Source organism: Erigeron canadensis, chromosome 4, assembly GCF_010389155.1.
Source record: "Erigeron canadensis isolate Cc75 chromosome 4, C_canadensis_v1, whole genome shotgun sequence".
NCBI classification, from domain to species: Eukaryota; Viridiplantae; Streptophyta; class Magnoliopsida; order Asterales; family Asteraceae; genus Erigeron; species Erigeron canadensis.
Genome location: NC_057764.1, coordinates 39,454,049 through 39,578,246, shown reverse-complemented (window position 1 = coordinate 39,578,246; position 124,198 = coordinate 39,454,049). Strand labels below are relative to the sequence as shown.

The window sequence follows — 124,198 nt, the reverse complement described above, 5'->3', positions numbered from 1 at the left end:
ACTTTTATCACTTTCTTTTTCACTTCAAAAATTTCTACATAGTTAGAACTATTTTTTTATAAAAAACAATCTTATTATTTTCCATCTCTCCAACACCACTTTAAAGTTTAAACATTCTTAATCTTAATCTTAATATATACTATATTATAAAGCAAATCTCCCTTGTCTACATTTTAAGTTTCAACATTTACTTTCCCAAAATGTCCATATATCAATTCTATATTTACCAAACACCTTTTCTCTCTCCTCAAATCTCAACCAATCATCTTTTTTCTCTCTCCTCCATAAATCATTTATTCCTTCAATTCATTCAAAATCTTTTATCTCACAAACCGTACATTGATAAATTATAAAAATTATATGGGTGTTCTTAGAATTTCATGCTCTTTCATTAGAGATGTCATTCGATATAATTTTGACAAATTTTTAAATCCGATGGCGGAACCCGTACGGTTAAGGCATTTGGCTATCACACTCTATGACCTATCAAACTTTATGACCTATCACCCCGACCATCTCACCGCCGCAACGTGCGGGTACTTACTCTCGTATATATTAAAAGACAACTGATCAAACCTCAATTGACCAATCACAAACTTCAATTTCTCAAAATTAGTTAAATCAACACATGTCTAAATTAATTTACACTTTTTGGTTTTTCATCACTAATTTACACTTTAACCCAATTTAAAAATAATTAGCACTTTATTTCATTATGTCTATCTAATAGCAAGATATAGTTAAAAGTTAAAGAAGTTGCAATAGTTGGATTAATACGCGATAATACTTATATTAATATTTTATTTTATATTATTAATTGTAATTAAACTAAAATATTATTGTTATTAGAATTTATAATCAGATTACAATTAGGATAATCATCGTTGTAATCAGTAATAACCACATCAACACACCATCTCTAAATAATAAAATTAGTTATATATGTGAATCAAGAAGAAAAAAGAGAGAATGGAAGTAGTTCATGATTGTATAGCCGGTTTGGCTTTAGCTAATCTATCTAAACTTCATTATTATATAAAATTTAGTTAGGGTAAATCTTTTTAAAAGTAAAATAAATAATAAAAAAATAGTTCTTTATGTTTTCATTGATTGGTAGATGTGCACCACCTAACATATGAAGCGTTGAAAATTAACTTCATGGTTAAGCATGATCGACCCTTTATAATTTCAAACCATCTCTCTTTCCCAAACAAATTAAGGACATAGAGGTCGATCGAGTCACAAGATTTAAAAGAAAGATGACCAAACCAACACCACCATCAAGCCACCAACACAGCCCACCACCTCCAGCCCATCATACACCACCATCTCCAGCCCATCACACACCACCACCTCCAGCCCATCATACAGTACCACCACCTCCAGCCCACCACACGCCACCACCTCCCGTGGTTAACCACCCTTCACCACCAGTGGTCCACACTCCTCCACCTCCTGTTGTACACCACCCTCCAACACACAAGCACCACTGATGATCATGTGATCCATCATCTGGTTTATACATCTAGTAATTAATAACACCATTGGTTATGTTGTTTTTAATTATATATATATATCCTGCTATGCAGTCCTATGATCATATACAGCATATTAGCATCGATCTAGATCATTTTTACTTTTCATTTTAAATTTTAATTTGAACTTCTTTAGTTTCAAATAATTGTGTTGTTGTTTGAAGACACGTGATGTATTGTAACAAGTGTTTACTAGTTTGTTAATTTATCCATGTTTTATACTCGTACTAATTAATAGATCTATGATTGATGATTTGATATGCATATCAAAATTTATTACAAATTATCGATCGAGCATTCACAAATTATCGATCGAGTATTAAAAATAAATGATTTTCTTTTTCTTTTATATTCATTCAATTTACTTAACAAACGAACTTAACAAAGTAACAAACAGATCATGAGATCGCGATGTTTATAACTTTTTTGTATTGTTCGTTTTACTTAACAAGCGAATTTCCCATCAAATATTTCTTAAATAATTTGTCAAACGTTTAGCTAAGCATAGATAATACTCGTGATATTATTAATATCAATTCAGAGATATAATATCATTAGGATTTATCTTTAATGACATGTTAACACTTATGCCTTTTTCAACCGATAAATTTTTTTGGTTTAATTTTATTAATGTTAATTAATTCCGAATTCAATTTAACCAAGTCTTTCGTTGTAAATTTCTACAAAGTTAGATTATTTATCATAAGCAAAATCTCGACTTTGTGGTTCTTTTGAACCCAACTGGCCTTTTCGATAAAGACCCACCTCCTTCAATGTCTACTATGTCTCAACATCATAATATTTTGCTAAGATGAATCCCTTTGGCCCCATGAAGTTTTTCAACGTTTTTATTAATACAAATAACTTTTCATAATAATCTATTTATCCAAGCATGCAGGACATTAAGATTTAGGATTACAAAGGTAACAAGACAAGTTTGGGATATGTGCTTTATTTACATTTTTCTAAATATAAAATATTAAGCTATCCTAATTCTACATCGTTCTACATAATCAAATCCAACTACTTTACGAAAAGTTATCTTAATTCTACATCATTTCACATAATCAAATCTTACTGATTATCATAATTGATAGACTGCATAAAGCAAAAAACAATATATTTAGATTCCACATTTTATTTCAATCTTTACTTATATTTTCTAAAATTTGGATATTTTTATCTAGTTTTTTTTATAAATTATGTTGTTATTTAATCCATAAAAATAGTATTGATCGAAGATCAAAGAAATAAAGTAGTTGATGTTTAATAAGTGATTATCACCTTTACCTGTAGAGACAGTTGTGAAACTAAATTACATAGAACCTAAAAACAATATTTTCATACCGTTGTAATATGAATAAGACTGTTTACATCTTAATATTTTCCACAGCTACCGTCGAAATATTAAGGTCTAGTTGAGAAAACATTGAGGGCTTAGTCATGATGTTTTAATAAACTAAGTAGTAGCCAAGAGAAATTTGATTTAATAAACCAATCTATTTAACATTGTAACCAGATATATTACTATATCATTAATGGCGAGCCTTATGAACAGTGCCACGTGCCACGTGGCGTTGTTCTATTGGTCTCGCCTGTATCCCGCAGTTTTCTCAGATTTTGTCATATTGGATTCCGTTAAGGTTATTTTTTGTTCGGTTTTTTTTGGTTTCCTACATAATTTTTGTTCCTTTTGTGTTTTCTTTCTATTGGTCCACCTATACCCAGCGTTTTTTCGGATTTTGCTATATCGGATCCCGTTAAGGTTATTTTTCTTTCGATTTTTGTTGGTTTATTACATAGTTTTTTTGCTTTTGTGTTTTCTTTCTATTTGTTTATCGTATACCCCCATCACTATTTAGATTTTGTCATTTTGGATCCCATTTGGGGTTTTTTCTTGGTATTCATTATAGATTTTTGGCTTTTGTGTTCTGAATTAATATATTATAAACTTTTACACAAAATTTAATTTTTCCTTTGTTATTTCTATTTTCGTTAAGGTTATTTATCTTTTGGTTTTTCTTGGTTTTTTAATACCTTTTTTTTGCGTATATGATCTCTTTTATTGGTTCATCATATACCCCGCATCACTATTTAGATTCTAACATTACGGATCCCATTTTGAGTTTTTTTTTTTGGCATGGTTATCAATAGTCACCATGCTTATTAAAACTTGACACGTCGCATCGGCTATACAGTGACACATCGCACGTTTCCTATAGTTTGGATTTTGCCACATTGCATCCTGTTCGGATTTTGTCATGTCTTTTTCTTTTTTAGTTTTGTTTTTCTTTTTTGGATTTTTTATTACGGGTTACTTCTTTTGTTTTTTTTTACACTTTTTAGTTGTCATTCAACCTTATTGTGATACACCCCGTACCACTACTTGCATTTTCTATATCGCATCCACCTGATATCTGAATTAATATATTAATATTTTTGTCATATCACATCCCGTTTAGGTTTCTACTACGGGTTACGTTTTGTTTTCTTGCATACTTTTAAACAAACATATTAACGACAAAATTATTTCTATTAAGCTGTCGAAAATTCACGGCATATATACTAAAATAACGAACCATTTCAATAAATGAATTGAGACCCCGCTCCAAAATTTTCGTGTATGTATAAAAAGATTGATAGATATTTTCGAAAACTTGTTGATAAGAATAGATGGTACAAATGTACAATATGTACGAGAGTTATGTATTTTGGAGTTATACTTAGAATCCCCAAAATTAAAGAAAACCCGAACCCTCTTTTATACAAGACGGATCTGAGCCCTTAAAACACACACCCCTTAAACCCTCCTTTATATTTTATTTTCTTGTTCAGTCCTGAAACCCTTTTTCCCGGTCACCGACCGTCATTCTTTCCATTAAACCTTCAGGTTCCCTTTCATCTATATCTATCTGTATCTGTATACACATATATATATATATATATATATATATCTTTTAGTTGATGATTGATAAACTTTATGTAATTATATCTTCCTTTTTATACCTCAATAAATAAAAGCCCTAAATTCCTAAAACTTATTATTATTATTTAATAATATGTTCCAAATGGTTGTTTTTTTATTTTATGTTTAGTCGAAGATTTGTTGTATGTATACTAGTTAAAAACTTGTGATTGTGCGCATCGAGCTTTCGGTTATTGCCCGAGTATTTTAGCTGGCGTTACAGTCATTTAACACTTAGGTTAGATACATACAATAGAAATTTCTATATACTCAGTTTCAAGTTTTAAATTATGTTATATTAGGGCTTGTGATATCAGTTTTTAAAGCGAAAAAGTTATAAAATAAGGATATTATTGTTACTTGGAAATTTGTTGATGACTGTATGTAGGTTATGGAGGTGTAGTGATGTAGTCGGTTTCTTTTCAACCTCATATTTAGCAGGGGGGGGGGGGGGGTATTTTGGAGTGTGTATTTCAACTGGGTTTAGTTTATCTTGTTATTTGTAACCGTTTTGAACACAACCTTTAAGACATAAGCATGTAAAATAATGAACTTTAATAACCTCTTAGAAATGATTTTGATCTATGCTATGTTTTGAAATGATTGATGAATGTATAAATACAAATAGTCGATGCCTTAAATATGCATTGTTCGTTTTCTTATTAGGTTTTTTGGTGGTAGCAGGATGGATGACAGTTTATATGATGAGTTTGGAAACTACATTGGACCTGAAATCGAGTCTGATCAAGAGAGTGACAGAGATGACGAAGATGAAGATCTTGTAGTCAAGGAAGAAGGCGAGAGGGCCGAGTCTGATGAAGAGAATGGAGTTATTGGTGTCGGACATAACGGGTGGATGACTACTGGTGATGATGTTGATATGGATAATCAGATTATTCTTGCAGAGGATAAGAAGTATTATCCGACTGCACAAGAGGTGTATGGTGAAGAGGTGGAAACACTGGTTATGGATGAAGACGAACAGCCTCTCGAGCTGCCTATTATTAAGCCGGTCAGAGATATTAAGTTTGAAGTCGGCATTAAAGATTCTTCTACTTATGTGTCGACACAGTTTCTATTGGGTCTCTCATCAAACCCCACTCTGGTTAGAAATGTTGCTTTGGTTGGACACCTGCAGCATGGGAAGACCGTTTTCATGGATATGCTGGTTGAGCAAACCCACCACATATCAACTTTCGATCAAAACAGTGAGAAGCATATGAGGTATACTGATACTAGGGTTGATGAGCAGGAAAGAAGGATATCAATCAAGGCCGTTCCAATGTCACTCGTTCTTGAAGATAGCAATTCAAAATCTTATATGTGTAATATAATGGATACACCCGGGCATGTCAATTTTTCTGATGAAATGACTGCCGCCCTCAGACTTGCTGACGGGGCAGTGTTGGTAGTAGATGCTGCTGAAGGGGTCATGGTATGTCATGTGTTATTTCTTTATTACTACATAACATTACTTATTTTGTATATTATTGAACATGGTCATTTTAGTGGCTTGCATGTGTTAAAACCTGTGCTGCTCTGACATAAAAATATAACTTACATTGACTCATTAACAGGTTAACACTGAGAGAGCTATCCGGCATGCAATTCAAGACCGCTTACCTATAGTTGTTGTGATAAACAAGGTATTCTTTTTATTTGAGTTTTCATTTTCAAAATGATGTGATTTAGAGTTTATACAGTCAGCTCTAAATGTCTAAATAAGCCTTTTCTGCTTCTGATTATAAATTCTTTGTTTTGTACCAGTTGCAACAAAACTGATTATAAGATGGTAAACTAAATGTTACTTATTTACCCGTCTTAGCCAATCTGAGATACTTTTATTGCAATACCCCCCCAAAAAAATTGAATAACATTTCATAATAACCAAATGGTAGAAGCGTATTCAAACCCTATTGTATTACAACATACTAATTCCGATTTTTAAAAAAATACGCATCCAAACACCCCTTTAACTGACAAGAATTGAGATCTTTTGAATGTAATTTACAATACTTCTGTAAGTTTTTATATTTGTGTTTGCTTAAGTTCGATTATATCTATTGATTCTATTCATGTAGGTTGACAGATTAATAACCGAGCTCAAGCTACCTCCCAAAGATGCTTATCACAAGTTGAGACATACAATTGAAGTCATCAATAATCATATCGCTGCAGTCTCTTCAACTGCTGGCAATGTTCAAATTATCGATCCAGCTGCTGGAAATCTTTGTTTTGCTAGTGGGAGTGCAGGATGGTGCTTCACTTTGCAATCATTTGCCAAATTATATGTTAAGCTTCATGGAATTCCTTTTGATGCCAACAAATTCGCTTCTCGACTTTGGGGAGATTATTATTATGATCCGGCTACTAGAGCTTTTAAGAAGAAACAACCTGCAAGTGGGGCAGAAAGATCATTTGTGCAGTTCATTCTTGAACCCCTCTACAAGATTTACAGCCAAGTAGTTGGAGAACACAAAAAGAGCGTGGAAACAACATTGGCGGAACTAGGTGTGACTCTGAGCAATGCTGCCTATAAGCTAAATGTGAGGCCGTTGCTTAGATTGGCTTGCAGCTCAGTCTTCGGGTCAGCCACTGGCTTTACCGACATGCTGGTTCAGCATATCCCTTCTGCCAAGGAGGCCGCCTCTCAAAAAGTAGATCACATATACACTGGACCTAAAGATTCAAAAATTTACTCTGCCATGGAGGATTGTGATCACTCTGGCCCGCTTATGGTCAATATAACAAAATTGTATCCTAAATCTGATTGTAGTGTGTTTGATGCATTTGGAAGGGTCTATAGTGGTGAACTTCGTATCGGCCAGACTGTCCGTGTCCTTGGAGAAGGTTATTCACCAGACGATGAGGAAGATATGACTGTTAAAGAAGTAACGAAGTTATGGGTTTATCAAGCTCGTTACAGGATACCTATCAATAAGGCCCCTCCTGGTTCCTGGGTGCTTATCGAGGGTGTTGATGCTTCAATTATGAAAACTGCTACTCTTTGTAATTCAGAATTTGATGAGGATGTTTACATCTTTAGGCCACTTCAGTTTAACACTCTTCCAGTGGTGAAAACAGCAACCGAGCCATTAAATCCAAGTGAGTTACCCAAGATGGTTGAAGGTCTTAGGAAGATCAGTAAGAGCTATCCTTTAGCTATTACTAAAGTTGAGGAATCCGGGGAACACACTATTCTAGGTACTGGAGAGTTGTACTTAGATTCTATAATGAAGGACCTTAGGGAACTGTATTCAGAAGTGGAAGTCAAGGTATTGTAACTTCTTCACTTAGCCAATTGTTACTCGTAGAGGTGGAAAATGAACTGCTTGGGTGGGTTGGTTAATGGAGTTGGACAAATAATCTTCTGCAAGGGCTGAAACGGGCTGGGTCAGGCAGACCCAGAGCACTCTGTATAAAAGTTTCATTTTTTTTTATATAAATAACTACTGTTACAAATATGATTGCACAAATTATATGTTTTTCAATAATTGTCTAATTTTTTGATAAAGTAATTTAGGAGGTTTTATTTTTTAAATGGTAACTTTTTGCCTGTTCTCTTTTTTATTACAAAATGTTATATACCTGTACTGTTATTTGTAGCTTTACACTAAGGCATATTACTATCTGTTTCTGTTAGTAACTTTCTTATATTATTTCCACTTTTTATGTTATTTTTTTAGGTGGCAGATCCAGTGGTGTCATTCTGTGAAACGGTGGTGGATGAATCTTCTATGAAATGCTTTGCTGAAACTCCCAACAAGAAAAATAAAATTACTATGGTATGTAAATGATAACCCATATTTTGTATTTCACGTTGTTTTATCAAAAATTGCATCAAAAGTCAATTTTTATTGGTTATTTCTTTAGATTGCTCAATCATTGGAGAGAGGACTTGCGGAGGATATTGAGAATGGTATTGTGAGCATTGACTGGCCTAGGAGGAGGCTTGGGGATTTCTTCCAAGCTAGATATGATTGGGATCTTCTTGCTGCAAGATCTATATGGGCGTTTGGACCAGATAAGCAGGTTTAATGAAATTCTGGAGTGTTTATTTGTTTATTCATGCTTTGATTCCTCTTTATTTTTTCTAAGCTATATGGAACCATTGCAGGGACCTAACATATTATTGGATGACACGCTGTCTGGTGAAGTAGACAAAACCTTGTTGAATGCCGTTAAGGATTCAATTGTTCAAGGGTAAGTATGCCTTTATAATCTGTGAGCAGAGTTGCAGTCTCTGTACAGATTTGAAAATGTATAGACTCCTTCATACTGAGTAATAGGGGTGATGAATGGTGGGTTGTGCGAGTTGGGTTTTTATGTCTAAGTGGGCAATACTAAATTTAGCTTGAAACACACAAATCTTTTTTTTACATGAGGTTTATTATGAACTAATGTGTTAAATATGAGCAAAGCATTCTAACTAAAGTTTTACAAAAATAACTAATACTATTTGGCCGTAAACGGTTCAAAAGATCTTACACTAGCTCAATTTTTGGTTGAACGTATAAATCATTTATACTTTGGAAGTAAGCATAAATTGAAGCCGGGCTAGTTCTCGAGTGGATAATTTACACAGTGGAAGTGCTAATATTGACTTTTTAACAGATTCCAGTGGGGTGCACGCGAGGGCCCACTTTGTGATGAGCCCATCCGTAATGTGAAGTTCAAAATAGTCGATGCTAAGATTGCACCAGAGCCATTACATCGAGGAACTGGTCAAATCATTCCAACAGCTCGACGTGTGGCCTATTCAGCTTTTCTTATGGCAACACCACGTCTTATGGAGCCCGTCTATTATGTGGAGGTATTAATCCTGAAGCTTACTATATTTGTTTAATAACTAGATATTATGTGGAGGTATTGATTGTGAAACTTACTATACTTGAATAATAACTCTATGTTATAGATTTCTTTTTGTGCTGGTCCGTAGATTACATTATAAATTTATAATGTCATTATCTGGAAGCATATTTGCTTTGAAAAGAACACCCTGCACTCTAGATCTTAACATAATCATAAATAACTAAATGTGTTTTACATTACAGATACAGACACCTATTGATTGTGTTTCTGCTATATACACGGTGTTATCAAGAAGACGTGGGCATATAACTGCTGATGTTCCTCAACCAGGCACACCAGCCTATATAGTCAAGGTCAGTATTCTAGTTTTATTAAATAAGGTAAAAAAATGGCAGTTTTTGGTTTGGGTTGAAAGTGGTAGCCTTGGGCTAATTAGGTTGGTCCTAGGGGTTGAAGACTTGAAGTATCAAGTATGTATGGTTTGTATTGAACTTCTGCTTATGTATTTGTTTGATCGTTGTATAATTTTGCAGGCATTTCTTCCTGTAATTGAGTCATTTGGTTTTGAGACGGATTTACGGTATCATACCCAGGGGCAAGCCTTTGCTCTCTCGACTTTTGATCACTGGGCCATTGTTCCTGGTGATCCATTGGACAAAAGTATTGTATTGAGACCACTTGAGCCCGCGCCAGTTCAATACCTGGCACGTGAGTTCATGGTGAAGACAAGGCGTCGGAAGGTAAAAAATATTTATTTATTTTTTTTTTGTGTTTCTGTTTTTTTCCTATTCTAATAGCAAAAATAAGCATGACTCACGTATTGTGAGTTGAGGAATATTTTAGACACAAGAATGCAATAAAGTAATGCTTTCACTTGATGATATATTAAGTGTTCGTTGTTCCTTTATCTCTTTTTAATAGGGAATGAGCGAGGATGTGAGCATCAATAAGTTCTTTGATGAGGCTATGGTGGTGGAGCTTGCTCAGCAGGCTGCTGATCTGCACCAACAAATGATCTAGTGGTAGCAGCTGCAGATGTCAGTTCCATGAACAAGATCTTGAATCTGGTGCAATTATTTGTAGTTCTCTTATAAAACTGTCCTTAGATAAATTAGCTATCGGAATAGAGATTGCATTGCGGACAGAAGTGATGAATTCATAGAGGATTAGTAACAAGATGAGACTGTAGTATGATACGAGGTATATCCGCCCTAGTATCTGTCACATGTCCAGGGGATCAATCTTATGTTTTGGTGCGCCGAAGTCAAACTTGAAATGATATGATAGTTGGTGAACGACTACATTCAGTTGTGCAATGAATGAAAGGCTTGTAGAACATATGTTAATCTGAGTTTTTGCTTTTCATTTATTTTTGTCACTAACCTTTAACCAAAAGAATGAGATGAATTTTGTACTCGTTTTTTGTTTTGCTAAAGGTGCATTGTTTAACCATTTCTTTTCTGTTATTTGTATTTTGTTGGTCGTTTCAATGGAGTAGTCTAGATAAAAATGTGCATGACAGTACTGGTAGAAAACTGAGATTTGGTTTCAACCATTTAATCTTAGTATCGGAATAACTAATTTAATGTCTACATTGAACAACATTTCCCTGAGTAGACTAATTTATATTTGTACGTCTCTTTTCTCTGCCAAGATGGTTGATTTTCGCCGTACGTTATCCCTCTGTGTAACAGCTCGAGCGTTTCAACACACTGTTTGTAGTCAACTGTTGTGCAACAAGCGCTAAATCTTTGAAGACTTGATGACGGGTAGACGTTTTTCCAGAAAGATCAATCAAACATAAACACATGATCTATCTAAATCAATAATCGTTGAAACTAAATGTATCAAACTGTAGTTGCCACATAGCATTTAAAAAACATATACAAGCAATAACAATAATCGCTGAAATGTTATGCAATGATCCCACAAGAAATTCAAGTGACCATAATGATTGAATCACCTTACTTACATATGAAAATCCAGTTGATCATAATCTATCACAACCAAACCGACCTCCTGATTATGTCTAAGAACAAAAATGAAATAAAATGCCATGCCGTCAAAATGGGGATGTGAAGACAGAAAAGTGAAGCCACACACCATTAATTTCCTTGAGTAGACTAATTTATATTTGTACGTCTCTTTTCTCCGCTAAGATGGTTGATTTTCGCCGCATGTTGTCCCTCTGTCTAACAGCTCGAGCAAGTCAACTGTGGCGCAACGAGGACTTAATCTTCGGAGACTTGATAACACTCCTGTCACAAAGTTGTAAACTTGATGCATAGTGAGTGCCCAGCAAGAATGCACCGTTGGAGGTCATTTCAAATACTTTACCAATACCTTCAAATGGAAGGGTGGTTTTTGTTTTATAAGCTACATACCAGGAAGCAATGAAGCATTAGTGCTATCAGTATGGTTCTTTCCTCTCACCCAACAAATTCCTCGCTTTTTAGGCTCCCCAAAAATCACAGCTAGAGAACCTTTGACGGTTGTCAGTTGTTGGGCTGCGCACTTGGGTTCAGGTAACGCGATTGTGCCACAAACGTAAGGGCTTAAATCCAATGTCATCACGTAACGTTTGAAGACCTTTGTTCTGGATATATATAAATCCACCAACCAATGCAATACTCCATTAACAAAACACCCAGGCGACAAAAATCTTGAAAATGGACGGGCAGGGTAACCAATCTCACATCAGGCACCTGTCTTGAGGGCGTAAACAAACGCAGACTTTGGACGTTCTCCATCGTCAAAGTTATTAACCCATATAATCTTGTAATCATCGGATTTCTGATCAAAACCAAAACCAAACCCAAGAGGGACACCCGCGAAAACAAACCGCAGTGGGGTTAAGGCTAGTTTGTGTCTAATTGACGGGTTCCATAGACAAATAGTATTGTTCGGGTTCAATAATACAAATTAAGCATACCATTACATGAACCAATGATTTGAGCCGATCTTGGGTAAGGAAAGTCGGATAGATTTGGTTCCTCAGTCGTCTTCGTCGAAGGACACATCAATATTGGCAACCCATCTTCTGAATGTACTGTATACACGGTTTTAATGTACCCAAGGTGAAAAAGGTCGTGCCTAAGAAGGAATGATTTTTGTGGGGAACAAAGTACTGTGTGCTTGTGGACAGGGGAGCCAACAATTTTATCATAAGGGGGCAAATTTAAAACATTATGTAGGTAAAAAAGTTTTTAGATATAACGATCTAATTCTGATAAATTTATATACGGCAAAATAATGACCATCCAATTACAACCAAAATGTGTACCCAAAAAACGACATAACGATCCAACTACAATTCGTCGTATAACCAAAAGCACTAACTGTTCACTAGCTTAGACAACCCATGTCAACATTTTCTTTAACCATGCCAAAAGACGACATAACGATTCAACTACAACTTCGTCGTATAACCGTCACCGCCCTTTTCAAACTTTCTTCATTAATCGGTGTTTGTATGGAATATGTCATGGGTATTTTAACTAGAAATATATCCATCACTAACCAAACTAACCTAGTTATTGTAGAATATAAACAATAAAACATACACATAAGTAAAAATAATAAATATAAAAAGAATACATTTAAAAAATCAATACAGAATAATAAATAAGCTGCACTAAAACAACAATCCAAGTTCATACACAACCTTTAGATAATTAGCTGTCTAGTTGATGATATTATATTATAATATATCTACTCATTTATATATTTAATAATAAGGTCTATAAAATCAATAAAAGATAAACATATAATATATTGCTCAGTGTGTTCTGTGTGAGATACTCAGATTCCCCAAAACCCAACCCCCCCCCCCTCTTTGACTGTTCGACCCTTCTTTTTTATCATCACAGTTCACCTTTCAATTAAAGTCAAAAGAAAATAAAAAAAACCTAATAAATTGGGAAAAACATATATTGATATATAGATATTTTTATTAAGATAGAACAAATAAATGTAATATTATCTGTTGAAGAAGAAAATATTATGGAGAAGGAGAATGAAGATTATCTGCTCTCATAGTTACTATCATTAGAATTGAGATCTAAATGAAAATTGGAATCCGTATGTGACACTGATAAGGATATATAATTTATTTTATTTTATTTTTTTGTGTGGGCAAATTTCTACATGTACCCCTAAATAAATAAATAAATAATTAAATTATATAAAATTTGGGGTGGGGTCAATTGCCCCCAATGCCCCCACTTTGGAGCCGTCCCTGCTTGCGGATGAAATCGGGGATAGAAATACGACGACACCACCATTTATTGAGCGATTTAAATTGAATATTCATTTGATAGGTATTACTTTTAGTAATTACTTTTAATAATATAATAATACTGCGAGATTTGGGGTGTTACATATATACTTCAAGACAACTCACTCAACCTCAATTGACCTATCACAGTCTTTATATTCTTAAAAATATTTAAATCAACACATGACTAAATTTATATTACACTTTTTGGTTTTCAATCATCAATTAACACTTTAACCCAATTAAAAAAGTTAATTTACACTTTTTGGTTTTCAAACATCATTTTACACTTTAACCCAATTTAAAATGATTAATATTTTATTGCATAATGTCTATAATTAGTAATTGTAATTAGACTATAATTATAATAATCATTATAGTAATTGGTATCATACTATATTTAGAATACAAAATTTTCTTATATAATTCGAACCCTACAAATAAATTACAACACTTGAAATCATTAAAAACCCCTTGAACCAACTGCTACTTTTATTGTTCCTAACAACCATGGGTCATGACTAACGAAATAAAATTACGTTTTTGCTAGACATCAATGAAAACTCAGTCAATTGTGTAATCAAGGTTAAGATATTGCTTTTCTGGAAGACTTTATATAAAAGAAACTCTGCTACACATCGAACTTTGATATGATTTAGTATCCAATATTTACATGTAACGTATAAGAATATTTTTTTTGTAATTGTTTGGGGTAGAATTTTCACCATTAGGATCCTGAACAAAATTAATACTTTAGTCTTTCTGTAATAAATACGTAATACTGTGTAAGTTAAAGGATCCTTGATCCTATCGCATTCAGAGCTCCGACCTACATAACAGTATTATCCTGATATGATGAGATCTTGATATTTGCAAGATCTATGATTTTACTAACGGATGTATGTCTAGTATATCAGATATTATTTGCAGGACTGAAGTCAAAGACGTGTTTTACAAAGAAAACGTGTTACAACGGATAGTCTACCATTTCCTCCACGAGAATCGGGTTTGACAATAGATTTACTTGATGAAGAATAGTTCTCAACGGTCATATAAGCCATTTCTTCAGTATAGAGAGCAAGTTCAGGGAGATCCCGGATATTTAAAAAATATAGTTCAACGTCTAGCTCTATAAATAGAAGAAGCCAGCGATCAGAAACACATGCAATCAATTACTCATCGACAACATTGATAGAATACACACTCTGCAAATAATCAATCAACTGATCATTCAACAACAACGATTTAGTTAATTAGCAATTGTTATTCATTCGTTCATACAGTATTCATTCATTTTGTTGCAATCATTCACAAACAAAAGCAATAATAAAAGAACAGCTGGAGGGTCGATTGCATCCTCCCGGGGTTTTTTTTTTACCTATGATCACTTAATTGGATTAAGGGTTTTTCCTTGTCAACAAAACTCTGGTATCATTATTCTTTACTGCATTCCTTTATTGCATTTCTTTAAGATATTAGCTTTAATTTAGATTACTTTGCATTATTTTCAACCGTTTTCTTAATTACTCAAAGTATTTCTATCTCAAAAATCTTCTTAAAACTCTTTTAAAACCTAAACTCATAGTTTAGTAATTTTTGTTAAGAAAACTTTTCTTTTTTATTGAAAATCCTTGAACACCAAACCCCACTTACAAATTTTCGGTTCTTGAGTTGTCTAAAATCCTTTCTAAAATTATCTTAGATAATTTTTGACCGAAATAATAATACACTAATTTTTATATTGATGATATTGTCAAATTCTTGTATTTGATTCGAATGTAAAATCTAGTTCGCATATAAAACCAATATAACCAATAAAGATTGAATCACCTAACTTACAACTACATGAAAAAATCCAGTTCATCTTAATCTATCACATTCATCATATCGGCAGGTTTTATATAAGCAATTCAAGGTTTGGAAAGACCTAATATTATTATACGAGTATATACTTTTTTAAATACATTATTATCGAAATAGAGTCAATATTCTTCAAAGGAAAAGTCAAATCTTAAATTGTAAGAAATCCCTAAAACCTTATAATCACGAACACATTTCCTGTTTTTCCCTCCCCTGTACCAGAATCTTGAAATCTAACAAACCATTTCTGCATCTTCATGTTTGAAGAAATCAATTAAATGAAAACCCAAAGTACCCTTACCCAAACCCATGATCCACCCACATTACCACCACCAGGTTTCACCCTTTTCCCATCTCTCAATCTACCCCAAAAGACTCTAACTTTCCACCAAATCTCAACCCTTTTCATCACATTCATCGCTTACGCAACTTTCCACGCCTCCCGGAAACCCCCCAGTATCGTAAAATCGGTTCTTGGCCCGGACCCAGATCAAAACCCCAATTCCCCTGTTTCTGGATGGGCACCTTTTAACTCGGCTCGTGGCCCTCAACGGCTCGGGGAGCTTGATCTTGCATTTCTTTCGGCTTATGCTATTGGTATGTACTTATCAGGTCATGTAGGTGATCGGATTGATCTTCGGGTTTTTTTGACAATTGGGATGGTTGGTAGTGGTGTGTTTACTGTTCTGTTTGGGTTGGGGTTTTGGTTAGATGTGCATATTTTGGGTTATTTTGTTATAGTGCAGATTTTTTGTGGGGTTTTTCAGTCTATTGGCTGGCCTTGTGTTGTGGCTGTAATGGGGAATTGGTTTGGAAAATCTAAAAGAGGGTTGATAATGGGCTTGTGGAATTCGCATACTTCTGTCGGGAACATTGTTGGATCGATTGTTGCATCGTCAGTTTTAGGTTTTGGGTGGGGTTGGGCTTTTGTGTTGCCTGGTGTTCTTATTGTGATTATTTCTGTTGTTGTATTTTTGTTTCTTGTTGTGAACCCGGAAACTATTGGTCTTGAGTTGCCCGGGGAGGATGAAGAAGAAGAGACGGAAATGGGAGTGAGTAACGAGGGAATGAAGTTGGTTAACTTGCGGAAAGTAGAACCAGAAGATAATGATGATGATGATATTGAATCAGTGTCTCAATCTTCTTCTGCTGCTATCGGGTTTTTAGAGGCATGGAAGTTGCCCGGTGTTGCACCATATGCATTTTGCTTGTTCTTTTCGAAACTCGTTGCTTATACATTCTTGTATTGGTTACCCTTTTACATAAGGCACACAGGTATGTTTTAAATCCAAGTACAATCATTTCATGATTTTCTGATTTTATATTTGATATGATGATACCCTTAACTCCTTAAGGTAGGGGCTTATATTCAAATTATAACAGCTGGCTCAAGTATTATCATTGCAAAATTTCTTGAAATATTTTGTTACTTATATAATGATCCAAAGCTATTTATTATATGGTGGTGTAAATGTGATTATGTGATATTAGATAGTCAAAATTAAACTCTATCAACGTGTGGTGTAGTAGGTAGTGTTGGATATGCTTCTACTGCAGGATCTTGTAATAGTTACTCTTATCGCTTGGTGTGTTTGGCATATTCGTACTAGTTAGTTAAGTAATAGATATAGTAAGGTTACATATGATAATAAGCTTTGTTGCAGCTACTATCAAACACATAGTCAGATCATTAAGTCAGTTAAGTCGAAATAATCAAATAATCACTTTCAAATGCACATATAAACACTCACTAAGTTGTCGTATAAGTAGATGGATTTGCACTTATATTTTGATATGCCATTTGTGTGTAGCTGTTGCTGGTGTGCATCTATCTCACAAGACTGCAGGAATACTTTCCACAATATTTGATATTGGAGGTGTTGTTGGTGGGATTTTAGCTGGGTATATATCCGATCTAATTGAAGCTCGTGCAGTCACTTCAATTATATTCTTGACACTATCAGTTCCTGCTCTTATTTTGTATCGTTTATATGGAAGCATTTCTATGTTCAGTAATGTATCATTGATGTTCTTTTCTGGGTTACTTGTGAATGGGCCATATGCACTTATTACAACTGCCGTGGCTGCGGATCTTGGTACACAGAGCGCGATCAAAGGTAATTCTCGAGCTTTAGCTACAGTTAGTGCAATCATAGATGGTACTGGTTCAGTTGGTGCAGCCCTTGGCCCGCTTTTAGCTGGATATATATCTACAAGAGGATGGAATAGTGTATTCTTTATGCTTATATTATCTTTATCTATCGCTGGTTTGTTACTGATTCGAGTTGTTAGAACTGAGATTAAAGGGAAAGTAAACGAGGGCAGATGGCTTTGGTTTAGTGCAATTTCACATTGATGAAGGTGGGATTATGCATTCGTATTGTATCATCAGGTTTTGAAATATAGCCATTTCTGGTACAGTTTTAGATGTTCTGCTATCTGGGTATTAGTTCATTTGTATCTACCAGATTCGACACATGATATAGACTATGGAGATTTAGTGCGGATTCTTTCCATGTTCATTCCTTGCATAAGCCAAAGATGTTACTTGAATTGTTTATGGAATTGAGTGTAAAATCATCAGCAGTATCTTAAATGCTACACGTCCTAGCATTTGATGTAAATGCATTTTTTTTCTAAGATATACAGTTATATGTTCCATGTTGGCTTGTATTTTTCCGGGTTAGTTTTGTTGCCAATATTAGTGCCCGGTTTGTTACATACGGTCACTTTCTAATTGTATAGCTGTGACTCCTATTAGAGTTCCCATATAAGCAGGTTGTATGAGCTAGCTAAGCAGTCAAAATAAGGTTAGAAGGTTGTATACATTAACAAATAACAATATAGTTTCAAGGATGTTTGTCCTTCACATTCATTGATATGAGATCACAGGACATGAAAACATCACTGTCTAGCGTTTATAAGTTACATTAGATATAATGATTATCATTCACCTACATATTGTTGTTCCTGCTCTGCATGAATAAATTTACAATTTTACACCACCTCCGATACAAAAATCAGAACCAACAAATGACCAACTACCATTGTAAGCTGCTGCCGGCCACCATCATCACCAATGTGGCAAATGTAGTGAAAAGAAAGTAAAAAGTAAAGAGACCATTATCCGTCAAGATGGTATTTAAGGTTAACCAGCCCTTCTGCAGAAATGCTTCTCCTAACTTCGCCTCTCTGCACCACCATATGGGGTGGTGGCTGCGCCTGAAAACACACAACTACCACTGTCAAATTATCAACCGCTCCTCTCTTCATTGCTTCCTCCACCATTTCCTTGCAGCAAAGCTTCACATCATTGTGCTCCTGCAGCCTCCTCCTGACAAAATCAACTGCATTTTGATTCCTGAAAACGTCCCAAATTCCATCACTTCCGATGATCAAGAACTCGTCGCCCTTAGTTAGTGTGACCAGTTTAAGCTCCGGTTCAGCACTCAGGGGGCCAACCTGGTCGCCACTTTCTTTCAGGCCTTTGATGTGCCAATTGCCTATTGCTCGGGTCACGCCTAGTTGACCATTTAAGTAGCCATCTTCAACGAATCCGCCAAGAGACTCGACACGTGTCCTTTCTCCGTGACAGCCGGGCCTGTGATCTTTTGACATCTCAAAAGCTAATCCATGTCGAGAAAGAATTGCCCGGCAATCCCCAGCATTTGCCACAAGTAGAGATCTGATCACATGAATAAGTCAAACAAGTAAATCTCAAATAAGAATTCTTTGATTCTAAAAAAATTGCTGAAAGTATATATGACATAAACTTCAGTGACTAACCTCCCAAAGATCATTGCAGTAAGTGCGGTTGTACCCGAAGAAAGAGAGCACTCTATAGAACATGATTTGGCAAACGCAGCATCCGTCTCCATAAATGACCTCGTGACAACTTTTTCAAGTTTTAAAGGGAAATTGGCATCCTCGACTATGACTCTTGGTAAATGATCACGAACAAAATGTGATGCTCCCTTTCCTCCATGCCCATCAAATACCTTCACCCCCACAACTCAATTTATTAGCTTTGAAAAACTTTAGAGACAAGAGATCCACAGTACTTATTATAATGAAACAAATGCCATGTCAGCAGAAAGGACACCAGTTACTCAGTTAGGCAGAACCAACAGTAATGAGATTTGATTATTTTTTTCCGGAAGGGGACACATGTCTTTTTGAAGCGTCACTGTTTCATTTGCTCATTCTTTTTGAGTCCGCGGCAAATGAACCTTGAGGTGAAAGTTGAATTCATGAATGATAATTAAGCACTTACGCCATAAAATGAGACAATTTCTTTGCCAGGAAGTTCATCACCGAAATTCTTAGCTAGATTTGGAATGCATATGTGAGCATCCTCCATGTGTTGTCGATTTCCAATATCAGACCACTCTCCAGAACGAAGAGCAGGGGTGAAATTATCCTGTTTCTCAAATGTAACAACTGCATCTTCCCCAATGCTATCCATCTAAAAAAATACATGTTATATAATGTTAATGTTATGTTATATGGGTTGGTTTCTACGTCGTGTGTTGACGTCGACTGTAATTATAAAAGTCGATCTTCATTAGCATTACGTTACAACATAAAGATAATTCATTAGTGTTACTTTTATGCACAACTTCTAAATAACACTATTTGGCAGAGGTCTTTCTGAAAAGGGAAGTGATATTTCTATAACACACTTTAACCATCTACAACTATTTCCGCATGATATAGTTGTACACTGCGAAATAAATTTTATACCTTTGTTGTCGATGTCTAAAACTTGTGTATGAATATCACTCTCCTTCTGAAAATAGTCACCCTACATGGCTACATGAGACTATCCTTGGGGTAGCGGTAGTCTTACCTCCTCATACCTCAAACGAGCGAGATTTGGTGGTATTGTTATTGAAGTTTTTACTTAAACTTGGAAACTATCTACCAATATATATAATCTTGAAAAGGTAAAAAATCAATATGTTAACCGAGTCCATCATAGATTATTCACAAAATCATGTAAACCCTCTAATCATTCCCAGTTGAATAATCAATATCATATAACAAAAAGGGTCAAGCTTTAACATATTTTAATATAGAAGAACATTAATAAGCACATAAATCTTAAAGATACAAAAAAGTTGGCCCTACAAACTGCCAAAAATGAAAAAGTTAGCACTTATAGAATGATTATATTAATAACTAATTAATATCAGATAAAATGAAGAAAACCCAGTTCAATCTATCAAAAGCTAAAACTAACCTACAATTCAATTTTATGTAAAAGGCAAAAAAAAATCCAAACTTTAAGAAACAGAAAATAATCAAATAAGTTTTAAGCAAAATACTGAAGAAAGGAATAAAGGGCTTACTGGGAAAGAAGTTGAAAGCGTGATTTGATCATCTGAATCAAGTTGAGTGGTTTTATCATCTGAACAGCTCAGATTATCTCTCTCTGTGTCATGTACAGACATATTATCTATAGTCTATATAAAATAGGAACCCCTCAAATTACAACTTTTGAAAGCTTTAATTTATTTAATATCATATGTTTTATACGCTACCACACATTTGGAAAACCCTCGAGAAAAGTGGGTATGAGGTGAAAAACACTGTAATACTAATATTTTAATATTTTTAATAAAAGTTTAGCCCATAATTTTTATGCTTTAAAAAAAATATCTAAATAATTTTTCATCTAACTTAAATGCCTAATAAACTCATATTTCTTTCCCCTAAATATAATAACTTGAATCTATTAATTTAGTTAACACATTATTTATTTTCTTGTTAGTTTATTGAAAATAAGAGCAAAAGTTTAATCTGGTGACTTTAATGGCTAATATTTTTACACAATAAAAACCTAACGTATTGAGGTTGTAAAGAGAAAAATCAAAATCAAAAGCGCTAGAAGGAGGGCTTGAACCTCCGACCTTGTGGTTAACAGCCACACGCTCTAACCAACTGAGCTATTCCAGCTTAACTGTTTTATTTGTTATTCAAAACGTATATAAACTATCAAATTACTATACATTTTCAAGGCTTTACAATTTATTTTAATTTAATGTTGTTTGACCCATTAAAGTTACTATTAAAATTTACTTAAAGTCCCTTAGTTTATAACTTCAATATTAACTAATTTTTTGTTTTATTTTATTATAATCTCTTTTTCTGGTGACTCGTGATCCAAACTCGACTCGATAAGGAGGGCGCCAAGAGTTTCCGGAGACATAATTGTTTGAAAATATATTAAAACCTTCAAATTTAAACATAAATGTTTAAAACAATAAAATAACACTTCAAAGCTCTAAAATTAAACATAATAATAGTTGATAGATTTACATTTCATCATCATTTTGTTTGTATCAAGATTGGATAAATTACTCTTGATCGAACATATATACTCGTAGTACGCCTAGATAGATTTTATATATGTATAATTGTATATAGATTAATCAGTATCATTTTTTGTTTTATATGCTGAATAAACAATATTAAGCTAGGTAAAATGTTGTTATTAATCAACGACTTTATTGATAGTGTCATTTTTTACAGACTACATTCAAAACAAACACACCCGTATAATTAATTAACTTATTCTATATTAAGACCATTAATTTAATACTTCCAAACAGATCGACAGCATAACTTCATGATCGATCTTGTTCCATCCAAAAAACCTGCTTCATTTCCACGATGCTGTCTGATTTAACTTATATAATTAGATTATGGGATATTTATATCAGATAGTTTCTTTTACTACATCATATCACATCATGTACTTGCTTTATTATTTATCTTGATTTCTCAGTATTATTTCGATCAATTCGATCATCAAGCCTAATTAGTTGTGTGATGGAGGCTTGGATTTAGGAGCAGAATAATCCATTACACCGATATGAATGTTGTCCGGACCCTGCTCCTCAGCGCCTTCCTCTCCAAGTTTCCAATTTTCAGGTGACAGATTAAACAAGAAATCATCTCCATTTCCTACTGGTCCGAGAGAAGATTTAATATCCGGTTTAGGGTCATATTTATTTCCATCATCATTCTTGTAATTCTGTACATGACCAAAATATATAGTACTAGTAACGTACATACATATATAATGAAAAGAAGTACTTTATTTCAGCATTAACTTCTTGCTCCTATATATTATAATTATATGGTTTTGATTTGATTAACCAACCTTAGGAATGTTAGAAGATGTTACATTGGTTATTAATTTTCTATTTATTCCTGCAAATATATTACAAAAAGAAACATGAATAAATTGACAAATGCACAAGATGATTAGCAAGTAAGAGACAATCATGACATTGATGTAAAATCGTCCCACAAATAAACGGGTATACATAACTCAATAAGTTAGCTAATTAAGAAGGCCAGCAGGTTAGGGAGTATCAAGTTCACTGATCAACTACGGGCCAATCCTAGCTAGCGCGCTTGTGGGTTAATGCGAGACCTCTCTAACAACATGACTGAGTTTCCTCGTTAATAGAAACTTATTTTCGCAATCTTTTGGAAAATTAACCCCAAGTTAGGGCCAACCTCTCATCTACCACAAAAATGTATCAAGTCATTCATACGAATTAATTAAGGACTTGACATGATCGAATTAATTAGGATTGAGAAATTAGTTAAGAGATGAATGTACGTGTTAGCAAATTAAACACGATCGAGTATCATGTGTTTGTGCTGAATATGATGATATCACGTACGTTAATGAAATTGTTGGTGCAGAATGTTTAATTATTTTCTTGAAACATGTATATCGATCAATGATGTCTAGGCAGGTGATGTCTTGGGCCATAATAGTCTTCATGAATCTTTGGTAACCAATGGTCATTATTATGAGAGTTCTTGGTAATTACTCTAGATGATAATCTTCTTTTGATCTCTAATAATAATGTGGTACCTGATGGAAGTTCATCAGTTTTTGTTATCAAGTCTCTATCTTGGTTGCTTGCCTCTATCGACGAACTCTGTACGTAACAATTTAATGAGCGTAAAAATAATATCATGGGTCACAATCACATACCGCGGCCACACACACAAAAAAAGCTACATATCAACATAAAATCATGATTATATATATATAATATTAATTAATTACCAACCTTGGTGATCATTGCTTGATGGTTGCTAGATGATAAAACAACTCTTCCCAGCCTTATACCTTCATGAGATCAACAAGAAGCATGCATATTAATTAATATACTCTATGATCATAATTCCTTAGCTGTAGACCTTTCTATAACTTAGAGCTTAATTATCTTATACGAGTATATTATATTTTGAAATGCTAGCTAGAATGGTTTTGATACTATAAGATATATAATTTTTTAGGTTTAAACATACCTTCGGCTTCGTAATTATGGAGATTTGACAGAAGAAACAGAATGAACATTAGATGAAACTTCATACTTTGTGAATCGAACTAAATATCAGTAACAAAATTTATGGGATTATTCTAGTAATGAAGCTAGCTAGCTAGTAGAGAAACTGATTAAGAATGCTTAATTAATATATATGGTCATCAACCTGGCCAGCTTATTTATACAGACAAGTTTAGGGACCCATCCCAATGTTGCTGACCAGCTAGGATATCTCTATGCTGTTTTCTTCTATATTTCTTTAATGAGTTGCAAGTTTTGTGATTCCATTAATTAATTCGAATATTAAATGAGTTAAGGGGTTTCACATTAAAAAGCAAATGTGTTAGCAGGGGACAAAAAGTGTCCACACAAAAAGGTTCGGTTTCCATTTTCATACAACCTATGACCTTTTGCATACCTTTATGGAATGTTGTCAAAGATTGTTCCTGTTTGACTTACAAATCTTAAGGAGAATGTTTGAGTTTCTTGATGTTTTATTTAAAACACATATGCACTCGGGTCCGTAGTAGAAAATTTTCTTGTACTTATATCTACGTAAAACAATGATAATGATATTGTTACAATTTTTAGCGATTTTTAAGGTTTTTATTTTTGCTATCAACATAGTTTCCATTTCTCATTTAAGTTGCACAAATATTTTTTAAAGGTTAAAAAGGTTTACATATTGAAAAGGTCGATCGTATTGAAAGCTTAAAAAGGTTTACATATTTTTTCATTTCCATTTCCCATTTAACCTCTAGCTAAAAAGAAAATTTTCTTGAAGCGGTGGTATTTCAAATGTGTTTTGTCAAAACAGTTTCGAGCCAAAATAATTTGTGGAACAAGGGGATCCGGCATTGCCACAGCCGGACTCGCAAACTCAAAGCGAAACCGGAAGTGACAAAACCGGTGTCAATATCCAAGATCGAGACCGGTGGTGCCAATACCGGTCTCGCTGTGTCATGGCAGAGGGAGGCACAGGGTGGCAGAATGAATGACTACTCACTTCCAAACCGGGTATACCACTTCCGGTCTCGAACGTAACGACATTTTCTTTGCAGGCTTTAATAGTCACATGCAAGCTTTAATAAACCTTATATACATGCATTTCTGAAAGATAGTCACATATACAACACAAAACATACATTATTTTTAAAAGCAAAACATTTTATTCATCAAAAACTTATATTTTCAATACGAAATGGCATCTCTTAATGTTACCTGTGTACCAAAAAATCTTGAATTGTAGTGGCGACAAACTGAAGATACCCATCGTGCATACAATATTTTCCATGAACGCCAAGTGAGTAAGCCAATATATATGTGGATTTTTTTAGATGTGGATTTTGAGCAAAATTTAGATGTGGATACAATATTTTCCATGAACGCCAAGTGAGTGAGCCAATATATATCATGCATACAATACCCATCTAGCAAAATTTAGATGTGGATTTTTTTTAAAAGTAACACATACCCTTGAGATATATATATATATATATATACACGACGCAAATAATTGAAAGTCGACAGTGCCTTGTCAACTCCAACCTACTCTGCTCCTCAACTGTGCCACACGCGAATCCGGCATTGCCAAAGCGAGACCGGTAGTGCTAATACCGGTCTCGGTCTTGGATATTGACACTGGTTTCGCTTTGAATTTGCGAGTCCGGCAGTGGCAATGTCGGATCCCCTTGTTCCACAAATTATTTTGGCTCGAAACTCTTTTGACAAAACACATTTGAAATACTACCACTTCAAGAAATTTTTCTAGCTTAAAAAGGTTTACATATTGAAAGCTTAAATCCAGAAATACCAATAATTAATGCCGGCTTTACTTTGGCATGCCTGCATACGTTGGATAAACCCGGCAGTGGCACTGCTGATAGATTTTGGTCAATATGGGTCAAACCGACACTACCACTGCTGGCTATACTGTTTTTACAAAATAAATTTCCTCAAAAAGTGTTTTTCAAATTGAAAGACAAATATGCCTTGTTTAGCAAAAAATTCTACCCATCAGCCGCTGGGGGAATGAGATGCAACTAATGCTCCATCATTGGACAAAGATCACTGTAAATGGTTAATTCATAAGAACATCAAAAATTGATAACTTAGTTTAGTGTATGGAGTGAACGTCCATAACTAGAGGTTAATCAACCGATTAGGTACTTTTGGTCATCGATCAGACAACGACTATTTAAAATAAAAAATACGGGTAATTAAATTATCCTAAAATCAGAATAAGGGATCAAAATAGACTCGAGTGACCAAAATAGATCAACAATAAGTTAATTACCTTCCGTTTGAAAAAAGATAAGTTCATTAACTCTAATGATATACTTTAGCCCAATAGAAAATGTGCTAAATTTGCTCATTGATGCAACAATTAATTAGTTTTATGGTTCACATCATTATTACACTACATTACCGTAGTAAACATTAATTTTTGCTTAAAAGATAATAGTCATAGCATAAGTATCTTTTAATACGACCTCCACCTCTAGCTAATGCGCCATTCATAAAGAACTAAGAATTAACTTTTATTTTTTAACATAAATTGCCTCTTTTTAATAAATAAAAATCTTTTTAAAATCAGGTCGATCGTATAATTTTTTACTTTTGTCTGTGACCATCAAATCTACAGTATATTTTGTTTATCCCTATAATATATATATATATATATATATAGGGGTTGGGTATTGTAAAACAAGTATTAAAGTAAAATAAATAAGACAAGATCTTGATCCTTAGATCATGGTTATATTAATGCACGAAGATTCTCAAACCAATTGATGTACGATGATTTTCATGATGCACGGTGATTGTCACTGAATAAAAACCTATTGTTTTATTTGTTTTACTTTAATAGTTGTTTTATTTTACCTAAAACCTATAATACATATAGCATTTATTCAATCTTCTAATTTTTTTTAAATAGCCAAACTAATGAACCATTTGGTTAATTAAGATTGTGTCATTTCAAACATCATAGTTGTGGAGGAGTATAAAATACCACTTCTTTTCTGGTTCACTAGTAAGCGTTGACAACTAAAATATGATGGCAATAGTAAGCATGTAAAAGTAGAATCCTTTAAGGATGCCCACTTCAAAAATGGCATAAATCATGGCATTTGTTTCTATATATCTTCAACGCAGGACCCCCTCTGTACAATTGAAGTTTTTTATTTTTTTAAAGAGAGTACAATTGAAAGTTTTAGCACCTTGTATCTTTTCGGTAGGTCTTTCATCTATATGATTACATATTTTGTTTTTAAGTCAAATCTTGTTAGAGTGCATATGTATTTGGACACTTTGAGCCTATTAATCTCTTTATCATTTCATATTTACTGTAGTTTCCTAGTGGAATAACCAAGTAAAAAATAATTAAAGTTGAAAAAGAAAACTAATTGTACGTGAAATGTGGTTAACATTGATCGGATATATATGCAAATACATAATAATAGAGACGGATTTTTCTTGTCTAGTCCAACCGATTGGAGCGATTGAATTTAGAACCGACCAGTTGACTGGTTCGATGTCTGATCATGATATGAAAACATCGCCAGATATTGTTTTCTTAAAAGATCGGAACATAAACAAGGCTGTTGTTGATTGTGACTAGTGGGCTTAGAATAAGCCCAAAGTATGTTATAAATTCGATCCATGGAGCAAACTGCAGAGGTACCCAACTAGGGATGAGCATATAGCCCGGAAACCCGAAAACCGGCCTAAGACCGACCGAACCCGGACCTACCCGACCCGGACCGGATGCCAAACGGTCCGGTCCTCGGTTCCTAGTTTAAGGTAAATTCGGTTCTCGGGTCGGTTCGGTCCAAACCCGGTAAAAACCTGGAGACCGAAAAAAAAACTGGAAATAACACTAATATGTATGTTGTGGGTATTGGGTTAGGCTTTTCTCGTTTTTATACTGATATGTATTAAGAATTCGACAAATTTTATCTATAAAAATTAAACTAATAAGTTTTAGTTTTAGTTTTGGAAAACTAGACGTTTCCCTCTACCTTTCGATCTGATCATACACACGCACTGAATATTTAAATACCACTTAATATTCAACTTAACCAAAAAAAAAAAAAAACCTACCACAATCTTCCTTCATTTTCTTTTTCTTTCGAAAATCATATTACAAGAACAATGTCATGGAATGAAATGGAAATTTAGAAATGTAATTTTATTGTTCTCGTTCTTCTGTTTCTTTTGGTTAGATAATGTAACTTACATTCTGCTTTGTAATTTTGCATTTTGTTGATGCATATTCTGTTTCTTGCTTATGTTGATGTATGTCACATACATATAGATGGGATGAAGCCCAACTTTTATAGCCCAACAAAGTTCATGTCAAAAAATGGGCCTAATCGGGTAGAACCGAGACCGGACCGATAATTTTCGGGTTAGACCGAACCGAACCGATCACTAACCGGGTCGGTCTTCGGTTCCTAGTTTGTGCATTTTTCGGGTTTCAGGTTTTGTCGATCGACCATGCTCATCCCTATACCCAACCCATATAATTTTTTTAGTTTTGAGGTTCAGTTATATCATGTCGAACTTTATTTTCACCTTATCAAATGCGTATTATTACTTAAATTATTGTACGATCTTAAAAATTAATTAATTAATTAATTAATAGTTACTATATAGGGTATGTTTAGTCATTTATGGAAAAGAGACAACATACACATACCACATATTTTGATTAACCGATCATAATTATAATTAATTGTGGTAAATAGAAATCATATAATATACTAACCTAATCTAATGCGAGTATATAATTGTGGTAAATCAATTCTTCACCTAAATAACTTACAAAGATTAAAGATGCAATTGCGTATTTACATATCCACTAAGATATGTTGTGATAATAGACAACTGATCCTTTTGGAAATAATCGACAAGGTAAATCATATATTTAACCACTTAAGATATATACAAATAATTAGCCGACAAGAAAAAAAAGTTTATGGTTTTATGCTATTTTGGAATTTTATAGGTAAACATCAGACCACATATATAAATCTTATTATTGAGATTGGAATTGTTTTTTTCGTGAACGTTAATGTCATAAAAATCTATGTCCCGATCGAAGTGACTTGAACTGGCATGCTATGCCATTAATTAATTAATTCAAAGATGATCATTGATAATTGATGAGTTGGTGGAATGGTTTGAAGTTCTCCTGGTGATCTATAGGTCCCAGGTTTGAATTTTCATTCTACCAACTTTGAGATATAAGTAGTTCTTTTATAAGGGCTTGACTTGGGTATATTTCATGTTTAAGTCTGAAGGGACAGAGTTTACCACTATTGATTGTCGTGCCTTCGGGCGGATTAGTAAGGGTTTTTCCCCCATTGGGTATTTGAAATAGACATTTCTACTTCAAGAGAGCTCTCCAGCGCGGACTCGATTAAGACAACGTATACAAAACCTCTCGCTGTCGAATCGCGACACGAAGTTTCAAGCGAAATTCACTTTTCAAAAAATAAAAATTTAATTTATTCAAAGATGGTGTTGCGTAAAAGCCCGTTAATTTGCAACTCCGATCCATGGTAGTTATTCGTGTCCCTAAAGACCCGTTGTATATTAACAAGACTTATTTTAACTCTTTAAATTTGTGTCATGTTTGTGTTTGTTGTGTTCGCATTTGATCATAACACGTCCTAACTTATTATGCCTAGCTAGTTGCACTTCTATTTCAGGTGTGATGCATTATAAGTAATTTAGTACTCGTACAGCACTTGAGTTTTGTAAGGGTGATCAGCCTTTGCCAAGTTTTGAACACAAAGAGAGCTTATGGAGTACTCCCTATCGTCCTATATATATATTAAGTATCTTATATTGACTTTTTGAGTCTTTTTCTTTCGACTTTGATCATAAATATTTTTGTTTGTGTTATATAACACTCATATAACATATATGAATTGATTAGAGTTCTAAAAGTACTTTTTTATTGATATAACTTTTATCAACTGAGTGATATATAACACAAATAAAGATATTTACAGTCAAAGTCGAAAGATTAAGAGTTGACAAGTTAAAATAGGACAATTGAAATGAGACGAAGAGATTATGTCATTAGTGGAACCTTAAATCAAGCTCCGGCCAATTATTAGATAGATCGAGCAAAATTAGTTAATATTCATTCATATTTAATTATAACCAAGCATTTCGGGGATGCAGGCCGTAGAGCCCGCTAGCCTGGCCTGCTTCCTTCCCACCAGAAAGAACCCCTCATTAGCTAGTCGGACTAGTGAGGGGCCTATCTCGATCCCTTTAGGACAAAGATGAATTACCATGTTGTATGTGTACAATTAACTATGATTTCATGAAACATCTTCGCTAATCGATCAGTATATACTCTCTGTTAGCTTAAGTACCAAGTCAGAGCCTTTGATCATCAAAGCATGCAGTTGATAAAAAAAGACTTGCTCGAAAAGAGGCACAACCCTTACACCCCTACTATTTAGCTATATGGGATGTCATATGTACTGGTTTAATTAATGCATAATTCAAGATTCGTTGCTATATATAATACCTTGTTTATATGTTTTCCTCTGTATCCTTTGTATTTTTACTGTCCTTGCAACCATATTAATGAAAAAATTTAAGCTGACACATGTATATATACACACTTGACAGGTTCACTTGTCGAATTATAGCCTTGTCATTCACATATATATCGGCCACATGGGGTGTCTCACTTTGGCTAGCCTTGACATTAATAATGTCATTTGGATTATAATGATGGATCGTGCATCAAGGGTGACATTTGGTGTTAGTTGTATGCATGAAGAGACAATGGTGGATGGGGACTCAATGGGGTTGGTCATATCAAATGATCGACCCCGCTACACCACAATTCATAGATCTAGGCTTTTAAACTTTTGTTAATTAAATTAGCTAGTGACTTATTGACGACATGTGGCGTCATGTATAATCCAAATTCAATTCAATTCGATATATATATATGGTTTTGTTGATTAGGGGACATGTATGTACAAAAACATCATTTAAGTCGTAGGACTTTTACTCAATGAGTTATGTTAAAATTGATCGTTCTTTTGCCATCTAAATCCAATCTAAGTTATATTAGTATGTAATAATAATGTTTCTGATTTAATTAATAAATAGAGCCTTCTATACTACTTAAGGCCTTAGCCAACGGAGGCGTCGACCACTCATCGACCTCCTCTTCGATGAGGAAGGGGTTGGCAGCGAGCTCTTCCACGGGCTTTTCCTCAAAGCCCATCGTTGGAACGAATTGAGAGGACGAGGAGAGGTGGGTCCATTTTGGAATAAATTATATGTATGTGTGTGGCTTTTATATAATATATATTTGAGGAAGAGGTGAGGAAGAGGTAGGGTTGGTAGTGAGTGAAGAAGATGTGATTTAGGAGAGAAAAAAGCTGATTTGGCAGTGAGGAAGAGGAAAAAAGGTGTCGTGGGTTGGCTGAAGCCGGCCTTATGGTTACCTACCGTAACAATTCATTATTGTTGTATATATGCTACAGAACACCCTGACATAGTGTTCATGCTTATATACTGTAAGAGAGAACTAAAGATAAAATCAATATTAAGTTGCTTATCTATATATAAAAACACTCTATACAAGGCCAAAATGCATGTTAATTAAATTTATACACCCATGCTAATAAAAATAGTAACTTTCAAAATATATCACTTAACACCCTAAATGAATTAACTTCACTAAAGTCATGACTATGTCCTAATTATATATAACTACACAGACAACTATTATTACCCCTCCTACTAGAAATGTCACATTTTAAATATTTAAAGTCTTTGTTTTTTGACTTTGACCATAAATTTATATTGTTTTTGTTATATAGACTTGATGCAATTTATACCCAATGAAATATATCTAAAACTCAATCAATTCATATAATTTTCATCAAATATTGTATAACATAAACAAAAATATTTAAGGTCAAAGTTGAAAAACAAACACTTTGAAAATTTAAAACATGACACTTCTAGTGTGCCAAGTGAATTGAATGACCAAACGTTCATGTTCGAACAAAATTGCAACTTGTAGTAGTATATTTATATACAGAAGGTTTAATTTGCAAGGCCAGCCTGATTATTGCATGGCCGGATCGGAATTGTACGTGACAATCATAAATTTAATTACTAAACTACCAATCTCAACTATATATGTAGATCTATATTATATATGTACTGAAATATATATCTCCTTAATCTTACTAGAAATCATTTCTGCAGTAGTGTAGTTCTTCTTTCACGTACTTTATATGTCATCCCATTCTTTATATATATTATTCTTTGCAAAACCAATTTTTATAAAATCATATATATAGAGAGTATGTATGTATGTAGCTAGTCTGAAATTTTGTCTGAGATTGATCGATCAGTTGTGTATTGGAGCCTTTTTCCTAGCAGGTGAATAGTCCATCCCGGCAATGTCCTCTATGACATCTGGATACTGTTCGGGGATGATGACGACCTCCTTCTTCCCATGTTTTGAATCTCCGTGTGACGAATAATTGGGAGTACTGCTGCCGTCTTTCTTTCCTACTAGTCCATTACTAGCAGATTTGACTTCTGTATTGTGGTCAAGTTTTTCATCATTTTTCTGATCCTGTTCATGATCGATGATAACATATATAGTTGATTATTAGTAACAAGAAATCTATATGTATATATTGGTCTTCTAGAACTAATCAATTATAATATTCTTCTAAATGATGATGAAGACCTTCAAAATGGTGGCGGCGGAAGTAGTACTAGAAGATGCATCTTTTGTCATAAGCTTTCTGTTTAATATTGCTGGAAAATTAAACAAATAAAGAGTACGTGCTTGAGAAAAGTGCAAGAATTAATGATAAATTGATCATAGACAAGTACTTTGATCCTCCTTAGAAGAAAATTAAAATGACATGTTTTAATTTGGATGAGTGAAAATATATACCTTGAGCTCTATAATTAGTTAGGAGACTTGACAAAACCAAGAGGGTGAATATCAGATATAGCTTCATTCTTTTTCAAGTATATATAACAAGTCTGCCCCTAGCTGCATGCCTCTCTAAGCTAGATCAATGCAAATTGTAAAAGATATATATCTTTCTTCATCGCAGCTTCTATATATGTACATATGAGGTAGGGTACCCATATCAACTTGCTGACTACTAGCTAGCTAGAATGTTGTAAATTAACTGCCAGTGTGACACCCCAACGTTTATCTTAACTTACCATTTATTCGTAACTAACTACTTTGGGTTGTTGGTGGGGTTGGGGTTGGGGCGGTTCATTATTAGATAGTACTCTCCTCTACTACTGTGGAATTGAAGAAGGGTCGACAAAGGTCAAAACTGTCTGCAAAAACTCTTGAAGCATGTCCCTCCTTTTTTGAGATGGCCAAATTATAGTTTAACTAGAATTAGAAAATGAACATATATAAACCGAGGTGGCCTTGCTTTAACTTTCAGGGGTCATTCGCACCCTTTTAAAGTATAATGTCCCCTTCGAGGTTTAATTATATACCAAAGACCGAGATACTATATATACTGATCACACATATATATGCCAAGAGTTCTTGTCGATCAATGCTTTATCTATTTCATATTTCATTTATCAAGTTTTGTGCTTGTTTGTCTCACTTATATAAATATATATATGTATATATATGTCCTTATTTTATTGGTAGTATTTTCATTTTATAAGATTGCATTCAAATATGTGGTTTGTTACTCAAAAGTCAAAATCCAGATCATCATAATCTAATTAATTATCAAATGACTGCGGTGTCCTACTGTACGTCTTGTCCTTGATTAGAATTATGGGAAACGATATAGCTAGCTAGATACCATTCTTTCTTAGGCCTGAGCTTATAAGGGCCAACTTTTTGGAGTTTCTTCCTTGTCATATCAGCATCATATAACCCAGGACTCTCATTAGGACTTTCACTGTCTATAAGGACAACTTCTTCAGAACTATTTCGCCACATCATCAAATTTTTTTATTATACTCTATTACTTAAAAAAATATAAGCACTTTATACATAATAAAAATCATAAAATAAAATCACATATAAATTAATTAATTTTAAAATACAAAAGTTAAAAGACTAAATTAATTTTAGAGGGTTATATTTAAAATTTATAAAACTATTAAAATTATTCATCAATGTAGTAATATTAAAGGGTTAAATTTAAAAATTAGTTACATATAATCGATCAATATATATATATATATATCATTACATATTCAGAGCCCCAAATCCTCAATTAATTGGCCGCCAAAACATAGAAGTCAGACACCTGCAAATCAACACACACCCACACAATACAGAAACATATACAAATATATATATATATATCATCCTCATACTATAAAAACCACAAAAGAAAAAAGAAAAAGAAACAAAAAACATATTCGTGGCCCGCAGCCTTGCGTTCTCCATCTTCTCCCCCAAGACTCTCAATGAGGACGCAGCAACAAAGAAGACAGGTGCCAATAGTTTTCAAGAATCTTCAAGCATTGGGACGCAATGGAGGACTCCCTATAAGCACCGATCTTATATATTTATCATACTCGTAATATATAATAAGATTTATTGGTTACTATACAAACTATAAGTATTGGAGCTTGCAATAATGGCCTACAAACTGTAAGGTATTGGCGATTTAGTTCTTATATTTTATAGATAAACTTAGTTCTTATATACTCAATTACCTACTCATTTCAATGATTAATCAGATTTCGTGGACATGATTATTATATAAAAACATTTGTGGTCCTGTCTTTAAATAAAAAGAATAATATGAACAAACAGTTATGTGTGTGGTCCTATTATCACATACACATATATGTCTTCGGTCAAAGTTTCTTTTACAGACTTTTTTTTTCTGCCTTTAAAAAGAATCAACAATCTCACACAATCATGCCATAACCAATGAGTAGAAAGAATACAGAAAAGTAATTCAAATGATACCACAGGCTATAAATGTGACAAAAGATGAGAAAAATAGGATGGAAGAAGATACGGATCCTTTCAAGTTATTCAAGTAGGAAGAATTTTAGTCAAAAGTATTTTTAAATTATGGTCTTTGATTTTGATTCGATGGTTAACATTTTTTTAACTTTTCAATGGAATGACCTTTATACTTCTCATCTTGGTTTCTCTCGTCTTTCACTTTCTTTTCTAAGTACTTCCTCTCATCCCATTTTACAAAATATTCTCCGTCTTTCGATCTCTTTCTTCTTCTATTTTTTTTTTTTTAATATAAATTTTTTTTTCTTTTTTCATGTTCGTATGTGCATATAACTAATTGCACAAATTTTTCGTCAAAGTGTTTTGTGAACATTAGATTTAAGTACAGCCCTATATGTGATTAACTTAAAATCTACAGCAACAACTACATGGGTGGGGAACTGGGGATGGTATGCAACATGGCAAAAACACCCACAACATCCTCGCAACAACCCCACTCCCTTCCATATTTCCCTTCCCTTATCGCTAACATATAAAAAGGCCAATTTCTCAAAAATGGAAAGGATGTGGCACTTGACAAGTCACACCCCTTGTTGGGGCTTTAGTGAACAAAGAAACACAAGTATAAATGTTTGTCTTTAGATCATAATTTCCCATCGTTTTTTTATTATTAAAAAAATGAGTCAACTAGTTTGATATTTTTAAATACTGGCACGATACCACATAATGCGACGACGGTCATGGGACGAAAGTTGGTGATGGAGACGGCGTCAATTAGTATAATTGATGTAAAAATAATTGATATAAAAAATTAATGGAGATATCTTTACTTCATTATAAAGGAAATGATCGTTTTTTATTTTGAGTAATTCTAACTTTGAATTACCATAATTACTTTTGACCTTTTATGTTTTGCACTTAATTATAATTTACACTCTAAATCTTTATTTTAATAGTTTTTATCTTTTAAATTTCTCACTATCACAACTACATCAACTTACACCACTTGACACCGCCACCACCACCAACAGTACCATCACCAACACCACTATACCGCCATTCTCATAACCGTCGGCGTATTGCGCGGGTACCATGCTCGTATATATATTAGAAAAAGACTGATTATGTAATTGAATCATTAAGAATATTTTAGACAATTTCCCTCTGTAAGTTTGTAATTTCAACATGGGTGCTATTTTTTTATAATATAATATTGAAGTATAGATATAACAAGTTATTTTTAACTAACGTATTAAAAAGTTATTAGCACTTGCAAACAATTTATAAACACACGTAGTATATGATATGGATCGATCAATAAAAAAGAACTTAATAAATCTAAATCTGTATTGATGAAACATGTATTTATAAACACGAAAACAGTACCCGCGCGTTGCCGCCGTGATGGAGGCAGCAGTGGTGGCGGTGATGTAACGGCGACGACGATGGTGGCGTTGAGTGTCGGTAGAAATTGGTGGTGGTGGCGGCGGCGGCGGCAACGAGTAATGAAAGTTTTTGATGTAATGTGGCTATGATGTATGATACGTCATGCATGCAATAGAATTTGTACATTATTGAAACTAAAGTTTAATATCGAAATTTTAAGTTCAATATTATAAATTAAAAATGAATTTGCTTTATAATATAAGTATAGATTTGTTTGTATTGTTTTATAATATAAATATAGATATATTTGTAAATTGTTTGTAGATATTATATTATTAATAAATTAATGCACCAGTAATCTTTTCAATCATTTTCTTTTAGAGGGAAGGTGTGGGCTTTGATTTCTACGCGGTTTGGTTGAAGCCGCATGAAAACTCCACTGTTACTTTTTTTGTTTCCATTTGGTTTGGATGAAGTTGGCTTGATGAAAAACCAATTTTGATAATACATCAATATTCCATTGCTTGCCTGGGAATTGATTAATTGGACCATTGATACTAAAATGAACAGATTCTTTTTTAGTTTTTAACTATAAATACACACATATATTTACCATTATTATTTCAAAACTTGTCATACCTTGATGACGTAGGGACTCAACGATTACCGATATGTAATTCCTTTTTTTTTTTTTAAATCTATGTATTTTTTTATTACTATAATTTTCATAATTAATATGAAGTGTTGTATTTTTTATATGATTATTTATTAGGAAATGTAAAATAATAGATAAATGATAAATGTATCATGACACTTTGTAAAAAATGATAGTCTTTAGATTAATGAGTTGAAATGACTTGACAACATACTGATGAAGGATATCGTAGGTTGATGTGGGTTAATATATTGACACCCTTCCTCTCCAAAAAAGATAAATAAATTGCATTTTCTAGTTTTTATAAAAATATTGGTGTAATAATAAAAAGAAAGTAAGAAAGAAAAAGAAGAAACAAATTGTGTCGCAAGCTCTTATCTTTTATTATACTAAAACACAGTTGCTCTAATAATTTATCGATCAATCACATCTCTTGATTTCTTAATGTTGACTTTTGTTTTTAATTTTGACTTTAATTTACACTTTTTTGTTTTCCATCACAAATTTACACTTTTTACCCAATAATTTTAATACAATAAATAAATAATAATCTCTATGTATATCCGATAGAATAATAGTTAATATTTATCCAATTAAATAATAACTAATATATATCCAATAATATGTTCATTAAATTTAATGTAAATATATTAACATTTTAATAATAATTGTACTATTTTAATTTAATTTTATTTTAATATATACTAAATTAAAGTTGAACTAATAACTTATTAACCAATCATATCGTTCGATTTCATCAAATTGACTCCTGCTGATGTCATCATTTGATTTTTTACATAATTTTATTTAATTAACAAAAAACAAATAATTAAAATAATTATTTTTACAATGTTAATAAAATTAGTTTCTATCTACAAAGGCCAGTTTTCACACACGAACAATTGTACATTACAGTATCTTGAGTTAACTCGAGAAGGGCTTTAAAGTGTTAAATTGTGACAAAGATGAGAAGACCAAAAAACACTACAACAAATTTCATCTATAAAGAAGTCTTTCAAATGCTGAAGGAGGGTATATGTTTTCAATGTTCTTTTATTACATTAGTTTTCTTTATATTAGTTTAACATTCTTGATATTTGAATTAAACATTTTGTATCTACTTATATCTTCAACATTGAACTTATAAGCTTTTATGAGTTATATGTATTAATATCTAACATTAATAATGTCGTAAGTCTCGTGTCCAGTGTTGGACATGGGTCTAAAATCTAGTCTATGTATGATATCAATCTTCGTAGATTACATCATTTACCTTTTCTATGAGAAATTTGCTACTCGGTGCACATTAAAAGCAATTTTAAGCAAACAAACACAATTAAACATATGTGTAAACAATGGCGGAACTTACACAAAACTTTTGGAAGGGCAAGTTCAATGGTAGACTTTATTAATTTTTATCATTTGTAAAAAAAATAATTAATTTTACATGTTTTTATTTCTATTATGTAAAGAAAATTTAGATATGTGACTACTTAAAAAATCATAAAGTATTTGAATTTTGATCAATCATACAAAATATATACTCACTACCAAATGTTAAGCAATGGTATGTAAATGTATAAATAATAAACCTTATTACAAATAAAGTGATTATTAAATATAGTTTGTTACAATTTTTTTAAAATAAAAAGTATAGTTCTCATAAGTAGTTACTTGGTAAATTATTAATAGTTGAAACATAACAAATATATAGGTAAATTAAGTAGATTATAAATAGACACTTACACTATCATTTACAATTGAAAAGTAAAAAGTGATATAAATACTTAGGAAACAAAAATGAGCGAGGGATCGAACTGGCAATCTCTATCCCATGCAAGTATCTCTACATATGTGGATTAACCAGCTGATCTAAAGCATCACATATTATTTTCTTTAAAAACAATGTATATAACCGAACTTTTTGGGGGGGCTAGGACCCCTCCCAGCCCCAACATAGTTCCGCCCTTGTGTGTAAAGAACACATGGTGATCGGATACATATCTAGTTGCTAGAAGTAATTTGATTATCAATTCTTGAATTCATCATTTTCATGGTTGTCATTCTTGTGTTGTGCTTTCATTTGAATATCAAATATTTCAAACTCAAGAGTTTTGGGTTTTATCTCAAACATTCATATAAAACACGAATAACAATAAAATAATGTATTTCAAAAAAAAAAAAAATTACAAACTCAAAAGTGATCATGTTGAAGCAAAAAAAAGTTGGTTATGTCATTCGGGTGTTGGTATTGGCTTTTTAACTTAAGCTGGCTATCGACTTATTTGCTGAGCATTTAAGATTTCCTCCAAGTGATCCTTCAGGTGCTAAATAGTGAAAGCCTGAAAGGAACTTAAAGGGCTACACTAAGAGGCTAGTTTTCCTTTATTTTAAACCAATATCATATTATCACCCCGGCCCAGTTACCAGATAAAAAAGGATAAAGTGAGGCTTTTGGGCTTCTTGATACACATTTTGACACGTTAAATAGGCCTCTTGCTGATGTAATTCCTTTCTGGCCTTTTGGGCTATATAATTTGGTTTGTCAGTGTAATGCTCCACTATTTATAAGCTTAAAAAGGCACATTGCCGCATTAGTGATTCACTGATTTGGCGGTGCCAGGCTTGGGAGTTGGGACGTGGGGTATCATCATGAAAATAACTGAAGTCATGAAGATAAGAATGGTTATATATGATTGGCCAAATATAGATTGTTAAGATTCTAAATAAACCAAAATGAATATGAACGATGTTTGTTCGATTAACGATTATTCATTGATTCAGATTCGAACATAGGTTTGTGTTCATGTTTGTTAAGAGTGATACGCAATTAAACACAAACTAACTACACCATATAGGTTTTAGGTAAAATAAAACAAGTATTAATGTAAAACAAATAAAACAATAAGTTTTTCTATAGTGATAATCACCGTGCATCATAAAAATCATAGTACATCAATTGTTTCGTAAATCTTCGTGCATCAATTTAACCATGATCTAATACTTTAATACTTGTTTTACAATACCCAACCCCCTACCATCTAACTAGAAACATCACGATTTAAATTTAAGAGTAAACTACACTTTCCATCTCTAAAGTTGGTATGTTTTACACTTTTCATCCCTTAAGTGAAAAAATTACAATTTTGACCTTAAACTTGGCAGAGATTTGCAATCGACGTCCCTTGGCCATACGGCGTTAAGTTTCAGCCGTTAAGTGTCACACGTGCAAAGCACGTGAGGGACTAAAAGTGCAAAAGGTGACTAGTTCAGGAACGAAAACTGAAATTTATATTATATATTGTTATCATCTTCATCTTCTCCAGCTGAGGGGCTTGGAAAATTCGCCGGAAAACGTAAAATGTCGATATCTCACTCGTTTCTTCGAATTAGACCACGAAACCAACACCAAACTTCTCAACAACTCCAGCCAACAGGTACTTGGAGAAGATGTTTCGTGGAAGGCCTCAATTTTATCTAATTGGAGAGCAGGTTACTCTATTACGCTCGGTTTTTGTGACCACAGTATTTTGAGTTTTCTGGCAAGTTTTGAATCTGAAATCTTTTGGTTAAGATTCGTGTGGAAATTAATTTTGAGAAGTTTGGTGGTGGTTTCGTGGTCTAATTCGAAAAAACGAGTGAGATAAGTTATACTTGTAAATACTGTTAGGATAATAATTTTCGTCGTCCGGCCCCCGTCAACTAAAATTTCTGGCTCCGCCCCTGGGTATAAAGAGGTATTATGAGAATACAAAAAAAAAAAACTTAATTTCTAAAAATAAAAAAGTCAAAATAATTTATAGAGGAGTATAGATATAGATATAGATAGATTAGAGCTAATTGTACTTATTGTTGTTGAGATTATATATATTTTTTAACAATTAGTCGGTATTCGACATTAGTGAACACCTTACCGTATAATGGTGAAGCCCTGCACGTAATCTAGACTACGAGATGTAGACCATAAGCCATTACAGGTGATTCGAGGAAAAAACACACAAACTTGTCACTCTTAAGAGTCGAACCCAAGACCTGTGGGAAAAACCAAGAATGCATCTACTAGTTGAGCGAGCTTCATTTGCATGTTGAGATTATATAACTTATGCAATCGATCATCTTATAACTATTTACTTGCATCAAACTTGAATTATTTTGATAAATTATGCCTAGTTATTAAAGTTATATACATTGGTTTTAAGTAAAGTAAAACAAATATTAAAAACAGATTTCCCTTTATTGAAAATCAAGGTGCATCATAAAAATCATCGTGCATCAGTCGTTTTACTTTAATACTTGTTTTAAAATACACAACCCTACGTTATACTTATTAAGTCGATACAAACCAAATTTTAAGTTTTTAACCAAACACAATATATTGGTCGTTATCTTACCTTATCAGAAATATTGAAAATAAGTTTATTACGCGAGACTTAAATCTAGCTTAAGACTCCAAATAGCACCCCCTACTGGCCAAAATAGGAATACCAATAGACCATAGGCTTTCTCAATGACATGTTTGTTTGCAAAGGTTCATCCAATAATCATCTAAAATAATGATCCATCGTAAGTTTTCTTTCAATACAAAATGGAAAAGCAACTTCCTGACCACTACCTCTAAAATTAAGGGAACAATACTGACTATAAAATAAAAATAAAAAGAAATACATAAAAAAAAAAAAAGGGAAATTGCAGTCATGGTAGTGAGTGGAAGGGGTTTAAGTGTGGAGTTGGGGCAAACTGGCAAAGTGACCACGACGTTTATCAGTAGATTCACTCCTGGATCAGTTCTTTGCAGCTGTTAATCGTCTTTAGATGTGGATATATCAAGATCCTTGCCGGGGCACTTACGAACAGATCCTCCTTCAACTTCAGCTACGGTGACTAACATAAAACAATACAAGTTTCAGTTTTCGTAAATATAGAAAGATGAAAGATAGAAAATAAAAAACCCAGAGATTAAAATAGTGGATATAAATGATACCAGAGGCAGTATCAGTTGCTGCAACATTCACATATTCAACTATGGATTCAATTGGCTCCCCGCGGGGGCGGTTGAGAACAGAACTTCCTTTCACTTCAACTTTGGTACCTATTAATCAACGAACACGATAACACCATAAATCAAAGGTAAACGAATATATTGAGTGGACTACAACTATCATAAGCCGAGGAAATCTGAGCTTATTAATTTAAAAAGAAGTTGAGTAGAGTAGAGTAGAGTCGAGTCGAGTCACGTGGAATCTTTAAACAATAAAATTGGCCAGAAGCGGGTTGATAGTAAGTCGCACACGAAATTTTACAAAATTCAAGTCGACTTTATTAAATGAAAGAACAATTTGCCTTCCAAAGTTGAAGGACAAGCAACAAAGCTAGAGATAATCAGATAACATTTGACCAGATTAAACTAAAGATTCTAACATCTTTAATTGGCACCAAGCTAGCTGCCGTTTAAGAACCATTGAAGTTGACTCAACTTATACAAGCACACGAAGACGATACTGTATTTAAGAAAATTGATCTAAACATATGTAAGATTCAGTAGCCAGTGGATTCGATAGTTACCAGAAGATGCACCAGCAGGGCTCACATTCTCAGTTTCACTACTTGACTCGCCAACATCTTTTGGAATAGACTTTCCTTTCAGTTTACCTAAATTGTTACCAGCTCTGGATGCACAAGGGTTCAGATTTTCGCATTTAATCTCAAGTTCTTCCGCTTCTGCAGATGTTGTCGCTTCCGCTTCTGCTATTACTGCCGTTTCCGCCAATGCCGCTGCCGCTTCTGCAGCTCTAAAAGCAGCGGCGGCTTCTTCAGCTGTGACTAACCAATTATAAACAATAATAACAATTAAGATTGTGTTGTAATGATATATGATTTCTTACACTATAATTATTTTTCTTAAAAAAATACTCGTATTATTATAGACACAAAGAATTAGAAAAATTGACATATGAATAAATAAAGTATATAAAAATAAACGAGCGTATAGTACATAAACTTCTTCGATACCGCCGTCTGAGATCATCAACGGTTGGAAGTCCCTCTTCCCTCCGTATCTCAGAGAGGGTACGGAAGGTGATAGCTCTAGATGTAAACACCATCTCTTTCGATTGAAATCAGAAGCGAAACCCTAAAATCAGATATCCCTAATTAACTCGAAACCCTATTTCTTCAACCAGAATAATCGAAAGAATATCAAGAACAAATTAAGGTACGATGATGTATATATAGTCGGATAATACATCTGATTTTATATGTTATCCATTATAACTAGACTTACGGCACAAATCGTCCCTGTAGTTTACCTAAATAGTCATGTTTCATCCCTAAAAATTAAAAACCTCAAAGACAGTCCTTTATAGAGGATAAAATTCATGTTTAGTTGTTTGACTCGTTGATCGTCTTCTCACTTACGGTTAAAACCCTCACAGGCCACACACGTGTGGGGTATTCCAATCTTTTCGTTATTTGTAACACCCCAATATTTTAAGGTAATAGAAAATTAACCCTTTTCGTAGTTTTAACATTTAATTAATTTCCTAGTATTTTGTTTTGAGATAAGGGGTTAATTTAGTTGGAACTTTAATGGCTAGCGGGTATAATACCCATTTTATTTTAAAGAAAAGGTGGCAAATGGGAAGGGAGCCCAACCACATTTTATCCATTAACTCACAACTCTATCTTTCTTCTCTTCTTCTTCGTAATCTTCTTCGACCTCCCCTTTCAATTCATTTTCAAGTAAAACTAATTCACTATTTCAATTGATCAAAATCAATTAAGGAATCCTTCTAGTGAAATAACAATAATAAACCTTCATAATCATCAATAAGCAAAATTGAAAAATTTAGGGTTTGCATTTTGGGGTGGAGGCCGAATTTCACAAGGAGAAAGAAGGAAAGATTAGAGATTTTATATTGTTTGATTGTTTTTTGAGGTAAGTAATTCTCCATAATTATTGAATTATAATTTAGGGTTTTGATTATTGGAATTAGAGTTCTTGACTAATGAGTTTGGGAATTTTAAAGAACCCTAATGAGATTAAAAGGAAGAAATTAAGGGTTATCGCTAACATATAAAAAGGCCAACTTCACAAAAATAGAAAGGATGTGGCACTTGACAAGTCACACCCCTTGTTGGGGCTTTAGCAATGTTTTAAAAATCGGACCGGACATCAAACCGGTGTCACAATATTTTACTGGTTGGATCGGTTAGACCGCAATTGAACCGGGTTTATAAGTACACATATGTACAGATATGCTATTTATTATATATTTTGTAATGTTAACACATAAAAAAAACTAAAAAAGTTTATTGTAGCTTAAAATTAAAAAAAAATATGTATAAAAGACTTTTTTCTAAAAGGAATTGCATTAGTGGATATGTGGTCAAACTGACTGTCATGACAGCTAGCATCTCATTTCTCCATATAATATAATATTCTAATTCTAACCGTATTGCACATTTGCAGCTTTCTTCTCCAAAAGACTTTACCTTCATCTATGTCACTTTTCATTTCTCATCTCACTCATTCATAATTACGATAACTGATCTTAAAAAAAAAAAAGCGAAGAAAATCCGGTCATCCACCGCCAGAAAAGCCAACGGCTTCGTTCAGATCCACTGTCAGCAACAAATTACGCCCAGATCCACCACCACCACCAACTTCCGACTACATCCACCATCACAAAAAGTTCTCTGATTTTGTTAAGGTTTTCTGCCAGACGAGATTCTTCGACGTTTTTACCCATTTTAGAGTTTTGTCAAGATTTTTGTTAAAAAAAGGAAGCTTTTGACACGGTTCACAACGGTTCGATAACCGATCTGGTTCACTTTCGACCGGACGGTCATACGGTTCTTTCCGGTTCAGTTTCTGCTATTAGACCGGGATCATTTCGACCGGGATTCACTAAAAATCCGGTCAAACCGCGGTCAGATCGGTCTGACCGGCCGGTTTGAAAACACTGGGCTTTAGTGAACAAAGAAACACAGGTATAAATGTTGTCATTTTATCAAAATTTCCCATCGTTTTTTATTATAAAATAGAAAATGAGTCATATAATTTGCTATTTCTAAATATAACAAGAGATATTTTAACTAATGTATTAAAATAAATACTAGAATTCTACAAATACATATGGTAATGGAAGAAATATAAGGAAAAAACTTCATAAATCTATATTTGATGAAACTTGTATTTGAAAAAACTTCATAAATCTATATTGACTTAAGCTGCTTATCGACTTACTGCTGATCAGTTACGAATTCTATAAGTGATCTTTCAGGTGCTAAATAGTGAAAGGAACTTGAAAGGTTACTGAATGCAGGGTTAATGAGTTAAAAACTTAGATTGAAGAGCTACACTAGTCACTAGAGGCTAAGTTTTCTTTAATTTTATTTTAAACCAGCATCGTATTATGACCCCGGCCCAGTTGCCAGATAGAAAAGGCTAAAGTGAGGCTCTTGGGCTTCTTGATACACATTAGACATATTAGGCTCTTGGGCTTCTTGGCCTTTTGGGCTATATAATTTGGTTTGTCAGTGTAATGCTCCACAGCCTCCAGCCCTCCACTATTTATAATTCTGAAAGGCATTGCCGCATTGGTGATTCACTGATTTGGTGGTGCCAGGCTTGGGAATTGGGACTCGGGGTATCAATGTATCATCATCATCATGAATTTAGATGAAGATAAGGGCATCCACAATGGTGTTTTTATCAAAAGTTTTTTTTGTAAATAAAGTATAAGAAAGTGTAAGAGCTTTTTATAAAAAACCTTTACCTCCAATGACAAAAAGCTTTTCAAAACTTAGAATTGATTAAAATACATTAATTTAGTACAAAAAGATGTTCAAGTCATAGTCTATAGGTTGGTAGATATTAAGTTTTCCATTTACTCATTCATTTAAATAATTATAATTTAACTAACTTTAAGTCTTTCAAAAGCTTTTTATCATTGGAGGGTAAAACTATTTTTATAAACCTCTTCACCTTTTTTACAAAAAAGTCATTGAAAAATACATCATTGTGGATGCTCTAAGAATGGTTAAATATGATTGGCCAAAATATATTGTTAAGATTCTAAATAAACCCAAAGGAATATAATATGAACGATGTTTGTTAGACTTAACGATTGATTTTCATTAATTCAGATTCGAACATAGTTTTGTGTTCATGTTTGTTAAGAGTGAACGCAATTTTAAATACAAACAAACACAAACTAACTACCATATAACTAGAAACATTACAATCTACGCTTCCTAACAATAACGAACCAAAATCTAAAATACTTGCAAATAGTTCAAAAAATAGGGTGTAAATATCATAAACATATATAAATGAATAAACACAAATAAGCACTCTAATTTTGGTACTTTACATCAATTCTCTGCCTATATCTTCAGCTTGGGTATCAACGAGTTCAAATAAAAAGTCAATTGTGTTTGAACACATCTAATATAAACATAATCCATGTATAAGGATTGTCATATTTCAAGTTCGTATAGGGGATTGAAAATAGGTAAATTTACTCGGAAGATTAGCCGAATTTATGATCGAACAACATCATCAAATAATGTTTGAACCAAGATTGGTTCTGCCGTTCAAAAAATGAAAGAGAAAACAAGATCGGTTCCATGGCCGATCCAAAATGCAATTATACCATGTCCTTGTTTTCAAGTCAATTGTGGACTAAAAGAGCCGACAATGTACTTCAAATCATGTCAAAGTTTTGAGTCAAAATTTTGTTGTTATTATATGTCACTACATCAAACCGACTATTAAAAGTGAACATTTAACAATTGAGACTCTCTATATATAAAAAGATAAAAGAATAGGGTCCGATTCACAATTTCACATAGGATAAAGAGAAAAGCAGAGCCAAGTCATATGATTTGGAGGTTAAAAATATTGTAAGGCACATGTGGCCGGGGAGAGTAAAGCCAAACTTTAAATTTACTTCATTTCTATTTCTATGGCCACATTTCATAATTGAACAAAAGTTTGTTTTACAAAGATAAAGGGTGTAGAATGCAATTTCTGAAACTTACTTTATTTTCATAAAGTGAGAGAGAGAGAGAGGGAGAGAGAGAGAGAGAGAGAGATCTCCCTTCGTGCGGCTCACACGCTGACCATTCTGTTTGTTCTTTTTTAATTCCATTCCTCGTGCGCCTTCTGTCTTTGCCTTCTTTGACCTTTGACCACTACCGATTATAACTTTATATTTTTAGTCCTTTTACTTTTTTATTTTCTCTAGAATAGACCCCGATATTATTCAACAAAAATATGTTTGCGAAATAGATTAAGGACATGACACCTCTAGGTTTTTTCGTAGCATTGAGCTAAAATCGATTAGTGGAAAATTTGACAGCTTAAATTTGGTCTGTGTTGCAGAAGGAAAAAAATGGTATGCACACTAGACTTTAAATTTACATGTTAGGTCACAATTACGCAATAAAAATTATAATATGATCCGGTATATGATGTGAAAGTTTTTGCAAATAATATATAATTAACTAATGTAGTACATAAAAGTACAATAAATAAGAAAAAAAATAGAGCTCTTTAAGAAGTAAACAATATAAAAAATGAGCACTCTCACATATAAAATCAGAATTGTTTTAATTTATTTGCCACTCACACACATAAAATCGGACACAAAAAACAAGTTAAAGAACATGGAAAGGGAGGAATATTTGGTCAGTTCAAGAAAGATGGGTTTTTATTAAGAGGGACAAATTGGATATATGAATGGAAGAGTCAGATGAGTCATGACTCAGGTCATTGGATCCCTTAGCACGTGACTTCTCATTACTTATCACGTGAGGGTTGGGACATCAAAAATTTTCACTTTCTTATTGTGAAATGCCATTGTTATGGGAGATGATTCCCTCAAGTTGTCTAACATGACTAATCATGTTATACAAATCTTGATCTTTAGATTAAAATCAAGGGTCAAGATTTAAAGACTTCGATTTCAATCCAAAAGTCAAGATGTCTCTAACAAGTTGAAACCAACTTGAGAGAATTCCTTCCCATTGCTATGATACCAAATAATTTACAAACACAATTCTCTTTTCCTTCTCTGCTCTGCTTAGTTATTGGACCATGAGTTTGTACTTAAAAGTTTGTTTGCATATTGATTGTCTATTTTTCTTATCGATTTTTCTCACGTAAACATTACATCACATCAATATAACAACATTTAAAACTGACACATCGACCGATATAACTCTATCATAATAGCTCTTTACATTTTTTCCAATATAAATCGACCGTTAAAACTCTTTAACAAAATACTAAATACTAGTATATATAGATGTCTGTGAATTTTCTTGTGGGTTCACTTTGAAAAAAATATAATGATTCATTATAATTTTCTTTCATTTTGCTTTAAGTTTTATTTTGTTTTTTAATTTTGTGTTCATTTTTAGATAGAGTTTTTTCTAACGTACAAAAAAATATGAGTATATGCTATTAAAAGTGAAACTCTAACAAGGCATTAGAGGTTACTAAAGCAAGTTTAGAATTAAAACCTAATTAATAACACATGACTAGACGAAACTTGAAATTTAGCTAGAATGGGTTGAATAAGTACTCTTGCCAATTACGTAAAACGGAGACAAAAGAAAAACCCTCCAATAACAGAGACTGCGTCACGAGTTTTCATTATGTTAAAAATTATATACATATAATCAAAATATAACATTAAATATGTTATACATATATATCAATCAAGGCTTCAAATTCCATGAGTTACTAGGTCCTTGTTAACATCACTGAGAAAGTGATCCATAAAAGAAGCAAAATTAGGCCAATGTTAATTGATTTGGTGACATGGTTTTCCCTCCTTACATATAGTGCCTATTGAGTTGTTCCTGTCTCAAGAAAGCCATAAACATTTAATTAAGCGCGTGTTTTCATTAGGGAGTTGTTGCTAGTGTTTGTTGCCATGTTTGTTTCCATCCAAACAGGATTTCCTCCTCCATGTCTTTGAGAATAAAGGTATATTGAAACCAAACTACTATAGCTATATATATTCAAATTTTATTAAGACTAATTACTAACTATTTAGAATATATAGTTGCTTGAAAAATGTTATCAACATTTATACAATAATCCTTTTTTTTTTTTTTTTCAAATAACAAAAAATATTAATTGTTATTAGTTTGTGTACTTTAATTAGTAGTTAAAATTCAATGTTTGGATTTGAACCTCTATCTCCCCTTTAATTAGACCAATCCTTTATTAGTTAAATGATGATTAATTTCAGGTTGTGCGCGCGTACTACAAGTACTTTTTAATGTTGCAATATGTGTTGGTGTTTGGTTTATATGTATAAATTAATTAACGTGTATCATTATTTATCCTAAAACTCTTTCCTATGTATACATAGTGCATAGATTATATATTCTTTAGTGATGACGTACCCCTCCAGCGGTACGCAAGACCTAACTCTACGGTACGAAGGATCGTTCGTTACGAAGGCTTCCACAACGACATAACGAGATAAAAACCATTCCTCTACAAATTCGGGATTTGATCTTATCATTGCGGTCAGTAATTAAGGAAGTTATATCCCTAGCCTAAGACTTAGGAAGCCCTAAGTCGCCTACTTGTTCTCCAAGAATGTCTTCTTCTATGTAAAGAGAATTACGAAGCCCGCTAGAAGCATCCAACAATACACACAGATCACGAAAAAGTTCCATAGGCGTAAAGAGACTTAACTCTACCATCTAGGAATTGCCACTAAACGACCCTATCAACCTTAAATCAACCACCACCCTAACCTCGGATTCGGTACACAAACAGTTAGATTATTTGATGATATTATTCTTCTTTACAAGCTATAACAATTGAATCACTAATGCTAATGAAGGATCGATAATTTAAGATGGTTTGGTTGGTCATCTTCTTTCATGTTGTATATTGTACCTTGATCACTAGTATCTTGCTAGTTGGTCGATATTGTTTATTAGTAATATATGAGTACTATTTTATTGCCGTTCAAAAAAATATATATACTTCCTTCGTGTTAATATTCTTCCGAGCTACTTGTATTTGATTCAATTATGCCATATATTTAGATGAGTACAAACTCGTAAAATACATATGTATTAATTTATAACCCACACATATAATCATCACACAACTATATATAATCTAGCTAGCTAGAGGCCGGTCATGAATTTGAATGTAAATCATGTTCAACTATATAATGATTCATTTTAATAAATCCTAATACCTTCTCTAATAATTTGACCCTTCATTGTTTACATCTAGCTAATGATCCACTATCTTCTATATTTGGTTATTTTCTTAATTTTCTCACACGGTGACCCTTTTGCATAAAACCCCCAATATTATTAAATATTTTTATTATTTATCGAGAGAAGCATTAATTCGACGTCTCATATAAACAAGAAAAACACACTCGTCCCATTCCTATAATATTTGTCATTGTCCAATACACACCTCAGTCTACCTAGCTAGCTATACAGCTAGCTCCAACCAAATTTTACCACGAAAAATTATAATATAATATTAAGTAAAATAGTAGAATTAGGATTAGTATTAGTATGTGTGAGAGATATGGAGATAGATAGAGATATGTATGGTTAGTTTAGGGTTAGTGAGGCTCTTAAGCCAAGGTGATGAAATTATATTTTATTAATTTAAAAAATGAGGTTTTAAGAAACCAAGCCAATATTGGGAGACATGGTAACAACACCCACGTTCTCCCTATCATATTTTACTAGCTCTTCTTCTATAGTTATTATTTACTTTCAAATTCTACTTCTAGCCTTCTAGGGCTTTGCTTCTCATCCAATTTAAACCCCTTTCTATCTAAGACGATAACTGTTGCTTCCTAGCTAGCTCGGTTAAATTAATTTTTTTACTTAAATCGGTAATTAAACACGTTTGTTCCCAATCAATCTTCTTATATCCGGTTCCATCTTGTGCGGTTATTTTTTTAAAGTCTGTTTTTGGTTTTAACATATAAACATTTCTAGCACTAGCTAAATATCACTTACTTTCCACTTGACAATATATATATATATATATATATATATTGTTAAACTATCAACCCAAGGATAATATTACATATGCACACCCTTTATATATATAGCTTGCTATTCTCTATAAATACGCTCATCATCCAATTACTCCTCTCGATCTCTCTCTCGATTATTGCTATTCATTTGGTAGCGCTAGCTATTCCAAGAGATAGAGTTAATTTATATGTGATCATGGTAAGGAAATATATTTACAATTAATCTTGAAAACTTATTGTATTTATATCATAATTCAATTATCACATGAAATTTGGCAATTGAAATTGTATCTTATAGGGAAATCGAAAGCCAGCGTGGTTAGAAGCTCTCTACGTGCAGAAGTTCTTCACACCGTGTTCCATTCACGAGAACGCAAAGAAAAACGAGAAGAATATTTGTTGTTTGGATTGTTGCATTAGTATCTGTCCACACTGTTATCATTGTCATCGATTTCATAGGCTACTTCAAGTTCGTCGTTATGTATATCATGATGTCGTAAGGCTGGAAGACCTAGAAAGGCTTATCGACTGCTCAAATGTCCAGGTAACGAACGTTCTAAATAAATAGACTCACAATTCTATATATTAGGGTTATTTTTAAGCATAATTCGATCGGTCAATTCAATTACTTGATTGCTAACTAAACTCACAATTCAATATCCAGGCATATACAATTAATAGTGCAAAAGTTGTATTTATCAAGAAGAGACCTCAAAACAGGCAATTTAAGGGGGCTGGAAACTATTGCACTTCTTGTGATAGAAGCCTCCAAGAACCTTTCATCCATTGCTCTCTAGGGTGTAAGGTAATTCAATTCTTCTATATTAATTGCGAAAACGTACATGTGGAAATTCTATTACTTAATTTTATACCGGATTATATGAAGTTAAAGGATATATGATCATGAGTTTACATTTCAGAGTGATCATGATTGATTCATGAAAGATATATATGAGCCTATCGATCTCCAAAACTTAAGTATAACTCAAACATGAAATAATAAAAACGAAAGTTGTATAAGTATAATTACTCCTAAAATTTAGTTAAAATTTTATGGTTAAATTATCTGAATGTAACTAACACTTCAAAATTTTGAGCCAAAAGAGTCTAAAAAGTTATTCAATTCGATCCTTAATTTTGAATTGCGTAATTGAGTTATATCATGGCCAGTTCTATGCCTTGACAGCTATAATTAAAACTTCAAAATTTAGATTAAATAATTAATCAAATGTATATACTTGTAATTTAGGCATTATACAGAAGGAGGTTAGCGTAATTTTATGAATTACACATTATACCGTGACATCTAATTAGTAGACAAATTATATGGTCCAATTTAATTTGCATGCAAATTCTATGATTAACTTTCATTTTGTTTCTTGATTACGCTCAAAATTAAGTCAAAACTCATTTAGTACATTAACTTATGGCAATATATCCTTGCATCTCAATATATATTACTTGATACTGATGATCCATAACTTTAAAATTAGCATATCGATGTTTGTAGTGTTTTGGTTCCCAAAAAACTTCATCACAAAAGAAAATGCATGCATCATCACTTCAAGAATAGTAGGAAGAATTTGAAAAATAATTATTATTATGGATGGAACCTATTAATTTCAACAATTGTAATCCTCTATGATATTGGTCTCACGTCTTATTAATAACTTGATAATTGTTAATTAACTTGTTAAGGGGAAAGAACTTTAACGTACATGGAGAAAATCCTGGCCCAAAATATTGATGAAAAGAAAAAAAAGCGTCGGCTCAACTTGTTAGTCTATATTTTGCAACATAATTGCACAATACGTACCCAAAACAAAATTAACCCTTACGAGTGTTAGAAGGTAATTATATACTTTGCTCCATCCATGGAAAGGGAGAATTATATAAAAGAATTAACTAGCTAGGAACATGTATAAATATATGGAATACATGCAAGTACTAAGTTAGCCATATATAGAATTGAACAAAAAAGAATCAAAATATTCTAATAATTTGATTGTACCAGTGCCATTCTTAAAAAACAAAAAAAAAAAAAAAGGTAAAATTGATTGTACCAGTATATGAAAATTGAGCTACATGTCAATTAACTTTAAAATATTAATTATATATAGGTGGATTTTGCGCTCAAGCATTATAGAGATCTTACACCATTCCTAAGGGTATGCAACTCCTTACAACTTGGTCCAGATTTCTTCATTCCGAACGACAATGGAGAGGATGACATGACAAATGAAACCCCTCATTCCACCATCGTGGATTATGACGACCCGATGAGCTCGTGTTCTGGCTCATCGGGTTCAGAAAACATGAGCATGATGTGCACTGAATTTGTTAGCAGAAAGAAGAGAAGTGGAATATACACTTGTGGAAGATCATCCAATAAGGTTCATTCTGATGAGGATATGACCTCAAGTATGAGTAGAAGAAAAGGTGTTCCTCAAAGATCACCTATGTGTTGAAACTTTTTAATAAATTAGCTTTACAGTATTATTATTTTAGATTTATTTTTCTTTGTTGGGAATACTATTTTTCTACTAGTGCAACTGCTGCTCTTTATAATTAAGATAATTAAGATGTTTTATGTTTTAGTTAAATAGTTGCTTGGTCGGAGGAGATTTTTTTTATTTTTTGTTTTTCCTAATCGTACCACGTGGTTCCCAATTCCAAGCAATTGTTTGTACAAATTTCTAAGACTTTCTAGCATATAATAATATGTACTGTTCGATTATAAAATTAAACCTTGTATGGACTCGAGGGCCTTAACGTTGGTGTTCTATTTATAATAGGATTTTTGTATGTTTATTCACCTTATTTCAAGACTTACTCCCCATAATTATAAAGGCGGGTTTATTCGGGATTTATTCAGATACTTTAAAATTACTTCTAAATATTTTTTAAGGCAGTTTAAAAGGATACCTGTGTAATACGATAGCAATGTGGTGATGGTGGCAACTGTTTCTGATGACGTCGACTATTGTTGAAGGTCACGACCAGTGACAGCTCAAACTTTTTTGTGACCTTAAACGAAATAAATTTTGGAGTATTTTGGAGGCTTGGTAAGTAACAAAAAAAAAATACCTGATCAGTGAATGATTTTTGGAGAATGAAATAAACTTACCCAATTTTTGGAGAATGGAATAATAATAACCCTTTGATTTCACCATAATCACAAGAGTTCGTTGCCATCATATTTTGAGAGAGGAAAATTGCACGCTTTTCAATTTTCATGAAGAAGAAGACTTCAGGATGTGCGTTTGCGTTCTAAATTGTGTCTGTTTTTTTCTTTAGGTGAGGTAAATTTTTTGTAGCCGTTGTAGAAATTTTGAGGTATATAAAAGGGTGTTACAAAAAAAATTGGGGGTCTTTTCTTTTTGGTAGCCAAAGCACATGTTTGACCATTATAAACATTTGAGCCTGTCATAGTGACGGCGAGTGATAATGATAATTAATGTAATGATAATCGATATAAAAAAAGATAGTGAATATATTTTGAAAAATAAGAATATACTGGTATAAATTAATTTATCAAGATTATGATGATATTCTGTATGTTTCTCTTTTATAATTTTTTCACACGAGATTAGAGTTTTTATTAAGTTACCTTTAAAAAAAAAGAGTTTTTATTAAGTTATATATGTGTCATCTTTATATATACAAAAAGACAACTGACCTAATAACTTATTAACCAATTACAGCTCTCAATTTTATAAAATTGTAAATTGATGATGTCATTATTAATTTAATTACAAATTAAAAATTCTAATAATAATTATCCAAATATATTAATATATTATATTTATATTAATGGTTTTAGAAAAAAACTAGATTTTAGATCCGTGTCCAACACTGGACACGAGATTTACGATATTATCAATATTAGATCTTCATACATTTAATTCATAAAAATTTATAATTTTAAAGAAACACAGTTTTAAGTGTTATATTTTGCAAGTTGTAATACAATAATCATAGGTTCGTCACTGTCATTATTAGCTTAGACATATTGATGGCGCAGGATCACAAATAATTTTTTTCATATGTTAAATTTTTTTTATTTAATTAAATGATTGTAAATTTTAAAAAATTCTTCCAAGTTGATGGCAAAAAATAAATATAAATTAAATATTCAGGGTTAAAAAGTGTAAATTATTAATGGTAAACAAAAAAGTGTAAATTAATGAGACATTTTCTATAAATTAATATAAATAGTAATATAATAATATATTTGGATAATGATTATTGGGATTTTTAGTTTGTAGTTTATCTAAATGATGACATCATCAAAAGTCAGTTTGATGAAATCGAACGATGTGATTGGTTAATTAGTCATTAGTTCAACTGTCTTATAGTATATATTATTAAGATTCACTAATTTACATTTTTTTTGTTTTCCATCAATAATTTATACTTTTTATCCTCACTAAATTCTTAATTTATAATTATTTTAATCTACACTTTTTAATTTTCAATCACAAATTTACACTTTTTAACCATTAATTCCAATATAATAGATAATGAATAATAACTGATATATATGCAATTAAATAATAACTAATATATAATCAATAGAATAATAGCTATTATATATCATAACTATACGTTCTATCATATAAATATAAAATTAATTAATAAAATATTAATAAAATCTAACATAAATATATTAAGACTATAAAAGTAATTGTACTATTACCCTTATTTTTTCTTAAGTATTGGTAAATGAACATGTAATCCATTTCCATTAATATATTATTCATAATATGTATGTATATATATATATATATATTAAAAATTGACTGTAAGTTTATTTATTAACAGGGCAAAAACATATACTTGAAGAATGAGCGTTCCGATTAATCTCAGACTTTCAAGTAAAACCACACACTCAATGTTTCTGATAGCTAAACATGCATGAAAGCTCAGTTTTTTGGATGAAACATCTATCTTTATTTTTAATTACGTTCTTAACATCTTTCTGGATTATTTTTTTGGCTATTTTTCTTTTGAGTTAATAAAACCTTTTAACTTGCATATAGTTAAACTTTGATAATAATCTAATCTTTATAACAATGTAAACCGTGTATTTGACACGGGTCTAAAATCTTGTAGTGTAAAATGGAATAATATTTTCTAATTGTAAATTTTTTAGGCACTAATGTCTAAATGTAAATACATATAGAATGGAATCATATAAAAATTTCTTCACTTTTTTTTAACAAATACTCCGCATAAAATAGTATTTAAACATATGATGATTTTAAGATTGGAAAATTATTAATTAAATTAACTCATATGCCTAAAACCAATCTAAAATTTAAAGAACTTGACATATGTAATTTAATAATTCTTTTTTTATATTTTTGCTTCCTGATTTTTTTACATGTTATTATCTTACTATTAGACATATACACCAATATTATTATCTTTTTAAGATTTCACAAATTTAAACGGTAGGAAATATTTTGGCCCATCAATAGATGGATTTCATGGGCTTTGATCAACATGGCCACATGGGTGAGTAAGTCCGCTCAAGTTTCTTAAATCTTAATACCACATATATGGCATTCCACTTTCACTATTAAAATGCATAACTGGAGCTCGATTCGTTACTTTTATCGCATAAAGTTCAAAGTAGAAACATTTAGATGAGAAATTTATTCGATAATAATTTCAACATGTCTTCATAATGTTGGTACGTTATTGATACTTTTTTAGTTAGGTGTTCTTGATTTGTAAGATTTGTTAATTTCTTAGCCCTATTTTTTATTTAAGGGTGCGTACATTTGGTTTCGATCTTGATAGTTTCTAGGTGAGTCTTTTATCTTATGTTCGTAATTTGTAATTTCTAACTTCTTACTAATTTAATTGGTTTTCATATTTTTCAACTTCTAGCAAGATTTTATTATATAACAATGAAATTTCTAAAGAAAAACAACAATCTGGTCACAATCGATCATTAATCAACTAGTCATATGCCCACCCACGAATATTGCAAGTCATTGATTTCAAATCTTATTATAGACAAGTGAATAAACTAATTCTTGTGATTCATTTGTGAGAATGGAGAGCTATATTAGTCTGATTCTATGCAATGTGCGCTCTAGATACCAAGATGGTACATGGGACCATGAGTTTCCACTCATTTATTACTTTTATTTTTTCAATCGGATTTCACCTATCTATCCATATAATGATAAAAAAAATTACTTTTTTGAATTATAAACGGGTTGGGTTTACATTTTTTTTTCTTGATATGAAACAACATCAATAGTATTTTTATTTTTTACTTTCTTTTAAGAGGTCGAGAACTCATCATTTTATGACAATATTCGTAGTTGCTTACATAATTACACTTATTTATCTTGCCAACGGCAAACTTAAGATAATCAGGGGATTATTAAGTGGTTGAGATTCATACGTACACTAGCCTGCGGATTAATGGGTACCAAATGGTCCTATCCAATAATTATTAGTATTATTGTTATTATTTTTATCTTTGTGTAGGGGTTTAATTAGTTTTGACTAATTCGCAACTAGCTAACTTCATAAGCTTAAACATATATAGAGTACTTGTGTCATAAACCTGGTTTACCTTAATAAAGCAGTTTATAGTTCTATGGGGTGAGTGGAAAACTAAAACCCGGTTGCAAACAAACCGAATCTCATCTCATAAGCCAAAATGGGTAATTAAAACGCCTTTTATAGTGAACCAAGTTACTATACAATTGCAGGGTATCGAATTTGTCGTACCCATTTGATAATAGCTATGTCTGTTGAGGAAAAAACTCAGATGGTGCAACATTTAGTCAATATGAGAAAAAAAAAATTCAAAACACTTCACCACTTTGCACAATACAGAATCAACTACACAAAGCCTTAACGAGATAAATAACAAGAATAGAGTGAACAAATAGACGGTAGTCGAGTGAACCCAAATGAGATCACGCCGTGATCAGACTAGCTACATACTAGAAGCATATGACAACGCCAATTTCATTTTATCACAGCCATAAACGTCACAATAAGCTTGGTACGTTAACATGAACACGGTAACAATGCTAACCATGAATGCTACAATCTTCCATGTTGCTCCCACAAAGCTGCCCATAGCCTTTAAGACCACCAGCAACCAACTTGCAAGCTTCTTCAACAACATATATGCCTTCATTTGTAGCCTACTTTCGTAATCCCTATTAACTTCCGTTATCATTTTTTGCAACTTGGATTTCTCTTTGGTTTTCATGCTCTGTATAGAATTGCTCGTTGCAACAAATAGTTTTGCAACTTCATCATCACTCAATTCACTTTTGATGATCTTCGATTTTCTAAGAAGATTGACATCTTCTGCGGTTATGATAAGCCCACACATCAACCCCATGTATTCAGTAAGTGGAAATTCAAGGGAGTTGGGGGATAACATTTCGTAAGCAATCAAATTTCTTAGTATAACTTCTGAATTGTTGTTCAAAGTAATGCACGGAAGGTAAAATTTCTTCTTCTCGGCAATGTGTATTTTCTGTATGCCTTCTTCGTTCCGTAGAGCATGAAACGTGTATCCTGATCTACCCTGGAGTTTCGAAGCTGGGGGAATAAGAGTTTTTTGTTTAGAAAAATCTTGTAGAATTGTGATAGTTTGTTCATACACTTGAACCATCTCTTTTTGGGGAACTCCTTTTAATAAACTTGAAACCTGTGCAACAGAATTTAAACCAAGAAAGCGATTTCCCCCAGCATGATGATCATTTGGTATGTGTTTTCCCGTTTTAGGAACGTTGTTTATGATCGAGTAATACATATAATGTAACAGATGTTCTACATCATCAGGAGCTTCTAAACACAACTCAAGTGGCGAATGGATCTCACTAAAAGTTCGATATATGGCAGGTGAAAAATTATTACCAGATGATGGATCATGCAACGCCTCGTTGATTTCCCTTAATACAATAAAAGGGATTTGGTTCTCAACCATCATCAGGTCTTGTGCCAACAATCTTTTTCTCGGATCTATATTTTTTCGTCGGCTTGGAATGGAAAAGTCAAGATCATAGGCATGGAAAAGATTAAGCAAGAAGAGACCATCAATGGTAAAAACCCAAGCCAAGGAAACATTATCGTCTTGTAGGAACATGTCGTAGCAAGAACGGACAGCAGGGACAAGTTTTACCATTTTATCAAGGATTGTGGGATGAAAATCCTTGATGTTGTTGTGATATTGTAAGAACCCTTGCACGGCTGCAATTTTTTTTTGTTCCATTTTCTTGTAGGGTTGAGCCCGAAAATGATGATTTGGGCCCATCCCTATCTGTTGTGGTTCATAGGCTTCAGGTTTATGAGTGGTTATGGTTTCAGGTACTTGAAATATAGAAATAACACGAGCAGGTCCTTCAATGACATTGATATTGAATTGATGTTTCAGGATTTCGCTTATTTCGCCAACCCATTTTTGCTCTTTTGGATCTGAAATAATCAATGGATCTAGGGATGAAGCCATTCTGATGGTGAGAATGTTGAAGTTTGGTGATATTCACTATTCAATCACTCAAATTATGTGATTGCCATGTGAATTTATTTAAATATAACAAGGCCTACGTTGACTTTGTGACACTTGGAATAAAATAAAATTGTGTAATTAATTATTACTTAGAGAAAAGTATAGATCGTTGATTATTTCAATGTCAAAAGAGCAGTAGCCTCGTGGAGCATGTGGAAATGTGACTCCCCGTGACATAACTGATTCCAATGAACTGTATAATTAATTGAACTCTGTTTGTCAACTGACAGAGAGATAGAGATGGGGAAGAAGGCGGTGTTGATCGGATGTAACTATGCAGGAACCCAGGCGGAGCTTCAGGGATGCATCACGGATGTCAAGAGAATGTACCGTTGCCTGGTAGATCGGTATGGGTTTTTGGATGAAGATATCAAAGTCCTCATCGATACCAAAGACTCTTGTACCCAACCTACAGGTCGTAACATTTTTCAAGCTCTTATTGATCTTGTTAGTTCGGCCAAGTCTGGAGACGTCCTCTTTGTTCATTACAGTGGACACGGAGTTCGCCTTCCTGTTGAGGCTAGTGACACTGACGATACTGGATATGATGAGTGTATTGTCCCCTCTGACTTCAATCTAATTCACGGTATGTACTTACAGTTTATTTTGAAACATTTGATGTTTAGTTTTGTCATCATATTAAATACATTCATGGGTGTACCGTCCCATTAAAAGTGTTCAGTTTTGAATTTTCAAAGTTATTTTTTTGCAATTGTGACTTTAAATATATATGGTTGTGTAATATAAAACTCAATGAACGTTATATGAATTAATTGAGTATTAAATGTGATCCTATTGGTATAACTTTCATCGAAAATTATATAACACGGTTAAAAATATTCACGGTCAAAGTTATAAAACAAAGACTTTGAAAATTCAAAACTGGACACTTCTAGTGGGACGGAGGGAGATAGTGAATTTATGAATTTGCAAATGTCAATCTCCTTCTATAGATAGTTGGATCCATGATATAGAAAACGGTAGCTTTATTGTTTTTTTCTTATATATATGTTAATGACTTTGGTTGTCTATGTATTCATGTGGGTGATGACAGATCATGACTTTAGAGAGCTCGTTGAACAAGTGCCTCATGGTTGCCGAATAACCATTGTATCAGATTCATGCCATAGCGGTGGACTAATCCACGAGGCTAAAGAACAGATTGGTCTCAGTTACAACGTTCGTAGTAATAAAAATAGGAATAATACAGAAGAACAAGAAGACAGCGGGTCGGGTTTTGGATTTACAAGTTTCTTGTTCAAAATTGCTGAAAATGTATTAGAATCTTGCAGCATTTGCCTTCCTTTTGGATTGTGGCAAAAGGGTCTTGAAGACGAAGTAGAAGAAGAGCAAGAAAAAGAAGTAGAAGAAGTAAACTATACAAGAGGTCCTCGATTTAAAAACAGATCATTACCTCTTCCTACCCTCGTCGACATACTAAAACAAAAAAGCGACAAAAAAGACATCGATGTTGTGGAAATAGGGCCAACCGTGTTGGATATATTTGGTGAAAGTTCTAGTCCAAAAGTAAAAGATTTCAAGGACGTCCGAGGTGGTGATAGTGCTTTTCTTGGAATGGTCGTGAATCTGAATCGGGAATTCCCTTTGCAAAAGCTCCAAAAAGATTCGGATGATACAGATCCCACAATCGAAACAGAAGTGGAATGGAATGAAGATGAATATGCTAGATCACAGAAACCAGAGTTGCCACAAAATGGAATATTAATTAGCGGGTGCCAGACCTATGAAACTTCTGCTGATGCAACCCCAGTTCGAAATCAAGCTTATGGGGCTCTTAGCAATGCAATTCAGAAAGTCATTGAAGAATCTGATGGTGTTGTTAGTAATCTTGAGCTAGTGCTCCAAGTTAGGAGGTTGCTGAAGCTGCAGGGATACTCTCAAAACCCAGGGCTTTACTGTGATGATAACCATGCCCATTCTGCTTTCGTTTGCTAAGTGATGGTGACACCAGAATCTGTAAACCATATTTCTGGCTTTCCTATTGTACTTTTAAGGCAGATCTCACAATTTAGATGTTATTGAGCTTTTGGTGCAACAATTCAAAAGAGATGAGAGGCTTTGTTTCTCTAGTGATTTTGGATTCCAACTTGGACATTTGTGTTGGATGTTATTGTTTGAGTTGACTTAATAAAACTTGTCAGTTAAAAAAATAATCACATTTTAGATAATTGAATCATCACCAACCCATCACCCTGTTTGGGCCATAAACATATTCTCATCACCATCCACAATCTATTGCACAAACTCGAAATCACATTTATAGTACTTTATTTTCGTTTGGAAATTGAAGTACTTGGTGGTGGTTTATTATAAATGTTTCTGAAAACAGGTAGCTGGTGCAAGTTATAGTACGTAGAGCTCATATATGTGATTAACGAAGAGATTGATCTAGATAAGCGCCATGTTGTTCTTTTAATATTTGTTTATGTAACAACTTATTTTTGAATCATAATATTTGTATGCTTTGTCACAGAAGTTTATGTATACTAGCAAAAATCTTGGTTTAAGATTATCTTTTTCTTAGCTAAATAGCTAGGGGATATAGAAGAAATATGCAACATGGAACCGGCTGTTAGACAAAAGCTCCGACTAACATATAGGTTTCTAGGAACTAATGGGGCGATACAGCGACTTCAAAGAAACTAGTGACCATCATAACTACTTAGGCTACTATATATGACGCTAAAAACCAACGACTTATATATGACATATCCTCAAATTAAACATTAAGCGTAAAGTACTTGACCTAGTGAACAACCCTGCATCATGGTACATAATAACTTGTGGAACCAAAGCTAGGTGATCCCTGATAGACTGACTATTCAGGAGGCTAGCTAGAAGCGTAAGGCAACAATGTAACCGCTTTTTCATCGCATCCATAAACATCACAATACTCTTGGTATGTGAACGTCAAAACTGTCACGATGCCAATCATGAAGGCGACAATCTTCCATGACTGTTCGACGAACTTTCCAATAGACTTCAAACCTACTAGCAACCAACGTGCCAGCTTCTTCAAAAGCAAATGTATCTTCATCTCAAACCTGTTATCATAAACTGTATTCACTTCATCAATCATTTTTTGCAACTTGGATTTCTCTTTCGTCTTAATGGGTTGAATAGAACTACTCATCCCAATAAAGAGTTTGGCAACTTCGTCGTTACCCATCTCACCATCGATAATCTTCTGATCTCGGAGGTACTGTACGTCGTCCGCATTCACAATAAGCGCACACATCAAACCCATGTATTCAGTAAGCAGAAACTTATCTGGGTCGGCTGTTAATGTCTCGTACGCAACCAAATTTCTTAATATGACTTCGGAGTCACTGTTCAGAGTAACACAAGGCAGATAAATTTCATGGTCTTTATTGTATATGTTTTTAATGCCTTGGTGTTTTGTTAAGCCGTGAAAAATGTAACCGGCTTTATGATGAAGTTTGGAAGCCGAAGGAATGAGAATTTTTGTTTGGGTGAAAGCTTCTAAAATCGACACAGTTTTTTCATAGACTTGAACAATTTCTTCCTTGGGAACTTTTGAAATGAAATTAATCGGGTTGATAATAGCAGTACTTGCCTGCTCCAAAATTTTGTAAGTGGAACGGCGATCATCACCAATAAGCATTGTCATGGGGATCAGGTCAGGAGTGGTTTGGGGGGTAGTGTAGTTGTTTATTATCGAATGATAGAGATAATGAAGAACATGGTCTACATCTGTTGGAGCATGAGACTTTGAGCACAGCTTAAGTGGCGAATGTATGTTACAAAAATAGCGAAATTCGGAAGGTGAAAAGCTAGCTGATGATGAGGGATGCAATAATCCGTCTTTGATTTCCTTCAACACTAAGAAAGGAATCTGGTTTTCTACCATCATTATATCTTGTACTAACTTTCTTCTTTTTATACTAAATTTGGGTCTTTGGAATTGTTGTTGTTGAAGACCCAACGCGTCTTCAAGCTCAACTCGATTCTTTGAAGTCACGACGATTTCTTTTCGACGTAGAAGATGAGGAAGATTAGTACAAGACTCGGCAAATTCTTCAATAGCTTGCCCTCTGTTTTCCAATTCTTCGGGAGTCGGTCCATACCTGGCCAGCCAGCGACGCTTATATTCACATGCTTTCTCTTTTAATAAGAGAAGATATGCTTCCTTTTCGCCCATTCCAATATTATAGGTTTGAAACAGATCAAGCAAGAAGAGACCATCGATGGCAAAAATCATGGCCAAAGACTCATCATTATCTTGTAGGAACATGTTATAACATGATCGGACGATCGGGACAAGCTCCCCAACTTTGTTAATTAGGACACTGAGTTTACCATGATGAAGGTATTTTCTAGCAACAAGAAGTTTTTGCTGCTCCATTTTCTTGTAGGGAATTGGACGAAAGTGATGAATTGGACCCAGCCCTACCTGCTGTGGTTCATAGGCTTCAGGTTTTTTTCTTGTTATGGATTCGGGTAGTAAAGGAAATATCGAAACACGAGGAAAGTCACGAGTGGTTTCGATCTGATGATCCAAGATTTTTGTAATTTCAACAACCCATTGGTTCTCTGCAGGGTTTGAAATCAATGTTGGATCCATAAGGCCCAAGTTGTGATGAATCACTGGAGGGGTATTTATAAGGTTTCAGCTTAATTAGGGTGTGCAAACTACTCTATGAATGTGATGTGTATTTATAGGCATATACTGTGTAAAATATTACAGTACATAATTACCACGAGTGAACACTTGTAGTGAGCTTTTTGTTTATTGATTAAAATTTCATCCTAGCCACCTCGTGAGTCATAATCATTAAAAAGCAGTTACAGAAAAATCTAGAAGATGGTGAATAAATAAATTATATATTCACAGTATCATCCAAGCTAATTAAGGTAGGTATGTGAGAAATGGCACACGTACACTAATTAATCTCTTTAATTTTGAAAAGAGGGGGATAAAACATCTTAGACCGACTTTAATAGAACAGACAAAACAATAACTATTCTATCAAATTTAACTACTAATATATATAATTACTACACGTACGAGTAATTAGTACGAATTTAATTGAGATCCAAAAAAATTAATGGGGTGGCAATAAACAGATGAGATCGAGATAATCAACGTACAAAAAGAGTGCTGGCCATGCACAAGAATCGAATCGAATCCTCATTGGATAACGGATGGTTATACCATATCCAAAAAGAAGTACGAGGAGTTTTCAGCCTTTGGAATTTGGATTATCTAATCCCTTTTCAATTCACTAGTCACGTACAGCCAAGCCAACAAAGTTACCACAAAATAGTGGTCCCTAGGGTAATTAATTAAGGGCATACGTACGATCTCATAATCAATCAATAATACCGAGATGATCCATTCCATCGACTTTATCAATCAATAATCTCAATAAACTTCTTCGTATTAGCAGCACCAATAGCATGCATCTTTTTTTTTTTTTATCTAATAATAAACATCAACAAAAACCGTTAAAACTAGAAACTTTTAGTCGTTATAATTTCACAAAACTTTTCACAACTGTAAGGCCCTGGCCGAAAGTGATGAATTGGACCCAGCCCTACCTGCTGTGGTTCATATAGGCTTCAGGTTTTTTTGTTGTTATGGATTCGGGTAGTAAAGGAAATATCGAAACACAAGGAAATTCACGATTGGTTTCGATCTAATGATCCAAGACTTTCGTAATTTCAACAACCTATTGGTTCTCTACAGGGTTTGAAATCAATGTTGGATCCATAAGGCCCGAGTTGTGATCATATGTTGTAAAGATACAAGTGATACATCTAAGGGTGGCATAACAGGTTCGACACGACCTGTTAAGACACGAACCTGTTAAGATTAAACACGAACACGACATATTAACTAATCGTGTCACTTTTCTTAAACACGAACACGACACGAAAATTAACATGTGCACCTGTTAAAGACCTATTAAAAAACCTGTTAAACTTTTTTCTCTTTTTCTGGAGATTTAAACACATATTCAGATTCGTATACATATATGTCTCTATATATTAAGTTGCTATATCCAGAAATGCATACAGACACATATCCAAAACCGATTCAAATACTAACACATATATACCAAACAAATTCTATACAAATGCATCCATTCAAAACATTTCCAGAATCATACAACTTTTAAAGTAATAAACACTAAATCTATAGATATATAATAAAGATGAAGAAGAAATAAGCACTAGAAAAAAAATGAAGAGCGATCTAGTGTTGTAGAAGGCGGCGACTACCGTTTCCGATTTGCCGGTGATGAACTGATGGTTTGGATCAAATTTCAAACAAAAGAATATCTTCTTTTCTTATATATATATAAATTAATATGCATAGATTTGAGATCTTAAGGAAGATGAGATTTTTTGTTGTGGTAGTTGCGTAAGGAAGATGAGATATGGTTAAAGAAAAGAATAAGAAAAGAGAGAAATAAAGAGTGGGTGAGATAAAGGAAACGAAAATGTGGTCAGATGCATTACTATGTCCTTTGTGTTTTAATAATTAATAGTAATAGACTAATAGTAATAATATATGATATAGTGTATGTTAATTGTTAACAGGTACTTAACAGGTCTAACAGATCCGCACCTGTTAAGACACGATAATTATCGTGTCTTAACAGGTGCGGACCTGTTAAGACACGAAACCTGTTAAGCCTAAACACGAAACCTGTTAAAAACATGTCGTGTCGTGTCGTGTTAACAGGTTTCGTGTCAAAATTGTCAGCCTTAGATACATCCTTCATCAATGTTACCACAAATCATGTTAGGTATGTGAAAAATGACATTAATCATGTTATAGCTACGTGCACTTTAATTAATCTCTCTAATTTTGAAAAGAGGGGGAAAACATCTTATGTGTCATTATAACCAACATCTTATGTGTTCTCTACCATTATTACATCTTTAGCCATAACTCTTCTTTTGGGATCGTCTTCTTTTCTAGGACTTGGAGAGGTAGAAGAAGTTACCCTCTCATCCGAGACCATAAAGTAGTACTCTTCTTCGAGGGACGAGTCGTAGCCATCTTCTTCCGGTAAAGGGAACATAAGCCGTGGACATGATGTGTTTATTTCATCTCCCACGTCATATCGTTTTTCTCGAGGCAATCGTCGTTGCTTGTTTTTCTCAAGATTATTAATGTTTACTTTGTCTTCATAGGTGGTATAAAACAAATCAAGCAAAAACAGAGAATCTATTGCAAAAATCCAAGCCAAAACTACGTTGTCGTCTTGCAGGAACATGTCGTAGGAAGCACGTACGCTAGGAACGAGTTTCTGGACTCGATCAAGGATAGCGATTTCAATTGAAGCACTGTACGATCCAATGCGCGGCAGCAAGTTTTTGCTGCTCCGTTTTCTTGTAGGGAATGGGCCGAAAATGATGAATTGGACCCAGCCCGATGTGTTGTGGTTCATAGGCTTCGGGTTTTTGTGTTTTCATGGATTCAGGTGTTTGACAATATATTATCAATTTCTTTTAATTAGTTTTAATTTGTACTCATGATCCACCAATTAAAAATTCTCTCAAGTTGATGGTTAAAAATAAATATATTTTAAGTATTTAGGGTTAAAAAGTGTAAATTATTGATGGAAAATTAAAAGGTGTAATTTAATGAGACTTTTTTACAATTTCCTTATTAGACTTAGAGTTAAACTCTAACTCTTAACTTATAGCTACAAAACATATTATAAACATATTGTTTGATCGTTTTTTAATTAATAAAATTTTCTTTTTCTTTCAGAATTTCTTCCACTCATATTACTTATATTACTCAGCTTTATACATGTACATATATTATATTTATCATTATTGTTTATTAAACTTAAATTCGATCACCGGTTTATTTTAACCACAAATTATTTCATACTCACAAATCATGTATAAGGCATATTCGAATTTCTTTATAATACAATCTATATAGCTACGTACCGTACATCGTACGGGTATTAGGACTAGTATAATAATATATATGGATAATGATTATTAGGATATTTAATTTATAGTTAATTTAGATTATGACATAAGCGAAAGTCAATTTGATAAATTGAGCAATTTAACTAGTTAATAAGTTATTAGTTCAACTGTGTTATAGTATATATTAAGATTAAGATTAAGATTAAGATAAAGATAAAATAAACTCTTTTTTTCCTTTTATTAATACGTACCTAAATTAAATGTTGAGAGTGACAATTTTGCATGATTGACTCATAACTAGGTTGAATTTTATTACGGAATATGATTAATGGAAAATTTTTATGAATAATACATTTATTTCTTGATCGCAAACCTTTTAAATGCTGTCAGAAATTATGGACCCCTTATATTCCCCTTTCGATCTTCTTAAGTTTAATCTTGTGATCATGCATCATAGTAACATTGTAACAATTATTTTTATATAAGAAGGCCGGGTTGTGCTTTTTGATGAAATACTTACTACTGAAATATAAACTCTATAGATACATCATATCTATACAGACATGTAAAAAATCAAATAGAATCAACTGAAGTCTAAACTAATCAAGCTTAATTAATTAGCTAGAAACATACTGCAACGTAACTTATCATCGACCAGTTGTTTTTCACCGCAACCAAAAGAGTCGCAATAAGCTTGCTTCACTAAAGTGAACACTGTCACAATGCCAATGACGAAAACAACTATTTTCCATGAAGATTCCACAAAACCACCAATACCCCTCAAAATGACAAGCAACCAAAGTGCTATCTTCTTCAGCTGCAATTGTGCCTTGATTACCAGCCTACTTTCATAAACCTTCTTAACTTGGACTCTCTTTTTCTGCAAGTAGTCGAATTTCTCTTTAACTTTGATGTTTCTTACCACGTTGTTCATTCCAATGAAGAGCTTGACAACATCGTCCTCTTTTAAATCGCCTCGGATAACATGTTTTTCTTTAAGAAGCTTAACGTCTTTGACGTCCACGATAAGCTCACACATCAAACGCATATATTCGATAAGAGGACAGTTTTCGGAATGGGTTACTAACATTTCATATGCCACCAAGTTTCTTAATATAACCTCTGAATCATTTTTCAAAGTAATACATGGCAAGTAAAAAAACTTATCCTTAATCACTATCTTCTGAATGCCTTCGTGTTTCGTTGTTTTCCAGAAACGGAATCCGAGTTTATCAGAAAGGACAGAAGCGGAGGGGATAGCAGTTACGTTTACGGTGAAGGTTTCTAAAATGAGGATTGTATCTTTATACAGTCGAATAATTTCTTCTTTGGCCTTCCTTTCTATTTGGGTGAAAAACGAAATAAAAGCAAAACCTACCGGCTGGTCGATGTCGTTGCTCGTTGGTCGTGGGTCATCGTAGTTGTTTACGATGGAATAATACATATAATCGAGTAAATGTTGTACATGACTAGGGGCTTGAGTCGGTTTACACAACTCAAGGGGCGAATGGGCCTCACAGAATGTTCGAAAAATAGAATATGAAATCTTTTGATCAGATTCTTCATTTTTATAATTACTTGATGATGAATTCAGAGTCTTATGGATTTCTTTCAAAATCATAAAAGGAATTTGGTTCTCTACCATTATTACATCTTTAGCCAAAACTCTTCTTTTGGGATCGTCTTCTTTTCTAGGACTTGGAGAGGTAGAAGAAGCTACCCTCTCATCCGAGACCATAAAGTAGTACTCTTCTTCGAGGGACGAGTCGTAGCCATCTTCTTCCGGTAAAGGGAACAGAAGCCGTGGACATGATGTGTTTATTTCATCTCCCACGTCATATCGTTTTTCTCGAGGCAATCTTCCTTGCTTGTTTTTCTCAAGATTATTAATGTTTACTTTGTCTTCATAGGTGGTATAAAACAAATCAAGCAAAAACAGAGAATCTATTGCAAAAATCCAAGCCAAAACTACGTTGTCGTCTTGCAGGAACATGTCGTAGGAAGCACGTACGCTAGGAACGAGTTTCTGGACTTGATCAAGGATAGCGATTTTAAAATCCTTGATTTTGAAACACTGTACGATCCAATGCACGGCAGCAAGTTTTTCCTGCTCCGTTTTCTTGTAGGGAATGGGCCGAAAATGATGAATTGGACCCAGCCCGATGTGTTGTGGTTCATAGGCTTCAGGTTTTTGTGTTTTCATGGATTCAGGTGTTTGGAAGATGGAAACAGGAGGGTAATTAGCAGTATCCATGTCGATTTGATGATTCAAGATTTCAGTGATTTCAGCAACCCATTTTTGCTTTTTAGGGTCAGAGATCGATGATGGATCTATGGAAGAAGCCATATATATTTTGGTTAAGTTATACCCCAGTATGCGCTCAAACTTTGTAATGCAATATATTGCAATGTGTTTAACTTAATTTGATGGCATTTATATCTATATTTATAGTTATAAACTTTATTTCCACCTGTAAAAATGTTTGCCTCAATGAGAGGTAGCCAAGTGCGGGGTTGTGGAGGGTGCAGGGCCTCCCCTAATAACTCAATGGTGCACTATCAGTCCAGCCCCATTATACATAGATTCTGCATTCCTGCAATATAATTCTTTTAACTGGCCCTAACAAAGTTGATGATCCTTTTTCTATTTTTACCCAAAATGGTGCCAAACATTATTTATTATTTTAGACAGTTTAACTTGATATACGAGTTACGTACTTTTTTCATCCATGTGTTTTATCGCTTTATCACTTTTCGTCATTGCCGTTAACTTTTGGCTAAAATCATACTCGTGGTTTGTATTTCGTCCCTGCCGTTATAACTTTGTCGTTAACCCCCTCACATGCAAGTCACGTGAGGGACATTTTTGTCTTTTCACCCATTTAAGTGCAAAAATCGTCCTTGTGGTTTCTCGTTTTCACATTTTTCATCCTCGACGTTAACAAACAAAAATTATCGGTAAAAATTTAGTCCAAACAAAACAAAAACCTATATATACCTATATTTGAGGATCTAGTCGAAATTCAAACACGTAATACAATGCAAAACCGACATACCATAAGAACGAATTTTGCACTTAACCATAGGGACAAACCAGTGAAAAGACATAAATGCCCCTCGAGTGCAACGCACGTGAGAGGTTAACGGATCCAAGGACGAAATACAAACCACAGAAATGATTTTAGCCAAAAGTTAACGGAGAGGACGAAAAGTGATAAAGCAATAAACCACATGGACGAAAAAAGTACTTAACTCTATAATAAATTTATTAATTTTTTACTAACTATAATTTTCTTTTTCGTTTAGTCAAACTTTCCTTACTATACATTTACGTTTATAATTATCAACTTAACTAATATTTAATAAATTATGATTATGAAAATTAATAATCAACTTTTGCTTTTATCGAAACAATACCTTTAGAACTTTGCGTGAGTTATATATTGTCATTTTTGTCCAAATGTGTTTAGTTAGGCCTCTCCCTAAGCTTGAACACTTAACCTTTCTTCCACACCTCTTTCACACTGCTACATCAGTTTTTCTCTCTATTCATTCACTTCTTTCACAAATACTCCCTATAACCTCTCTTCCACACCTCTTTCACAACTTTTTATTATTTTATTTTATATTTAGACAAAATTAAAACTAAACTTAGTTTTATTAATAATAAAGCATTAAAAAACATTACAATTAAACATTAACTAAAAATAAAACACATAATACACTTAAAAATAAAACATTACAAGGAAAAATAAAACATTACGATTATTAAAAAAAAAAAGCTACTCGTCATCGGCGGTCTGGTCCTCATCCTCCTCCGAGTCGTGGGTAGGTACCGGCAGTGCATAAAAAGAGCTACCGAAGTTCTCTTCCAAGTATAGGCGATATCTCATATGTGCATCATAGTCCTTTGGCGATAAACCCGTCGGAATTGGTCTCGCCAAAAACTTCATGGCATCTCTAATCTCGGCCCGTCGCAAAACATCTTGTTGTGCTTGAAGATAAGAACTAATTAGTTGAGCCGTTTCAGATGCCGAAGATCGCCCCGATGTGGCATCGGATGAACTAGACAACCTACGGCTAACGTTATGACCCGGTGGTCGCCTAATGGGGTCTAACCCAAACAAGGCATCAAATGGGTCGGGGTGGGGGTGGGAGTGGGGGTCCCGCCTAATAGACCATCATCGACGGTGAAATCTACCGCCGGAGCTGGTCGACTACTCGTGACCTCGTTTTCATTCCAAAAGTTGGACAACGTTTTAAGAAGGTCATAGCAACTCTGGTAATGCCAATATTTCTCCCCTGTTTGTTTCTTGTACAGTTTCACAGCCGCATCAACCACCTGTTGCTCATCTGCCCCACTTTGTCGGCCTTGCTCGCTAACCTTCTTCAACGCCACACCAAATTCCTTAACACCCTTTTTAATCTTGTTCCATTGGCCATGTATTTGGCTCTTGGTACGCGGTGCGTATGTTGTTTCATTGTTAAACATATCCACCATTTTTTTTTTCCAAAAAACACCCTCCGTCTGACTATTACCCACCACCGGGTCCTGCGACCAATGCACCCAACACCGTGCCAACAACAGTGTATCATAATTCTCCCAGTTCCTTTTCTCTCTCGGTTTTGTGGTGCGTCTCATCCCACGACCCACCTCTACAACTTCATCTTCATCTTCATCATCGGTAGACGCGACACTATCTTTGTCGGGGACATTTTCATTGATAATCAATGGCGGTTGTCGGGTTCTTGGTCTTTGTTGTTGGTGGTGGTGAAAGTGAAACGCCATTTGAGCTTGGATTTGAGCTTGCATTTGGGCTTGGGTTAACGCCAAACGTTGAGACTCGGTCCAATTTTGACCCATAATTGGATTGTAGTTAATTTGATTGTAATACGGTTGAGAATATGGCTTAACGAGGCAAGGGGGTGGAGGACCCATTGGGGGCGGTTTGGATGAGGTTGAAGCGTGGCTTGTTTGGCCTTGGTTAGTTGACGACATAGACGGCATAGCCGGCGTCGGGTTTTCAAGAAAGGCATTCCAAAGTTCGTTAATTTGATTTTCGTTGTTTGACATGATTTAGAGATGGAGTTTGTAAAAGATTTTATTGATAGTGTGAAGAAAATGGAATGAATTGTGAAGAAAATGGAATGAGTGGTGAAGAATGAGATGTGAAAGAGTAGTATATATAGATAGAAAGTTAAAAAAAAAAAGAAGTAATTGTTATTTTTTTTTGTTTGTTTATGTTATCTGCGGGCCCACACCACGCTCCACTCTTCGTCAATATACATCGATGGAACGAAATGGGTTGAAGGAAGAAGCCATCCACGAGTTGCTCCCTATGGTGTTCATGTGGAAGAGCGGTCGACGAGTGGTCGAAGAGGCCCTTATGGAGAGGCCTTAGAAATATATGATGCATATATTATTGTTGTAATTCATTCATTCTTATGATATTAAATTATTAATATCAACTTCCATCAGATTGAGATACATGGAGTGATGGACTCATGGACAACCAGAAATGATTAATCCATCGAGTCACGGACGGTTCTAGCACCCTGTTGTCCCCACTTCAATTTTGGTATAATGTAATTTTTAAATTTTAAATGGTATATATGTAAATTTTTTCTCAAAATAAAAAACAATAATAGGAAATACATAGTAACATTATCTTTGTTGTCATAAGCTTATTTTTATAAGTCATTGGTTATCGAAACATTAACTTTAAGATAGATCTTTCCATTGATAAAATAAAAACTTAAGATGCTCTAATTTTTAATAATTATAATAGTTATGCAGAAAAGATATATATATACAAGCTAATTACTTCATAAAAAATTATATTTTTCGGATTCCCTGCATTATCATTGAATAAATTTTCAATTAATAAGACTTTCGCCGACACATATGGTCTTTATTTATTAAAAAAAACTAGTACCTTTTGAATATGAGTGTTACACCCGGTATAAAGAATGAAATTATTCTGATGGTCCATATTCTAACTCCAACCTAGGGTCCAATTTTTTTTCATTTTTAATATGACTTTAATAAATATGCCAAAAAACTTTTGAAATTGTCTTGACAAAAATTTATGCCTGTGTCTCTAGTACCTCTATTCTCGTTGAACAGTAGACCACGTGTTGGCTTTGTCAAAACTCTGCCAAGTACAAAAAATCATAGATCACCCTTCATATTACAACTTTTAGACTAAATTAAAAGAAAATAGGAGGACATTTCCGTAGAAACGCTTTTCTTCTCACTGTTAACAAGCAACCCCCAAAAAATAATAGCTCTAAAATAACATGCAAATGGAAAATGGTGATCTGTGATGATCCGGTATGTTTTGAATTTAGATATGCTTTGGATCCACAATCCAGTAATCCACTCCGTTCGTACTCGTATTATTATCGATATTTGTATATGGGCCTATGGGGTATTAAAATACTCATTAATCATCATGTTTCTATCATGCTTGTTTTTCACATAAATACAAAAGTAAGGTGTACATAATTGAGATAATTTTTTACACGCTGTTTGCATTTAATTGGTACAGTTGGCAGTTGGCACCCGGCCATGTTTGTGGGGTAAAAGAAGTATTGGATGGCACCATACTTTGGCTCATCTCCAATCGAATTTGGCTATTTGCACTAGTTAACATACATGTACTGGTCATTTTGATAAAATACATCAACATATTATCTAGCACAATCAACCAATATATTGAATGAATTGCCTTCTACAAACTTAATTTGTTACATTAGATTAAAACATATTACATACATATACATGCATACACACCTATGTTCTTTTACAACATATTATTAAAGCATATTGGACGGTATATCAGTGCTTAAATGGTAACATGTTAAACGTGAAAATAGCCTTATGTATAATTGTATGTACAAAGAGTATGGTAGTTATGTCATTACTCATTTATAAGTGAACTAGTTAAGGGAATTCCACACGTTTTCATAAATTGTTTTACATAATAAGTTGTAAAAGAATAAGTAATTACATAATAAGTAATTAAAAGAATAAGTAATAATATCAACTCACTAAGATTATCCATATAATATACTACAGTCCTCTCAAGTTATCTCTAATTTATTTATCTTTGGCTTAAAGTTAAATATCAAAATTAAAAAATAATCAATGAATCTTGACAATTGATTTTAATTTAATGATAAAAAATCTTTCAAATTTTCCTCTTCTTAGATTGGGATAACTTAGAAAAAATTTCCACTCAACAATGGGTTTGTCGTCAATGGACAACTACTAGTCCTTTAAATATACGAGCATTTTTAACTATGTCTAGTCTATATGTACACGTTTCATTTATCACAACAATTTTTTATATGTGTAAATTGTCACGTGGTCAATAAAAGATTAAATCTATAAACACACAGGCTTATTTTATCCATTGATCATTTCTTGACAATAAGTCTAATAGAATGTTATGTAGATGAACTAAACGGGTTTAGTATGAACTAAACGGGTGCAATAGACGTTATTTCATTGCCAAACTTCGTTGATAATTTTTTCAGATAACTAGCTTTTTATTAAACTTGCATTGCAATGGTTGGCTTCATATTTATTAACCATAAGAAGTTAATGAGTCATAATCAAACTTTAAACCACTAATAATGGGCAGAAAATTCCAACAATGAAAAAAATGACTCAATCTTTTTAAATAGAGCATGGCACTACCTATTGAATCAAGGAAGAAAATACTCCAACATGCTCCGAAAGAAACTGACCCAACATCCCGGATGGATCCGGGCTAATCTTCGATACCGCCTCACGAACCAAGACCAAAGTGCCCGAAATACTAACAAGGAACGTAAGAGCCTTAGCCGAAGCCCGAACTTGCTTATCAACCTCATTCTTGAACCGAACACTCGGTACACTATCATAAACCTTGTTTAACTCAGCCACGGTCTTCCTAAAGTTAGACTCGCCACTCATATTCCCTAGCGACCTTCCTATCCCGTTAAACAACGCAACGATCTCCTCATCGCGCAAATTGCCTTGTATGATCTTTTCTTCTCGTAACAACTTCACATCCTTAGCATTATCAATTATCCCACACATGAAATCCACATATTCGGTTAGTTCAAGCCCAAACCCACCCATATAACTATTTTTGGTCATTAACTTTTCGTACGCAACCAAATTCCTTAATATGACTTCCGAATCAAAATTTAACGTAATCACGGGTAAATAACATAAGCCGTCGATATAACCAACGTTTCTTATCCCTTCATCCCCTGGCGACAACCGGAAATTCACTCCCGCGATATCCCGAAGTTCTGAAACCGAAGGGACTCTAATTTCTTGAATACTCGTTTTATCGTCATTACTTTCGTATAAAAGTTTTTCAATAGATTCGAGTATTCCTAAAAAAGGCTTAGCCCCGGGGATCAGACCCGCGGCTTGAATAACAGCTTCTAGTAATTCCTCGGTTGCGGGTTTAACATCCGGAACACTTCCCGGTTTCCTAAAACTAACACTCATCGAACTCGATTTTTCGTTATTCACAATAGATTGGTACATATAATCCAGTAAATGGTTTACTCGATTAAATTCAATATTCTCTTTCGAAAGAAGAAAAGGGGAATTCGACTTACAAAAGTATCTAAACTTTGACTCCCAAAAATCTTCCCCATCAGCATTTTCGCCACAAATCGCCTTATGGATTTCTTTTAAGACGATTAAAGGAATTTGGTTTTCCAACATGATTAAATCTTTTTCATCTATAGCTAAACCGTAATCTATATAAGCCGTAAGTTGGTCAAGTAATAAAAGACCGTCAATAGCGAATAGCCAAGCTAAGGCTTCGTCTTCGACTTCAGGATATCGATCGTAACAAGCGGAAACGACAGGAAGGACTTGTTTGATTTTATCGGCAATTTGGTCTTCAATATCGGGGATTTGTAAAGGTTTTAGTACTCTTTTGACCGCGGTGAGTTTGTTTTGTTGCATTCTTTCGTAGAGCTCGGTCTGAAAATGATGTTTCGGACCGAGCCCTATGAGTTGAGGCTCATAAGCCTCTAGCTTTTCTTCTTTTAGAATTTTGGGGACTGAGAAGATGGAAACTGAAGGTGTATCTATAGCGACTGAAAGTTGTGTTTTCAAGGTTTGTCTGATTTGATCTACCCATGGTTGGTCGCCGGAGGTTGGAGCCACAAATGGTTTTATTGTAGCCATTTAATTAATTAATATGATGAATAGTTACAAAATATATGGGTGTAGTATATGTTGAAAAAATATGTAATCGAAGAATATGTGATAAGTTTTTGACTAATTCAAATGGCGTATGTGATTGGAAAAACTGGTGGATGATGATTCACATGGGGGTTTAATAAAGGGAGATGTGACCCATTAAACACGTGAACAATAATTTAAACAACTTACTAGAAAATGAATAATACTACATACATACCTACTTTTGTTTTTTACTTGGTATTATCGTGTTATTTATAATACTCTCATATTTTAGTATTAATTTATCAATTTGAAGAAAATCCAATATATAAAAAGCAAAAACCTTTTATGAGATTACAAATACAATTGAGCGTTTTTCCATCACTAAAACGCCACTTGATCTAAGACTAGACACATATATGAAACATTAATCGAATATATAAGGATACACATATGATACCTACCAAACACAATGAAATGAGTTGACTTTTGCAACATGCCTAGTGTAAATTTTTTGCCTACCTAACACAATCAAATCTTGTTTAATTTCGTAGACAATTACAAGGGCTTTAAAGTTTAAGAAAATCGAGACTTTCACAAAAGAGATTTCCTCCATATCAGGAGATCATGATCAAATACTTACTTGGTCGTAATGAAAGATTATTATACATACATAATTCGTAAGCTTTAGTGTCCTTAGTTGTAAGTTAACACTCAAGATCTATTCATCCGTTTTGTATAGATTTGCATTTTGGTCACTATCATTATTTTAACATCAATATAACTTTTCTTATCTCAGTTCTAAGATTTTATAGAATCTATATCTTTAGAATTAAAGATTGTTACATAAGGTTTTAACTTTAAAAAGATCTGGGTTTTAATCTTACTTTTCATATATATGAGGGTTTCATATGTGTGAAAAGAATCTATGTATATGTAACTTGTCTTCAGAAATTTTGTTTTGGTTCATTTTATGTAAGTTTGTCTCATAACTGAACGAATTGTGTAAAGAATCGGCCAGATACTAACGTGGCACCATCAAACATCTGATACGTGGCCCAATAAGAGACCACCACATTAGCATTTAGCAGATTATTTACACGATTCGTTCAGTTTAGCAGGTTACTTACATACAATGAACCAAAACAAAATTTCTTTCCTACAATAGTAGCTGAAGACAAATTATCTATACACACAGATTCTTTACCCTTTCATATATATGAGGTTGCTTTAGTACTTAGGTTTCTATCCTAAAATTAGTATTGTATAGGGAAAATAATCTGTGTGTATGTAACTTGTCTTTAACTAATATTGTAGGGAAGGAACTTTGTTTTGGTTCATTGTATGTAAGTTTGTCTCATAATTGAACGAATTGTGTAAGAAATTGGTTGGATACTAACGTGGCACCATCAAACATCTAATACATGTCCCAAAGAGAGACCACCACATCAGCATTTAGCAGATTATTTACACAGTTTGTTCAGTTTAGCAGGTTTTTTACATCCAATAAACCAAAATAAAGTTTTTTTCCTATAATAATAGCTGAAAACAAGTTATATACACATAGAGATTTTTTTGCCTATTATATAATGTAAGAATAAGAGTATTTTTTTTTTGAAAGGTGAATTTCGCTTGAGAACTTCGTGTCGCGATTCGACAGCGGGAGGTCTAACATATGTTGTCTTAACCGGGTCCGCGTTAGAGAGCTCCCTCGAAGTAGATTGCCTATTTCAAATACCCGATGGGAGGAAAACCCCTTACTAATCTGCCCAAAAGCACAACGATCAATAGAGGTAAACCCGGCCTCCTCAGACTTGAACTTGGGTATACCCAAACCAAGTCTTCATAGAAAGACTTCATATGTACTTCCGTCTTGAACCCAAGACCTCCTGCTTATAAGGCAGGTGTTCAACCACTTGAGCTAACTAACACGTTTTTGAAAAAGGAAAAAACATTAATGGTTTATTACTCCTAAGTATAGCTTACCATACGAATCAACCATGCACATGGTACCAAACTACCTACCCCGTGAATTGTCTTGTTCACTTTTTCTGTCGTTTTGTTCATCTTGTTTGAGAAAATGTCAATGTGAAGGCAGAAGGATGAGAAATCACAATTGTGAGGGTGTAAAATATTGTTTGATAACACATCTATTTTCATTTTAAAAGGATATTGTTCTAAAAATATATATACATTTAATGATTTAATGCAGGACAGTGAAAATATTAATCATGCAAGTACGGTCGTCCATACCCAATAAGCGATATCTGTTCAACCCACATCCTACGACTGGCAAACAATTTCACACCAACAACATATAAAGAGAGCATTTAATTTAAAAAAAATGATAAATTCTTTTAACATATTAAGAAGATGACATGTGATATCCACTAATTTTTTTTCTTAATCTTATCTTCTGATTTTTTCAAATGTCATCATCCCATAGCAGGGCCGGCTTAACCTTTTTGATGGCCTTAGGCTAAACCAATTTCGAAGGCCTTTTTAACAGTTTCTAGCAAAAAAAATTCTTATCTAGCTTAGGATGATGTTTAACATAAATCAAATATCAAAGACCAACATTTTCTAAGAATTGTACAATTATGATCTCTGAGTTACCCAAAAGTTTTAAAATACGGATTTGAACAGTAGTAAGTGACTAGCATTTCTAAGAATTGTAATTAGATTATTAGACTCACAAACCGAGATACATGCCAAACTATTTCACATGTTCTGTCTTTGTTGTCATGTTGATTCATCATTGGAAAAAAAAAATTTAAGAAAAAATACACTAGTAAGGTGATTAAAACTATCCTTAATAACTACTTCTTTTTTACACCTCAAATTCTTCATAGAAAATCAATAAACTCATTAAAATAATAGATATATATATATATAATTCAAAAATATGATTAAGTTGGTTATAAAATAAAATCTATTAACCTTTGAAATGAGATATAATTTAAGGTTAGATAAATAAATAAGTGATTTTTAAAGCTCCGTTAATTTGTTTGTAAATGAAATCATAGTATAATGTGTAAGTGGGAGAGGTAAGAGGTTCTTTCTAGTACATCACAACACATACTTAAAATGTTTTATATTAAAAGAAAAACAAAGCTAGTTAATTAAAAGCCCAAAAACTGAAACAGAATTTGGGGCCCAAGCTTTTGGGGCCTTAGGTGGCTGCCTAACCCAAATAGCTTATTGAGCTGGCTCTGTTCTATAGTTAGGAGGATTAATAGGTTATTTGATTAGGAGGATTAATCATTTCCCTTATTACTAGCAAATGAACACGGTTTCAACTTGAACATATTAATAAAAATTTTGTAAAGACATATATTCCCTAATATAGTTGCAACGAAATTGATTGAGGCTTAAAAGCTGATCATTCAATAATCATATGTGGCAATTGTTAACACGATTTATTTTCCAATTCTTACTTCTGATAGCTAATGTAATTAAAGTTGTAAATCCATACTTTTGTCTATACTGTGTCACTGTCAAATTGAACCATGTGTTTCAATTACATAACTTTAACATTTTGTCGTTTGTGTTAGTTTTGCAGAATCTTTTTCCCTTTCTTTATTTGTTACATGTAGGAAGCAGGAAGCATGAAGCTAGCTAGGCACCTCTTTTAATAAACTTCGATCCTTCCATTTTTTTAAGTGAAAAACTTTTCAGTCTTAACAAAGAAGAAATTTAGGCTGCCAGAATAGCTAAATGTATACATAAAATAAAAATAAAAATAATAATGTTAGGCTGGTTTGATGCATATTCAATTCAAACTAATATAATTTTAGTTTGGGATTATTACATGTGAATGTAACTAATTATGACAAAATGTCTATGTTATGTAAAGATCTTGTAAAATGTCTATGTTATGTAATCAACTTTCAAATCTCGATCACTGGATGTACCTGACCAATAAAAAAGTTACACGTTGCAGTTTATATGGTTGTCACATATACTCTTTGAATTTATTGAGGCTATTCCTAAATATCTATAGTATACCTTGTATTTTATATATATATATATATATATATATAATTAAAAGTAAAAGTGAAATAAATCATAAATCACATAATTACATTTTAAGTTACATGAGACTTAGGTTAGAAAAAAAATAAATCATAAATCGATTAGACGTACAATGGTTTAAACTTTAAGATAATGATGGAATAATGGTGATGTCAAAAATCAAGAAAATAAAATATAAAGAAGTCTATTAATGATAAGTAAACACAGTTTAAAAAACAATGATGTCATAATAATTTTGTTTTATTTATATGAAAGATATTATTATAATAATAATAACAATATTTTTTCTTGTTTTCTTAAGATATAAATTATTTGTAAATATCGAGAGGTAATTCTAAACCAAATGACTAGAATTAGATGATTTTTAGAACTTTTAAATTCAAAAATTAAAAGTTTTAAAATTTCAGGTAAGCTGTTAAGGGTGTTAGACAGACATGGCAAAAGGCTAGCCCACTTACGAAGCCAAAGCAAGTTTTAAAATTTCAGGTAAGCCGTTAAGGGTTTTAGACATATATGGCAAAAAGCTAGCCCACTTAAGAAGCCACAGCAAAGTGAAACATTACAACTTACAAGAGACGGATAGAGAGGGGTTTGGAACATACGACTAGTACTGATGCAAAATAGTCCATAAGTTAAGCCAACTTACAAGCCACATTGGAGGTTCAACTTTGAAACTCATTAAAGTATTAAACCCAATTAACTTTATACTTGTAAAGTCGTAGTCGTAGTTTATACCAGCTAGAATTATACCCTCTTAATACATGAAACTTAAAAGTTTCTTGATTTTTCACGAAAATTTCAGAATTATATATTGTACGGCGTTACGATTCTATCAATCCATTTTACACCCCACATCACTATTCAAATTTTGTTATATCGAATTTCGTTTGAGTATTTTTATCGATCAATTTTACACCCCACATCACTATTCAAATTTTATTATATCGGATTTCGTTTGAGTTTTCTTCTTGTTTTTTTTTTTTTTTTTTGCATAGTTCTTTTCTTTTTGTAATCTCGGCTAATATATTAGAAACTTATTGAAAATATGACAAGAAAACTAATTTATTAAGGAAGCACAAAATTGTATCATAAATTTAGTTGTGACAAAAAATTTTGAATTTATTAATATGACATTAATTAATTACCGATCGAAAACTGGAGAGAGTACAAAGAGAAGTTAAAGCGTTTATCGCACAACATTATTCGAATCACCGCATTAATACGAACAGTCATTTCTTATCTACCCATCATAATAAAAGGAACTTATATAAACATCTCTAAGGCTGGACCTTTGCCTCCATTAATCCTTTTTCGGTCACACCACTTTTTGAAGTTCGTTCGCTGCGAGTAAGATCAACAAAGTTTAAAATACCTTGAACTTGTTGTGGAGTGGTTTATAAACACAAGGTAAGAGAGTCAAGATTGATGTTTGAAAAAGCGTTAATATTTTAGAAGCTGAATTAACAGGTTACCTCAGGTACTACAGATATCTTTAATGTGAAAATTAGGTGACTTCTAGATGAACACTCATTCATATTTGTATAGCCAACAAGCTTGGAGGATGACAAGCACATAAAGGTGGAATATTTGAACTATTCATTATATGAGATATGTAAAAAATAAACATCAAAAGTAGTGGTATATATAGGGACCTCCAAATTAACCGAACCTCCAAATTAGTTATCACACACACAATGGAGATTTCACACAAGATAAACTAACCTCTAAATTAGTTACCCTTGTTATCAAAATCTTGAGCTTATCATCCGTTTGCTGGATAGTTTCGTTAAAGTCAACCATAATTTCTTCATAAGCACGCACTTGAACTCTAAGGATATCACCTTTTTTTTCCTTATTCATTTGGATGCTTAGTGGATAGTAAAGAGTTTCTGTTTGTTGAAAAACTTATAATGAACTTAGAGGACCAAAATTAGAGGACCAAAAATAGTACTTCTTTCATCTCAAAATCTATTCTTAGTCCCAAATGTGTGTAACCTTAGAGGATGAAGAATAGATTTTGAGATGAAAGAAGAGTACTATTCTTGGTCCTCTACTACAAGTTTTTCAACCAACCGAGGAGATTATTGTTGACTTTAAGAAACTTTCCAGCAAACGGATGATAAGCTCAAGATTTTGATGATAAAAGTTACTAATTTAGAGGTTAGTTTATCTTGTGTGATAACTTCATCGTGCGTGTGATAACTAATTTGGAGGTTAGGTTAATTTGGAGGTCCATTATACCATTGCTTTTAACATTTATCTATTACATATATAATGAATTGGTCAAAATTTTCACCTTTATTTTCTTATCATCCTCCAAGTTTGTTAGGCTAAACAAATATGAATGAGTATTCATCCAGAAGTAACTTAACTTTCACATTAAAGATATCTGTCATACATGAGGTAACTTGTTAATTAACCTTCTAAAATATGTACTTTTATTCAAACATCAAGCTTAACTCTTTTACGTTGTGTTTATAGACCACTCCACAACAAGTTCAAGGTATTTTGAAATTTGTTGATCTTACTAATAGCGAACGAACTTCAAAAGGTGGTGTGACCGGAGAAGGATTAACGGAAGCAAAGGTCCAACCTCAAAGATGTTTATATAAGTTTCTTTTTCCAGGAGCAGTTAATGTATTAAGTTTATATTGGGTTTTTTTCCGGACTATCAACCAAAGTTGTTTTCATTTGGGTGATGTAAATTCTGCCCCCCGAAAGAAGGAAACTTCAATGTATTCCCTACAGGAGATCAAATCTTATAGAGCTTCTCTAGGTACCCATTCTTAAACCTAGTTTTAATTTCAGAACATGTATTTATAAATTGTGTGAATTTATGTTGTATTCTTTTTCATTGTGTAGCCTTATCTGAGTGGTCACTCAAAGACCCTCGTAGTCGCCTGATGTATCATCTATGGAAGTTTCATTAAGCTCATTACGGTTTGCTACAAGGGTGAATTCCTTTAAGATAGGAACCCCCACGCCATGATAACTAATTTGCTGTGAAAACTAGCTTTTATGCTTAACATTCCAATTAAAACACCATATATCTAATTTGGGTTTGGCCATATACTGAAACAAGAATTCAAGCATTAACTTAAAAAAGAATGCTTCGTGTTATAAGCAATGATCTCAGGAGGCATAAGAAAGATTTTGTCCCGTTTATACTAGGACCTTTGATCTATGTTTTAAGACGGAAGTGAAGTAAGCTAGTATAATTTTGATAGGAATCAACATGTTGAATGTATGTTTGGGCTCATGTTTAATTAAGGGTACATGGTATGGGAGACGTGTTGTTGGCGGGTAACCCCCATATCAACAGTACCACCGGGCTGGCGGGAGGGTTATATGCCCGTTTCGCATAAATGGAGAGAGAAGGAGAAAGTGACTGTTTGACATGGGAGCCATCTTCAGAATTTGAGTAGTTGGTCTCAGCTTTTTCACACTATATATTTAAATCATTTTTACATAAATAAAACACAACAACACTTTAGATATCCATTCTATACATATTTTAACCAAAAGATGTCTAACTTATCCTCTTCTAACGAAATCATCCCCCCACATACGCTTCCCAATTTATCCATGGGTAGTTTATTTGTCTTTTTTCAAGATGCGTTAGCTAAGGTTGATGAGCTTGAAGACTCAGGAAGCTCTCAATTGCCCGGAATTATAATGAACAACACCGAGAAGAAGCTAACAACAAACTAATGCATGACTAACTCTACGAAGACCCAAAGCTTGGGAGCATTTTTGTGGCATAGGTATCGTATGAGTCAAATGGTTGGTTTTGAATATTGTTCGTGACATTGAATTAAAGCTAGTTTCCTGTATTTTCAAGATGGCATGGACGCGAGGAATAAAAAAAGCTTCACGCTGATACAAAATTGCACGTCGAAAACTAAACAACTCATGCGTGAACCTTCGGATAATTTAAAATCTTGTACCCAGTTTCCCACCACCTAATACATGAAATTGAAAAGTTTCTCGATTCCTCTAAGACTTAAAAATTTTAAAACTTTAAAACAACTAAGACCTCTCTAAATAGAGCGAACAGAGAGTTCCAATATTTGTTAAGGGTGATGTACATATATAGGCACATCTTGAAGGTGGACACGTTGTTAGACGCTGTCACCAGCAAGTTCAGTCTAACCGCTACAATCAACTAAAAGTGACTCCACATCTCAGGATAACACTTAGCTAAAGGAAAACTATTGACAAAAAAAGAAGAAGTATGGTCTAGTTTGTTCTATTTGACATGTATACGAATAGTTGGATTATGATTAACAAATAGAATGATTAACTTGAAGCTAATGTTTAGACAACGGGTCCCTTTGGTTTAATGAAGAAAATAAGTAAACGACTCCATTTTTCCTCGAAAAATTGAACCAACATCATGTGACGTAGTGGAATAAAAAGATTAACCTTCAAGTACACCTCACGAATGACAATCAATGTGCTCAAAATGCCAACCAAGAATGTGATAGTCTTGGCCCAAACCCGAAATTGCTTCTCGAACAGCCTCTGGATCCAAACTGTAGGCGTGCTTTCGTAAACCTTGTTCAGTTGAACCAGAGTCTTTCTCAACTCCGTTTCAATGTTCATTTTCCCTTGAGATTTTCTTATCCCGTTAAACAGCTTGACGATCTGTTCATCACTCAGGTCGCTTTGGATGATCTTCCCTTCACGTAGCAACTTGACGTCCTTTGCAGTGTCAACGATACCACACATAAAATCCACATATTCCGTGAGTTCAAGACCATATGTGGATTCATGACTATTATTTGCCATTGATTTCTCGTAAGCTACCAAGTTTCTCACTGTGACCTCTGAATCAATATTGAGAGTAATAAGAGGGAGATAGCATATCCGCTCTTTTCCTTCAACAAAGTTTATGTTTCTGATGCCTTCGTTTCCTGGTAACAGTCGGAACTTAATTTTCGCAGTTTTATTAAGCTCCGACACAGAAGGCACCTTGATCTCTTCAACTATTGTTTTTTGCCCATTCATTTCAGGAAACATTATTTTTTTAATGAAATCAATGATGGACTGAGCCGCGGGTATCAAAACCGCAATTTTAATAACAGCATCTAGTAGTTCTAGCTTCGCGTCTTTAACAGTTGGTTCTTCAACAGTTGGATCGCTTGTATCAGTAGGTGTGAAGTCGACCTTTATTGGGATCGATGTTTCATTGTTCACAATGGAATTGTACATATAATCAAGTAGGTGGTTAACTTTACTAAAATCTATATTCTCTTCAGAAAGAAGGAACGGTGAGCGTGACTTACAGAAAAATCGGAACTTGGATTCCAAGTAATCTTCTAATTGCGAAAGAGCAGTTTGATCAATTGTACTCAATAAGACCTTTTTGATTTCCTTCAACACAATAAGTGGAATCTGGTTCTCTAACATTACCAAATCCTTTGCTTCTATTACAAAACCATGATTTATATAAGAATCAAGTTGATCAAGCAAGAACATACCATCAATAGCAAATAACCATGCCAATGTATCGTCATCAGCATCAAGGTATGTTTCATAGCACGTGCGAAGTATGGGGACGATCTCTTTAACTTTCGCGACTATTTGTTGTTGACAGTCATGAATTTGATATGGTTTTAGTAACCTTCTAACGGCTGTGAGCTTGTTCTGCTCCATCATCTGGTAGAGCTCGGGCTGAAAATGGTGGTTTGGCCCGAGTCCTATCCGTTGAGGGACATACTCTTCTAGGTGTTCTTCTTTCCAGGTTTTCTGGATTAAAAATACGGAAACTGGAGGTGTATCTATTGTGACAGCAAGTTGGGTTTGTAAATTTTTGCTGATCTGATCCACCCATGGTTTGTTGCCGCCGGAGTTTGGGCTCAAAAAGGGGTTACAAAAAGCCATTTGATTGTCCCAAGCTAGGTTCAAAGAATTAAATAATCTTGCTTGATTGACATTTGACTTTATTATTGGTTCACATCATCATCACATGTATGCATTGAAAGGTCAACCATCAGTAACATGCATGATTCAAGTATATTGTACTAACATGCTATATCAGTCTTAGTTATTTGAGACCTTTTGATCAGAAACTACAAGCAAATCGTTATTAAGTTACACAATCAAGGCCAGATTTGGCTGGAGTCTTCCTTGGCTGGAATCTAATTGTGAATCATTTTAATCCCTTTGAAGTCAAAAATATTCATAGATATACAGCTACCATTTTCTAGTCAAACATTTGTCTTCAGTGATTTTTGAACAAATTGTAATTCATATTTCCTTGACAACCGTGTGATTTTTAACAAACGCAACTAAGTTGTTACGAAAATAACACTGGTGTGTTACAATTACTTGTATTTACGATAGCAAAAATAACATATTCTTATATTCTACACAAACTAATCAAATTTAACTGATATAATTAGCACCTCATAAAATATAAAAAAAATATATATAATAATGAGTACGAATTTGAGATCCAAAAAATGGGCTGACGATAACCGATGAGATCGAGATAATCAACAAAAAGAGTTCTGGCCACAAGAATCGGATCCTCATTGGATGACTGATTATACCATATCCAATAACAAGTGGTTTTCAGCCTTTCGAATTTGGATTATCTAATCCCTTCAATTCATACAACCAACAAAGTTACAAAATAGTGGTCCCTAGACTACTTAAGGGCATACGGTCTCATCAAGGTATAGGGGTTGGCTTGGCTGTACTGTCCAGATGGATATGGCTCGTGATATGTGACTCGACCAAAACTAACTTTTTCTAGAAATGGGGCTCGCTCGATCAATGGTTGTTTATGTATTCAAATTTAATACTGTTATTTGGGTTAATCAGGTTTATTTACAAGTCACGTGGGTCATGGATTCATGGGTCAGCGAGAAATGGTTGCTGATGTGAACCAGGGGTAAATGGGCCATTTAGCCCATCTTATGTACCTGAGTAGTTGAACACTTGCTATAGTTTGAGCGTTTGGCCAATTAAACAGGGGAAGTGGAAGCATGAAATCAAAGTTCACAATTTTCTGCATGTGTTTCGTTTTAATTAGTTACAAGGGTTTTGCTATTCTTTAATTTCTGGCTGAACTTGAAGTACTCCCAGAGTTGATGCTTAATTAACAACGGATAAAAGCTAAAAAAAATTGAAGTGAAAAAAAAAAAAATTAAAATGCCCAGGAACTCCTTAATCCCGCAAAAGACTTTTTCCTCTCAAGCTAGCAACCCTGCAACGCTGTATGGCGGTGAGAACCCAAAAAAATTGGCTGGTTGAATATGTTTTTGTAGGGATTCGAACTGAGATAGTGTTCCCACCAAGTCGTTTTTTAGAGGGTAGGTGCCCACTGGGCTATAACCCAGGTCAAAAAAAATTAAACAGATCAAAGTGTAAGAATATTAATACCCGTAATTTGTATTAAATTCTAACATACGATCAATGGGAGATTTTGATGTAATTAGTCAAGAGACGGATAATCCTATAACCAATACAATATGCCTGCACGCAGCCCATTTCATTTTCTTTAATAATTTATACATTTCATTTCATATATACATCATTTTTCATCACAATGACATTGCTATAAGCGATCCTAGCTAGATCCATTTAATTTTTCTTGGTTTCATACACGACTTTAGATATAACATACACAAAGAATTAATTAAAACCTATATAGAAAAAATTAAATAACATGTTCTTGCTTGCCTAGCTGTTCTTGCCGAAGAGCTTAGGACAGCCATAGAACTGGCAAAACGAGTACAATACCAGCAACAACAGCAACAAAACGGTTAATAGACGAGTAATCATCTTCCACATAGATAACAACCTCTTTTTTACGAACTTAAATGCCTTCACAGTCAACTTCTTCTTGTAGTAATTATTAATCTCTACAACAGTCTTGTTAACAGAACTCCGTGTTGTTTTGTTCATTCCATTGAATATTTCAGCAATCTGGTCATTTGTTATTTTGCTTTTAATGATTCCATTTTGCTTTAACATTCTTACATCCTCAGCCTTGTCGATAATCCCACTTATCAAATCAACAAATTGTGAAATCGAGGGACTAAAATGTGAATAGTTCATAGCGATTTCATAGGCTACCAAGTTTCTTAATACTACTTCTGAATTAACATCTAGTGTAATTACTGGCAAGTATAACACGGCTTCTTCTTCTACAAACTTGATCCCCCTCATACCCTCATTTGTAGGCCTAAATGATATTCCTGCATAGCAGTGAAGGGAAGACACGGATGGTATTCTAATCTCCTCCACCACAGGACCTTCAAGTTTTTCAGGATTCTTAGATTTTAGGCCGGTAATGGTCAATATTCTATCCCATGGTATGTCTTGTATAACTTGGATTGGCCTCAATATTTTTACACCAATCCTAAAATTCATACCTAATTTCGTTATTTCACCAATATTATCACAAGCTGAACTCATATTCTCTCTAAGGTCCTCTATTTCCCCTGACTCTGTCTGACTCTCTACTTTTTCTTCGTCTTGAGATGATTCTCCTGATTCAAGAAAACCGTTGTTGACCATCAAACGATACATGAGATCTAATATATGCAAGTGACTTGTTTCGTTGTAATTGCATAGCGAAATTGATGGCATTTCAAGGGGGGAGTTTGCTCTACAAAAACGTTCAATCATGAAAAACAACTTGGCTTCATCATAATCCTTTTCAGATGAATAGATGTGCAATGTTCTAGAAATTTCCCTCAATACAGGAAAGGGGATTTGGTTCTCTAACAATAATAAGTCCCTAGATAGAATGGCGTTTCTTGCTATCTTTTTACCTTCAAGATTAACAGTGGTAGAGTAATCTTGAAGAACATTAAGCAAGAATAAACCGTCTATGGCTTCAATCCAAGATAAAGTATAATCATCAAAGTCCAAGTAGCTATGGTAGCAGCCTCTGACAACAGGGTCTAGTTCTTGGAGTTTATCGATCAACAATGCTCGAAACTTGACATTCCCTTGAAGAAAATGATTTTGGGCCAAAAACGACTTAGCACAAGCGACCTTGTACCTTTCCATGTCATATAAATGTGTGTCCATATGATGGTATGGACCTAAACCAATCACCAAAGGGACATAAGCCTCCGGTTTAAAGATGGTAATCGCGTTTGTGATACTGAAAACACAAATGGGATTTTTATCAGAAATGTCAATGGTGACTTCCCTGATGAATTTTTTGCTAATTTGATCTACCCATCTTTGTTCTGTGAAGACAGAAGAGAAATTAGTAGTAGTTAAAGCCATATTTAGTTTTTCGTTCATAATTTAAGTTGTTTAATTATAGCATGCAGGCTTGGTTCTTATTTATAGTATCAAACCTTTATAAAGTTTGATCGACGAATCGGTTTCAAGATTTATCAATCATTCTTATTACGTATGTGACTTTTTCTATGTACGTATCCTGCCTAATTTCCTAAAATGGATAAAAATGTATTTCTGTGGTGTCATGTTTTGTATTTTATAGCATCTAAATTAATACTTACGTGCATGTGTTGATAGTTGAAACCTTTTGAGAGACGTTTTGGTGTTGGGTCCCAAGGAAGACACTTTCCTATCCCTTTCCTAATTCATCTTATTTTATCACATTGCACCATTCATTTTTGACTATTCAATTCATCAATCTTGTATTTTCTTACATAAAAAGTGAATGAGAACTTAGTAAATTAGGTCATTGACAAGTAAAATTTTTGAATAGCATACGATGAATCATTTAGGAAGTGGAATCGATCACCATCAATATTGGAAGAAGTGTTTGATCATATATGACTTCCTTCAATAATGAAAGAATCTTTTTAAAAGAATTTTAAAGGCATAGTTGTCATATGAGTCATGAGTCGATTCGTACGAGTCGAGTCAAAACCAAGTGAAAACGAGGCGTCTTGGTGGATAACTCGGCTTTGGTCCGGAAGTTATGTTCCGAGTCACGAGTCATAAAATAACTTTTTTTATTATTTTTTTATACTTTTTTAAACATAACTCTTTAATATGTTTTCAAATTTGATTTTATTTTAAAAATGTTTTTTTATTTTTAGTTTAATATATCAATACAATAGTATATCTTTAAGAAGGAATTAGCCAAGTGGTAAGACAAACACTTGGTGACCTTAAGGTCTTAGGTTCGATCCCCGTTGGCCACAAAAATAATTCCTTTAAGGTACCCGTTACCAATGAAGCCTAAACCTATATGTGAAGTTTAAATACGCGGGTTCGATCCTTTGGGGTGCCCAGATCATGTGGGGATTAGGATAGAGGTATTTTACCGGCATCATATGGCTCATACAGGGTGGGTCGATGGGTATCCAATTGTGGTACCGGGGTTAGGGTTCCCCATTACTTTTTCTTTTTTTTTAATAGTATATTTTTACAATAAAAAATTATTTATAAGTAAAAAATTATATATTATTAAATATCCTGGTTCTTACTGTTCGAATTACATTTTGAGCTGAGTCGATAACTATGGCTTAAGGGTGTGCGAGAATATATTCCCTACTTATTTAGACCATCAAGAAACCAAAAAGGTTCACTTTCTACCAAATAGATTTGAACCTGATGTGATGCATGCAGACAAGGGTCATATTTTGTTATGTGTATTTCCTAATACTGATTTGAACTTGCAACTCTGTAGGCAAAACAGGAAGTGCAAACATATGGTGAGTTGGAACTTAGAACGTACACCTATAATTAAACACAACATATACTAATCAATATAAACATCATAAACTTTATATTACAGAGTACTTAATTAAACACAATCATCATATATATACAATAGTAGACAACAAATGCTTAGATCGATTATTCTAGGAATTTTGTTACATACATTCATATGGCTCTTACGACTTACTTCCTGTCTAAGACTGATCTTTGGTACACCCATATACTTCACAAAACGAGTATAGAATCGTGAGAAGACTTATACAAATTGTAAAAACAATAGTTGCAACTTTCTGTGACCGAAGCAGGTCTTTCTTGATGAACCTCCATGCCTTGATCATGGGCCTATTGCTGTAATACTGGTTGAGTTGCTCAATAACTTTGTTGCTACTACTTATGTACACATTACTCTTATTCTTATTCATCCCTTTGAAGAGATCGGCGATCTCTTTGTTATTCATATTACCTTTAATTATGCCTACGGCCCTGAGTAACTTGGCATCCAACTCAGAATCAACAATGCCACTCATCAAGTCGATGTATGCTGCTAGGTCTCGTGTTGAGCTAGACGTCGCCACTTCATAAGCAATCAAGTTTCTTAATACGACGTCTGAGTAAACATCAAGAGTAATCACTGGAAGGTACAGAGTAGCTCTGTTTTTGTCAAAGCTAATGTCCTTAATCCCTCCAGTGGTCATGCAGCTGAAACTTATCTGACCATATTTTCTAAGAGATGAAGCAGAGGGAATTTCTATTTCCTTGACACCGTCTTGATCATCAGCATCTTCTTTGTCTTGCGTTATCGTTCTAAGACCTATTGAATTTGATATTTTCTCCCACGGAATGTTCTTTATGACCTTAAGAGGACGATCATCCATATCCTCCCGTGGTATTGCTACCTGAGAAGGTTGTGAGATTTCTTGATTATTGTTGACTATCGAATGGTACATAAGATCAAGCAAATGCAAATAGCGCATCTCATCAACGTTATGACTAATAGGGTCTTTTCGTAGACTCAGAGGAGAGTGTACCTCACAAAACACTCTCAACATAGAGATTAACTCGTGATCGCCATCATGAGAAGTAGTTGTTGATGATGAGAGATGAAGGGTATTCCATATTTCCTTCAATAAACACAAAGGAATCTGGTTCTCGAGAACCATTACGTCTCTATAGATTACACCATCGTGTATCAACGTTTTAGGCATTAAGGGTGCAATGTCAACGTAGTGTCCAAAAAGACCAAGCAAGAACAAGCCATCAATCGCTATAATCCAAGCCAACGTGTCGTTATCAAGATCCATATACTTGTGGTAACAAGCACGAATCATGGACTCTTTCTCTTTGAGCCTATTAATCACCAAAGACTCGAAGGCTAGGACTTGATCCGAGCTCAAGATTGCTTTAACAGCAGCAACTTTGTACCTCTCCATTTGGTAAAGATGTGACTCGAAATGGTGGTATGGACCCAGTGCTATAGCCTGAGGTACGTAAGCCTCGGGGTTGAAATGGCTAGTGGATTTTGGGACACTGAACACGCACACTTGAACGTTTACGTTAACATCATCGTTGTCAGCCTCATCATCGAAACTCTTGTTGATCTGTTCCACCCATCGTTTCTCGCTATAATCTTTACTCAAAATCGAACCGGGCTTCATCATTTCTTTCTTTTTACTTGAATCGACTATACTTCATATATTTATAATACACCACGAGTATGCAGTTGGATAAAGTCGACTAAATTAAAGTAAACGAAAGTTCGTTAAATCAGGCGTACAAGTCTAAAAAACTTCTTTTATATTAATATTAATATTATGGCCTAACAATCAACTATTCAAGAGACTTCGGTGTACCAATGCTATTTAACAAAGTGTATCATATAATTTAGTATTTAAATGAACATTTCCAAGAAAATCTGGATAGAATGATGTTACAACTCATTATCAAGTGAATAACATTAGAAGAAAATTATAACCAATACCAATGGATCCAGAATGAAAAGAATGTTGTAATAACAAGTTTAATATATTCATATTCACTTGGAATGTTAATTTCTTTCCTTTTGCTAGAAATCCAAATAATATTAGAGGTTAGATTGATAATTGTAAGAAAATGGTCCTTTTTTTCTTTAGAGCCGAGATGTGGGTTTATGTGACGAACCTCCAAATCAAATATTCATTTGAAGTCCTCAACTACTTGAGTCCAATCCATTAACAAATCACATACTTGATAAAGTTTTTGAGCTCTTGCACTTGCAAAATAATTCTGGGCCCAATAAGTATAACTATTATAACACACCTCATCCAGGCCCAACTAGCAGAAATAATTTTGGTTTTTTCGGTTGTAATTAAGTTGGTCTTTGCGGTTATAACTTATAACTTTTGGTGCAGTACTAAAATTCTAAATACTTTATATCAAATTTGTTACCATACTTTAACATCACACCAAACACAACACCTTCTATTTTACTAAACGTTTAAATAATATTTTATATAATATAATATAGATATAGATATAGATATAGATATAAATATAGATATAGATTGATTCAATATAAATTTAGTATATCAAAAATCAAAAAGAAATTATGTTACGGAGAAAATTAGATAGTGATAAATATTGAGTGTGAACATTAAAACTAATATTTAGTGTAAACTTGATGTTAAAAAAGGGGGAAAAAATCTTTTTTTCATATCAAATTTGATGCACCATTCGATATTTAAAGTTCCTCGAAAAACTCTTCCATGTTTAAAAATACGTATTTGGCCTCCTTACTAGTAGAACGTGGGTTGGTGCCCGCATGTTGCGGCGGTTAAACGGTGATGATAATATAAAACACGGGGAAGGAATCGATATGCGTGTGTGTAAATAGGAAGGAGAGAAAGAAGTGACTATGTATTAGATTTTGGCTAGGTGTTTGTATAATTAGAGGTAAATGTGTGAATTAAGGTCAATATAGGAATATTGAAAAGATTGCTGAATTTTTTAAAATAGAGAGTCTAATATATTTTATAAAGAATTATAGATATGCTCTATTCACGAATCTAAAATCTAAGCCCATGATAATAAGATGTCTAATAAACCTATTTATAAAATGTAATTTTCGAATAAATTAACAACAGCAACAGCATATATGAACCATTTGATGAAATTATCTATACTTCTATACTCCCTTATAAAAAGTATTGAATTTCTTAAAATTCAGCATTTTTTTTTCTTCCCAAAATACCCCTACTTAAACATAAAACTCTTATATACCTTCTTTTCTCACATTCTCTCTAACCATTACACACTCTCATCGATCTTTTATCACCCTCCGCCACCATCATCCTTCTCCACCACCTCCCTCGATCTCCACCACCATCTTCTTTTTATATTATCAACACCTTCTAACCGCCGCAACGCGTGAGCACTATGCTTTTTTTCTCATAAACTTGACTACTTCAGAAAACTTTATGCATTGATGATTGATTAAATGAAAGTGTTAAATATGTGTTGTCACTAACAATAAGTAGCTTCGAATTCAGCTAAAGTAGTTGCCCACTTTTTGACGTAGGCTGCGCGGAATTATAGTTGATAGATTCTTCGACTTTCATTTAATCAAAAACAATAAATTTATTAAAATCATATAAATTAAATTGTATCACATGTACAAATGTTTATATTATTATAGTATAATAATAACAAAATTACAAAAAGGTACGTGATTCTCTACTACATTAATTGCTTTTAAGTTTTTATTGCTTATTCAATCACCCAACCTACATATATGTATACTTTCTAATTTCGTTAACGAAAACTAACATATTATAAAATTATTACAGGAAATATAATCGATCGGATTTTCCTACCTTTTCGAACGTGTTCGGGAAATGTAATAGGGGATTATATGACCATATAGTCCAACAAGAAATAATAATGCTGATTTAATTGGATCTACAAAGTCATATGAAATTTAGTGGGTTAGAAAATGAAACTTTTTACTTCCTTTCTATATGCGAAAAAGAGATACATTTAATGACATCGTGTATATGTGAACTGTTAGAAACAGAATTTACGTCCCTGTGACTACTAAACAACTAACCCTTGTGTTCTTCGCAATTTTGTTCAAAACGAATCCCACGAATTGCTAGTACCGTATACATAGTAAAAATTTTTATTTTTTTTTAAATTTTAACAGCAGAAACCGTAAACTAATCCTACATGATTAATTATTACTCCCTCCGTCTCAATTTAAATGTCCTATTTTGATTTTTGAAGTCTTTATTTCGCAACCTTGACCGTAAATCTTTTTGTTTGTGTTATACAATACTTGATAGAAAATATATGGATAGATTGAGCTTTAGATGTACATTTTATTGATATAGCTTTCATTAGGCATTATGTTGTACAAATAAAAATATTTACGGTTAAAGTTAAAAAATAAAGACTCAAAAAGTTAAAATTAAACATTTAAATTGGGACGAATGGAATAATTAACTAATATATGCTTATCTACACGAACATTATTTGTTGTTGGGGCCTTGGGGGTTATAATTAGAAGACATTTTTCTTGTCGTTAATGAACTTATTGCCCAAGCAACCCGCCCACAGGTAGCTGACTGGTCAACGAAAATTTATAAATTTAGTCAATTTCGTCTATATTAAATTAGTATGACACCAATGGGTCCATAACTTATATGTGTATTCCAAGAAGCAGACGTTACTACGCCGTCTTCTTGACGTTCTAAAATTTACTAAATTTATTAAAACCAAACCAAGTCAAATAAAGTTATTATTATACATATATACTAGCATTTTTTTCAATATAGAGTTTAATATTTGTATTCAATGACGAACTGAAGATAAAATTCAAATAAATAAACATATATGCAAGCAACGTTAAGTTGTCACTGATATGTTCTTTTTATATACGTACGTAACTAATCGACATGCCTTAAAAAATAAAGATAAAAAGGTTATTTACTATACACATAACAAAGTAAATGAAAACGCATCCATCGTAACGTACCATACTACCATACATAAATTGGAAGTTATGAACTTAATTATGATAGTGTAATTACTAAATTACTAACATACCAAAATTGTAAATTTGTAATAGTACTAGTGTGTTTGAATTTTGGTGTGCAAAAATAGAAAGGAGCTAGTTTTCTTATAGTAGTCTATTCTTAAGTTTGACTAAGCATATGAACTAAATTACTAGTCCAAAGCCGGAATGTGAAACAATTATACAAATTAATCAATAGAATAACTCTGTTTTGATTACTTTGTCATAGATTTGACCAATTCAAACCAAAGGGTATTTATATCTGAGGGACCAACAAATTAGTTCTATTTATAAACCAATTAAAGAACCCAACTTTTCCTTTGTTTGCCATACTAATTCAAAGTCTTGACCCATTGTCCAATTTCAAAGAACACAAAATATTTCCCAAATGACCACAAAAAATCCCACTTTATATTATTCACATAGTAAGCCTCAGCTAGCACCGAGAACATGTTTATGCTCTCCAACCAATCATCCTGGTTCATTCAGGTGCAGCCGACACCGTAACCTCCAAAAGGTCCCCAGCCGACGGGTGGCTAGCCGTGGTTCATGGGAGCTAGCCGTGGTTGCAAAATCGGACTTGTTTAAAGCATTTCTTCGGTTGATGATAAAACCATCCAACCGTGATCTTCACAGGAGGAGGAATTTCCAGCAGAAGCCTAGTAGATTTTGCTTGTTGAACGGCACTAGTAACAAACTGGCAATTGTTTCTTGATCATGGCACTGCAGTTTTTTTCATTTTATTTTGCGGATCTGGTTATTTTTTTCTTCATATTCTTTCAATCCGGTTTGTAATTAAACTACGTACATATAGTATATAGAGTTCAACTACGTACAGTGTATATTTTAAGATACTTAATTGAAACAAACATATATGCATGTATATATGTTTAGACTTAATTTACCGCGTCATATATACGCACATACATATGCATATACACAACATGTTAAGATGACTTAACTGTTAAGCATGGCACATTAGCACATATATCATATATATATGTAACATCATACGTGTATATTGATCCTTTCCACGTAATTATCAATCACAATCATCTATACTATCCTGGCCAATCATCCTAGCTAGCTATGCCCGATATAATAAAATAATATAATATTACATAAGCTTAATAATTATTTATGTTTGAATTAAGTTTCTAATTTTATTAATTAGACACCGTATAAAAAGTTATTCAGTGGCTTCGAACTTAATTACTTATTTAAAAAGATATTTGGTTTAGCTGGTTCTTGTATCGAACCAACCAATAAATTGTAATTCAAGTATAGATAGTATATGTGTTATCTGAAGGATGATCGATGTAGATATGGCAAATATTGTTGTTCAAGTTGGAACTGTATTTTCTAGCCGATTAATTATTATTACTACGTACTAGCATGGTATCCGCGCAATACGGCAGTAGTGATGAAGACGAAGGTCTAGTGGTATCGGTGACGGAATTAATGGTGGTGATGGTGTCAAGTGGTGTAGGTTGATGCATGTAAAGGTGAGGGTAGAATATTTTACTCGTAGTAAATAAGGGTTTAAAATGTTAATTATTAAAATAAAGATTTAGAGTATAAATTAATTCATTAAGAAAAAATTTAGTAATTTATAAAAATTCTTTCCATAATGGTGATTTATTAAAGGTAATTGAGTAATTTTACATTTAACTATTTTCTAACATTTTTTAAAAATATGGGGTTGATAATTATTATATAGGAATATAGATATATACTTTTTGGCCGGAATTGTGTTCACGATCATTTATCTTGTAGACAAATAAGGAGCGAACATTGTTGTTCGTGAACATTCAATCGGCCGGTAAGTTATTCATTAATTTTTGGGTTTGTAATACATAAGCAAATAATTAAACACAACCAAAATGAATATTTATGCAAACTTTACATTATTAAAACTTTATATTTGGTTGAGGTTCATTTATCAAAATTTCATTCGGAGGTTGCTGTACAGTTTTGATAATGTTAACAAACGTAAAGTCAATCTACAAATTAAGTTACATCAGTTTAATTAAGGATATCAATTATCTTTAAAACAAAACAAACACATAAAACTAATACGAAAATATAAAGTTTTATAGACGTTGTAGGTTGTCATGACTACCCCAAACTACCACATAGCTCCGCAACTTGGTTCATTTGTTTGTTGTTTCATAATTTTTTATAAACTAGCATAAAAAAGCTTACTTTCTTGACAAACACATAAAGTAGGCACAAGTTTATGTTCTAAGAACTTTCTTATTCGAGCTCTAGTATTTTCTAATTATAATTCGTCCTTCTTTAAGAAAAAGAAAAGAAAGAAAAAAAAAAGTTATCCCAAGCAAGTGGGAGGGTCCCAAATAGTTGTGCTCACTGCTCAACGCCATACGAAATGGCATTAAGAATCAACTAAAATCAACTTGACCATGGAAACTACAATACTATTCTTGTTTGACCCACTCCTCGCGGTCCATTTAAAGGTTCTATTTTCTATTTTCCATATGCCTTTATGAACCGCTAGCCCTTCAATATAATGGTCGCTTTTGATTTTTATAATACTGCGAATACTATATAAGTTCCAATTCAATTACATTTATATGTAACTTTTAACATTTACGTACCAATATTAACTTTATCAAAAAAGGAAATGATAGGTAAAATATGCAGTACCTATCTTAAGTAAATTATGAAGGATTATGTAAAATTCATGAGGGTTATATAAAATTTAAAAGGGACTATGTATGTTTATCAAATTCAAAGGTTTAATTTGAAACTTTTTTAAAAATGACAATACCTAAGCTTAAATAAATTCTGCAGTACGGATCATTTTCCCTTGTCAAAATTAATAATACTTGTGTAAAAATTGTATATAGATTTGGGCCTTCATAAGAAATGATATTGTCATTGTCAATATATTAATTACAAATTTACAATTACAACATATATATTAGGGGTAATTAAAACTATTAAACTATAAAAGAAATAAAAGTTAATTTTTGGAAGAAAAAAAAAGTTGATATTTGTACCACTTCTTTTGATAGATTTACTATAACTGTGTATTACTAGTTTGTACAGTCAGCTGTAAAAGTTTTACATTGTGGTACATCACTCAAAAATCGTGGTAGGAATATCACCTTCCTACCAAAAAAGGCCCAATATTATTAGACATGCCAAAAAAACTGGCTCCTCAAGAAACAGTCCCAAATAACCCAATCGAAACCGAAGGAAATCGGTTCTTGAAGAACCGATCGGGTTGGAACTAGTTTCACTTTTGGTCTTAGAATCGGTTCCTTGCCGGTTTCAAATCGGTTCGGTTCTGGTTATTGGACAAAAAAATTTGAAAAAAACTGGTCAAAGGTTGACCAAAATCGGTTCCGGTTTTTGAAAAACCGATTCTTTGTCGTGTTGACTCGAACCGGTTACAGTTCCTGAAAAAGAAATCAACGGATTGAACTTTTCACAATTTCTTTTATTAAACTTGAATACGTAAATTAATTAATGAAAAGAGCTAGTGTGGACTAATATCAATTGGTTTAAAAATAGTTGAATTTGGGCGTATTATATAAGTTGTTCTATGACTAATGACTTAAAACGTCTACACAGATATAACTAGTATATAAGCTGGGTTTAGTGATGTGATCGAAAGTATAATGATAATGACACATGGTATTTTGTTAGATCTTAATTATTGTAAATTTTTGTATTAAAAGTTTTAAAGTTAGATGTATGTATAATTATAAAACATACTTAAATTTTATATTAAAAAGGTTTTTATCATTAAGTTAGCATTTATTAACATACATTATTATGCTTATTTAATATTTTAGTTATATATCATTTATTAACATACATTATTATGCTTATTTAATATTTTAATTATATATAAGATATCTATTATACCAAATCATAGTAACTTGTATGTTAGTCAGGTTGTGTATAGAATCTTGAATTATGAAATTCTTGTCTAATGAAAGATTTCGTAAATATTTTCTTAATTATACAATGTCTAGAGAACATGCCAATAATTTGTATGCCTCATTTAGTATTATAAAAAGGGGTTCCTTATAAAAAATACATACTTGTTTGTTCAGGTACATTGTTATTTGATACAATAATTAGTCGCCACTAATTTCTCATCATGATCATAACTTAGCATGCCTAGATTCCAAAATCTATATGAACATGTGTCGGCTTAAAAAGTGTAAAAATCAGAAAGGAATTGGAACAAAAATAGAAATATGTACATATCTATATGTATATTATAAAGCAAATATCTTTAGGCACACCAACTAAATTGATTTATCATTATTCATAACTAATGTAATAATTAATCAAAATCACACATTACATTAATAACCTAAACCATACATTATGATTGTCGCCGCCATGTCACCGTCACCGCCACCGTCACAACCCCAACTTCCACCACAACCATCATTATACCGACGCATTTCGCAGGTATCATTCTAATAAAATATAAAATATACATAGATAATTTTTCATAGATTGTTTTAACATAGAACAAAGCTAGTCGGTAATAAAAAAGGACAAACAAAAAGAAAACCCGTTAAACTTTTAAGTTTCAATCAATAAGATGTAACTTAAAAGACAATGAAAAGGAAATAGTAAACGAGAAATAACTAATCCTTTTAAGTTAATAGTTTAAATAATTTTCTAATGATTAAAAGATGAGATGTGAAAAAATTAGGAGGGTAGATTAAGAAAAACAATTAATGTGCTTCTCATTATAACTCAGTGGTTAAGCACCAGCTTTACATGCTGGAGGTCTCGGGTTCGAGAAATGGAAAAGACATATAAGGGGTTTTCACAGATAAAGTCCTCCAGTGAAGCAAGTTTGAGTCCTGCAAAGGGGGCAAGGTTTTACCCCAATTAAATGTCGTGCTTTCAGGCGGTTTAATTGGAGGTTTCTCCTCCTACTAGGTATTGAGGGTGACGGGGCTCTATGCGCCGACCCGGTTAATACAATGTAAGCTAGATCCCCTGCTGCGAGCAAATGATCTACAGCTTAAAAAAAATTAATAAATATTACATGTTATTTCTTATAGTTTTTTTAAAAAATTAGGTTAATCTTTAAGAGATTTTATAAAAAGTAAGTAACTGCTCAGTGCCGCCTTTCGCGGGTTTTGAGCTCCAATACCTCGACGGTGTATGGGGGAGGTTAAGATGTAGGCAGACATTACCTCTACCTAAGTAGAGAGGCTGCTTCCAGTTTCTACCTAAATGGTAGAAAAGGCCCTCCAACCTTTGCATGGGATGAGGATCGAACCCATGACCTCTGTCTCCAGAGGCAAGGATGTTTACCACAGATCCAACCATGCTGCTTTTTAAGAGATTTTATGATTTTACATATATAGTAAAGTCAGAAATGGATAAGTCTCAATTTAAGTTGCGCTTATCGTTTGTCGAAACATGTAGATTAGGTATCCATCGGTAATAATTAAGTTATGATATTATATGTTGCTTAAATCTAAAAACAACCAAGGAGACTTTTGTATTACTATAATAATAATAATAATGCTCTAGCTGGCACCGGACAAAAAAAAAAATATCTAATATCAGTATTTCACATACGATATCTTTTCTTCAAATTCAAATTTGTTTTAGTTTAAGACCTTTTCTGTTCAATAATCGCGTTGTATATTTGTCGCACAAATGTACACCTAGTAAACTAGTATATGTATATAACAACTACTAATTATATATTATATATACTCTAATAATCGAATAAGATGTGAATAGTAACTCGCAAGTCGCAATCCGCACAATTATTCGGATTTTGTTAAATCGTATTCGGTTTGGATTTTCTAATACGAGTTACTTCTTGGTTTTTTCTGTATGCTTTTCCTTTTAGTTTTCAAATAATTATACTGAAAACTTTTATTCAGTTTTTGTAACAATATTCACACCATCATTCGGATTTTGCCACATCGCATTTGGTTCGGGTTTTCTAATACGAGTTACTTCTTGGTTTTTTCGTTATGTTTTTCTTTTCGGATTTTCAATTAATTATACTGAAAATGTTTATTCTATTTTTGTAACAATATTCAGATTTTAACACATTAGACCCCTTTTAGGTTTAAAATTACATGTTACTTCTTGGTTTCTTACATTTTTTTTCTTTTCGGTTTTCAAATAGTATATCAAAACTATAGTTTTTTTTGTGCTATTGCCTTTGAATAAATATCATATCAAATGTCAAATATTTTAACAAACATATATAGCGACACATCATCAATAACAAAACATAATTGTTTTTAGGTTTTCAAACAATATATTAAAAAATACACCTAGTAAACTAGTATATGTATATAACAACTACTAATTATATATTATATATACTCTAATAATCGAATAAGATGTGAATAGTAACTCGCAAGTCGCAATCCGCACAATTATTCGGATTTTGTTAAATCGTATTCGGTTTGGATTTTCTAATACGAGTTACTTCTTGGTTTTTTCTGTATGCTTTTCCTTTTAGTTTTCAAATAATTATACTGAAAACTTTTATTCAGTTTTTGTAACAATATTCACACCATCATTCGGATTTTGCCACATCGCATTTGGTTCGGGTTTTCTAATACGAGTTACTTCTTGGTTTTTTCGTTATGTTTTTCTTTTCGGATTTTCAATTAATTATACTGAAAATGTTTATTCTATTTTTGTAACAATATTCAGATTTTAACACATTAGACCCCTTTTAGGTTTAAAATTACATGTTACTTCTTGGTTTCTTACATTTTTTTTCTTTTCGGTTTTCAAATAGTATATCAAAACTATAGTTTTTTTTTGTGCTATTGCCTTTGAATAAATATCATATCAAATGTCAAATATTTTAACAAACATATATAGCGACACATCATCAATAACAAAACATAATTGTTTTTAGGTTTTCAAACAATATATTAAAAAATTTTATTAATTTTTTTGTGGTATTGTATTTGAATAAGTATATATTTTATATGTCAAAGTTTTTGGATACATAAATCATCAATAACAAAGAGTAATCGAACTAATTAAAATCGTGCAACGCGTAGACAAAAACTATTGTAGTTTTGCCTTTAAATAAATATATTAAATACATATTTGATATGATAATTTTTTAAACAAACTTATTCATAACAGTTTGTTAATTCAATGCAAGTATACAAAATAACATAATCATTTCAACACGACAATTTGTGAGGCTGAAAATTCCCTAGTTGATAATAAAATAAAATAAAAGAAAGTGAATTTATGATTGTTATACTAGTATGTAAAGTTTTTTATAATTAAACTTAGGTAAATGATAATCACATATTCATTTTGGGTTTACCATTAACCGATTAGTTGTTTATAAATATAATTTAGGTACTTGATATTGGAGAATTAAAATGATTTCATTCATTTCATTTTATGTAAGTTTTAAAGAATTATGATAATGAAAATTGAAAGTTTTATTTTTATGAAATTATAAGTGTTTTTTTATTATTTTTTTAGAAAGGCATTATATATGTTAATTTTGATTATTAATTTAATTTTTATGTTTCCCATAATATTTTTTTCTCAAATACTCACTATTTTAATTTTTTTTACATTTTCATTTTTTATGATTATTTCTTATCAAATATCATCATTCTCATTCTCATCTTATCATCACTATTACATTAATTTTCAACAAACAAGTTATATTCAACGAGCATGGTATCCGCGCAATGCGGCGGTGGTGGGGAAGACAATCTGGTGGTGGCGTTGATAGGGTTTTACTTTGCTAGAGACGAAAATGGTTGAAGGGCATAGTTGGTATATCACGTGAGAGAGTGCTTAGCAAGGAAGATTATTTAAGGGCATTTTTGTCTTATCAGGTTCTTAATTAAGTTAAGGGAAGAAATCGATTTGCTTTATAAGATATTATAGATTTAATAAAACTATGTAAATATTTATTATACCTTTAAGTCTTTAACCACTTTTTTATGTAAACATTTCCTTTAACTACTTTAGTTTCAAGATAGCCTAGCAATTATTATCTTAAGCCTTTTTATAAAAGATCTCATATGATCTCAAAAGTAGTCATGGGAAGGTCGAGAAATGTTCACGAAATACAAAATATATAGATTCAATCTCTACTTCCTTATAAAATAAAAGGACATTTTTTATTTTTAATAATTCTTGTCATTGAATTAACAGAATTCCTTTGACATTTATTTTAATAATTAACATTTGAAGCCTTTAACTTTTTAAATATTTCACTATTACCTTTACATCAACCTACACCATTTAAGACTTTGACACCGCCACCACCAGAAATAATACTGTCACCGACAATAGTAAATCATCGTGCCCACTACCGCCGCCGCATTGCGCGGGTAGCATGCTCATACTACTAACTAATTAAATGTTATAAACTTTACATACTTACATGAGACAAAATTTAAATATACTTAAAATATATATAAACTATATCTTATACGTTGTTATAGACAACTAACACACTTAATCACGAAATTTTGATATAATTATCGTAAACGCAAATTGCAGAGTAACATATTGATTCGTACTAAAACAAAACAAATTTAAACTATGAACTTAGTTTTGAAACAAATCAACGTGAATAACAAACCAGATTGAATTTATAACACCACTTTATTGACAACAAGGCCAAGTTGGGGGGGTTTATTTGTCTTCAAGTAGACAACTAAGCTACAGTATGGCCCATTGCCATCAGCCGATCAATGTTTATCCATATTTAATTGTACTAAACTAAACAAGATATAAAACCAAATAATCTGATCGAGTTAGTCGTAGAAGACTAGAAGTTACATACTTACATGTTGCTGGAGAAAATACATTTTTATTAATCAATACGATAGATGCCAATAAGCTATCAAGTGATTCGATAGATTCATTAGAGGATTTTGTCTTTTTAAAAGTTTCTAGTTCAAACTTAAATAGTGACGTTAAATTACCACAGCTAACAGTTTATTGTTTGGAAAGAAAAAAAATGAATACAATGATGAATTATATTTCCAATCATTTCTTATAACTATGTGTGTTCGGCCAGGCCATCGAACATTAAATCTCTGATAGCGACAAATAGAAATGAATGAACCAAAAATAAAGTTTATTAATTTCTCTTATGTTTTTTGGTTCTGAAAAACAAATTACATTAAACTGGTATATCATAGGATTTGTTCAAGTTTAAATATTATGTTCTCGGGTATAATTGTATAATTAACTTTTTTTAGTTGTATAAGTTGACCCTCAAAGGTAACACAATATCACTCTTTCCTTTTATCTCTTAGTCAAACATCATTAGATATGCTCGTCCTTCACTCATCTTTAAAGTAATTAATTGTTTTTTGAGGGCGAGATGTAATTCATGTAATCTTTCTTTACCAAAAAGTATTTTGTTACATCAAAACTAGAATAAAATTTGTCTTAGGGTGATTGATCGACTAGTAAACTATAGATTGTAATCTTAGTATCTTACGTGTATATTTGGGGATTTGTATACATATTTGTTGTAGAAAGATTTAACTAACTAAAGTCGTAATATTGTATGTCATTTAGTTCTTTGAAGTATAAGTGATTCCAATAGTTGTTGTTAGTTGTTACATTTTACAAAAAGTAATGAAATTATTATTCGATGCGCGTAACCCGATCAGGGAAAATAGTGTAACCTGACCACCCACTATTAGCGGCGACGTCGCCGCAAATAGTGGGCCCTCTGTCAGTCAACGCCTGCAACCATTCCTGTGATGTCTGGAATCTCGTGGGTGTGGACCCCACTATTAGCGGCGACGTCCCCCCACTTCGATATAACCCACTTTATTATATAATTGTATTTAGTACATCATATTAAATTTAATCCCCATTAAAAAGTTTCTTAAAAATAGACAAACTTAATGTAAATAATATATATATATATATTTTTAAAGATTATTTATACTAACATTTTTTTAGAATAAAACTTTATTTCGAAAAACATGTGTTACGTCATTTATTATACTTGTTTTAGTTTTGTTTTCATAAATTATGCCTCGTCATTCATTAGCACACGTTGTAACAATTTTTTACTTAGACTATGTAGCAAATTCACCTAAGTTATTAGACAATACTAATACTTATATTAACATTTTAGTAGGTTTATATGTATAACCAGTAGATTAAATTTAATTATTTCATCTTTATCAAATATACCCTTCTTAATTATATAATATACCATAAATAAAATAAATATATACGTTTTAAATAAATATTAATGTTAAAAGGTGTAAGTTAGTTGTGGAATGCAAAAATATTGTAACTTGTAAATTACAATATACTCTTTTCAATTATTATAATATATCATAAATGTAGGATAATATGTAAATCTTTCAAGTTTCAAATTTATATATAAATCCACGTATTGAAAAACTAAGTTAGGCAAAATTCTCCAAATCCCACTCATTTCTTACATTTTTTTTACTACGGTCTTTTTTCACTTAGGTTATTTTTATATAATATATTACATTTTCATGACTTTCGAAAGAGACATATATTTCAAAATATGTGTAAAAATGTGTAAGAGCTTTTTTTTAAAAAATTTTTATACTCCAATGATAAAAAGTTTTCAAAAGCTTAAAGTTGAAATTTATATATTAGATGAGAAAAAAATTTAAAAACTTTTTATTTATCAACCTATTATTCATTTTTTTGAATTATTCTTACACTAAAGTAAAATGTTTAATTTAATTTTAAAACATTGAACGAATTTAATCATTTATTACAATAGGAGGGCCTGGTGGTACTCTTGGCATGTTTGCGTACAACCAATTTTGATACGCATCTTCTTGATTTGCGTACGTTATTGCTAGTCGACGTGCAGGATCGGTTGCGTGAAATTCCCATTCTGGATTCTTGTAGGCCATTGGGTAGTCGCCTGCTAATTTCACTGCAACAAAATGGGTTTCGTTGTTTATCAGAGCAATACTTATCGGTTGTTTGAATAACAGCTGATCTAAGCCGTGATGGATCGGAAATACTGTCCGGGGGTCACGTAGGCTAACGCAGTTGACTATTATACCCAGCTTATTGGCCAGGAGGATATGGAACCACACTTTACTCATCCAATGATGCATGGGCCGACTTCGTCCATAATAAGATGTTCGCAACGCCGTCAACATTCGGTTGCCCTCTGTTTGCCGAAACATTTGCATGTACCCTTCGAGGTCAGATTCAAACTCCGCTAGCATCTGCGTACGAACCCACTCTGCACCCATCTCCTCATCTAGCCCCAAAGCTACAACGGTAGCTCGAAATCCACAGTTACCGTCTCCTTTAACATTTTGTGCGCCTACAACATACGGCCTTAAGTACGATGGTATCTCACCTAGTACCCAAGCGTAATTTTTGGAAAGACTGGCGTTATACGGTTCCGCAACATACCCAACCCAACTGGCCGATGACTGTGCCTCTGACTCCGGATCCGAAACCTGCGCCTGCCTTGATTCATATATGGGTGCATTTCTAGATTGTGTAGGTGGTGGCCCGAAGATGTCATCTACTAACTTCGAATATGGTTGGTCATAGTTGAGCTAATGGTCTTGGGACGTATCGCCGAATCCATATAATTTTTGTGTCACATATGGTGTATCCCCGACCCCGTAGGATTGGGACGGGTCCCCCCACGTATATATATCATCAAGACCTGGATATGGGTGCAGGTTTCCGAAAATGTCGAATCCAGCATAACAACCTTCAAAGCTCTCATCAGGGCCAGCTCCCTGTCAGTAAGAACGACACGAACGACAAAGCTATCATCAAGGATGGACCGAAGACATCGTAAAACCCATTGATAATTTGCCTCCCGCTCGTTTACGATAAACGCATACGCTAAACTGAAGGTCTTCCCCGTTGAAGTCACGCTGACGATCTCAACTAGCGGCATGTTGTAGATGTTAGTTTTGTAGGTGGAGTCTATTTCAATAACCCAGGGAAATGCGCGCCATAGGGTCATTGATGTTGGATGAATGAAAAATAGGTTCTCCAAGCGTCCATTTTTGTTATTTGTGGTGAACTGGTAAAAGTACCTTTTCTCTTGCAACAGTGAAAACATAACCTGCGATTAATGACCAAGATAGAGTAAATAAGTCAATTCCAACAACGTAGTACAATAAAATATTTAATGTTTGTACTTGCATTGGAGTACGCCCTGCTTGCCCCGACCTTCTTCTCGCTTTTAGGAAGTTCGTAATGTCTCCTTTGCGAGTCAAGTTTCCTGGAAATTCAAGTTTGAGGTTTACCAGGATCTGATGTGGGTACAAACCGCGATCCGATTGGGTCCCCACAAATTCCTTTTCTTCATCCGTCATCCGTCTGGCGTATGCATTCCCTTGCAGATTAGTAGTTGGATCATGATTGTGTCTCCAATCCTGGACAGTTAACCTTCAACCACCATCACGCCCAGAGCGGCCTATTAAAGTGAAAGGACAACCTATCTTACTTGACCGTTTAGGTGGACCAATTAACCTTGCATCGCGCGCTCCACCGTGGTGACATATAAGTGTCACTTTATTGACCACCTCTTTTGAGTTTTTGTTCGTCCGCCGTATAACTAGAACATAACCCAAATCCATTGCTGTTCTTTGAGCCCACTCCGTTAATTCTTCAAAGGAACCGAACACCTCATCAGTTTCAAAGTCCCCACCTTCGCATTCATATTCACCATCTACATCAGGTTGCTCAAACACATTATCCGGCACTTCAATACGTACGTTTTCTGGGTCTGCCCAAATATCCTCCAAACTATCCATCTGAAACAATTCAAGTAAACATCAACCACATTAACTATTAATGGTGTCCATACTATATATATATGTATATATATTTACACATACGTATAATATCTATATCTATATTCATAATACATATATATATAAACACTAAGATTGAAAACCATACACAATACCAGCAACTACAAATATGTAATGAAAAACGATTATTCGTATGTTTGAAATTTTTTTTCCAAATACACAATAATTCAGTAGGAAAACCACGACTTTGGGGTATTGAATATGTTATTAGTTGCTGTTTTTTTCAAGTATACATTTAGTTGGACATTCCATTATATATATAGTTTTGAAATCGATAATTCCTATGTACCACTTTTGATCCTATTGAACTATATTTAAAATCGTTGATTCCTATGCATTAACCTCTTTTGATCTTATTGAACTATGTCAAAAAACCATTCCCGATATGTCATAAACCATTCCCATTCCCGATATCTGATGGCTGCCAGACTGCCGCTGCAGTCTGCAGCGGCAGTGCCACGTCAGTCTGCAGCGGCAGTCTGGCATCAGTTGATGGACGTGTCGGGGGTCCCACTATTAACGGCGACGTCGCCGCTAATAATCTGGTGGGGTTGACCGTTGACCTGGTGGTGTTACCCAATGCCTTATTATTATGTTAGAAGTTAGAACTTCAGTGCTAGACTTCTTCATATCAAACTAGATATTTTCTTTGATTAAATCAAAATTCTAATAATTTTAGATAACATGTCGATGCCTTCAACATTGTGCATTTGTGCCAGTTTACTCCTGATATTTTAATAATTTTATCCTCTAGATAAATAAATCATTTTATGGTAGTCCGTGCATAATACGTGGGGCATCTAAAATGGGCCTAGTCACCACTTTTTTTAATCGTCGATCATGTACGTGGCACCCCACCATTACCGCTAGTAAACCACAACCGTTTTTAAAACGCCTTTCCCTATTGTCGTTTGGCGCCCACCGTATAAACAAACCAAACAACTTTTAACTGAATTCTAATTTCCATTATTTTATATTTTAATTAATTAATTAGTACTGTAATAAGAAATTAAAAAGCAAATTCTCCGTTCCTATAAATACGTTCCTTGAGTAAAGCAATGTTTGCCAATTTACACACCCAAACCCCCTCCTAAAAAAAAAGAAAAAAAAAACTTCCTCTCCCTCTTTCTTCCATCATACATACAAGTTTGTTTGTATATCGATATACTATACATACAGCTTTCTGTATCTAAACATGCCGATATCTACTTCAACAAGAAGAGCAAGCGGACCGGTTCTCCGATCACAATCACCTTCTGGAAGGTTCGCAACCACTAGTTCAGCCTTTTCGACCGGAACGACGTCGTTTTTCCAAAACAAATCGCCGTCGCCGGTGTACGGATCGTCATCATCATCGCCAGCGTCATCGGTACGTTTCTCGTTCGATAACAACCGTCCGATCTCTCCAAGCAGATCTATATCATCTCTTCCAAGGAATCACAGTCATCAAGCTGTTAATAAACAGTTAGATAAACCCAAACGAACCTGTATGTGCTCACCTACTTCACATCCAGGTTCCTTCCGATGCAGTTTACATAAATCCTCAAACAATCACAATCACGACACCAATACGGCGTCGTATCCTTCAAATCGGCTCAACGCGCGGCGGTCGGCGATGACTAATTCGTTAGTGAGGATCGGAACGGTTGAAGGAGGTGATTTGGTGAAGAGAGCTTTAGCGGCGTTGATCCGGCCGTCGTCGCATCAACAAAGGCGGAGAACGTCGTTTCAGGCTAGGCCGAGCCGGTTATCTGTTATGTCTAAAGCAGAGGATTGTTAGATTTGGAAACAGTAGTTGATTTGTTTTTTGAATTCGATCGGGACGTACGGAAACAACAAGCCTGATGAGACCTCTTTATTATATTTGATTTTGATGTGTCTGTATATAGATATATAGCTGATGATGATATATATATATAAATATATCAACCAGTTTTAATCCGAGCCAGAGTATACTCTTATTCATTTTTTTTTTCTAATGAATTACTGGACAGTAAAACTCAAACTAAAATCTGGAATCAACCACCAGCCACTTGATGTGTATAATTCCGTTATGTTCCGTCAAATTTAGGATCTGTTCGTTCTGTCAGTTCCGTTACGTCAGATATTTTTTCTAAGTTCAACTCCGTTAAGTGTGACGTTTTCCGTTAGGTCCGTCGTATTCCGTGTTGCCGTTCCGTCTTGTGGTAAGAATCTTATATTTATTGTGTTTATTATTATTTTTGTATAAATATGTATATTTTATTATTAATTAATAATGGTTACAACTTACAATTATTGTGATGCAGGTACGTTACGTTATTATGGAAAGACAGCCTGGAATATGGAATGGTACTATGAATTGGTGTGCTGTTGATGACTTTGTATTGAAATAATTGAAGTTGGGGGAGGAATAACTGGACCACTCTTGACTGTGCCTATGCATTGGGAGGATTCAACGACTTTGGAACCTAAATAAATATAAATATATTTACTTAATGATCACCAAATAAAAACTAAATTTGATGGAATAAAAAAACAAAACATACTTATGTGGAGATAGAACGCGGTGAACTACTTGTATATGTATGTGGTATACATATTTGGGCAAGTATTGGTGCAACTAAAAAGAATGGAATTTGGTGAGTGGTAGCTATATAGCTGAATTATCAAATATTACCGACGAAGATGGATGACAAAATATATCTACCAAAAGTACCAAGATGGAATCCGATTTAGGCCTGCTTGTAAAACTACTGGTGGTGGAAACTACGGATCATAAAAAAGATGAAACTAAATCCCTTGAAATTATCTTTATAGAGGACGAATTACATTGCAAATACAACATATATACTTCATCAGAGCGCGCACAAGTTCTTAACTACTTATCTCTAAACCAACTGCGCCTCATAATGTTTTACTAGTGTGAATCAAACGACATGCAAACATACCAAAAGCGCGCTGTTGCATAAAAAACTAATAAGAACTACATCACACATTTACATTCGTAACAAATTACACCAAGAACTAGATTCTACGCCTTTAACACCGTGTACATACCGACTGCGAGCCAAACCACAAGCCGCCAAGCTAGACATGTATAGTAGACTGCGCCAGAGTTCGTCATGGTAGACGAAACGTGGTTCCCCCATTATGTTCTTTGTTATTTGAGATATAAACTATTAAGGTCGCGTTTAGTTTACAGATTTTGATATAATCTGATGGAATCGTGCGTTTAGTTGTTGTTGGTGCAGATATCATTTTATTGAAATGTACAATATTCCCTCAAATCATTTTCTTTGACACATTGCGTTTTATTTAAAATTCCGTAAGCCAAACGCACTTATTGTATTGCCCTCTATCTCAAATAAAAAAATGCACCCGTTCTGCTACCCATGTTTTAATATCTTAAGTGTATTCTAACTCTCTAAAGCGTTTTTTCAATTGTTTAATCTTACCATCGAAACCACTTTTTGGTTTAAATCTTTTTACGAAATACTGAAATCTAACCTTAAATCACACTCGCGCTCTAGGTCTGCATAGAAAGTCTTTTTCTTGTGTGGCTAAAGACGAATTTGTGGGCTTGTAGTTCTTATGGTTTATGTCACGCTTTTTGGTTTGTGTGGTTCTTTGTTTATCTAGTTTGTGCTTCTAGTGGTTCTTTGTTGGTCAGTTCGTAGTTCATGTGGTTCTTTGTTCATCTAGTTTGGTGTTTCGCGGGTTGTGCTCTGTAGTTTTTGATTCATGTTAGTCAGGGATTCTGATTCAATAAGTTTGTGGTTCTTACATTCATGGTTTGTGATTTAGGTGGTTCGTGTTTGTTGATTAGAGATTAGTTCGTGGCTCCTTTGGTTTAATTTCAGTTATTTCAGTAACTATTTGTTAAGAATTAAGATATTAAAGAGAATTTTGATCATGAAGATTAATTTAATAGTTAATGAAAAGAATCATGTCTAAGATCTCGTAGACAGCCTTAAAAAAATCTAGTGACCGCCTTGTGGACGCGAGAATATCTGTATTTTCATGTAAAGGGGAATCGATCGCATCTATATATGTATACTGACAGGCACTATTTTTTATATTTGAGAATTGAGTATGCTGCTAATTTGCACAGTCGAATCTCAAGTATAACGACAACCAGATACAAATCGTTAGTTAATTACATGATGACCCGCACTACGTGCCGATGTATTAAAATGAGTGAAGAACAAGCTTTGTTTATAAAGTGTTATGAGTGGGTAAGCAATGATGTTTATTTGTTGGTTATTTAATACGTAATAAAAACTTCGAAGAGAAATTAAGAGAGGTTTGGTTAGAGATAGATCGGAAATATGTTGATCATGTATAATGGTATGTCAAAAATTTAAGATTGAACCTATTACAAATACTCTTGATCCTTCGCTTCAAATTGGAATGACATCTTTTATGTGGATTAAATTATCGAAAACTAAAAAAAGCTAGCTTCAAGAGTTCTTTTTTTCCCCCCCTTTTCTTCTTCAAGAGTGATTTCAATTTTCAAGAGTCAAATAAATCAACTCTACGATAATGGATGACGATATAAGCGATACGGTCACTTTACATAAATTAATCCAATGTGAGGATTTCAAGGATTTGTGCGTCACGTATCGATGCCTCATGACAAGGGGTAATGAATTTACATGATGATATGCGCTAGCTAAATTGCAACTGAATTTAAGGAATGGTTATGGTATGGTTGGTTAACGTGGTTATACATTATCCGCAAGCCAAATTTGATAACCATTCGTAAAAAGATGGAAAATGTATGATTGGAAAGCCAACATCAACACTATTATCACTCAACCTTGTTAAAAATGAAGCCCGTTAACACGTGGATTCAAGAGGACTCACACGTGTCCCTTGGGCCTCTTAAAATCGATATTAGGGGTTTGAGGAAGAAGCAAACATTCCATAAGAGAACTAAAACAAGGTATTAAAATCGATATTAGGGGTTTGAGGAAGAAGCAAACATTCCATAAGAGAACTAAAACAAGGTAATCGAAAACATTATACTAAAAACATCTCAGAGATATTTTAACTTAATACTTCATCCGTTCTATTTTAGTTGTCCACTATTGACTTTTAAAGTTTTTTTACTTTAATTTTGACCATAAATATTTTTGTTTGTAATATATAATATTTGATGGGAGTTATATCATTGAAAAGTTCGTTTAAAATCAGATTTATTTATATATTTTATATTAAGTGTTATAAAATATAAACAAAAATATTTGTGGTCAAAATTGAGACAAAAAGACTTTGAAAGTAAACAGTAAACAACTAAAATGAGACGGAGGAGTAGTAAACTAGTAACAATCTGTTCGAGTTTATTAATTAGTCATATTGTTTAAAATAGGGAAAATCCAAGAATTCCTTTCGTTCATCACGTGAAGATTCCTCCACGTTTATGGTTGTGGTTGGGTTGATGAACGTCTTCGAGTTTAAATACTACTTTATCTTTTGCTTACCACGTACTTTTAACTCTTTCTCATCTATCTTGAGATATTTTAAGACAAAAACACTAGCAAATTAAGGTTGTTTGTTTGTGTTTCCTCTATCTATTAACTACATTCTCTACATTTTTTCCTATGATAATTTATTATTTAATCATGTCAACATTTACCTTTTTTCCAAATATTTAGTCGGAATACGATATTTGAGAGTTTCACCATACAATGACGAAGTCTTGCATGTATCATTACCATAGACAAAAAATTTTTGACGATGAGTCATTACAAGTATTTTGATGAAAAAACCTTGGGTTTGTCATCCCTGAAAATCGAAGTCATAACCTTAGATTAACCGGAAATAAGTAAGTAACTAAGTAACACCCAATGCCATATTTCACGGGTTTTGGGTCCCAATACCTCGACGGTGTATGGGGGAGGTTAAGATGTAGACAGTCTTACCCCTACCACGACGGTGTAGAGAGACTGCTTCCAAGTTCTATCTAAAGATAGAAAAGGACCTCCGGCTTTGCAAGGGATGAGGATAAAACCCATGACCTTTGTCTCCAGAGGCAAAGGTGTTAACCACTTGATCCCACCTTACTGCTTAGATTAACCGGAAATAGCTCTGACTAATTAGGTTTACGGCTAACATTATCCTTTTTATCAAAACCTTTCCTTACGTTTTTAAAACTCTATATCCAAGCAAGTGGTATATGTGATAATGAATAATCGATTACATACAAATCAAAACAAACCAACATATCAACTTACCATATGTTTTTTTCACTTCTCTACCCTTTCTTAATTTTAAGTCATTTTGTTGGTTAATATTGGTGGCATGTTAAAGTGGACTAAGCTGAGTGCAAATCAATAGACATTTGAGTAGTAACTTCTACTTATTAAAATTATTATTATATGTACTACAAAACCCTTAGGTCGCGTTTGGTTCGTAGATTTTGATGGAATTTGATAGAATTGGAATTGAATTTCATTCCTTAGTGTATTTGGTTGCTCAATGATGAAGGAATATCATTCCGTTGGAATGTCAACATTCTCTTATTTGATGGAATCTCCATTCCATAGGGATGGGGGAAGGGATCTCATTCTGTCTCTCCCTTAAATTTTCAAAAAATGAAAAACATTCCGTCAAATTTAATTCCATCAGATTCCAATTCTTTCAATAGATTCCATTCCATCCAAAAATATTCCGTGAAACAAACGCGCCATTAAAACTTGATACATTAATTAATGCAACATGTACACAAATAACAAAATGAGGTTGTAACATGGGAGATGAGCAAGTTTGTAAATATTTGTATGTTAAGAAAGAACTCATATACGAGTGGTCTCCATCACTATCTTATTGTAACCCAACAAGCAACAATGGCATGGAGCCATGGAGGCGCTTCAAGTTTGAGATAAGATTGAGAAACAGTGAAAGTTATTGTGGGTACCCTTTTTAACAATTCTCTTTCCCTTTTTTCTCCCATCATTTACATGAATATTGTCAAAAGATTAATTATCAAAAGTATGTTGATTCCTATTCTAATTTAAAATTCCTTTCTAAAGAAATATCTATAAGGAGATAAACATTTAAATTTATCAATGTAATGACAACTTACAAACACTTTTTAAGGGCTCAATATCAAAAACTTAAAAAATAAAAAGTTCTTAACATTGCAATTTTCTTTACAAATATTAGATTGGGATCTATATTAGCACTCGAACACCCTGTAATAGTCAACATAAAAATATGTTTCCAATTTAGTTAATATTATATAGTCAAAAGAACTTTTCTTTTAAACATAATAAATAGAAAAGGACAAAATAAATTCTAGCATGGAACTATGGAAGTAGGCATAGTAAGAAAAGGGGTGCTTTCAAAGTTTTAAGTGGTCACATAAATTTATTATAAAAAAAAAATAATAATAAAATAAAAAAAAAAACTTTTTTTAAACTTTACTAGAAAATTTACTATATCTTTTGAACGAAAAAAATTTATTTGTTTTTAATTAGTAGCAATGCTTAAACAACTAGATTTATATTAGAGAAAAATTAGTGAGGGTTTTTTTTTTATGGGTCGTAAAAAAGTCAATAGTCATAACCTTATAAAGAGGGTGGCAGATGGGCTTGGATGACCTAAGTGGGTCCAGTAAGGACAGCCCACAGGATGTTGGCTATTTGATTTGATGTGCTTACGACCAAGAAATGTATTTGTGGGTCCCTGGCAAATTCAATGGGCATGTATGTGCTGTACCTCAACCAGACCTTTGTGACCATGGTTTTACAATGAACCCTTTTTTTTATATCATTTGGAAATTTCTTGTTTAAATCACAATGTGGTCGACATATTTAATATTAGTTTGTATACTTACAGATTTCATGCTAGACAAAGTAATTACCACTTAATTAAATATATTAATCTAGATATTTATCACTAGTTTCTATATGGTATTTACATCACGTCTTAAAGATAAATTCGAATACGATTTTACATTTAGAGTGAATCGTGTTGGTTTATATGATCACATACTACCACCATATCAAAGAGATTGTCATATCAAACAATATGTAACACCAACTATTGAAAATGACATTAAACAATCCCAACATAAATTACTAGATTATCTTAATTTACGATGTTGATTCTGGTGAAGGATTAGACAAAAGTATAGCTTAACAAGGTTATTAATTAATAGTAATAGTTATCTATCAATATATAAAAGATTATCCTATGCATTGTTTTTACCTTGCCAGGTGATAACATAATTTAATGTCTCTTGGTCGATCATCCCAATCTTGTGCATGCATGGATATTCATTTCTATTTAAGCAAATTTATGGTTATACTAAGAAACTCGGTTTTATATAGATGTATATGTATAAATTATTTTATTAATAATGAAGGTGTTTATTAAATGTCCCGTCCCATGAACCAGAAGCTAACTTATCAACAATGGTTAAGACCAACTCTCTAAAACGTCTTCTCTGTTGTTATATTATATTTTCTTAGGGCAAATAACAAAAAAATAATCTAATTATCCTGAATAAATAACCGAAGAATTAGACTTTACGATATTAATTAATAATTAATGATAATGAAGTAGAAGATAAAATACAAGAAACATAACATAGACGATCCCATATTAACTAACTTATTTTCAAGCAAAAATATTGTGAAAGATGTTCTAATAGCATCCCATATTGATAAAAGAAAAACTGCGATTAGTTATGTACACCAAAGCCTTATATCTAGATACTAAAATCGCTGTCATGTTCTTGAGCAACTTTGTCCTAATCAAGAGATACATATAACTACCATAGTTACAACGCATGTGATATCGTATGTCCAAATTCAATTGTTCCTAGTCCCTTTGACATGGATTGATACTATGATATCCAACTATCTTATTGTGCTTCATTTTGGTTGGCCAAATACACTTTATAGATTACGAGTATGACAGCTGAACTTGTGTTAATGTTCTTTATTTAATTGGCCAAACACATATCACATGGATCACCATACAACTAAACTTATTGATCATAATACCTAAACACTGATTAGAAATGTGATAAACCAACTGATGAGCTTCATTTGAATTGATTGGCCAGATAAAGTTCACATGGATCACAATACAACTAGAATTCAATCAGGCAGTAACCAAAAATAGGAACTTTATACACCATGTAGAAAACCTTACAACTTTTCGATTGTAACTTGCAACTTTTCAATTGTTTGTTCACGTAAATACCATCAAGTAGAAAACCTTTTGGATATATGACAGCTTTATTTTCCATATAATACATGACACTTAAACGAGGAATTTATTATTTAAATTCAACAAAGTTTCAAATTAGCATCATTAATGTAGCGGATCATGTTTACTAGTTTTTTCTTGAAAAGGACAGAGACTGCCTGAAGCAGTCCACAGTATGAGTGTAGGACTGACCCGCAAAGAGTGAAAGCCCAAAGCCCTGTAGCAGGACACCAACTAATTGACCCCGGTTCCTAGCCATTTAAAGAAGGCAGACTGAACCTAAACATGGTGACCAGCTAACCATCAAGTGACCATATTTGATCGGTGGAGCACCAGGCACTGCAATTGTGCCAAAACACGGATCCAAGTCCCTTACAAAAAGGACAAGGATGGGAGATAGATGGAGCATAATCTCTCAGCAGGCGGAGAGTACGTGAGAGATGATGGTCCTATGCTCGTGAATGGCCAATCTTCCAAATACTACTGTTCTTGCTAGGGTGTTGATTTGTCAGGTTAAATGGGTTTCTGGATGTATGGTCGCTTTGTTCAGGTTTCACCATTCAAAATATCACCCACAAACCGAACCAAATTAGTATTTCGGTTTCAGGCTAAATGGTTCGGGTTGGGTTTTGGGCTATTTCGGTCAAAGCTGTACTGGGTCAACTTCTTGCTAGGGGTGTAACATAAATGGAAGTGTTGGTGTGTGTCAAAACATGGAGCCTAAAACAAATACATAAAGTGGATCGACAAACTTCCTGAACCAAAATCAAGTATATATAAGACGGTTACCTTTTTTTCAGTTAAGATCGGCCAAATGTGTTAGAACCCATGATTTTTTGAGGTAATTCAGGCTTAATTAAAGGAGCTACCTTATCAAAATGGCATTTGTTTCAAAAACAAGCTCTAGAAGCCATGAATAGAAACTAACAGTTAATCTTTAGAGGATTAAAAAAAGGCGCTATTTTCAACTTCGATTCAAGATTTCATATCTAAGCATATCCATTCCTGAACTACATACTTGACAAGCATTTTCTTACCAAATTTGAAAACCCTTTTAGGGTATCTACAAAATTTGGGGCCTTCCACTAAGATTCAACGATCAAATTTCATTTCATATCCGTCCAAGTTGCAGCAATACAGTTTCTGGGACAAAAGACTTGACCTCCTTGCTCTGATACGACTCAACAATCTTCCCACTGAAATAGTCAAACACAGAAAATTTCTTAAGCACGCCTCATCAAACATTTGATTTATGATTTATGCAAGGTATCCAGATACTCAAAATTTAAACAATACATGTTAAACATTTGATTTATGATTCATACAAGGTATCCAGATACTCTGTTTCCTTTGCAATTTCATTCATGTAAAAACGAAAAACAATGGTGAATTCAAGGATCTTATAGGGGTGAATTCAAGGATCCTCTAGGTTTCACGGGCTTTGAGTCTCTAATAATAGTATATCAATTTCGAATTCTACGAGCAGATACCCTACGTATCAAAGAAGCGTGAGAATCATTTTATTTAGGTTCACCTCTCAGTCTCTTACCATGTTCCAATAAAATTGGTGCTAAAGCCTCAAGGAACAAATACTCTGTAAACGGAACACCATTTTAATCTAAAAAGGATGCACCAAATGTTTGTTTAAATACCTGGATACCCTGATTTAAAACAAAAATCCAAGGAACTGGAATATAAGTAAATTGGTCTGCTCTGGCAATAATTAATGTCGTTAAAACCTCTAAAAAGTTAAGCTGAATACAAGGAATTGCAAACAGTCCAATATGTATGTGTAGTCTTCATCGCCATACTAATATTTTAATTTCTAACAGAAATCACAGTCATGTCAACTTAGAAAATGACGGCGACCAGATTAACCTTGCTACTCCCTACATATCCAATGAAAATTACAATATTAACTTTATGTTTAAGAGAACTGTTCAACTATTCGTCTAATCTATTTAGATAACTGTTTTCCAAATCTTTTAGATCTAAACATATAAGCGTCAGTTTATTTGTAACAACAATAATAGACAGAAAGGCAACTTTAATTTAAAGTCTTGTCAAAGAATAAAAATGTGTTGTCCATGGTGACTGAGAGAGCACTAGAATTACTAGATCGACTCACCTTTCCTTTAAAAAAGTCTTTGATATTTACATGTTCATATACATCAAGAAATCTTTAACTCCATAAAAGCATGTGGCTTTAATATTCTTTGGCCACTCAACTTCGTTCCAACATGTAACTTTTACAGATTAACCTTTAGAGATATACTAATAAAGTAATAGACATTAAGTCATGACTCCTATCTAAACAAAGATAGTCCTATACATAGAAAGGTCTAGTTCTTTAAATAATTTCAACACAAGATACGAAGTAAACAAATGGAATCATATATAAATATCAAATGGTGCTATATAGAGTTATCTTTTGTCCTTTTAAGATCGGGAAATCTCACATCTACGATGCTGAATGTACAGCCTAACAGTTAGCATCGTAGCACGTGAATATGAGACACAGTAATGCAAAAACTAGTTATTGATGATAACTCCTAGCATTTCTAGTTTCCAAGTTTGACGTGTAACTTCTTTACTGAAACAGTTAGTTCTTAAATAACAATATACACTTCTAACACAAAAAACAGAAGAAATACCACGTAACACATAGACATATAAATATTAGAGGGAGAAACACACATGGAACTTAGCTTACACAATTACTTTAGTTTGACAACTTACTCGACTTAAGTCTGCAGCAATGGCACTTCTAATCCTCTCACCCATCTCATCCCCTTCACCTTCAAAATCCGGAAGATCATGTTTCCTCGTATAATCTGAATATTCATCAGGGAACTCCTCATTCGACTTGATAAGAAAATTATGAAGCAAACAGCATGTAACCACAACATAAGGAAATGACTCAATTGATTCCTCATTCCATTCTTTAGACAAAATCCTCCACCTCCCACGTAACCTCCCAAACGCAGTATCCAACAACTCCATCCCTCGATTATGCACAGAATTAAACGCTTGTTTCGAGTTACTAAGATTCAAACATCCATCGTTATCGTGTTCATCCTCAGAACCATCATTACCCAATTTCCTATAAGGCGTAACCAACCAAGACAAAAGCGGAAAACAAGCTTCGCCCAAAATGTATTGTGAAATACTACTCCCATCATTAAATTCATAGCTTTGACCATTCAAAATCTCCCTAGATTCCTCAACACACGAAAACAATTCCGATTGTCTTAAAACTAACTCGGGCTTCATCGTACTAGGCCAACCAGCTGAAACATCTAAAAATCTACCTTCACTATCAACTAAAGCTTGAACCAAAACAGACCCATTTTCACCAAACAAATTCCCTTTAACCCGAAAACTATCAATCCCCAAAACCCCACAACAATTCGGTAACGAAATCCAACCAAAACCAAGAACAATTCTATTCAAATCACTTCTTAACTCAAACAAATGACCCAAATTATCAATAACAGCTTTACAAACAACATAAAATACCTTACAAGCAGTACTGGAATCGAAATCAAACCGTCTCCCAACCGCGTTAAAAGGCGCCCCATGAGCAAGGCGATACAATGCCGCTGCAACCGCTTTATCAGGCTGCATTGAAAGGGTTTCAAGACTAGGGGTTAGTAAAGACACCAAGTAAGAAAAAGATTGTTTAGACATGTTGAAAGATTCAATAAAGAAATGATCTTTGTTTTCGGATAAAGATTTCGAGAATCTTGAGAACCAGGAGGGGGTGGGGGTGGGGGTTTAGGGATGGCAAAGGCAATGGGGTGATGAATAAGTGATAAAAGATTTGAAATTGATAGAGATACAGCAGAAATATTGGATTCTAGCAAAAGGGTTTGTGAAGGATGAAGAATAAGGTCATGGGTTGTTAAGAAAGTGTGGGCGGCGGCGGTGGATGCGGCGGCGGTGGAGATTAATTGGAGGATGGTTTGACGTCGAGTTGAGGGTGTTTGGGGTTGTGATTGTGATGGTTGTGGGTGGTGCCGGGATTTTGGGTTGTGGGGTTTTGGGCGTTTGGTGGCGGAGGAAGATGATGGTTTTTTGGTGGTGGTTGGTGGATTCTTGGAACCGCCGGCGCCGGCCATGAGTGAGTGTTGGGTGTCACTGTGGAGCTTTCAAGGAAATGAAATGAGGAATTATTTGTTTAGTTCATGAATATGAAAAAGTACTACTCCGTATTTTAATTTTTCTTAATCTACTAGAAAATAGGATGTGAATATGTGATAAACACAAGATACATTTATGTATTGAAAAACCAAACTAAATAGGCTAAAGATCCTTTTAATAACGAGATGATGACATGTGCAAAAATTAAGGGCAATATCCTCCAGCTTCAGGTTGTTTCATGAGTGCGAAGAAAGCGGACTCCTTTTCAATAGAAAGGAAGAAAAAGAAAAGAAATAAAAAATATAACAGAAGCTAGAAATCACACTGCATAGATGAAATGGAAAGATAATTAATAGATAACACATGTCACATTTTCATAGTTTTAGAAAGATTTTTAAGCTATTTTTTAAGAGTATTTGAGATTGAGATCCAATCTGAGTTTGGTTTCTGGAGACTGAGATCGAGATTATTCCTAGTTAAGTCTTCTACTCCGGTGGATCTAACCCTATTTTTTTCACCCCGGGCCGGAGGTCCCTTCCACCTCGGTGGATCTGAAAACAGTCTCTCTACCTTTTAGTAGGGGTAAGGACTGTCCACATCATACCTCCCTCATACCCCGACATATGCTTAGGCTGGGATTGGATTGGATACCGTTGTTATTGTTTAAAAAAATTTATCATTTTCCATCGAATAATAAAACATCTCAATTTTTTGTCATTCAACTCCATTAACTCCATTAAAAATCTCAATATAACTATAAAATTTCCAATTTTAAATCTCAAACATTCATTAAAAAGAAAATATAAATCATCTTAAATCAAGTTATAAATTAGACTAAAAATCATCTTAATACTATAATGTGGTGATATGCGAATCTCACTACTTTTCTATACTAATTTTATCATTTGATTTTTTCACATTTCTTTAACTAATAGCTAGAAGAATTTTTAGGCAATTATTTTAAAAGGATTCATCATCTTACGTTTTAGGTGTAATTTAAGTGTTATAAAATATCTTTACAAATATTTAAAATCATTCAATTTTTACCTCCAACTATAAAAATATCCTTATACATCCATATTCGATATACTAACATAAAATAAATAGAATGAATATCTATGGATATTTTAAAAACATGTTTGATGACCGTTTATTCTTTTTCATGACTTGCACCTAATTAGGGGAAGGAGTCATGTAAATTCGCTTCAACTTACCAAATTAAATTACTTCACCTTATTTTAATTATTCAACTTTCAACTTATAAAATTGAATTCAATGGATATAAATAATAATTTAAAATAAATTGTTATATAATATTTACAAAATTGTTGGTGCTAATACCATATATTGTACTTGTCAACCATTTAAATTTCAATTTAATGAAGAACAACTGAACCATGATAATGTAGGTAATTTAGATTTATAGTTTGTCTTTTATGAAACATTACGACTTGGTGCCCAAGAAAAAGAAAGTGCATTGTATATACCCGATGGCTATTTGCAGTCTACCACCCTATACCTTAATCAACTTTCATTTAACATTCTTGGTTTCTCGAAATTTACTCTTTAAGGCCATCATCATAAAAACTTCATCATAAAATTAACTAACAAGTCGAGCCGAGCTCGAGCTTGAGCTACTCGAGTAGATTTTCGAGTCGAGTTCGAG

General features: G+C 33.3%; 16 protein-coding genes, 1 long non-coding RNA gene and 1 other non-coding gene across 23 annotated transcripts; 6 read left to right on the top strand and 12 right to left on the bottom strand.

Moving 5' to 3' along the window:
- The first annotated feature begins 4,321 nt into the window (after positions 1–4,321).
- On the top strand, positions 4,322–10,764 carry LOC122595500 (110 kDa U5 small nuclear ribonucleoprotein component CLO). Of its 2 annotated transcripts, none has more exons than XM_043767867.1 (11): positions 4,322–4,425; positions 5,185–5,935; positions 6,078–6,146; positions 6,582–7,775; positions 8,187–8,285; positions 8,374–8,532; positions 8,618–8,703; positions 9,115–9,313; positions 9,555–9,665; positions 9,846–10,052; positions 10,234–10,764. In XM_043767867.1, the coding sequence occupies exons 2-11, from the start codon at positions 5,186–5,188 to the stop codon at positions 10,330–10,332; spliced, it is 2,973 nt and encodes a 990-aa protein (XP_043623802.1). In that variant the 5' UTR covers positions 4,322–4,425; position 5,185; the 3' UTR covers positions 10,333–10,764. The 2 variants fall into 2 exon arrangements, with proteins under 2 accessions (XP_043623802.1, XP_043623803.1); XM_043767868.1 differs by having other exon boundaries at positions 5,167–5,935.
- Positions 10,765–15,583: 4,819 nt separating this feature from the next.
- Positions 15,584–18,323, top strand: LOC122595107 (putative glycerol-3-phosphate transporter 5). The gene is made up of 2 exons (XM_043767419.1): positions 15,584–16,723; positions 17,260–18,323. The coding sequence occupies exons 1-2, from the start codon at positions 15,727–15,729 to the stop codon at positions 17,802–17,804; spliced, it is 1,542 nt and encodes a 513-aa protein (XP_043623354.1). The 5' UTR covers positions 15,584–15,726; the 3' UTR covers positions 17,805–18,323.
- On the bottom strand, positions 18,293–20,959 carry LOC122595108 (probable protein phosphatase 2C 27). 2 transcript variants are annotated; one of them, XM_043767420.1, is made up of 4 exons: positions 20,800–20,959; positions 19,722–19,913; positions 19,235–19,446; positions 18,293–19,133 (listed from the first exon to the last, which is right to left on the bottom strand). In XM_043767420.1, exons 1-4 carry the CDS (start codon positions 20,899–20,901, stop codon positions 18,572–18,574), a joined length of 1,068 nt encoding a protein of 355 aa, XP_043623355.1. In that variant the 5' UTR covers positions 20,902–20,959; the 3' UTR covers positions 18,293–18,571. The 2 variants fall into 2 exon arrangements, with proteins under 2 accessions (XP_043623355.1, XP_043623356.1); XM_043767421.1 differs by lacking the exon at positions 20,800–20,959 and adding an exon at positions 20,192–20,534.
- A 373-nt stretch (positions 20,960–21,332) lies between these two features.
- TRNAN-GUU lies at positions 21,333–21,406 on the bottom strand. Its single transcript has one exon. It is a non-coding gene; the product is annotated as a tRNA-Asn (tRNA).
- Positions 21,407–22,009: 603 nt separating this feature from the next.
- LOC122598517 lies at positions 22,010–23,928 on the bottom strand. Of its 2 annotated transcripts, XM_043771111.1 has the most exons (5): positions 23,789–23,928; positions 23,548–23,606; positions 23,346–23,412; positions 22,617–22,666; positions 22,010–22,487 (listed from the first exon to the last, which is right to left on the bottom strand). In XM_043771111.1, the coding sequence occupies exons 1-5, from the start codon at positions 23,850–23,852 to the stop codon at positions 22,272–22,274; spliced, it is 456 nt and encodes a 151-aa protein (XP_043627046.1). In that variant the 5' UTR covers positions 23,853–23,928; the 3' UTR covers positions 22,010–22,271. The 2 variants fall into 2 exon arrangements, 1 of the variants encoding a protein (XP_043627046.1); XR_006323642.1 differs by having other exon boundaries at positions 22,010–22,985.
- Positions 23,929–31,855: 7,927 nt separating this feature from the next.
- Positions 31,856–33,296, bottom strand: LOC122597905. Its single transcript, XM_043770492.1, has 3 exons — positions 32,774–33,296; positions 32,561–32,631; positions 31,856–32,443 (listed from the first exon to the last, which is right to left on the bottom strand). Exons 1-3 carry the CDS (start codon positions 32,838–32,840, stop codon positions 32,213–32,215), a joined length of 369 nt encoding a protein of 122 aa, XP_043626427.1. The 5' UTR covers positions 32,841–33,296; the 3' UTR covers positions 31,856–32,212.
- Positions 33,297–41,355: 8,059 nt separating this feature from the next.
- Positions 41,356–43,040, bottom strand: LOC122596572. 2 transcript variants are annotated; one of them, XM_043769181.1, is made up of 4 exons: positions 42,829–43,040; positions 42,399–42,656; positions 41,818–41,925; positions 41,356–41,717 (listed from the first exon to the last, which is right to left on the bottom strand). In XM_043769181.1, the coding sequence occupies exons 1-4, from the start codon at positions 42,935–42,937 to the stop codon at positions 41,635–41,637; spliced, it is 558 nt and encodes a 185-aa protein (XP_043625116.1). In that variant the 5' UTR covers positions 42,938–43,040; the 3' UTR covers positions 41,356–41,634. The 2 variants fall into 2 exon arrangements, with proteins under 2 accessions (XP_043625116.1, XP_043625117.1); XM_043769182.1 differs by having other exon boundaries at positions 42,486–42,656.
- Positions 43,041–44,308: 1,268 nt separating this feature from the next.
- On the top strand, positions 44,309–45,359 carry LOC122594964. Its single transcript, XR_006323164.1, has 2 exons — positions 44,309–44,825; positions 45,119–45,359. It is a non-coding gene; the product is annotated as an uncharacterized LOC122594964 (long non-coding RNA).
- A 2,148-nt stretch (positions 45,360–47,507) lies between these two features.
- Positions 47,508–53,461, top strand: LOC122597588 (protein RGF1 INDUCIBLE TRANSCRIPTION FACTOR 1-like). Its single transcript, XM_043770165.1, has 4 exons — positions 47,508–47,528; positions 51,183–51,428; positions 51,549–51,689; positions 53,005–53,461. Exons 1-4 carry the CDS (start codon positions 47,508–47,510, stop codon positions 53,350–53,352), a joined length of 756 nt encoding a protein of 251 aa, XP_043626100.1. The 3' UTR covers positions 53,353–53,461.
- A 4,270-nt stretch (positions 53,462–57,731) lies between these two features.
- On the bottom strand, positions 57,732–59,388 carry LOC122598652 (putative UPF0481 protein At3g02645). Its single transcript, XM_043771240.1, has one exon. The coding sequence runs from the start codon at positions 59,379–59,381 to the stop codon at positions 57,852–57,854; it is 1,530 nt and encodes a 509-aa protein (XP_043627175.1). The 5' UTR covers positions 59,382–59,388; the 3' UTR covers positions 57,732–57,851.
- Positions 59,389–59,681: 293 nt separating this feature from the next.
- On the top strand, positions 59,682–61,397 carry LOC122598657 (metacaspase-4-like). Of its 2 annotated transcripts, XM_043771246.1 has the most exons (3): positions 59,682–60,027; positions 60,496–60,624; positions 60,655–61,397. In XM_043771246.1, the coding sequence occupies exons 1-3, from the start codon at positions 59,682–59,684 to the stop codon at positions 61,395–61,397; spliced, it is 1,218 nt and encodes a 405-aa protein (XP_043627181.1). The 2 variants fall into 2 exon arrangements, with proteins under 2 accessions (XP_043627181.1, XP_043627180.1); XM_043771245.1 differs by having other exon boundaries at positions 60,496–61,397.
- A 6,445-nt stretch (positions 61,398–67,842) lies between these two features.
- On the bottom strand, positions 67,843–69,704 carry LOC122598151 (putative UPF0481 protein At3g02645). Its single transcript, XM_043770751.1, has one exon. The coding sequence runs from the start codon at positions 69,637–69,639 to the stop codon at positions 67,999–68,001; it is 1,641 nt and encodes a 546-aa protein (XP_043626686.1). The 5' UTR covers positions 69,640–69,704; the 3' UTR covers positions 67,843–67,998.
- A 5,248-nt stretch (positions 69,705–74,952) lies between these two features.
- LOC122595182 (putative UPF0481 protein At3g02645) lies at positions 74,953–76,713 on the bottom strand. Its single transcript, XM_043767513.1, has one exon. The coding sequence runs from the start codon at positions 76,588–76,590 to the stop codon at positions 75,091–75,093; it is 1,500 nt and encodes a 499-aa protein (XP_043623448.1). The 5' UTR covers positions 76,591–76,713; the 3' UTR covers positions 74,953–75,090.
- Positions 76,714–84,883: 8,170 nt separating this feature from the next.
- On the bottom strand, positions 84,884–86,539 carry LOC122597733 (putative UPF0481 protein At3g02645). Its single transcript, XM_043770300.1, has one exon. The coding sequence runs from the start codon at positions 86,506–86,508 to the stop codon at positions 84,940–84,942; it is 1,569 nt and encodes a 522-aa protein (XP_043626235.1). The 5' UTR covers positions 86,509–86,539; the 3' UTR covers positions 84,884–84,939.
- Positions 86,540–88,314: 1,775 nt separating this feature from the next.
- LOC122597587 (putative UPF0481 protein At3g02645) lies at positions 88,315–89,877 on the bottom strand. Its single transcript, XM_043770164.1, has one exon. It carries the CDS (start codon positions 89,875–89,877, stop codon positions 88,315–88,317), a length of 1,563 nt encoding a protein of 520 aa, XP_043626099.1.
- Positions 89,878–91,153: 1,276 nt separating this feature from the next.
- Positions 91,154–92,945, bottom strand: LOC122595083 (putative UPF0481 protein At3g02645). Its single transcript, XM_043767381.1, has 2 exons — positions 91,505–92,945; positions 91,154–91,179 (listed from the first exon to the last, which is right to left on the bottom strand). Exons 1-2 carry the CDS (start codon positions 92,943–92,945, stop codon positions 91,154–91,156), a joined length of 1,467 nt encoding a protein of 488 aa, XP_043623316.1.
- A 17,302-nt stretch (positions 92,946–110,247) lies between these two features.
- LOC122596482 lies at positions 110,248–111,150 on the top strand. The gene has a single exon (XM_043769063.1). It carries the CDS (start codon positions 110,381–110,383, stop codon positions 110,963–110,965), a length of 585 nt encoding a protein of 194 aa, XP_043624998.1. The 5' UTR covers positions 110,248–110,380; the 3' UTR covers positions 110,966–111,150.
- Positions 111,151–119,334: 8,184 nt separating this feature from the next.
- On the bottom strand, positions 119,335–122,593 carry LOC122596351 (protein ALP1-like). Its single transcript, XM_043768916.1, is given in 3 exon segments — positions 119,335–119,585; positions 121,129–122,147; positions 122,150–122,593. Coding segments are annotated over 3 exon segments (1,395 nt in total). The 5' UTR covers positions 122,511–122,593; the 3' UTR covers positions 119,335–119,570.
- Between the last annotated feature and the right edge of the window lie 1,605 nt (positions 122,594–124,198).

Bases quoted from the DNA above. Each gene is read 5' to 3' on its own strand.
- LOC122595500 (XM_043767867.1), top strand. From the start codon at position 5,186: ATGGATGACAGTTTATATGATGAGTTTGGAAACTACATTGGACCTGAA. The intron at 6,147-6,581 runs GTATTCTTTTTA...CTATTCATGTAG, and splicing joins TAGTTGTTGTGATAAACAAG to GTTGACAGATTAATAACCGA. The intron at 10,053-10,233 runs GTAAAAAATATT...TCTTTTTAATAG, and splicing joins TGAAGACAAGGCGTCGGAAG to GGAATGAGCGAGGATGTGAG.
- LOC122595107 (XM_043767419.1), top strand. From the start codon at position 15,727: ATGAAAACCCAAAGTACCCTTACCCAAACCCATGATCCACCCACATTA. The intron at 16,724-17,259 runs GTATGTTTTAAA...ATTTGTGTGTAG, and splicing joins CTTTTACATAAGGCACACAG to CTGTTGCTGGTGTGCATCTA.
- LOC122595108 (XM_043767420.1), bottom strand. From the start codon at position 20,901: ATGTCTGTACATGACACAGAGAGAGATAATCTGAGCTGTTCAGATGAT. The intron at 19,914-20,799 runs GTAAGCCCTTTA...GTATTTTTTTAG, and splicing joins CGCTTTCAACTTCTTTCCCA to ATGGATAGCATTGGGGAAGA. The intron at 19,134-19,234 runs GTTAGTCACTGA...TCATGTGATCAG, and splicing joins ACTGCAATGATCTTTGGGAG to ATCTCTACTTGTGGCAAATG.
- LOC122598517 (XM_043771111.1), bottom strand. From the start codon at position 23,852: ATGAAGTTTCATCTAATGTTCATTCTGTTTCTTCTGTCAAATCTCCAT. The intron at 23,413-23,547 runs GTTGGTAATTAA...TGTTACGTACAG, and splicing joins ATCAAGCAATGATCACCAAG to AGTTCGTCGATAGAGGCAAG. The intron at 22,667-23,345 runs GTACCACATTAT...ATATATTTGCAG, and splicing joins AACTGATGAACTTCCATCAG to GAATAAATAGAAAATTAATA.
- LOC122597905 (XM_043770492.1), bottom strand. From the start codon at position 32,840: ATGAAGCTATATCTGATATTCACCCTCTTGGTTTTGTCAAGTCTCCTA. The intron at 32,632-32,773 runs GTATATATTTTC...TTAATTTTCCAG, and splicing joins AACTAATTATAGAGCTCAAG to CAATATTAAACAGAAAGCTT. The intron at 32,444-32,560 runs GTCTTCATCATC...GATCATGAACAG, and splicing joins CCGCCGCCACCATTTTGAAG to GATCAGAAAAATGATGAAAA.
- LOC122596572 (XM_043769181.1), bottom strand. From the start codon at position 42,937: ATGGTGTTTACATCTAGAGCTATCACCTTCCGTACCCTCTCTGAGATA. The intron at 41,926-42,398 runs GTAACTATCGAA...GTTGATTAATAG, and splicing joins CCCTGCTGGTGCATCTTCTG to GTACCAAAGTTGAAGTGAAA. The intron at 41,718-41,817 runs GTATCATTTATA...GTTTTATGTTAG, and splicing joins AGCAACTGATACTGCCTCTG to TCACCGTAGCTGAAGTTGAA.
- LOC122597588 (XM_043770165.1), top strand. From the start codon at position 47,508: ATGGAAAGGGAGGAATATTTG. The intron at 47,529-51,182 runs GTCAGTTCAAGA...TGTATCTTATAG, and splicing joins TGGAAAGGGAGGAATATTTG to GGAAATCGAAAGCCAGCGTG. The intron at 51,690-53,004 runs GTAATTCAATTC...AATTATATATAG, and splicing joins ATTGCTCTCTAGGGTGTAAG to GTGGATTTTGCGCTCAAGCA.
- LOC122598652 (XM_043771240.1), bottom strand. From the start codon at position 59,381: ATGGCTTCATCCCTAGATCCATTGATTATTTCAGATCCAAAAGAGCAA.
- LOC122598657 (XM_043771245.1), top strand. From the start codon at position 59,682: ATGGGGAAGAAGGCGGTGTTGATCGGATGTAACTATGCAGGAACCCAG. The intron at 60,028-60,495 runs GTATGTACTTAC...GGGTGATGACAG, and splicing joins TGACTTCAATCTAATTCACG to ATCATGACTTTAGAGAGCTC.
- LOC122598151 (XM_043770751.1), bottom strand. From the start codon at position 69,639: ATGGATACTGCTAATTACCCTCCTGTTTCCATCTTCCAAACACCTGAA.
- LOC122595182 (XM_043767513.1), bottom strand. From the start codon at position 76,590: ATGGCTACAATAAAACCATTTGTGGCTCCAACCTCCGGCGACCAACCA.
- LOC122597733 (XM_043770300.1), bottom strand. From the start codon at position 86,508: ATGGCTTTTTGTAACCCCTTTTTGAGCCCAAACTCCGGCGGCAACAAA.
- LOC122597587 (XM_043770164.1), bottom strand. From the start codon at position 89,877: ATGGCTTTAACTACTACTAATTTCTCTTCTGTCTTCACAGAACAAAGA.
- LOC122595083 (XM_043767381.1), bottom strand. From the start codon at position 92,945: ATGAAGCCCGGTTCGATTTTGAGTAAAGATTATAGCGAGAAACGATGG. The intron at 91,180-91,504 runs GTACCAAAGATC...GCATCACATCAG, and splicing joins GTTTTGTGAAGTATATGGGT to GTTCAAATCTATTTGGTAGA.
- LOC122596482 (XM_043769063.1), top strand. From the start codon at position 110,381: ATGCCGATATCTACTTCAACAAGAAGAGCAAGCGGACCGGTTCTCCGA.